Source organism: Molossus molossus, unplaced genomic scaffold, assembly GCF_014108415.1.
Source record: "Molossus molossus isolate mMolMol1 unplaced genomic scaffold, mMolMol1.p scaffold_m16_p_21, whole genome shotgun sequence".
NCBI lineage: Eukaryota > Metazoa > Chordata > Mammalia > Chiroptera > Molossidae > Molossus > Molossus molossus.
Window position 1 is genome coordinate 17016055 of NW_023425357.1, and position 121896 is coordinate 17137950.

At 49.6% G+C, this 121896-nt stretch overlaps 4 protein-coding genes, 1 non-coding gene and 1 pseudogene across 8 annotated transcripts; 2 read left to right on the plus strand and 4 right to left on the minus strand.

Annotated features, from left to right (window-relative positions):
• Positions 1-12602: 12602 nt before the first annotated feature.
• On the plus strand, positions 12603-27980 carry SLC7A10 (solute carrier family 7 member 10). Its single transcript, XM_036275314.1, has 11 exons — positions 12603-12899; positions 21432-21636; positions 24155-24306; positions 24508-24633; positions 24703-24856; positions 25594-25717; positions 25800-25903; positions 26241-26337; positions 26525-26674; positions 27229-27406; positions 27647-27980. The coding sequence occupies exons 1-11, from the start codon at positions 12617-12619 to the stop codon at positions 27775-27777; spliced, it is 1704 nt and encodes a 567-aa protein (XP_036131207.1). The 5' UTR covers positions 12603-12616; the 3' UTR covers positions 27778-27980.
• A 1042-nt stretch (positions 27981-29022) lies between these two features.
• LRP3 (LDL receptor related protein 3) lies at positions 29023-40926 on the minus strand. 3 transcript variants are annotated; one of them, XM_036274813.1, is made up of 7 exons: positions 40854-40926; positions 38981-39028; positions 33590-33761; positions 31905-32119; positions 30328-31444; positions 29893-30025; positions 29023-29672 (listed from the first exon to the last, which is right to left on the minus strand). In XM_036274813.1, exons 1-7 carry the CDS (start codon positions 40924-40926, stop codon positions 29088-29090), a joined length of 2343 nt encoding a protein of 780 aa, XP_036130706.1. In that variant the 3' UTR covers positions 29023-29087. The 3 variants fall into 3 exon arrangements, with proteins under 3 accessions (XP_036130706.1, XP_036130707.1, XP_036130708.1); XM_036274814.1 differs by lacking the exon at positions 40854-40926 and adding an exon at positions 40634-40684; XM_036274815.1 differs by lacking the exons at positions 38981-39028; positions 40854-40926 and adding an exon at positions 36660-36734 and having other exon boundaries at positions 33590-33728.
• An 8200-nt stretch (positions 40927-49126) lies between these two features.
• TRNAT-AGU lies at positions 49127-49200 on the minus strand. Its single transcript has one exon. It is a non-coding gene; the product is annotated as a tRNA-Thr (tRNA).
• A 1984-nt stretch (positions 49201-51184) lies between these two features.
• On the minus strand, positions 51185-75618 carry WDR88 (WD repeat domain 88). The gene is made up of 11 exons (XM_036275111.1): positions 75307-75618; positions 70704-70814; positions 69078-69166; positions 68446-68509; positions 64387-64525; positions 62737-62866; positions 58329-58516; positions 56510-56592; positions 54975-55043; positions 53205-53297; positions 51185-51355 (listed from the first exon to the last, which is right to left on the minus strand). The coding sequence occupies exons 1-11, from the start codon at positions 75616-75618 to the stop codon at positions 51185-51187; spliced, it is 1449 nt and encodes a 482-aa protein (XP_036131004.1).
• Positions 65921-66552, plus strand: LOC118639169 (annotated as a pseudogene).
• Positions 75619-76928: 1310 nt separating the features above from the next.
• On the minus strand, positions 76929-121399 carry GPATCH1 (G-patch domain containing 1). 2 transcript variants are annotated; one of them, XM_036274606.1, is made up of 21 exons: positions 121326-121399; positions 113711-113845; positions 111442-111527; positions 108443-108603; positions 107781-107878; positions 107187-107245; positions 106441-106683; positions 104706-104853; positions 103203-103282; positions 99645-99849; positions 96631-96927; positions 95497-95675; positions 94428-94555; positions 93039-93175; positions 92524-92690; positions 86349-86565; positions 83775-83816; positions 83390-83497; positions 80172-80269; positions 78444-78589; positions 76929-77129 (listed from the first exon to the last, which is right to left on the minus strand). In XM_036274606.1, exons 1-21 carry the CDS (start codon positions 121396-121398, stop codon positions 77099-77101), a joined length of 2838 nt encoding a protein of 945 aa, XP_036130499.1. In that variant the 5' UTR covers position 121399; the 3' UTR covers positions 76929-77098. The 2 variants fall into 2 exon arrangements, with proteins under 2 accessions (XP_036130499.1, XP_036130500.1); XM_036274607.1 differs by lacking the exon at positions 83775-83816.
• Positions 121400-121896: the final 497 nt, after the last annotated feature.

Below are 121896 nucleotides of genomic sequence, written 5' to 3' on the forward strand. Positions count from 1 at the left end.
CACAGTTCAAAATTCTCACCTGGAGGAGCTGGCAGGAGGGATCCTGTACAGGTAACTGGTCCAGGGACAGACAGAGTGGCCGAGAGGGGATGTGCTCTCCACCACTCACTAGCTCTGTCCTCAGCCCAGTCTGTGTGGGTGAGGGTCGGGGCAGGGTGGCCTCCGTGGAGCATCTCCTGGACAGGGCAATGCCATCCCACGGGCTCGACACAGCTAGTGGACACTCAGACACGTTGACAGACCAGGGAGCACCCCCTGCCTAAGGGAATGAGCACACCTGGGGATACCAGGGGCACTGGCCCCTCACCTGGGCCCTTCTTCTGTCTTGTGGGTTCCTGGTGACACCTAGTGGCCAGCAGTCCTGATGCACGGTTTCCCCCCTTCCCCACACTGGGAGGGTGTTGGGGCAACAAGGGTGTCCCCCCTGAGGCTCTACCCACTCCCGAGCTCCCCATCTCCCACGAGGACCCTGGGGCACACACCCACATACTCTGTCTCTCATCCTTCTCACACACAGTGCCAGAGCCCACGCGACTGAGGAGATCCCTGGGCCCTCTAGGCCAAGGGTCTGCGGTGCCCCACGAGGGCCGCTCCTGCCCTCCAGCCACCCCCATCCCTCGGTGCACCCACCAGCAGGTGCCCTCTGGGGACGGAGGCCTGGAGGAGACTGAGTTGTGACACCTCCAGCTCTCCACTGCCGGCCTCGGGGATGCTGCTTCTATAAACAAACCCGGGCAGAGGCACGAGGCCAAAGTCGAGAAGCAGCAAGAACCCAGGAGGCTGCCATCTCGAACAGAAGCCTGCAAAGAACCAGCTCGTGGGCGAAGCCCACAACAGTGAGGGTGACGGCCCGTGAGGACACCAGGCAGGGGCGGGACCCGGGAGCCAGGCCAGCCAGGCCCAGGAGCAGGCGCATCCACATTGCCAAGAGCAACCTCAGCGGAGCCAGGGCCAGGCTGCTTGCCTCACTGAGAGGAGCCCGAGGAACTGGGGGAAAGGCCTGGTAGGCAGGATGCCCGGGCCCGACCAACTGAGTCATGGGGCATGTGTGCCCAGCAGTGCAGGCGGTGCCCAGGGCCTGGGACCCCAGACACAGTGGGCCTGAAGGGACCGATTTCAGGTGTACCCTGGCCTTCTCCTCCAGCACTCACCGGGAGAGGAGGGCCAAGGTCAGGCACTGAGGCCTGGCAGGAGCTGACAGAGTATCAGGGTCTTTACCCCCTATGTCCTCCCACGACCCTTACCACTGTGCACCCAGCTCTGCCAGCTGGGGATGCCCTCGTCCATTAGTGTGCCCTCTCTCAGACTCCCCTGCCCCAACCACCTGGCCTCCAGTCCCTGCACTGCACAAACGGGGTGTCTCAGAAACCAGGGCACCCACAGGACAGGAAGGGATCTCTGCCAAGGGCTGAGGAGTGGCCAGGCAGGGCAGCTGCAGCCCACAGCCCTTGCCTGCTTGCCTGGCATGAACCTTGGGCAGGGACAGGCAGGCTTCGGGGTAGATGGAGAGAGGCGAGGACCAGTCTCGGGGTGCTTTCAGCTGCTGCCGTACCCAGTGCCCCATGACTCAGGGACACCTTAGGAACTGGAAGTTCGGGCTCCACAGGGGTGCATGCCAGGGGCTAGGCTTGAGGCTGGGCCCTCTAAAGGGTCCCCCAGGTAGGAATTAAGGTGCCCCTCTGCCTCCCCAGGCTCTGCCTTTGCCCCAGCCCCACTTCGGATTGGCACAGATCTTCCTGGGTGGGCACTCTTGGATGGAGAAGTTCCAGTGTCACCCAAAGTCCCCGCCCTTCCCAAATTCCTTTAGGAGAAGGGGCAGAAGCTCTGGGCAGGGGGCCAAGAAGCTGGGTCCCTCCCGGCAGTGCCCTGCAGGGCTGTAGCCCACCGCTCTCCCACCCGTGCCCACCTGGGCACCCTCTCGCTGTGGGAGAGGCACCGGAGGCTTCGGCGGATGAAACGGAATTGAAAAGAGTCACGGTCTCAGCCAGTGGAGCAGACTCTGACGACACCAGGGATTGGTGGGAAGGCAGATGGGGAAAGTGGGGTGGGTGGATGCTGCCATAGGGGAGGGGAGTCCCAGAGGGGGAGGGGGCAGTCTGGAAGGCTCAGGGGCGCAGCAGACAAGACGGGAGCACAGGGGCCATGGGGCCATGGCAGGATCAGGCCAGATGTCCCTACAAGGACCAGGGAGTGGGCAGGGACCGGGCTCCAGGGAGAAACCAGGATGACAGTTTTTACAGTGTGTGGGGAAGGGAAGGGGCTCCTTGGCATGGCTGTCCCCACCCCCGGATTAGAGAGCCAGGCAGGTGAGAGGCCCTCAGCAATGGTTGTGCCTCCCCAAGTGGTATTTTAGGAATTAAAGGGAAACGTCAGGTGTTGTGGTAATGGGGGTGCTATGGGCATTGTCAGTAGGGGCCTGGGATGTGACAGGGGAGAGGGCGTCCTGCTTGGCAGCAACTTTCTTGTGTCCTACACAGTGTCTTAATCTTCCACCGGACACTTGGACAGGTTGGTGGTTCCCTGCTGGGGGCGGTGTTGCCCCTGGAGGGAACTTTGGCAACGTCTGCAGACGTTTCTGATCGTCACGACCGGAGGTGGGGGTGCTACTGGCACCCAGCGGGTAGAGGCCAGGGGCGCTGTCAGCATCCTACAGCGAGGACGCAGCAGCAGGCCAACTACGCTGGGGCCGACGTCCATTTCGCACGGTTTCCAAAGACTTATTTTCTTAGGAATATTAACAAGCGTGAACATCGAGGGCTGCGTGGAAGCTCGTTTCGTTGGGAAATTGACCAATGATCATTGGCCATTTGGGAAAGTCGTGTCCCTGAGATGGCACAGTGGCTCCCGCGGGCGTCTGGGCCCCGCCTCCACCTGCTGGCCGACCGGCCTCGGCTCTGAGGACGGACCGGCATCTGGGTGGTCCCCACTCATTGTTTACCCAATACACACTATGGGGTTCTAAATGACTCCTTTTATTTCTCTCCCTTTTTAAAGTTAGGACATTATATTCATTTTTTTAGACTATGATGGCAGATTAAATGATCTATGACTTTTATTTTGGAATAGCAAGAAGGCATTACAGTCGTCCCTCGCCACTTCATGCTTCGACTCTCGTGGCTTCACTCTATGGCGGTTTTTTCAAATATACTCATTAAAAAGTTGATCGAGACAGTGAAAGTGACACAGCGCACGCTCGGTTGTCTGAGTTAATTATACAGCCCTGCATTACAATTACAATTACAATTACAATTACAATTACAATTATTACAATTACAATTACAGTGCATATGGACCGTGGGCCTATGTATCCGAGCACCCCAGGAATCCTTCAACGCCAGGTGCAACCGCTAGCGTCTGGAACGGCTTAACCGCGATAAACGAAGGACGACTGTATTAGATTCTTTCTAGAAGGGGCAATGAGTCTGCTTGAATTGACCACATTCAGGTGCCATGGGAGGTGAGGGAGAGCAAGGAGACAAGGATGAACTCCCAGGGTTCTTGCCTGAGCGGCAGAGGGAGGGTATCCCCTGGATAAGGGGAGGAGGAGGTGCCTGGGCATGGTGTTCCCTATGGGACCCTTGGCTTGAAGGGAGCTGAGTGGGAGTGGACAGCAGAGTGGAGAGTACAGACCCACGGCACTAATTGCAGAAAGGAGGACCCTGGAGGACGTGCCAGGGGTGTTGGGGGGCAGGTGGAGGCAGGGCCATGGAAGGGCAGAGAGTGGACGGCAGTAGAGCCCAGGCAGCCTGGAGGGCAGGGGTCTGGGGCAGTTCCCTGAGGGAGGTCTGAGCAGCAGGGGCCAAACATCCTCTGTCCTACTTGGAGGCCTCCCTTCAAGACCACAGACAGTGTGGGGGGAAAAAAGCCACCTGGCCCCACCTGACCCCACGAGGTTGGCCACATAGGGGCATCAGCAGACCAGGGCCTCTTCCCATCAAACTGACAGGTCAGGCAAATGCCAGGAGGGACCCTGGGGCAGGATGCGGGTGAGAAGCCCCAGGACCAGGAGGCTCCTGCCCTCAGGGGTCACTGGGCCGGGATCTGGCCATCCCAGCTTCCCATCGCATCAGCTCTGTGACCTGAGTCATGGACTGAATATTTCCACCCTGTGCCTCGGCTCTTCCCTCTTTGAAATGGGGACATGACACAGTACCAGCCCTGCTCCCATCTCCCTCTGACAATGCCGCGGTCCCACCCCGGGTCTGGCCAGGCCAGCACCTCACCTCCTGGCAGGGACTAGTCTTGGCAGGCTGGATCTGCTGGAGGTGCCAAGAATCCTGACGCCACATGTCTCCCTTTAGTAAGATGGGCCCCAGAGGACGTATCATCTTCCTCTTGAGAAAGAGTCCCAGCAGATGGTGTCCTGAAGGCCCTTGGCAATGGTGCTGGGTGGGCCCAAGGCTCCCAGAACCACTGCTGACTTGTATCAGGACGGAGGTGGCAGAGCCAGATTCAAACCCTCCTTCAGTGGAGATTTCAGCCCGGAGAGGTGGCCAGGGGCTGCGAGTGGGGACACCCTCTAACACTGGGACCATGCCCCTCAGACCCTGCTGAGGGCCTCCAGGCCTCTGCAGGCCCCCTCTGGACAGGGTCCGCGGACAAGTGGGCTCCATTTCTCCAGGGTGGCTCACCCCCACAACCCAGGAACTCAGATCCCATTTTCCTGGCTGGCTCTGTCATCAGTCCTCACAGGGGTGCCCCCACCGGAGGGAGCTCTAGCTGTAGATGGGGAGGGGACACCCAGAGGACAGTCCACATCCGTGGAATAACTGTCTGCGGTGACCTGGTGTGCTAGGAGCCTGTGTGTTCTCAGATCCAAACAGTATCTGGTGGTGTGCAGTCTTGTTTTCACATGGAGAGCATTCGTTTGTTAGAAACACAGACTCAGATTGCCCCAGTTCTTTGTCACTGGTTGGGCTGTTGTTGGGGTTTGGCACCTCGGAGGGGCCTGCCTCAGTGCCCAGCACACTCAGCCGCCCGCGTCTTTCCCAGGTGCTTTGCCTCCCTGCCTGGTAGGCAGGTGGAGAAGCTGGGCCCTGGGGCCTGCAGAGCCCCTGCCCACCAGGTCATGGTTGACCTGCCAGTGCAGCTCCACTCAGCTGTGAGAAAGGCCGGGTCCCATCAGATAAAGCTCTGGGCCCTCCCCACACCACCGCCACCGCAGGAGGCTCGGCGCCTCCCCACCCCTCCCTGGCTGTGCACTGAGGCAGGTGTGCTGCTCGGAATGAATTTCACTACGAGACCTCTCTGGTTTCACTATGAGTTTCCTGACCCAGGCCCGCCCCCATGGCTCCTGGGGCCTCCCCTGCACCTCTCGGGTCAGGACTCAAGCCTCCCCTTCAGGCAGCAGCCGGAGGATGCCTGGGCAGCCCTTAGGAAGGACTTCTCTGGCTTTCAACCAATCCCAGAACAGGCTGAGTCCTGGTCCCAGGAAGCCTGTCCTGCCCTCCCCAACCCTTAGGACAGGGTCCAGCAGAGGCCTGGATTCCTTGCCCTCTCAGAGGTAGGCTTCCAGCGTCCATCCCAGGGACCAGGAGGCTGCCCTCTGGTGGTGTCTTACAGAATGACACCACCAGAGGTGTCCTTGAGTGAAGCCAGGGCTCAAGGGTGTCCTGGTCTACCAGGCTGGCCAGGCAGAATTTGGGGCTCAGACAACCAAGAAAGAGAAAAGAGCCCATTTTCAGAGCAGAGGTCCACACCCCAGTCTCTCATGTCCCCTAGTGGTTCCTGCTACCCACAGCCCCCACCATCACCAACAAGGGGCTACACAGGGCTGTGCCTATGGGGTGGACATAGTGTAACACAGGAAGACGTGAGATTCCTAGACTCCCCAACAGGTCACTCCCCCCCATTTTTCTCTTTTGACCAGTCGGCCTAAAACCCTACAGTCTGGGCAAGCTACCCCCACAATAGCTGTTGGCACTTTGGGATCATGTACCCACCCCGCACCCTCCACCTCATAAGGGTGAAGTGACTCATCCAGTTTACAAGTCAGCCACAGAGCTGGGACGAGAACCTGCACTTCTTGATTCCCAGGTCAGACACCTGGGAATCTTCACTGAGGACCTACTATGTGCTGGGAGGAAGGCCACGTCTCTGCCTTCGAGGAGCACTGGCCCAGTGGGAAGAGAAGCAGCAAGGACAGGTGGCAACATGGGCCCAGAACAGGCACATCCAGCAAGGCTTCCTGGCGAAGGTGCCAACCAGGCTTATTCACGGGAACAGTGAGCACGAAGTGTGAGGGGAGTCGGGCCCGGGAGGCAGCACAGTCAAGGCAAGGTGGGGTTGACCTGAGCGTGCAGAGCTGGGCCATGGCTCCAAGGAGAGCGATCACACACCCCAGTTTGCTCCAACATCCTGCTTCGTATCTGTTATCCTAGTGTAATTACCAATAGCACCTCCTTTCATTTTCAAAAGCATCCCAGTTCGGATCCTAAGTTTAAATGATGTCCCGACTGTGGGGGGATGATCCTCCTGTCCAAGGCTGTATGACCAAGGATTTGCACTTTGGAGCAATCCTGGGGAGGCAAAGAAGCCGTTGTCAGCCTGGAGGAGAAGGAGGGCAGTGGAGACTACTGGGCGAAGTGTGCGGTATGAAGTGGTGAAGGGCAAGGGTGGGAGCAGCTGAAGCTCTGGGAGGGGAGCCCGGGATAGGGGACCCAGTCACGCAGGGAGTGGGTGAGGGCTCTGTGTGGCAACATCATCTGATCATTCTAGAATCGCTGAATGTGCAGACTGGGCCCTTACGACTGGGCAAGGTGGTCCCTTGGAGAGCCAGAATGTCACCAGCACCAACTACAAAGGGTTGTTTTTGTGTGTTTTCTAATTTAGTCTCAGAACATTTTGAAGCTTGATAACTAGTTGAACACAGGTGAAATGTGGGAGAGAAACAAGTGTAATACACGGGACCCCCAGGCTGGAAGAGCAATGAGTATGTGTGTGGGGGGGAAACCAAGGGGGAAAAAAGATGCTTTTGTTTACAGCTGGTGACCCCAGATCATCAAGAGGGTGTTCAGGCAGCTCGGTTTCTCCATAAATGTGCTTCCTCCACCCTCTCTTCCATATGACATTTCAAGAGCACATTAGAATGGCCTGGAAATCCCAGGTTGGAAAAGTGAGGTACGGGGAAAGGGCTACCAGGCCAACCCCCATCCCAAGTGTGTGCTCAGGCCCAGGAGTCTTTGACACTGTCCCAGCTTTCACCAGACACTGTGAAGAAAAGAGCGAAGAAATAAAATGGAGTCACTGTAGTCAAGTTGCTAAATCACTAAAATCAAGTAGGCTGAGGCAGAGGAAATGATTCTACTCTTGGTCCCACTAGCTGCGGAACTTAAACTTTTGAACTTTCCAATTATGCCCAGAGATAAACCATATCTTTATATCTATACCTATATACATAGATAGATAGATAGATAGATAGATAGATAGATAGATAGATAGATAGATAGATAGATAGAAATCTCCTATAGGTGATGCTCTGATTACCTCTTAAAGAATTTGTTTCCAGCCAAAGCCTTCTGATTCTCTTGGTCAACACCTGCCTCGGTTGATAGTGACCATCAGGACTGGCCTGGGGAGAGCATGCTCCAGGGAGTATGGTACAAGGCCAAGATATGAATGAGGACTGGGCCATGGCAGAGTTTCATTTGTAATCTCTAAATATTTAGGCATATGGTGTGTGGAGCCGAGGCTTGTACTCTTGCCCAGGGAGCGTTAGGACTGGACTGTAGGGCTGTCCAGCCAGGGTCCAGGAGGAGGAGAGAGAAGAAGACAAGAGAGGGCAGCGATACTGTCCAGAGCCAAGAACCCCATAATACAGAAGCAGAGAGGGGTCCCCAAGAGCCATCGATAACGAGATGCTTGAGACTTTGACAGGGAGTGGTTTGGGACCAGGATGGTGGAAATCAAGGAGACACTGAGGCTGCCTGAGTGGAGACCTGGGCTGGAACTGCGGGTAAGGAGAAGAGAGACTGAGACCCGAACCGGTGTGGGAGCGCCGAGTGGGTTCAACGCCATGAGGAGCTGGTGGGGAGAGCAGGCCCAGAGACACCCCCCCACCCCCAGCGCAGATCCCGTCCCACCCAGGGACCATGTCCAGGACATGTTTAACTTTCTATTCTTGTTCAAGTGAACGTAACCTACATATAAAAAATTGCACAAATTACTGGTGTTTAATTTTGAGTGTCCCAGTGGCTGTGCAGTGGTACCTCTTTCTGGTTTTCATTTGCATTTCCCTGCTGACTAATGAGGTTGAACACCTGTTCAGGAGTTTACCAGTCTCTTGGACATTCTCTTTTTCGAAGCACCTATCTAAACTCTTTTTCCTACCGATTTGTAGTAGGTTTTCATATGTTTTAGATACAAGTCCTTTATCATATATATGTATTGATATCGCTTTCCTCGCATGTGGCTTACTTTTTTCCTCTCTTAATCATGGCATTTGATTAACAGAAGTTTCTAATTTTAGGAAGTCCAATTTATCGCTTTTTTACTGATAGTGCTTTTTGTGTCCTGTTTAAGAAAATAAATCCAGCCCTAGCCGGTTTGGCTCAGCGGTAGCACATTAGCCCATGGACCAATGAGTCATGGGTTCAATTCCGGCCAAGGGTACACATCTTGGTTGTGGTTCGTCCCCGGCCCTGATTGGGGTCGTGTGGGAAGCAACCAGTCGATGTGTCTCTCTCACGTCGATGTTTCTCTCTCTCTCCTTCTCTCTCCCTTCCACTCTATCTGAAGATAAATAGAAAAATATCCTCAGGTGAGGATTGAAAAATAATAATAATAAAATAAGTAAGTCCATTCTCTCCCCTAACTCTTCTTCTAGTAACTTTGTGGTTTTACCTTTCCATGTACATTTCCCTTCCCCATTCATGCCCATGGAATTGGTGTAGGGTATGGTGGAAGGTACAGATGAAGAGTCTTCTTGTTGTTGTTTTTTTAGTATGGATACTCGATTGATCTAGTACCATTTATTGAAAAGTCTGTCCTTTCTCCACTGCCCTGCGATGTTAACTTTGTGATGATAAATCAGGAGTCCATAGATGGATGGGTCTCTCTGCATTTTTTTGTTTTGTTCTGCTAGTTGCTTTATTTATCTTTGCATTGATACCAAACTGTCTCTCTAACTGGTATAAGACCTCCAACTTTGTTCTTCATCTATATTTTAGACTCAGTTTGTCAAGTTTCATGTTTTAAAAAAATCCGAGCAAATGGCAACAAAACCCTTTGGGTCTATGACTGTGAGTGCGATGGATCTATAGATCAATTCTATGGTTCAACTTAGAGAAAACCAACATCTTAAATTCCAATTCATGAATAAAGATGATCCCTCAATTAATTTACATCTTCTACAATTTCTCTGTAATGGTTTGTGGTTTTCTGTGTAGAAATTGTACACATAATTCACTAGATTTATTTTTAGGTATTGACTTTTTCTTGCTATTATAAATTTTATTTCCTAATAGTTGCTGGTATATAGAAATATAACTAGCTTTTATATATATATGTATATATATATACACACACACACACATATATTTATACATATATACATATATATACAGTATATACATATATACTATATATATATAGTATATATATTAAACTTGTATCCAGTGCTAAATTAACCAATTAACCTGGTTTACTTATAAATTTTTTTGGATTTTCTACTCAGTCATGCCATATGATAACAACAGTTATATGTCTTCCTTTCCTATCATTATTTCTTTTTACTGCTTTTCAGACTGGCTTTTTTCACTTAGTAACATGCATTAGGCTTTTCTCCATTTCATTTCATGGTTTGATAGCTCATTTCTTTCTAGCACTAATTTTCCATTGAGTGGATGTACCACAGTTTATTTATCCATTCGCCTACTGAAGAACATCTTGGTTATTTCCAAGTTTTGACAATTATGAATGAAGCTGCTATAAACATCCATGTGCAGGTTTTTGGGTGGTTATAAGTTTTCAGCTCCTTTGGATAAATGCCAAGTAGCATGGTTGCTGGATTGTATGGTAAGAGTTATTTTAGTTTTGTAAGAATTGTCTTCTGCCCTGGCTGGTTTTGGCTCAGCAGTAGGAGCATCGGCCCGAGGACCAATGAGTTGCAGGCACGTACCTCAGTTGTGGTTCATCTCTGGCCCTGGTTGGGGTCCTGCGGGAGGCAACCAGTCGATGTGTCCCTCTCACTTCGATGTTTCTCTCTCTCCCTCCCACTCTATCTGAAGATAAATTTAAAAATATCCTCAGGTGAGAATTAAAAAAAAAAAAAGAATTGTCTTCCAAGGTAACTGTACCATTTAGCATTCCCACCAGCCATGAGTGAGTTCCTATTGTTATACATCCTTGTCAGCATTTGGCATTGTCAGTGTTCTGGATTGTGGTCACTAAAAAGTGTGCCTTTACTTCCTTTTCTTGCCTTATTGCACCCACTAGGACTTCCAGCACTGTGGTGTATATAATTGAAGAATGCTAACACTGCCCTGGCTGGTTTGGCTCAGTGGTTGGAGTGTCAGCCTGCGGACCAGAGAGTCCTGGGTTTGGTTCCCGCTAGGGGCACATTTTTTTCTTATTTCCAGTCTCAGTGGAAAAGCATCTAACATTTCACCATTAAGCATGATTTTAGCTGCAGGGTTTTGTGTCTTGGTGGGGTCTGAGTTTGGGTAGATACCTTTATCAGACTAAGAAAGTTCTCTTCTGTTCCTAATGTGTTAATAGTTTCTGTTTATTTAAATCATGGGTGACTGTTTTCTGAATCTATTGAGAAAATCCAATGATTTTCCTTGTTGTTCTCTGTTAATGTGGACAAATGACTTCAGGATGGTAAAGCAATTTTACCAACATTTTCTTCCCATTGGGGTTTGCAAGTTCTAGTTCAGTTCCACTAAAATGACCTTCTGAGCTGTGGACCTGGATAACAACATGCAAATCCATCCTGTGCAGTGCGCTAAAGTCAGCCCCTCTCAAACACATACTCCACATTTCAGGTGCCCTGAGAGGCTCACCCTCGAAAACCACACTGGCCAGTGAGACTCAGCCAACCCCAGGGTGCACTCGCCCTGGCTGGGCTCTAGCGTTGAGAGGGTAACTGGACGTGGAGAGTCCAACCAGCAGGTGTAGATTACCCTGGATGATCAAGGGTCTCCAGAACTCTGCTGCCTCCCCCCACCCCACCCCTGTGCCAGGCTCCTTTAAGTGAGCCAACCATTGAATGCGGTTCAGCGGGCTGAGGCGGAGGGCGCCAAGAATACCCACTCCGACGGGACCGGGAAGGCTGAAGCTTCTCCGGGTGGCCTCCCTTCCCTGTCCCCCCAGCACGTCCACCCAAGGTGATCCCGCTTCCTACCCCCAGATCCCAGCCCCCAACTTCGAAAGTCCCTTCTCATCGGATTAACTCCGTGAGCACCACCCTTGCACTTCATGCTCGGAGCACAGCCAGGACCGGACTTCAGTCCCCGCCCCTCCCCGGGTCCGCCCTCTGGCCCTCGGACCCCAGACAGGGCCCCCTCCAGCCGCGGGGCCGTGGGCGGGGGAAGGACAGGGCGCCTGGAGCGGCCTCATCCACATGCAGGGGACAGCGCGTCGCGGTGGCCGCCAGGAACAGACAAAAGCTGTTCCGTCGCTGGCCGCACAGTGCCAGGCTCGCCCCGCCCGCAGCCCCGGTGGCCCCCGACGCGCCCCCCTTGTGTCTGCTTCGCGGGCGGACAGTCCGGACGGCTTCCGGGAGGAGGCAACCTCCCTTAGATCCCGCAAGCCGACCTTCTCCTGCGACCTCAAGGGCCACCGCCCCTTCCTCTGTGTCTCCTGGCAGTTGAGGTGGCCTCGTCTCCTTGAGCCAGGCTGGACTGCGGGGTCCGCCGCCAAAGACCAGAGTCCTAGCCCACTGATCCCCGACTCTAGCCTGTGGCTAGGCGCAGCCCAGAGCCCAGCCGGGGGTGGGGCGGGGAGGGAGGGTGGCGGAGCAAACCTCTTCCACGCTGTGGAAGGGTCTCCAGAACTCAGCTGCCCCCCACAAGGCAATGATGATTGGGGGCTCCAGGATCTTCACCCGACCCTGTCTCTCCTGATCCCTCGGAGGGATTCCTGGACGCGCCTCCAACCCTCCTGAGGGCGGGCCCACACCCCTCCATCACCGTCTGGAAGACAAGGCGCATCAGACAGGGCTGGCAGCTCCGTGAGCCACCTGCTCCTGAGAATCTCTGGGCCTCGGCTTCCACCCAACCCCCACTCCCTCCCCCACACTCTCGCGGGTCGTGCCAGAATTTAAGGAGTATGGAAGCGCTGGCACACAGTGGGTCCCAATACATAGGCAGTCGTTGGTTTGCCAGCTTCCAGTCTCCCTGAGGGCAGGGACGGTCTTGCCTTTAAGTTCTGCTCCCCCACCCCACCCCTCGAGTGGATGTAGCTCGAGCAGCAGAAGGGCCCTTCCTTCTCTCAACTAGGAAGTTCTCAGATCTGCCCCAAGTCCTCTCCTTCCCTCCCAGGCCGGGACTGAGGAGGGGGACCGCGGGGGCAGTTTCCTTTAAGGAAGGTGGGGGAGGGGGCTGCCCGCGGCCCTCCTTCCGCCCCTCCCTGGCCCCAGCCACGGGGGCCCACGGCCCGGGCCCCGCGCCAGCGCATGCGCCCGCCTGTGAGCGCTGTCCGGGCTGTGAGGGTGGTGCGCTCACCGACAGACGGACTGACCGACGGACTGGCTGCCGGTCGGATAGACGGGACAGCGCAGGGAGTCTGGAAGTGGCTGGACAGCGAAATGGCCGGCCACGCACAGCAGCCAAGCGGGCGCAGGAACCCCAGCCCTGCGCCCTCGCCTTCCCCCGGCCCAGGCCCAGGCCCAGGCGCCTCGGAGCCGGTGACGCTCAAGAAGGAGATCGGGCTGGTGAGCGCCTGCACCATCATCATCGGTGAGCCGGGTCCCTGGCGGGTGGGTGCCTGGGGCGGAAGGCTTGAGGCGCACAGCCGCTTGGAACAGGGAGCCCCCCTCTCCTTGAGACGGGTGGGACCATAGGCGAGAGGATGGCCAGAGCACCTGCAGTGTCGCCGCTCACACAGCGGCCGAGCGACCTCCCCCAGCGCCTCGAATTTCTGTGCCTGAGGGAGGTGTGGTGGAATCCGCATCCTGCCTTTACTGCTGTGGGGCTTTGGCAAGGCGATCGCCCGAGGTTTCTCATTTATGGAGAGAAGATTATGGTCCTGCCTGAAGTTCAGGAGCCTCGCAAGGGTGGGGGCTGGGCAGGCTAGTCTGGATAAGGCCTCAAGTTCTGGGCTGTGGCTCAAGCTAAGTCCCTACTATGTTCAGGGTCCAAGTGCCATGCTGTGTGAGTGATTTAGTCTTCAAAAGCAGGAGGGACTCTGGGTAGACTGGACAGACAGAAGGAGCCAGCCCAGTGGGGAAATAGGTTCAGAGTATATTTATTGCAGTTTGATGACAGGGCCCTGGGGGAGGGGGCAGAGCAGCCAGTGACTGGAGGAAGCTCCGTTGGGGTGGGGCAGACCAAGCCTGCAGAAAAGCCAGCTTTGCCCTGCGCTGGGATCCCAGCAGGCACTCCCAACCTCTGGCTCTCTGGCCCCAGCTTCCTCACCTGAGAATGGGTCCATGTCTCCTGCCCCCATGTGGGGACTTCTAGGTAGACAGAGGGCTCAGGGGACAGTGAGAACAGTGGTAGGATTTTCCTCTTTCTGTCCCAGCTCACGAACACTGACTTCTCAGGAACTGGCTAACCCAGACCTGTGCCTGTGTCCACACCAGGTACCTCAGAGACCCTCCTGTGTCCCAGGAGTCATGGCTGGAGGAATGAATGACAGGGGTGGTGGCTGCTCTCACTCTATCACCTGTCCAACCAGTGAGAGCTGCTGGCACATCCACTGCCCACCAGTCCCCAGACGCCTGGGTATGGAGAAAGTTGGCGGCTCAGGAGGGCAGACCAGGATCTTCGCCTCTTCCTCTGCCCCCACGTTGGGGGCTCCTGGACCTGGCTGGGGCTTGGCTCTTGGCTAGCCCCTGCACGCACACTGAGGGTTGCCCCAGAACACAGCTCCTGTGTGTGCTTCCCCATGGCCCCTGGAATGGCATCTTCGAGGAGCAGGCCGTGACCTGGCCCTGAGACCTTCTTGGCCTAGGGTGCCCCTACTTGACTGTCTGCTGGTAGGAAGGACTGGTTCCAGGGACTTGGCCAGGATCCTGGTTGTAGCTTTGTCCCAGTCCACACTCTCCCCGGGAGCTTTGCCCCAGGAAGGGGAAGCTCACACATCATGGATGGGCCAAGAGGCCTGTCTGGAGCCCACTACTTCCTGGGCCACCTCAGCAAATCCATATCCTTGTGCTGTAATTCTACCCTGCCTCTTCAGGGATGACTTTCCCAAGGGTGGCAGACTCAGAAACAGAACAGATGACCTGACCCCAGCCCAGGACACTCAATGGTGGTCCAGCAACCCTGCTTGGGAAGCTTTGAGAGGTAACAGCAAACAAGAGGCTGGAGTGGGCAGGAGTCAGAACAGTGGAGCATCAACTTGAACCAGAAGGTGACAGGAGATGAGGGAGGAGGCAGGCATGGACTGAGTCGGGGTCTGCACTCTCCACCTGATGCCCTGGAGAACCTGGTCAAAATTTAAAATGTCTGTAAAGTATCATATTTTACAGACCTTATATCATACTCCAGAATCTGTCTTGTTTGTTACCAGCTACTGAACCTATCTCCAAAACTTCCAGCTAGACTTCCCAGAAGATCCTATTATCCTCTTCCCTTGTACCTCCTGCCCCGACCCAGGCCGAGGAGTGGGGTTTTCAGGAATGGAATGAAATGAAAGGGCTTTGGGCTGGAATAAGACCCTACCCAGCATGTTTTGGACAGCACCTGCTGGCCTCTGAGAACACAGCTGGATGGGAACAGGCCAGCCTGGAGGGAAAAGAGCCAGCTGGGGCGGGGCTGTGCGAGCCAACAGGGCATCCCATATCTATTTAGAACACCACCACCTCTTATTACATTATGAAAACGTGTTCTCCTCTCATCTCATTTGATTCTCATGCCTGCCTTGCAAGATGGGAATTTGTATACCCATTTTACAGATGTGGAAACAGGCTGGAAGTTGCATGACTGCTGCTGGTGGTAGACTCGGGATTTGGGAGCAGATTTGGGTTCATTTTCCAATCTACTGCACGTCTTCATACTGCCCTGGTTCTGAGTAAAATTGGAGCCAGATTCATAGTCTTTAATGGGGAAAGGTTAGGACTGAGCTGAGATCTCATCCAACCGGGATTTTTGAGCTCTCCACTCCACTGTGAATGAGTAGACAAACAGATGGACAGAAATCTCCCCAAACTCCTGCACTCCCACCCAGGGCTATATTCTCAGGGCATCTTGTCCTGCCTCAGGGACTTCAACCAGCTCCCTCTCAATCCACACCCAAGGAAGGGATGTGCCCAGGTCCAGCAGAGTGGGAGTCACCCCTGGGTCTGCTGACCAGCTGACTCAAATACCCAGCCCATGTAGGTCTTTGTGGATCAGGTTCAAGTATGTTCATGGACTTGGGATCTGCTTCATGAATCTCATCTCCTTAGGAGCTAATCCCTGCCCATCTGGCCGTGCCCAGGCCCCTCTTTCTGGGTCTTTGGGACTGGAGGTGGTTGGGCTGTTCAGAGGATGGCTCCCTCCAGAGCCCCGGCCCCTCCTCACCAAGACCCCGAGGGGGCATAAAGCACACAGGAGCTGGTCTGTGCCTCACCACAGCCCCCATTTATAGAAGAGGAAACTGAGGGCCTGAGGCTGCAATCAGTTAGATGCCCTGTGTGCTCCGGGAGGCTGTTGGGGGCCAAGGCAGCCCTGCCAGCCCTGGACACACTCATTCATCTGTTTAACAATTAGGTGCTGAGCAGGGTTGGGCACTGTTCTAGGTGCTGGAGACACAATGGGAGCAACACGGACAATAACCTTGTCCTGCTGGAGCTGACATTCCAGCATGGAATCAAAGGGCAAAGATAAACGAGCTGACTGTTCAGCCCACAGGGTAATAAGTGCGCTAAGGTGAGAAAATTAAGGCAGGAGGGGGCGTGATAGATAGCAGACAAGTCAGGAGTGAGTTGGGGTCCTTTTTTTTTTTTTTTTTGCCTTCTTCTCTTCTTCTCTTGGTGAGATGGGAGTCCCAGGAGGGCTTTGGGTAGAAAAGGGATGGTGTGAGATGGGAGGGGTGGGGAGGAGCAGGGCGGGAGGGTAGGTTTGGGTGGGAGGGGAAGGGAGGTGATGCAAGGGATGGGACGGGATGGGGTGGGATGGGATGGGATGGGGTGGGGTGGGATGGGATGGGATGGGGCTCACTATGGCTGTGGGCAGCTGGGGCAGCAGCAGAAAGCCTGCTCAGGAGGGCACTTGAGTCACGTGAGTAAGAGATGACAGTGGTCATGGTCAGAGCAGGGGCAGCCATGGGAGTGCTAGGAGCAGATTCGGTGCCGGGAGGGCTCGGGAGCTGGAGCCAAAGGGTTTGTGCGATGAAGGATGTGTGAGGACGCGGGATGTGGGGAAGGAGAGGAGGCAGGTGTGGCACCAGGGGTGGGTCGGAGCAGGCGGGAGCGCGGTTGCCGGTTACTGACCCAGGAAGACTGCGAGAGGAGCAGGTTCGGGACAGAGGGCTGACGCAGGAATCCGTTCTGAACGTGTGAAATGAGAGATGCCTATTTGTTGAGCAATCAATTGGATATACTGTTTAGTTCAGCAGGGAGGTCCGTGCTAGGGATACAAATTTGGGAGTTGCCAGCAAAAGCTGGGGTACTGGCTGAGGTCTCCAAGGGAGTGAGTGTTGAAAGAAAAGGGAAGAGGCCCTGAGACTAGGCCTGGGTACCTGCTGTCTAGGGTTTGGGAGAAATGAGAAGGGGCCAGAGGAGTTCAAGAAGGATGTGGGAAGAGGGCCAGGAGGTGCCCTGTGGGAGGAAAGGGGCAGCCTGCAGCCGCTGACCACGAGACAAGTGCAGCGAAGCCTGGGGCTGGGCTGCTGGTGCAGCCTGGAGCTCGTCGGGGACCTGGCGAGGCTCAGTCTAGATCAGGGCACAGGAAGGCTCTCTGGACGAGGCCAGGCTGAGCTGAGCAAGCCAGGCGGAGGGAAATCCACACTCCTGCTCATCCTGCTCTCAAAAGGAAAGTGGGTTAGACCGGACATGCATGCTGGCCAATTGGCATTCCAGGCGTGTCCTGGTAACGTCCCCACTCACCTCCCTAGAGTTCTGCCAAGACCTCAGCAGGAGCTTTTGTCCCCCTAGAGGGGTGCCTGACACATGCTCACTGTAAGGACGTTCATGTGCTTAGAGACACAGGATGATGGCAGGGCCCCCAAATCAAGGCCCTGGCTTCTGACCCCAGGATGTTGAGCTGTCATGGGGGTCAGGTCTTCAAAGGCCAGATAGGGTGGCCTGAGGCATCTTTGAGGTGGATGGCACCTCCTGGAGCCTCCGATGCACCAGGCCAGGTGGGCGCCTGCCTGCCTCACAGCCTCATCCCCCCATCTGATGGATGAGAAGGCTCAGAGAGATGAAGTATCTTGTCCACAGTCCCCATCATGAGAGGTCTGGGATTTGAACCCAGATCTGGGAGTTCTCAACTAGTTAAGTGCCATTGCCTATGGCCCAGGGGCCTTAGGACCTACCAATGGGAATTTGGAGCTCCTTGGAGCTTTTGTATCTTCCAGAGAATTTGGAGGCCAGAGGCCTCATAGGTCATGCCCTGAAGGGAGGTGCTGGGACTCACTGCCCAGAGCAAAAGAAGGCCCAGCCATGGCCAGCCCCTGCTCAGGCCCAGCGGGGCAATGCGACCTTGCTCGCAGAAAGTGTCAGGGACAGGTAAGGTGGTATAAGGTGGGACAAGTAAAGAAACCACTCCTGGATGTCCTCTAGACACTATGGCCACGGAGCAGGGTCCTGGTTATAGAGGCCAAGGTGGGGAGTCAGGGAGGGCTTCCTGGGGGTGGTGTTGCCTCTGGGAGGCCACTGAGCTGGGGAGAGACCTGCAGTGGGGGGAGAGGGCCCTGAACAGACTGTTTCCTTGAGCCCCATGCAGAGGTACAAGACGCATGCACCCTGCCCAGCAGTGCCTCCGCCAACGTCAGGGTTGGCCCAGACCTCTGCCCGCTAGCCCAGTAGCCCTACCTGGCAGAAGGGGAAACTGAGACCCAGAAAGGCAGCACTGGCCTGAGGCCACAGAGCCAGCTCCTGAAAGTGTTTCTAGGGCGGAAGGGTGGCGCTGGCAGCCTGACAGGACCTCCCTGCCCCCTCCCCAGGTCAGACTGTGCCTTCCTCACACACACACCGAGGGCAGCTGGCTCTCTCCACCGCCACCGTTCACCCCCGTGACCTTCATGGTCGGCTGCTGCCTCCCAGAAATAGGTCAGTGTGCGCCGCAGCCGGCAGGGGAACAACGGCCCTTTCTTCATCCCTCCTAGGAGCCGGGTGAGCCCATCAGGCCGAACATCTTAATGTGATAAAAACCACCCAGCACGGGCTGAGGGAAGAAGGGCGGGAGGAGAGTGGAGGGGCCTCCTCGCATCCTTGCCCACCTGCGCAGGCACTGCAGCCCCACTGAGCACCTGCACGGACCACAGCAGCTGTGCCATTGGGTGGATGGGAACGTGGAGGCCTTGGAACCACATTTCTCCAGCCCAGCATCAGTCAGACTCCTGAGCAGACACTCGGCAGTGTGTCCCGGCCCATCCCTCGTTCCCTGGTTCCTGTCCCTCCTCCTCTTCCCCAGAGCAGCATCCCTCAATGGCTGCGCTTGCCCACTGCTCTTCCCTGAACCAGGCAGAGCTGATTCTGCTGGGCCTGCGCCCCCCACCACCAGAGGGCTGGGCAGCACCCCTCACAGCTCCATGGCCCCTTCCCCACACCTCCTGTAACCATGCAAGCCCTGGAGGCCCACCCCATCCCCATCGCCCTCCCTCCCTCTGCTTGCTCTCTGCCGCTCACCCCAGCCCACAACCCCTGATGCTTCGTGCAGAGCCCTTCCCAGCCCTTGTGGTGCAGCGTCCAGAGCAGCCCTCCACAGGGCTTTCTGCCACCTGCCAGCACACACCTGCGGCTGTCCAGGCCCAGAAAGATAGGCCCCCAAGGGCCTGAGATGTTAGCTGGCACACGTGTTCCTTTGAGGCACATGGAGAGGAGTCCTTCACTGTAGCCTGAGGCCATGTGTCCGGAACAGTAGTGACCCCTCACCCCCAGCCCAGCTACTGGGCACAGGCCAGCAATAGGTCCCTTTCAGACCCCAGCCTCGAGGACAAGGTACCAGGTGTGGCTTCCTGGAGGGCTATGCCCATAAGGCCCTGCCAGGCTGAGTTGTGTAGAGTGGCGGGGTCCCCACCGGGCAGGTGGCTCGGGGCTCTGCATTCCCCAGCCCACATGCACCTAGCTCTTTCCGAGGCCACCCAGCCCCCGCTGGCTTCCAACCTCATTGGCTTTTGGCAAATCCCACTCCACCAGGTCCTGAGAACAGAGACTCTGCTGCCGGGCAGAGCGAACTCAAAGGCCCTTTAGAAACCCCCCAGCCCACCCAGGACCTGGGCGCCCGTGGGAGGTGGGGGAGGTGGCTCCTCTCCCCCTGGAAGCAGGCCAGGGGCGCAGCTCACCTCTGGGGGCCGGAGAATAGGAAATCTTCCGTCCTTATCTGGATGTATTTAGGGCTCCTGGGATGTGACTAGAAAACCAAGTGGGGTGTCGTGGCCGTCCAGACTGGAAATCTGTGTCGGCCGGGGGTGGGGTGGACGGTAGCACCGTGGACAAGGAATGCATGCAGATTGGCAGCCACAGCTGTGTCCTCTTCCAGACCCGCCTGTGGGCCTGGCAGGTGGAGCGGGCAGGCTCTGCCCCGAGGGATGTGCACTCCCCCGCGGGGCCCTGGCAGGTGGGGGTGATCTTGTTGAGAAGCTGAGCCCCAGATCCCAGCAAGGTTGCTCTTTTATTCATATGGCCCCTGGATTCGGGATTATGTCCTCTGGGGCGGGCCCTAGCGCAAATCGCCGGTGACGTGACCTGATTCATTAGCACAGACGGTGAGACCCACTGCCCCCTCTGTGCCCTAACTGGCAAGGGGCTCAGGGCTAAGTTGGCTCCGGAGTCTTGCTTATGCTGGGAACCTGCCCCGCAGTGATGGACGCAGCTTGCATGCACACCGGAAGCTTGGAAGCCAGCCACCCTCTCTGCCCACCTCTCAGTGCCCCTGCCGGAGGGCCGAGTGGACAGTGCTGCCCCCACTTCACAGATGGGGATAGCAGTCCTTTGCAGCAGGGCACGGGTGCCATTTGGGGCATCAAGCCATTCATTCACCCGTTAGTTTACCAGCAGACGTGCCGAGGAGGGAGGTGAGTGAAAGCCGGTGAGGCTGCAGCCAGTACACACAGTTTGCAAACGAAGACGCAGTGCACCTGGGTACAGCTGAAGGCGTCCCTCTGGTGTCTCGCTGGGTCCTCACAATCACCCCGTTGTACAGACAGGACTCCAGGTGACCTGAGCTGGGAGAGGTCCCCAGGTGTCCGGAGCCTCAGCCAGGGTTTCCCATTAGGGTCCTAGGATGAGAGCAGTGACCTGTGTCCAACCAGTGGGCTGTCCCAAGGCGAGAGGCAGTCCGTGTCCAGACCCCAGGCCGGGCCGGGAGTCCCGCTTCATCGCCCTGTCCATTCCTTGCATGATGGCTGCTGGCCAACCCCCAAGCCCTGAAAACGGACCCCACCGGCCCTTGCCCAAGACCTGAACCATTTCAATGCCAGGAAATAAGGTCTCTTCAGGGCCTGTGTCTGCAGCCAGGGTCCTGGGTCAGGGAAGAGCCCAGAAAGCAGGCAGAGGAAAAGGGGAGAGGGAAGATAAAGAAATCTGGGGAACCAGGGGGCTTTGAAGTGGGAGGAGGAGCCCAAACCAGCATAGTCAGGAGGGCTTCATAGAGGAAGTGCCGCTTCCTGAGTCACTCCATGATTTTGGACTTCAACCAATAGGAAAATGGCAGGAAAGCATCGTGGTCAAGGTCTTGCTTTAGGAGGCCAGCTTGGGCCAGCAGGTTGGAAGTGGAACAGGTACCTGGAGGCTCAAAGACCTGGAGGCCTCAGCCGGCGACAAGGGGCTGACCCAGGCCCTGCAGGAGTGCACAGGAGTGGCCGCCACTCTGCCACCACTCACGTGGCTGAGCCTTCTTGCTTGTGCTCACCCCATCTCGTGGGAGTAAGGGGAGGGGCAGGACCCATCTGTGGTAGGGGAGCCTGGCTGAATGGACAAGGTGCCTCTCCCATGCCAGGGACTCGGAAGGGGAGATGATGAGCCCAGAGTGGGGTTGCAGGGTTTGAGGGGCCCAGTGACATCCACATGCCTCCAGGTCCGCCCCCCTCCTCCTCCAAGGAGCAGCCCGGGTTCTCTTCCTCACTGCAGCATCCAGAGCCCCACAGAGAAGGCTGATGCCCCTCCATCTCCCCTACAGGGAACATCATAGGCTCCGGCATCTTCATCTCCCCCAAGGGGGTCCTGGAGCACTCTGGCTCTGTGGGTCTGGCCCTCTTCGTCTGGGTCCTGGGCGGGGGCGTCACGGCCCTGGGCTCCCTCTGCTATGCGGAGCTGGGAGTCGCCATCCCTAAGTCTGGCGGGGACTATGCCTATGTCACGGAGATCTTCGGGGGCCTGGCTGGGTAAGTGTGGGGCCCCAGCGGCTTGGTAGTGGGTGGGGAGCCTCTCCAGAATGAATGGCAAGTCGGGCCTGGACCTGGGTCTCCTGCTCTGTTTCTCACATCACAGGAAGGTCACGGGGGTGGATGGAGGGAAGGGGTTTGGGCTGTTGGGCCACCTTCCAGGGCCAGGGTGGGCGAGACCAATTCCCACCCAGTTCCCACCCCACTCAAGCTATCCAGCTGGCCCCTTATTTTTCTTTTTTAAAGAGAGAGAGGAAGGGTGAGAGAGAGAGAAACATGGACGTGAGAGAGAAACATCGATTGGCTGCCCCCTGCACACCCCCTACTGGGGATCAAGCCTGCAACCCCGGGCATGTGCCCTGACCAGGCATTGAACCCGGACCTCTCAGTCCATGGGACACCACTCAGTACACTGAGCCACACTGGCTGGGCCTTGTTTCCTTGTAAATAAAGCTGTCTCTGAGCCTTACTCCCCACCCAATGCTTCTGGATGGGAGGCCCTTACTATCTGAAACTAGCATCAGGCAAGGATGGCCTTGAGTTTAGCAAGCCCACAGGAAGGCATGATACTCCAGTCAGTACCCTGCAAGGGCTCCGCTTTAAATAGCTCCCAATGTTCCTTTATTTACCAGCGAACATTAGCTGAACACCTGCTGTGGGCTGTGGCCTGGGGATGCTGTGATAAAAAGATGTGTCCCTGCCCTCACATTGTTGTGCAGAAGGAAAACCACCCCTCAAACGTGCTTACAGCCTATAGGGTCCCAGCTTTGAGGGTGTGTGCAAGAGGCAGTGGCCCAGCAGCCAAGAGAACAGGGTGCCAACCACCTAGGGAAGGCTCCCAGGGAAAACCACATTTGCACCAAAGCTTGGGAGAAGAGTGGCATTTTCTCAGCCTAACAATTGGAATATGTACAGAGGGTGGTGACCTGGGCCACCTTGTCAGTTCCACAGTAGGCAGTAGGGCTTGGAGGGGAGGGGCTGGGGCAGCTCAGGGGTGGAGGGGGCTCACAGCTATTGCAGTTGTCCAGCTGAGCCATGCTGAGGGCCTCAGTAAAGGCACAAGGAGATTCCAGAATAGTTTAGGAGCCTGGTTCGGGAGGACGTGGTAGCCAGCGTGGCCTGAGGGGGAGGTGGGTGCAGCCAGGGTGACACTTGCTTTCCCACTGGAGAGGCTCCATAGGTGGCCATTCCTGGGACCGGGAGGGGGGGTGGGTGGGGCTTGTTACCTTGGTGAGGTCTGTGGCACATCTGGAGAAATGCTCAGTCAGGTCTTGGTGGGGGTGGGGTCTGGAACTCAGAGGAGAAGTCTAGGCTGAAGTACACAAAGTTTGGATCAGAGGACGTTAATGGGGCAGCTGCTGATGTGGCCCTGGCAGGGCATGCACACCCCTGGGTGTCCTCCTCTGGGGATAGGGTCCTCAAAGCGGCCTGGGACCTGAGAAAGCAGAATTGTGCTGTGCAGCTGGAAAGAATAGTAGAGAAGGGAGGAGGGAGGAGGGGGCCCAACACCCTACCTCCTGACTGGACACCCAGCATCGAGGGTTTGCAGAGGGGAGCACCCAGCATGGGGGAGGGTCAAGGAGTCGGGCTGCCCCAGAAGCCAAGCGTTTGGGGAAGGGTGCAAAGCAAGGGGTAGGAAGCAGGGCTAAGAACAAGGGTGAGGACCAAAAGGAAGCCACCAAACTTGGTGCCCCAGAGGTCGATGATGCCTCCGATGAGGCAGTCCTCACCCTGAGAGCTGGTCTAGGGGCTAGGACCACCCACAAGCAGGCCCCCCCCCGGGTGCAGGCAGAGCGCCCAGGAACAGGTAGGGCCTCACAGTTGGAGCAGAGCCCTCACTCCCAAACACTGTATCCTGCAGAGGCAAAATTGGGGAAGAAGGGACATAAATGACTCCCCATCCCGCCAGGGCTCTGCAAGGGCTGGTCCTTCCGGGCATCAGAGCTGAGTCAGCCATGCGCAGCCACAGGACTCTGCTGAGAGCTGCAGCTGGAGCCTGAGACTGCTGATCCCAGGACAGCCCCCTCCCCCACCCCACCTGAGCGGGAAACAGCATGTGGCCAGGGGCTGTGTGGCCATCAGAAAGATGGTTGGCTCCCCAGTCGGTTCTTGACACCTGCCCAAGGGCAGCCAGTAGCTTTTTATTTTATTTTTATTTGTATCCTCACCCAACAACATTTTTGCATTCATCTTCAGATAGAGTGGGAGGGAGAGAGGGTTGCCACAAACACACAACCCCAACTGGGCCCGGGGACAAACTGCAACTGAGGTACGTGCCCTTAGCGGGAATTGAACCCGGGACTCTCTGGTCCACGGGCCGACGCTCTAACCGCTGAGCCAAACCGGCCAGGAACCAGCTGCTTGTTAATTGTGCTGAATGCATCTCTATTGAAAGCTGCCTCCCCGGACGAAGCCAGCCTGGAGTGCTTCCACCGATCCTGGGGTTCCGGGACCCAGAATGCAGCCCCGCGGGAAGGCAATGGGGTGACTGTGCCACTTGGGCCCTCACTCATTTCAGCTTCCTGCTGCTCTGGAGCGCAGTCCTCATCATGTACCCCACCAGCCTGGCCGTCATCTCCATGACCTTCTCCAACTACGTGCTGCAGCCCGTGTTCCCCAACTGCATCCCCCCTGCTGCGGCCTCCCGTGTGCTCTCCATGGCCTGCCTGAGTGAGTGCCCACCAGGGGCCAGGCTGGGCCTCTGCTGCCTGCCCTGTGTGGGAGGACAGGGGTCCCCTCCAGCGGCCAGCCCGGAGAGGTGGGGCTCAGGGCGCAGCTTGCACTGTGGCTGCTGCAGGGTATGCCATCCTCCTGCGGGCAGCTTGGGCTGCATGCGGCTGTGCCCACCCACCCTCTCCACTTTCTCCCCAGTGCTTCTGACCTGGGTGAACAGCTCCAGTGTGCGCTGGGCCACCCGCATCCAGGACGTCTTCACCGGCGGGAAGCTGCTGGCCCTGTCGCTCATCATTGGCATGGGCTTTGTCCAGATCTTCCGAGGTAGGGCCAGGGTGGGGCTGTGCCCAAGGCTGGGGAGATGACACTGACCCTTGACCTCTGGATCCCCAGGACACTTCGAAGAGCTGAGGCCCAGCAATGCCTTTGACTTCTGGATGACGCCCTCCGTGGGTCACCTGGCCCTGGCCTTCCTGCAGGGCTCCTTTGCCTTCAGCGGCTGGAACTTCCTCAACTATGTCACCGAGGAGCTAGTTGACCCTCGAAAGTGAGTGGTACACCCCGCTGAGCCCTGGGAAGGGGTGGGGCCGGGAGAGGGGAGAAGCAGCCTCCCTGCACAGATCAGCTGTCACCTGTGACTCGGTCTGGTCATCTGCCTGACCACGCCACTGCCCCAGGAACGGCTCTGGAAAGATAGCCAGGAAGCTTGTGTTCCAGCCTGGTCCTGCATGGCTATGGGCAAGTCCCAAGCCCTTGCTGGGCCTCAGGAACACTGAATAGCATTGTTCCGCTGTAAATGGATCCAGCTATTTGCATTTGGCAAAAATGATACATGTGTGCACAACACGGTCCCTGCAGATGAAGCCAGTGGCTCCATCTGATGCTCAGCCAGGGACCCCATAGTGAGCAGCTCCAGCTGGGCTGGCAGGGAATCCAGGGGCACCCTGGCCTATGGACTGAGCTCTCAGGGCACATCTGGGATTGCAAGGCTGATTTGGGCTGTGTGTACGCTGTTTTCTCTTTATGTGCGGACATTAGACCCACCCCTTAGGGTATGATGCAGCCCCTCCCTCGTCTGCCCTTTCTCCCACTGGCCTGTGCCCAGGCTGGGGTCAGGGAGTTGGGGGGGCGTGTGAGACAGACAGTAGTGTGGTCCCCTGCCCTGCCCTCAAGGCCCCCAGGGAGACAAGGCTGCTCCTGTTGCGGGGTCCCCACCTCCTCCCCATGCCCAGGCCACCCCCAGCACCCAGAGGGCCAACACTGATGCCCCTCACCACTGCCCAGGAACCTACCTCGAGCCATCTTCATCTCCATCCCACTGGTCACCTTCGTGTACACCTTCACCAACATCGCCTACTTCACCGCCATGTCCCCCCAGGAGCTGCTGGCCTCGAACGCAGTGGCCGTGGTGAGTGGGGCCCCGCTCGGTCCCCAGCCCTGCCTGGCCCCCACCCAGCCTCACGCGCTGCCTCTCTCCTGTGCTCACCCAGACCTTCGGGGAGAAGCTGCTGGGCTATTTTTCTTGGGTCATGCCCGTCTCCGTGGCACTTTCCACTTTCGGAGGGATCAATGGCTACCTGTTCACCTCCTCCAGGTGACTGGACTGGGGAGAGGGTGGCCCAGGTGAGGCAAGGTAGGTGCCCTGCAAGCAGTGCTGGGGGCCAAAGGAAGAGAATCCTGCTGGTGGGGGCGGGCCTTGAAGCTGGGACAATGAACACCCCAGGACCAGATATCTGATCCCAACTCGGAGGAACAAAAAGCAAGAGGGAAGCAGGCTAGAGGGAAGAAAGAACTGCCCAGCGGGGCTGTTGGGACCTGGAGCAGGGATCAGAGGTGACAGCTCAAGAGAGACATCAGGGCTAGAGCTGAGGTCCAGGATCTAGTCAGTGGCCCAAGGCCAGGCTCACAGTCCCCCCATCTCTGTTCCCCAGGCTCTGTTTCTCTGGAGCCCGAGAAGGGCACCTGCCCCGCCTGCTGGCCATGATCCACGTCAGACGCTGTACCCCTATCCCTGCCCTTCTCGTCTGCGTAAGTTGGGGGGCCCAGGCTGGTAGGGCAGGGAGCCCAAGCCACCAGCAACGTGGGTAACGGCAGGAATGAGCCCTGACCCCCGGGGGCAGCCCACGGAGGGAGGGGGGAGGGCCAGGGCTCACCGACCTCCCAGGGCTGACGAGAGGCAGGTGGGAGGCCAGCCCTCAGCTCAGTCCTCTCCCAGTACGGGGCCACGGCGGTTATCATGCTTGTGGGAGACACGTACACGCTCATCAACTATGTGTCCTTCATCAACTACCTCTGCTATGGCGTCACCATCCTGGGCCTGCTCGTGCTGCGCTGGAGGCGGCCGGCGCTCCACAGGCCCATCAAGGTGAGAGCTTCACCCACGGGCATCCGTGGCCGGTGATGACCGCAAGGGGATTCCAGCTTCTACCACATGCTAGGCCCTGCTCGGTCCTCGTAACAACCCCACGAGGTGGGCGCTTTGAACACTCCCAGACTGCAGGCAGGAAACTAAGGCTAAGACACTCCCTCGTGGTTGCGCAAGGTGCCACGAGCCCACACCAAAACAGAAGACCCAGACTGAGCTAAAAGAAAAGTCCTGTTTGCACATAAACGCTTGAGCTGGAGAATTGTTCAGTGCCCGAAATGGGACCAAAAGAGGACTGACCTTCGGCCAGCGCAAGCCGCAAGCTCACATACAGTCGCTGTGTGGAGCTCAGACCTGCTGACCGTCTGACAGATCCGCAACCATCTGGCCACGGGCCACCCAGGGTGGGCTTCCAGCACGCCCAGCTGCTGCCAGAAGGGGGCCGGGCCCTTGGGCGGCAGCTCCCAGGAAAGGGTGGAAAGCGAGGGGCCCCCAGGGTGGTGAGGCGGGAGAGGGGGTTCCTGCACCATCGGTGCGTGGCTCACTCTCCGCAGGTGAACCTCCTTGTCCCCGCCGCATACTTGGTCTTCTGGGCATTCCTGCTGGTCTTCAGCTTCATCTCAGAGCCCATGGTGTGTGGGGTCGGCGTCATCATCATCCTCACCGGAGTGCCCATCTTCTTCCTGGGAGTGTTCTGGAGAAGCAAACCAAAGTGTGTGCACAGACTCACAGGTGAGCGGGGCAGCCTCCCCCAGGTGCTGGGGCTGGAGATGGGACCCTCTTGGGGGCTTGCTTTGAGCAGGGTCTCACAGCAGCTGCGCCACAACGCGAGGCCTCACCACCACCAAGTGTCTCCCCACGACGTGGCTCAAGTGTCCAGGACCCACCACAGAGGGAGCAGCTCCCCGAGGACCCCTGTCCCACGGGGTCAGACCCCAAGGTCCACCTGTCTGTCTGTCTGTCTGTCCTCAGAGTCAATGACACGCTGGGGGCAGGAGCTGTGCTTCGTGGTCTACCCGCAGGGCACTCCCGAGGAGGAGGAAAACGGCCCCTGCCAGCCCTCCCCACTGCCCTCCTCGGACAAGCCCTTGAAGACACAATGAGACGCTTGTGGAGCCTGAAGCAGCTATTTCTGTTTACATGTTGTTGATTGAGGAGGTGTTTTGCAAAAATAAGTTGTTTTTCTGGGAAAAGAAAAAGAGATCCCACTCTTAGAGGCCTGTGAGATCAGGAAGCCCTAAGAGGTGGACTGGGTTCCCTGCCAACACTGCCCAGCAGGCTTTTCCTGAAAAGAACTATGAATAAAACAGGCTGTGGTGCACCGGTCTCAGGTGAGTCCCCGGTGGGCACAACTGGGGCACGTGTGGAGCTGGTGGGGAAGGTGCGGCAGGCTCCGGGGGAGGCCCGAGGCTCCGGGGGAGGCCCTTGGCCCTGGGGGCTCTGCCACTTGAGCCAGGCACTCCCTTTTCAGGACTGGCAGTCGGGTCCAGAGCCACCCCTGCCCCAAAGGGACATTGAGAATTGGGAAGTGGCTGGTGGGGCCCTCCCCAGGCTCAGCAAGGCCAGGCCGAGGTTCAGCCCCGCCGGGAGAGTCCAGGGAACGGATTTCCTTCCCATACATGCCCCAGGAGTGAGAGTCAGGACTCCAGAGCGTGCCCTAGTTTACAGGTAAGGAAACTGAGGCCCTGAGACAGGATGGGATGGATTCGGCCACGGTCAGTTTATGCCTCGGCCTCTGTCCTCCAAAAAAGCATCAAGCAGCGTCTCCCAGGGCCTCAGTACCTGCAAGAGACCCACGGCCTTCTTCGACTCCTTGCCCACATTTTTAGTGCCCAAGTGCCCAGGAGATTGACCCGCTCAGCTAGAGGGCAAAGGGTAGAGGTCATCAGTCTGGCCAGGCTCATGCTTTCACCACAGGCATGAGGATGGGGGCAGAAGCCTCCTAGCCCAGTTCCTCCAGGGCCTGCTGGGAGGATGGAGAGGAGCTCAGTGCCCACAGAGCACCCACCATGGACTGGGTCCCACCGGCACAGCCATGTTCAGTCCAGGCACAGCTCTGGCGCCCCCTAGTGCGAACGAAGTGAGAAGCCACAGACAACATCCCGGAGAGCTCTGCCCTAACCCTCCTGCTTCTCTGGAAATGGGCTCCCAGAATGGAGAAGGGGAGGTAGAAGTGAGACTCCAGGTGCCTGTGTGGACAGAGGGGCTCACTGTCCCACTGTCCTCCCTGCTGAAGCGCCCACAGCCCCACCCGCCTTGCCCACCAGGAATGGGGGATGCTGATACGGCAAAATGAATGGGATTCTGGGTGGGCCACACCGCAAGAAAGAAAGACTCGGAGGCAGGGTAGAAACAACTGTATATTCCCTGGTTACAAAGCGGGGCTGTGGCAGTCACCAGCGCGTCTGGTGGGTCAGCAGACCAACAGGGCCTCGTCATCACTGGCGTCCAACGTTGGGGAGCAGGAGAGTGGGGGGCTCCTGCACACACCCAGTGGCTCTGGTGGGTGCGAGCTTAGGGTGCTGCTGGCAGTGGGGGCTGGGGGGTGAGAGTCCTGGGTGGAGCAGGGCTCCCGAGGCATGTCCACAGGAGCTGGGCCGTCCATCAGAGGGTCCCTGTAGGCCTTTCTGTCCTTGTCCACTGGCCTGTATTCTGGGTCCTGCAGGCCCGAGGGGGGCAGCACTGAAGGTCCAACCTCTGGTACGTGGCTGGGGGCACTGGGGGGCCCGTCTCCAGCGGCCCCAGGGCTGCCTGTGTCCATAAGGGGTGCTGGGGGGTCCAGGGCGGCCCCTGGTGCAGGCTGGAGGAGCCCATCACCCAACACTGTCTGTGAGGCGCGTGCAGCAGTCAGCAGCGGGATCTGTCCGCGTGGTGCCCGAGGCCGGTGAAAGAGCCGGTTCCACAGGCGGCCGAGCCTGCGGCGGGAGGGTCCTCTGCGGGAGGCGTGCCGGCGCATCTGCCGCCGCATGGCCGTGCGGAGGTTCTGTAGCACGGAGGCCTGGAGGGTGGGGCGGCGGCTGAGGGGGCAGAGGTCAGCACGACCCCCAAGGGACCTGAGACCCCAAGAGACCAACTTGTCCCCCCATCTGGCCCTGGCCCCCATGTCACCCTCCCCAGGCCTCACGTCGCGCCTCCCTCTACCCCACCTTGACTCAGCATTCTCAAAGGTCCAGTTGGGATCTGGGGACCTGTAGGGTCTCATGCCCTCTGGAGCTCACCTGGGATGCACTGTAGACAGGAAAGTCCTCCACAGGCGGAATGAGGCCCTGTGCAATGAGCTGCCCATAGGACGGGGGCGCCTCCCGCCGCACAAACTCGGCCTCTAGGCGTGTCATCTGGGTCTCGAAGGCCCTGAAAGCAATGGGCAGAAGGGCAGCATAGCAGGGCCGGCCAGGACCCCACACTTCCCACCGCCCCCGGGTCCCTGCGCAAGGGCTCACAGCAGGGTGTGGGGCCCTGCCACTCCCTCTGGACATCCTGAGACGCCTGGACCTTGGATGCATAAGAGAAGTCCCTCGTGGATGGCCCGAGCCCCGATTTACGAACCCACAGCTGTAGGAACCGGGAGCCCAGAGCCCGTCTCCAGAGAAATGAAGGCACCGAGGCGCGTGGCCTGCAACCCCAGGCAGGGCAGCGGCGAGGCACCCGCCCACCTGTACTCCTGCGTGCGCAGCGAGTAGAGCTTGAAGGCGCAGCCCAGGGCAATGACGAGCAGCAGGCCACAGACCAGGCTGCCGATGAGGGCGGCGGTGATGACCTTTCTGGGCACGGCCGCCAGGCAGCCGTGCTCATCGCTGCCGTCCTGGCAGTCCTCCTGGCCGTCACAGCGCCACGTCTCAAAGATGCACAGGTTGGTGCCACAGTGGAAGGTGCCAGGCTGGCAGGAGAAGCAGTTCTTCTCGTCGGCGCCATCAGGGCAGCTTTTCTGGTTGTTGCAGCGGTCGGCAGGCGTGTAGCACAGGCCACTGCCACCCTCACAGGGGTACTGGTCGGGCGGGCAGGTGGGGCAGCCCTGCTCATCTCGGCCGCTAGCACAGTGCCACCAGCCGTCGCAGCGCTGCGGCTCCGAGAAGCAGCCCTGCTCACCCGTGTCCCCCACGTCGCCCTCAGCGCTGCTCCCACAGGGCTGCTCCCACGGGAGGCAGTAGCCCTTCACCTGGTAGGTGGCGTTGAAGCCGTGGCCGGCGCTGCGGGCACGGGCATGGTAGGCCACAGTGAGGCGGCCCTGAGCAGCCTCGAGGCTCACGGGCCGGTGGTTGCTGCGGTAGGACAGCGTCTGCAGCAGGCGGTCCCCACGCTCACCCAGGCCCTCGTACACCTGCACGTAGTCGTCATAGCCCAGCCGCAGCTCCAGCTGCAGCAGCACACGTCGCGGGTCTTGTGTGTCCACCAGCCACGTGCAGTGAAGGTCCGAGGGCCCTCGGGCTGCACCAAACAGGTCTGGGGAAGCAAAGGAGCCGTAGAAGCTGCCCAGCCGCCGGCCACAGGCTAGGTCAGGGCAGCCAGCCTCATCGGAGCCATCACCGCAGTCCTGCGTCCCGTCGCAGCGCCGCTCGGCAGGCAGGCAGCGCGTGGAGCGTGCCCCGCTGCAGGGGAAGGTGCCGCCGGGGCACAGGCTGCCCGGTGGCTCGGAGGCAGGTGCTGAGCAGTTGCCCTCATCGGAGCCATCACCACACTCATCCACGGTGTTGCACTGCCACGGGCCCGGCAGGCACTTGCCGTTGTCACAGCGAAACTCGTCTGCCTGGCAGGACGCCTGGCCCAGCTTCCCTGTGGGGTGAAGAGCGCAGGGGAAGACCGTCAGGGGAGAGCAGAGCCCCCTCCAGCATGGGCCTGAGGCCAGGAGCGGGCAGGGTGGTTCCGTCGTTCCAGCAGGGCCTCTGCAGGGCCCAGGAAGAGGCAGGAGACACAGAGAAGAGCCCCTGGCCTCTGCATGGCCACCTGAGCGACAAAGAGCCCTGGAATGTCAGCGTAAGCTAAGTCCCTGACCTGAGGGTAAAGGGTGAACTGAGGTGAAGGGGTGAGCCCCTGGGGTCAGTGACCTTGGACTCCAAGGCACCCTGAAGCAGCATCATGGCCAGTCCTGGTCCCACCCTGTGCTCAGACTGATGGGGCTCCTGGAGGAGACCCTGCAGGGAGCGGGCGGGTGGAGGGTGCTGCTCTGGCCCCGGCGCCCACATGGTGCACTGAGGCTCTGTGATGCCCTGCGATGCCCTGTTGCTGGTGTCACCTCGGATGTAGGAGAGACGGAAGCCCTGGGCCTGGCCGGAGCTGGAGGCATCAGAGTGGAAGAAGATCCAGACGTGGTCCCGGGCGGAGATGAAGGCAGGCGGGATGGCGGAGCCGCAGAGCCGGAAGGCCTCCTGGCGGGGCGGGGCCGCTGGGCCCAGCATGAGCCAGTCCAGAGAGCACTGGTGGGACTCCTCCACGTCAAAGTTGCGGAAGCTGCAAAGGGTGGAGGACGGAGACGTGGGGAGGCAGGCAGGGCCCACGTGGCCTAGGACCAGCAGAGGACCATCAGGCCTGAGCGTGGAACAAGGACAGCCAGCGCCCCCCCCCCCCCGCCGCCCCTGCTCCACCCCCAGGCACCCAGGTGTCCGAGGGGAGCTCCAAGAAGGATCGGAACAACTCTGAATAGCATCCTTCACATCGGACCCCTGCAGCTCTGGGAGGCTTTGTCAGCACACACACAGCACCCCTACCCCAAAGCCAAAGGGGAGGCCCAGTCAGGAGCCCCATTATGGGCAGTTCCCTCCCCTGACACTCTCCCGAGTGGGGAGACCCAAGGGCCCAGATCCCTCCCACACTAGGTCTGCTGGCACAGACCCAGCACAAACTCACAGACCTGTGCACTGTGCGGGAGGGGGGTGCCCACTGACCTAGCCTAGGCTGGGACTGGGTAAACAGCTTGTCACTTGGGGAGAAATGTGCTAGCCCTGGACCACCGGCCCAGGCTGTGGGATGAGCAGGTCACAGGGCCTGGAGTCTTTGACGAGCGTGTGCCTGACAGCCACGGCCCTGTGACCACGGGAAAGCAGGCACAGACACTAGGACAGACCCCGGTCATGCCAATCACATCCCGAGCTTTGGAGCTCTGGGCATTGACACTTAGGGGCGTGACTCCCCAGCCCAATATTTCCATGGCCACCCGGGCCAGGGCTTCCAGCCTCAGCTCCCCCATCTGGTCGCCTCACCCCATTTCCCTCTGCACGTCCCTGCAGCTGGAGCACCTGGGCTCCTGCCTGGCTCCCTCTCCTGCCGAGACTTCCCTGAGGACTCTGGAGAGAACTGCTCTGGGATCCATGCCAGCCTAGCCTCAAGCCACCCCTGCAGGACAGAGAAGACACCTCTGCCACCTCAGAGAGAGCTAGGCCATGCCCACCAGCCCCCAGGACTCCCCTTCTGGCAGGCCTGAGGTGACAGACAGCCCCAATGGCCCCTGAGAGAGAGGCTCAGGACAAGAGGCGGCCCAGCTCCATGTAGCCAGCCACAGAGGCCCCCAGAGACCTGGGCGCACACACATGCTCACAGGCACTCATATGCTTACAGCTCACATATGTTCACACCTGGACTCTCATACATGCACTTGCACACACATACCTGCTCACACGTGTCCTCCGAACTTGCTCAGACATGTGCTCATGTACATATGCATGGGCTCACACACACTCACACATCCTTTATACTTGCTCAGATTGGGCTTATACACAAACACACGTGTGCTCACACATGTATAATTGTACATCTGCTCGCGTATGTTCTGTCCATATATGCTCACACGTGCTCACACACACACTCACACGTGCCCTCCATGCCTGCCCACATGTGCACTCATGCACATACATCATCACTCACACACACACAGCACTTGCAGGCCATAGAGATTCCCTCGGACACCCCCTGGGACTCCCATACCTGATGGTGATCATATCCTCGCGGTCGCCCTGGATGTACCAGCTGCAGTTGGTGCCGGGCGGGTAGTTGAGGGGCCAGGCCGGGCTGTAGATGACGCCACGCCGTTCCGTGTGCTGCTCCAGTTTCCCGCTACAGGCGGCTGTCAGGGGAGGATGCGGAGTACTGGCCTCCCCTTCGGGTAGGAAGTAGGAGGGGTGGGAGGGGGGCACTTAAGCCCCATAGCTCGAGTCCAGGCCTTTCCAAGGTGGGATGAAGGCCAGCCAAGGGTGGGCATGGCCAAGGGCAAGGCCACTACTCAACACTTCATGGAAGCAGTGTGTATGGCAGGCAAAGAGCCCCCCCATGGACTCAGGGCAGCCATAGCCCGCAGTGCACCCTATGAGCCTCTTATCTCCCACCCCTGGCCGGGCTGAACGCGTGCTCACCAACCCGGGTGCAGCCTCTTAGCCTTGGAGCCTCCGTTCAGTTACGAATTCTGTGTCCCTAGGCCTGCCTGCCCTCCCCGCTGCTTGACAGATACAGGCCTGCCGGAGCGGGGAGGAGCTTTGCTCAGCCGGCACAGGTGTGAGCACCTACTACGCGCCGAACAGCGCCAGCATGCTGAGTGAGACAGGCAACACCCTGCTCTGTGGAACTCCCGGCTGCGGGCGGAGGGAACCAGGCCGGCTTTACATAGATCCCGAGTGCAGCGAAAATAATAAACAGGCCTGAAGGGAGGGGCCCGTGTCCAGATGGGGCTGGAAACACGGGCTGGGCCTGATTACACCTTGTACAGAATTTGGGTGTTACCCCGAGCATACGTGGGAAGCCACTGGAGGTAGATCGTGTAACCAGATGAGGAAACGGAGGGAGGGTAAGGGACCAGCCCATGGCCACACAGCCAGCAAGTGGCAGTCAGAGTCCACCCTGTTCCTCTGGTGGGCTCAGCGCTCACTGCTGTGCCTGTGCCAACGCATTTATGAAGTGTCGACAGTACACTGTCAGGGACCGGCGCACAGCGTCACACCTGCCAATCTGAGGGGCCACCAGGCCCAGCCCACGGGCTCACTGTACCCACTTCATTACACATGCCCTCTGCTTCCCAGCTGAAGATGCAAAGGCCGCCCTGGCGTGCTCTGGCCTTCCCAGGACCAGGCAAGGGCCCTGCACTTGGCTACCCGCCCCTCACTGCCCCCTCAACCCTTCACCGCACTGCTTCATGGCATCCTCCCAACAGCCTGTGGCGAAGGCAGGGCCCATTACACAGACAGGAACTGGGAGACTCAGAAAGACAAAGGATGACCTGCGTCTAGTGCCATCCCCTCCTCTCTCCCACTGCCTGGCACCCTCCACTGCTGCCCTGCTGGCTCTCAACGTGGCTGCACAAAGGCGAGGCGGAGCCCTCTGACCACCTCCCAGGCCCTTAGGGCAAGAACAAAATTCCTCACGGTGGCACCAGCCCCTCACCTCTTCTGCCTCACCTCCCCCTACACCCCTCTTTCCACTCACACCTTCTGTGGTACCTCCCATGGGAGGGAGACTTTGCCCTGCGGCTTCTGGCAGGATGTTCTCCCAACCCGTTCCTACGGGCTTCGGCCCAGAGGCCCCTTCCCAGGGACCCTCCCCACGCTGCACCCCCTGGGGCTCCGGTGCCCCTCTCCTCCCTCCACAGCACCTGCCGTAGCAGCGATTTCGCTTCCAGCTGTGCTGGCTCAGGCTCCACACTGTGTCCCCAGGACCCCACGCAGGGCCTGACACACGGTAGGTGCTCAGTAAATATGGACCGACGAGTGAACCGGTGATTCCAAGTTCCTGCTTAGCATTTAGAGGTATGAAACCCTTTCCGTAGAGGTCCAGCGACCCAATCCTGTGACTGCCAGAGAGTCAAAACCCCTCTTCGACAGCTCACAAGAAATTCAAAGAACTAGAAGCGAAACACCACCCCCGACCCTAAAGCAAGGCTGCCCACGCTCGGCTCACCATCAGAGCCTCAGCGGGGCCAGGTCAGAGAGGCACCAGCCGGGCCTCTCCCCCTGGCACTCACCCGTGGCCTGGGAGGCCAGCCCCGCGGACTTCCGATTTCTGGCCCAAAAGCGGGAGCGGTGGCTCTGGCCGCAGGCCGGGAGGGGAAGGGCTGAACAAATGGAATGGCCTGGCCGTGCCTCTCACAGGTGAGGCCACCAGCTCTGTGGACCTCACAGGGACCCTGGCTGCTGGCCTGGGGGCACCCTGGGAGGGGAGGGGCTGTGCAAACCAGAAGAGAACTTCTCTGGAAGGTGCCAGGTGGGGGGGTCACAGGCAGGGAGGGCCCAGGCTGAGAGGCATCTTCCCCCCTCGTGGAGTCTCTGAAGCATAGACTGAAGCCCTGGCCCCTGGGGCAGGCAGCTCTGGTCAGTCAGGCTGGGAACCCCTGTGTCCTCAGCCCCCTGGACAGGATACGGGGCTGAGTAGGGCCCAGCCGAAACCTGTTGTGGCCTGGAAGCCTTCCCTAGAGACAAAACACTCAGAGGCCAGGTTTCTCGCCCACACAGGCTGGGGAAAGCCAGGCCCACACACAGGGCCTCTTAGCTGGACGCCTCCTGGTGGTGGGCTTGGAGGGTGCCACCAGCTGCGACAACCAGCCCCAGGCTCTCCGTGTAGCAGGCCTCCCCCACCCAGCACACCATCCCAGGACCCAGGCACAGGTGGGAGAAGGGGGCTTGTAAGCCCAGTCCCAGGGCCTCTGCTTGTCCATCAGCAAAATGTGGTCAGTGGGTGTACTTCTCTGAGGGTGGCTGGGAAACTGGAAGAAAATGGTAGACTCTAGGCAGACATTCATGTGATGGGGTGAATGGGGGTCTAGGCCCCATAGGAGGTGAGGGTCGTGACACGGTATGTGATGGTGGGCCAGCAGTGAGGGGAGCTGGGAGGACTGTGTTTGGGGAAATACTAAGGCAAAATAGAAGGTCTTGGGGGTGTTTGGGAGGCACCCAGAGAGGTTTGTCTGAGCTTGCACTTGGTGAGCTCTGTTCACTTGGGCAGAAAATTCCCTCAGCCCTCGTGGCCAAGCAGCCGGCTCAAGTGGGCAAGGGATGACTGAGCATTTTTAGACCAGCGAGCGTCTTTCTTTCCCGGTCCAAAGACTCATCAGATACTCTTGAGAGGGCCTGAGCGTGATGAAGAGCACTGGCAGATCCGGTTCCTGGAGGCAATCAATACTCCAGACAACCTGCCTGCTGTCACCGGACGACAGGAAGTGGGGACCCCCCCCCCCAGGAACTCAGGGAAACTGCCAGGTGAGTGGAGAACAGCCTGAAGGCTCCACCCAAGCCACCCCCAGGTCACAGTGGCTGCATGGCAGAGCCCAGAGTCCAAGGTGCAGAAGGCATCAGTCAGGGCCTGGGGCCCCACGGGGGCTGAGATCCCAGAGCAGCTCGGCCAGGCCCTCCGGAGTGTCTGAGCCCAGTGAGAGCTGGGAAGGGGCAGGGGAACAGGAGTGATCCAGGATCTTCACAGTGGGAGTCAAAGAGAAAATCCTGAAAATGCAGTCATGGAGCCTTGGGTCGGGGGGGGGGGGGGGGCTCAGGCAGCCAGCAGCTGTCTCTTAGCAGTGCCAGAGACGTCAGGGCTGGACTCCAGAAGAGCGAGGGCCCAGACCACCCTGTGACCACATGGACTGCATGCAGCTCAGGAGACTGGGGACACCGAGCACGGGCACCATGATGTGAACAGTGGCCCCTGGCGTTGGGCAGTGTGCACCCTGCTGGGGCCTGAAGTCTTGATAGCTAAGAACAACCAAATGTGTGGCCCTGGGTGGCTGTCCTTCTCTCCCTGGCTCTGTGGGTGAACCTCGTCCCTGGAGCATCACTCTTCCAAACCCAGGGCACAGGCATGTGGCAGACATATCAACCCGCCACACCAGCAGGAGGACTGGCCTGGGGCTCACTTCTGTAAGACCTGCCACCCCTGTCCCGCTCCCTCACAGCCGGTCAGTCTTCTCCGGGAAGCCAGGACTGAAGCCGGCTCCATGCTGAGCAAGGCAGGCCCTAGGCCAGCAGAGTCAGCAGCAGAGGCCAGGCTGCAGGGAGCCAGAGCTAGTGTGCAAGGAGAATCGGGAGGGAGACTGAGAGGCAGGCCCGTGAGAGCAGCTTCTGTGAACCCTGGGCCTCCCATCCCAGCGACCCTGGCTAGCAGAGACTCCTGTCTCTGAGCCAGCCTCAGTGAGTTTCTGCTATAAGCTGAGCCCTAAGCAGCACTAGAAGTCCCATACCTCCTGTCCCTCCGTGCGGCACAGCAGACAGCAAGCAAATCAGCAGGCACTCAGACTGGGGACCGCACATTCTCCCAGCTTCCTGAGGCCCTTCTTAGATGTCTTCTGGTGGCACAGAGGGCCATGAGGGCCGAGACTTATGCATTTGCCAACACCTGGCAACCCCCTCAGCAAAGAGCAAATGTTCCAATGGCCTGGGCCACCTTTCCCGCTCCTGACAATTTTTGCTGAACATGGCACTGGGCACAAGCACAAAGATGGCCAGTGGATAGACAGACCCGGTCTGACCGGCTAAAGGCAGAGGCAGAACTTCAACCGTGTCTTCTCAGATTCTATATGTCTACTGGGCATCCACTAATCACAGAGCCAAACTATCCGTCGAAGTGTTTATCTGTCTCCTGCATGCCAGTGTGTCTAGAACCTGACTTTTCCCAGGCCGGCAGATCCAAAGCTGAGCCCCTACCCACCTTCTTCTCTAACTCATACACCAAACCAATATTCCCCTGCCTGAGACTGTCCTAGGGCCAGAATTATTCAACCTAGCCAATCCTAAACTGTTTCCCTTGCCCTGCCTCGACTTTCCCACAGAAACTCTGATTGATGCTCTGGCCCAGGCCTTCCCTGCATCAAACCTGATCAAACCCGAGGCCCTGCATGGTGTAGCCAGTGTCTCTTCATCTCAAGACACATATGTAACAACTTCTGCCTTCCGGTTTAGGGACCTTTCCATGTCATCACTCTGTCACACCTTTAGAAATTAAATCACAGGTATAATTTAAAAACAGGCAGTAGCTCATGGGCCTGGGGGAACCCCACAGCCTACAGGAAGTACAATCTGTCAGATATACCAGGAGTATGACAGTTTGCTAGTGGTATTAGGCCACCATGCGTCAACAGCATGCTGAGTACCTTGCCTCACTTGCTCATTCAACCCTAATAACAGGCTCTGAAGTAGGTCCTATCATAACACTCATTTTATAGAAGAGGAAACAGATTCAGAGAAGTTTACGCTTGCCCAAGGCCAAACAGCTCCTTTGGGATGCAGGAAAGATGTACAAGCACTGATTTCAGGGGTAGAACCGGGACCCTGAAGGCCTGTCCTCAGAGGTCACTAAACCGGAAGGCGGAGAACAAGGAAGGAAGGAGGGAAGCATCTTACTCACCTAAAGCAGGAACTGCGCTGCTGAGCCGGCCCGTGAGAACGATGTTCACTGTGGAGAACACAAAGAAGGTCCAGTGGAAGGGGGAGGGGCATCCCAGGACCCAAGCACCTGCTGTGGGCCAGCAGCAGCCCTTTCAGAGGCACAGGACAACATAACCCAAACTTCAGGCTGGTTCTATTCCTCTCACAGGGCAAAGCCCAGAGCACTGCCATAGACTCCTGCTCCCAACCTGGGCCTGCCAGGACCCCAGGGGGTCTCAGAACCCACCTGCACACCTACAGCAGAAGACAGCAGTGTGCAAGCCTGGCCGCACCAGACCACTCCTGCCACCTGGAGGGAGTATGTTCTGTCTCCTGTCAGGCTTGAGAAGCTCAGGCCTGGACCACCCATCAGAGAGAGGCCCTGCCTGTCAAGGGGGGTTCCTGCCTTCTTGAAGGGCTGCCTCCCTCTGGGGGGCCTTGCCAGCCACCTCATCCACTGGCAGCCAGGGAGGTAGGGATGCCGTTTTGATTATCCCATTGTACAGGGGTGCACGGCTAGCAGAGTTCAGGGGCGTCCTCACTGTGCCATACTAACCTTAAGAAGGGAGGCAAAGAACTCTCCTACCACCCACCCCCTCAAGTACCCACCGCCTGGGGTTTGCTCTTTGCCTTCATTTACTCCTTTCCCGCAGGGGAACCAGGAGAAAGATATGGGAAAACCTAACTTCACAGTGGTTCAGGTTGTCCCCTCCACCCAAAGCCAAGTGAGCCAAGGAAGGTAGAGGGCATCACTGGAGGGGTTAGCCCCACCTGGTGAGGAAACAGGGGCAACTGTCCCCTCTCACGACACCCAGGCTCTGGGTCACATCTGGGCAGGGAGGGCCTTGGAAAGACAAAGGTCCTGACCCCCTGCCCTGCTCACCAGGGAAGCCCACCCAGCAGCTTACAGTCCAGAGCACAGGACCACCAAGAGATTGGGGAGGGAGCACTCTGAGGGCCACGGCCCTTACTGAGACCAGCTCACACAACAGAGGCAGGTGCCTTCCTCCCATACGCAAGCACCCCGAAAGAATCGGGGGTAAAGGATCATGTAGCTTAAAACCTCAGGTTTCTTTTTCACTGTCATTTCAATGGCTTCAGCAAACCTATGTAGTTTCAGTGCCTTCTCAGTGACACCACAGGGTGTTCAGTAATGACCCCAGGCTCAGATAATGGCCTCCCTCCTTTATCATGGTAAATAAGGAGCCATGTGCATTGAGGATTTAACTCTTTCCTTCATTCCCCCACACAGGGCCCGGAAAGGTGAGCAGAAAAACTCCGGGATAGGGTAGGAGCCCTCCTGCCCAGGTGCCTGGCCTAGACAGACCCCCCCGCAGACACACCGCTCCCAACCGAACCGGCCAGCCCCTGGGTCCGAGAAGATACAAAAGGGAGACAGGAGCCTTCTCGAAGCTGCCTCCTGCCTGGCATCCTGAGTCCAGGCTCCAGCCAGCACCCGCCCCCACCCTGACTCTGAGCAGAAAACAGAGACTTCCCCCGGCCTCGCCTTTGTCCGCTGCTCCGGAGGCCCCGATCGCCCAGCGCCTCCAGGCTCAGCGCGGCGGGGCGGGAGGAAAGCCGCTGCCTGCCCAGCCGGCCGCCTGCGCACCCGGGCCGCCCAGCGCACGTTCACCTGCGCTCGGCTCCGCTATTCCGCGCCCGGCGGCAGCCCGGGCTCCGCGGCCGGAGTCGCCCTCCCAGGCCTACGACCCCAGCAGGCCCGGGGCTCTCCCAGTGCCGGCTCCGGAAGCCCCGCCGCAGACCAGAGGGCGGGGCGGGTGGGTCCGGCGAGGGCGCGGCGCGGGTGTGCGAGGCGGGGGCCCGGACCCCGCGGGCCTGCGCGGCCCACTCACCCAAGCAGACGACGGCCAGCTGCGCGCGGGCGCCCGGCGCCCCCTCCGGCCCCGCGACCGCCCGCTGCTCCATGCCGGGGCCGGCCGCCCGCGGGCGCCGCCTCCTGCCCCCAGGTCCCGCTACGGCTCCGGCTCGGGCTCGGGCTCCCGCGACAGCTGCGGGCCGGGTGCGGGTGGCGGCTCCGGCGGCGTCTTTGTGAGGCGGCGGTGCAGGCCGGCAGCGCGCGGGGCCACATCGGCCACGGCGTCACGGGCCCCGCGGGGGCTCAGCGGCGGCCGCCAGGGAGGACCCCCGCCCGCCGCTGCCCCCGCGCCCCGGGCGCCCAGCCACGGCCGGCCTGTGCCCGGGGGCCCCCGGCGCGCCCATGCCCCGCGCCGTGCGCGCAGCCCGCCCGGCCGGTGCCGTCGGTGGTGGGTCCGTGGGTCTGTGGGTCCTCCCACCAGCCCCTCGCCCGCCCGGAGCTTGGAGGCCGCGCCGCGCCAGCCACGTGACGCGCCCGCGGAGCCGCAGTGGCGCTGGCAGGGCGGGAGGAGGCGGCCGGGGCGGGCCGGGGGCGCGCGCCCCGCCTCGAGTGCTGGACAGCTCCGCGCCTGCGGCTCGGCCCGGTCCGCGCCCTCGGCCCCGACCCTGGCGCTCAAGGTGGGCCTTTGCCCGGGGCCGGGTCAGCGCTCGCTGGACTCCTGCTGGCGAAGGAAGCCAGGTGCCTCCCGGAGCCCGGCAGTGCTGGGCAGCGCAGGGGAGGGAGCGTTGCTAGAAGGTGGCAGCTAGAGAGAAGGGGCTACCCGGGGCTGCTTGGAGGACCTGAGGGCAGGACAGCATGTGGTGACGCAGGTTCCTGCCCCTCCGAGCTGACACAAGGAACCATGTCACATCCCTGAGATGAATCCCTCTGTGCACAGCAAGGCCTGCGATGGGATATTTGGTGCCCACTCTAAGAAGCTTCTGGAAACACACCCCTCCCAGGGCTAAGCCCACCCAGTCATCCCGACTGGCACTGGGAAATGGAGACTAGGCCTACTTTTCAGGATTAGGGCCACCATCTAAGAAAGCAGTCAACAGAGGGGGCTGGGCTCAGAAGAAGCAGAAACCTGGAGAGACATAAAGAAGGATTGAGGAAGCCATTTCAGGTGAAGCAGGTCAGCCCTCCTTCCTCCAGACGTCCCCAAAGTTTCCCTAATATGGAGACTTGGTACGGCCTGCCCGCCGACCACTGAGGTCAGGACCCTCTATGCCCCCCCCACACCTTTGATCATGGCGTGTTAAGAGAGAAGGTAGAGGGGAACTGGTGTTATGTTAGTAAAAGTTGTAGACAGAGTAACTTTCACTGTGCAGGCCATCTGGATTTTAATTTAAAAACGGGGGGGGGGGCACCTTTTAGTTTTTCTGGTTTTTCTTGTTCACTCCCTTGTAATTTCTTTAGTGATTTTTCCAAAGCAGACTTCTTCTTGGGAGATGCATTAAAGGATTTAAGAATCAAATAACAAGATAAACAATTCATTTATGGTAAAGAGCACTAACCTGCTGCAATTTGGTTTCAGAATTTCCTCAGACAGCTTACTGCCCGTGTGATGGGCATTTACGCATGGCCAAATGTTTGACTGGGGTAGGGGCACTGGCAGGGACGGTCTGCAGCGTTGCTTTCACTTCACTGTACATAATGCTTATATAACAGGAATCCGGGTTTGAGACTAATACCATGGGGAGTCCTACTAAGAGCCGGAGGTGAAAGGAAAAATGTGAATCCCAATATACACTCATCAAAATATCCTCCCATCTTTTGAACCAAATAGAAAAGGTTAATTAAAGCTTTATAATCATGGGGGGGGGGGGGGAGACGGACATCTGTAACAAAAATAAATGAATTAAATAATTTTTTAAAACTCCCATTCCCAAATGCAAAAAAAAGCTCTATAATCATAAAACATGACTATATTAAAGCTCTAAGTTGCCCAATGTGTTCACACCTCATTGTCAACCCTCATAAAGCCACAAGGCAGGGGACTGCCAAGCTACCTGAGAACCACAGGCTCATTGAAACAACTGTTCCCATTGCACAGCAATGTAGGGTCATAAAACAAACAACAACAATGTATCTTTATTTAAATGTTTGATCATTTGTTCATCGTGGATTTTTTGCATGCATTTATTTATTTTTAAACATAATTCATTTTGCCACTGATAGTGCTTCCATGGATCTGTTGGTCCTCCTTCCTGGAAGGGTTTTTTTTTTTTTTTTATCCTCACCCGAGGATATTTTTCCATTTTTTGTACAGATAGAGTGGGAGGGAGAGAGAGGAAGGGAGAGAGAGAGAGAAACATCGACGTGAAGGGACACATCGAGTGGCTGCCACCCTCACGACCAACCAGGGCCGGGGACAAACTGCAACCGAAGTACGTGCCCTTAGCGGGAACCGAACCCAGGTCTCTCCGGACCGCAGGCCGATGCTCTAACCGCTGAGCCAAACTGGCCAGGGCCCTGGAAGGTTTTTTGACACTAATTTAAACCCTGCCCATATTTAGACTTTTGACTGTCTGACACCCCATTTCTGGTTTAGTCCCATTTCTGGTCTAGTGGCCTCTAGAGGCTGCCACTGCAGGCAGAGGTCTTGCTGGGAGTCCCCAGTGGAGCCCTGACCCAGCCCTCTCCCCCAACCCATCTCACCTCTTCTGAAACAGTTTCCAGCAGCCCAGTCTCTGCTGCAGGACTCCACAGCCTGGCTCCCCTCCGCCTCTGCAGCCTTTTAACAAACATCCTGTATCCGCATGAGCTATATTCAAGAGGTTTCCATCCCACACAACCCATAATCTTCCAACTTGTGGAGAACTCAGTCCTGAAAGAAGGTGATACAAGTAATAGACCATGAGAGCGTGTGGACTGGTTAGGACAGATGAGGGAGAGGCAGGGCAGAAGGGCCCAGGCAGGGACCAGGGTCCTCCTGGTGGGAAGTTGGCCTTCCTAGTTAGGAAGAAGCAAAGATGCTGTCACTCGTGTGTGTCCCATGAGATGTGGACCGTGGGCCATTGAGTAAGCCACTGCCACTGGAGTTCCCCCCACCCCACCCGCCTCTGTCATTCACCTGCATGCAGATGCAAACTTAAGCCCTCTCTTATCCAACTGGTTGCTGGACACTACATAGAGGATGCTGAGTTGGATGGTAATCTTTCTTAATTTCAAATAGTTAGAATGTATTTGATGGTCAAAGGCCAAAAGTGGCTTTGGCAAGTAAAAGTGAAATAAGGTCCTACAACCACCTGGTCCAGGTTTAGTGCACGTGCCTCCCAGGAAGGCAACCCCTTCATTGTCCCACCTGAACTCCAGGCCAGACACTTCCCACAGTCTGCACCTTCCCTGTTGTACCCAGCTCAGTTCGTGGCTATATCACTTACTGAGTCAATAACCTCTATTCCAATCCCCCCACACGTCCATCACTAAGTCCTAAAAGTCAGTCCCCACATGTATCTCAAATCTGCCCACTTCTCTCCATTACCACGGCCACCTCCCTGGTCCCAGCCACCATCTCCTCTCTCTCGGACCTCGGCAGAAGCCTCCTATGTGATCACCTGCCTTCCAGTCAACGGCTCATATTTTTAACATGCAAAATCAACCATGCCCCCTGCAGAAAATGCTCCAGAACAGATTTCAAAGTTTGTAACTTGAGCTTCATGATTCTATGGGACTAGCCCTGCTTGCCAAGCACCCCTCTCCACCTAACTCCTTCTGTCCTCAGATCATTTCCACTCTTCCCAGGGCTAATTTCTACTCTTCCTCTCTTCTGCCAGGACAACGGTCAAGAAGCAGAGCCAGGTGCATTTGGAGAGCTGTGAGTAGCTGTATGAGCAGCCTCCCCCCACCCCACCCCCACCCCCCTGGGCCCAGGGCCCTCTGGAGAGGAATAGTCCAGGTGCCCAAGGCCAGCCAATGGTGAGAGGACAGCTCTGTCTGCATCTGTGAGCCAGTTTCTGCCTGGGCAGGACCCATCCTTGGATGCTTTATAAAATTTCTTTTGGGCCCCAGCAGATGAGATTCACAAGACAGTGTCTTCTAAAAGTCTATTTTTCTCTCATATGCATTAAAATTCATGTTTTTCAAATAATGTTTTTTTGTTTGTTTCTTTGTTGTATTACTATTGAATTTTTTTTTTTTTAAATCTTCACCCGAGGACCTTCCTCCATTCTTTATTCAGACAGAGCAGGAGGGAGAGAGAGGAAGAGGGAGAGAGAGAAACATCGACATGAAAGGGACACATCGAGTGGCTGCCACCTGCACGACCCAACCAGGGCCGGGGACAAATTGCAACCGAGGTACGCGCCCTTAGTGGGAACCAAACCTGGGTCTCTCTCAGCCACAGGTCAATGCTTCAACCTGAGCCAAACCAGCCAGAGTATATTACTATTGATTTTTTAGAGAGAGACAGAAACATAAATATGAGAGAAAAATATTGATGTGAGAGAAATACATCAATTGGCTGCCTCCTGCACACACACCTCCCCCCTGCCCCCCAACCAGGGATCCAGCCCACAACCCAGGCATGTACCCTGACCAGGAATTGAACCGGGACCTTTCAGCACATGGACCAACATTCAGTCCACCGAGCCACACCAGCCGAGGTCAACTGATGTTTTAAAATCTCAGCCATTTATTAGGTAGAAACAAACATGAAAACCTGTGACTATGGGATTTCTGAATGGCAGCTAATATGGTACAATTCTGAAATAAGATGGTGGAAGGACAGGAAAAGAAGAGAAAAATAGCTTTAGGGAAAGGAAATTAAGGTTTATTTGAATTAAAAATACTAAAAATATCAAAACCACAATGAGATATCACTTTACAGCCATTAAGATGGCTATTAGAAAGAAAGAGAGAGAAGAAGAATAACAAGCGTTAGCGAGAATGTGGAAAAGTTAAAACCCGTGCACATTGCTGACGGGTGTGTAAAATGGTGCAGCTGCTATGGAAAATAGTTTGGCAGTTTCTCAAAAGGTTAAACATAGAACTACCATATGACTCAACAATTCCACTTTTGGGCAGAGAACCAAAAGAATTGAAAGCAGGAACTTCAGGAAACACTTGCACACTCATTCATAGCAGCATTATTCACAATAACCAAAAATTGGAAGAAGCCCACATACATTGACAGACAAATGGATACAAAATGTGGTATATCCATCCCATGGAATATTATTCAGCTTTAAAAAGGAAGGGCATTCTGACACAGGCTATAACATGGATGAACTTTGAGGACATTATGCTAACTAAGTGAAATAAGCCAGTCACAAAATGACAAATACTGTATGACTCCCCTTACATGTGGTAGCTAAAGTATTAAATTCATAGACAGAACTTAAAAGGGTAGCACCAGGGGCTGGAGGGAAGGGTGATTAGGGAGTTCATGTTTAATGGGTACAGTTTCATTTTGGGGGGAAAAAAGAGTTCTGGAGACAGATGGTGGTGATGGTTGCATAACAATGTGAATGTACCTAGTGTGGTGGAACCACACACTTAAAAATGGTTAAAATGGTAATTTTTATGTTATATATATTTTACCACAATAAAAATACAGTAAAAATAAACTGGTAAAATTCAGGGTTGTCTCAACATTTCTACCTGAGCTCTGAGGGAGGAAGCAGCCAGTCTGGGTTGCTGCTTTGGGTTTAGGGTGGCTTCGTAGGGTCCCTGCCTTCCTAGAGCCCTGTTCTTTGGGGGAAGCGGGACAAGGCTTGATGCTCAGCGCTTGCTCCACCTTGTGAGAGGCCCAGGCACCACCACCTCCACCCTCCACCCCTCTCCCACCACCACCCACGGATCCAGCCATGCCTCATCTGCAGATATATCCATGGTGATGGGCCCCGTGTGGCCACGCACATCCAGCCATAGACACGCTCCAAGCCATTGCTGGTTCTCACAATTTTAATAGACCAGCGGCAGTAAAATCATTTCACCTTCAGTATTAAGTAGTAATTTAAAAATTATAAGCCTGGAACAGTGATAGTATATGTGTCGTAAAAGCACCATTCAAAACAAGAAAAAGGCTTTCATTGCAATAAAAATGTTAGCACCAGGTCACCCCCTTGGTTTACAGAACGCTCTCCACAGTAATTTTGGATGATGAGTGCAGTTCCAATCAAAAGCTCCCCTCAGCCTTGCTGAAGCACTCAGAAGTACCCTGTAACAATAATCATTTGTGTATTGATTCGGGAGAAAAATCAATCCGATTCAGTCCACCTCACTAAATTATTAATGGAGCAAAGCACGTCAGAAGCCCGAGGTAGATTAACAGATACGGTTTGTTTCTTAACCCTGTTGCTGCCACAGGAATAAAAATGATAGGTTGAGATTAGCCTGAGTCCAGAGACACACATGCAGGTCTGGGACACCCAAGGCTGGAGGGATGGTTAGGAAAGCCACTGGGACGAGCCTTCACATTTCAAGGACCACGGGTGGCAGATGAAAGCAGCCTGCTAAGGTGGATCCTAGTGAGGCTGCCTGTCCCTGTTAGAGCTCCTAGGACTCCATGGGGGACATGTGGTCCCAGCCCAGGAGTAGTGCACCACTACCCACCCACCACATCACCCTCCTCCACCATGGTGGGCAGCGAACCTTTATATTATAGAGTTAGTGATTGTATTAAAATCAACTCATTTTTATTTTATTTAAGTAGTCCTACTTCAAAAGGAAAGTTTGTATCATTACCTTGAATGTATATCCAGATCTCTAGCCATCCATAGGTAATCATAAATATGTAAATAAAACATTGCATTCTGTTGCCTGCATCCTTTTTTCCATTTCTCTCTCTCTCTCTCTCTCTCTCTCTCTCTCTCGCTCACTTGCTTGCTTGCTTTCTCTCCCTCTCAATTATTCTCCACCAGGGAGACTTAAGAAGTGGTCTTAGAGCCTGGTTGGTGTGGCTCAAAGTCAATAAAAACATATTTTTTAAAGTCACAATTTAAAAAATAATAACCTATTAGAACTAATAAACAAGTTCAGCAAGGTTGCAGGATATAAGATTAAAACACAAAATCAATTGTATTTCTATGCATTTGCAATGAACAATCCAAAAATTTCATTAAGAAAGCAATTCCATTTACAGTACCATCAAACAGAAGAAAATAGTGATAATATTTTTTAAATTTTGAACGAAATTAAACACCTTCCCTTGGCCACCAAATAGGCAAATGCTCAAAACTGACCTGCTATACCTCAGGCTAGCAGTAAAGATGTGTCAGAAAAATACCTGCCCCACAATGACTCAAGCCCTGTTACCAATAAACTCATCTCTGATGTTCCTATCAGAACTGCAAAACCTCCGAGTTTTTCTTTGCAATGTCAATCAAAAACAACCAAGCTGCAAAGGGCAAGAAATTGACCCCAAAACAAAATTTAAAAGACAGATAATAAACCCAGCCCCACGGGAGCAACATAAAGAAGAGCTGCCTCTGGGGCAGGTGAACTTGACTATTGGGGACTCACACTGATGTCATAACTGCAATTTCTGCAGCTTGTTGAAAGAGGCCTGTTGGGACTGACATGCATTTTGTTGCGTCGGACATGGGCATTCCTGGGTCCCTATTTTTGTTGTTCCAATGCCTCACCGCGCCATCACAGAGACTTCCACGCAACTGCTCTGGGTCAGGCCCCCCGACCGTGTGCTTCCACGCAGCCCGGGCCTCGGGAGAAGCTGGCTGCAAACCCGGACTGCTGCGTGATCCGTTCCCTCCCTGGAGTGTGCAACACTTGGATTAGCCTGGGGGGCCCGCTGGCGGGCTCCATCCCCCGCTCTCCCCGGCGCCCCTGATTTAGGGTCTCACTTGACCTCGCCAAGCCCCAGTCTTCGATCTGTGAAGTAGTGACAGCGACCGCAGGGCTGAGACAGGAGAAAGTCAGCAGCCTGAGAGGCTCAAGGCACAGTCCCGTCGGCCGCTGCCCGGAGGAACCGGCGGAGGGGACCAGGGCTCGACCTCCCCTGAGCAGGCCGCGGGGAATATCCGCCCTCGCCCCCACGGCCACTCGCGCACCGCCACAACCCGGGAGCCCCGCGCGGCCTCGGGGGGTGTCGGCTCAGCTCAGTTGCCGGAGTCTAGGACGCGCCGCAGATCTGAGACCAGAGGGGGTGGACTCTACTAAGCAGGGCTATGGCCCCACCCCGCTGCAGGCAGGGGGGCCCGCCAAAATGACTTCTCAGAATCACCCTCACACCCCCGAAATGGGGGAGAGAAGGGTAGAGGCGCGAAGCAAAATCGAAAATGGGCAAAAGGTAAGCGAGATGCTCGGTTAAGGCACCGCTGGGATTCGAACCCAGGATCTCCTGTTTACTAGACAGGCGCTTTAACCAACTAAGCCACGGCGCCGCCCGCACGGGTACCGCGAGAATCTCTTTCCCATTACTATTTGTTCCAGCACTCTCACGCATGCGCACAAATTTTAACGGTGCCTAGCGCATGCGTGGTGTAGGTTCTTATTCACACAGGTGGCTGTGGTGAAGTAGTGGGACCGGAGCTCCGGCGAAGCGCAGTGGATGGGACCTGAGCCGTATTCTCTTCCCGGTGTCTGTAGTGTCCGCGTCTGGGCTTGGAGCCATGGGGACTTCCTAATTTGGGGGATGCTAGCGCACGGTCCCGGCCTTCTGCGCTCCAGAGTGGGCGCCAGGAACTCCACCAGGAGTCGGGCGAGGCCGAGTCCCTTCTCGCTCCGGAGATCCTCGCCCCGCCAGCGCGGCGGGCTGCCGGCCACCCCGGCTGTGGGTCAGGGCGCACACCCCGAGGTGGTCCCGCGGTGACCGTGTGGCGCCCTCCTCGGCGGCCCACCTCGGCCGCACTCTGGCCATTGGTATCGCCGGCCCTGTCATCCTGGAGGCTCATCTGCCCGCCTGTGGAGGCCAAACCCATTGCTTCAGTTGGGCCGCTCCTCCGGCGGATCCTGAGAGGGGAAGAGTGCGGAACACGGGTTGAGAGCTTCAAAGGACCCAGGCTGCTGGCCTTGGAGCAACAGCACCATTCATGGGAAGGGTTCTGCTGCAAGGCAAGGCCCTGCCCACCCAGGCTTCTCACTGCCCAGTCGGGGACTCCTCACTCAGCACATCAAACACTTTGTCCCAACACATTAGAGGGCCTTTTTGCAACAACAGAACTATACACAGCTAATCCATTCATCCAGCAAGTCCTCTGGTGGCCGAGTCTCATTCACAGGAATGTACGCTTCTGCAAAAATATATGCACAAGAAGATTCATTCCAGTATTATTAGTAATAGCAAACGAACGAGAAACAATCTGAGTGCTCATCAATGAGGATGATGTTGGTGTATGGAGTCCACTCATCCTCCACAGCAGAGGGAAGAAAACATTTATGCATATATTCTTGTGTCTGAAAATGTAAACCAGTAGCAAAAGGCTTTCTCTTTCAAGGAGAGATGAATTACTGAGAGAGCCTGTTACAGTTTTGACATGTGTAAATAAATGGATGACTACTGACCAGCCAGCTCGAATCTGAGCAGTCACCAGGGTTGTGGCTGAGGAGGGCATCATTAAATGCAGGACTTGCCCAAAGAATGGCTATCAGGCTATGGTGCTCCTGAGCAGAATTATTGAATGCCAGTCAATGGACACTAAATAAATCGGCCCTGTAATTATGTTTTTAAAATGGACCAAGGGGTATACTAATGATATTTGACATGTGAGCAATATCAATGTCAACTGAAACCTTCACTTCTGACGTAATTATGCTGTAGAAGCAGGAAGTCACAGCAGTCCATGTAAACAGGCATTCTGGAAATTGAAAAGCCTGTGGTGGAAAGCATGAAATATTCTGTGATGGAAATGCTCACCACTTGCCTGTCTAACTAGACCTTCCTCTGCTCGGGGCAGGTGGCCACCTGGGAGCATTAGACAGGGAGGCACCCACAGTCTCCTCCGCAGAGGAGGCCCCACACATCTTCATTTCACAAGCCCTTCCTCTGGAGCTGCTAGTGCCAGCCCCCAAGGTCTGCCTTTCAGGGCAACTCCAGAAACCAGAATGGGAATCCAGATGTGTCTGGATGAACACCAGGATGTAGAGCTTACAAATAGCAAGAATGCTTCTGGAATTCACATACACACTCGTTTTCCAAAAGGATCTAGGTTTATTCTACCTGAAAACTAAAAACAAAGTATCTAATCCCATTCAATAGGGTGCTGAGAAGATGGCACGGTGGTGGGAGCCCAGCAAGGGCATTGCTTCTGTCCCAATCTGACAGGCCCAGCCAGCCAGGGAAGGGCCCCAGAGAAAGGTCCCTGCAGAGCCCTGAAACCTACATGACAGCTGGCCTGTGCTCAGGTCACTCAAAGGGCCCAGTGGCCATCAGTGATCCTTGTCCAGGCTGCACTCCATTGCTGGTGAGTCCTTTTCTGGTGCTGATAAGTTCTCTGTTGAGAAATCTTTTTCCTGTGTTCGGCAGAACATACATCTGTTGACCATTTCAGAAAAGCAGTCACTTTCATAGGTGGAAAAAGGCCTCTCACATTCTTCGCACTGACATGAAATATGTGAAAAGAGCAGAAAAGAGCTGCTAGTCAGAGGGGATCAAAGCACGCAGTTAGAATTCTCCCACCCAATCCAACCACCTTGGGTTATGTCAGGCGAGAGCTGCCTCTCCTCTCTGGAGTCTCTACCTATATAAGGGTGGAAATTGCAGGCCACTAAGAGAGAATGAACACAGATTTCTCTCTCTCTTCCCCCAAAAAAGCTATGCAAGGACTTCCAGCTCATGTCCCCTGCCAGGGGTTCCTGGGGACAGGAGTGACAAGCCATTTGACAGTGGGGAGGACAGGGTGGAGGGATCTAACCCCATCCTCTGCTCTGTGCAAAGCAGAACTATGGGGCTAAGGGGATATCCTAACTCCTTGACATCCTGGGCACACCTCATTTTTACAGAACGATGAGAAGTAAATAAGCACAATTTCTGAACAAAGCAGGAATATTTACTAGATATGAAGGTGCTGAACATCCTCCTCTATCTCAGAGCTTGTTTCTGGCCAAAGCACACAGAGAACGGTGGATACGGCAACACAGCTCACTCACTACATCTGCTTCCCGCAGGAAAAGTGAGCAACACCACATGGGGCCGGGAGGCTCTCAGGCAGAGGTCTCTCAGGAGTTCCCACCACCCAACACAACACAGTCCCCTGAGACAAGCCTGTGAGGTGTCATGCCCCTGCCCTGGCACCCCAAACCTCTGTGCTTTGCCACCCTTGCCTATTTCAGGACACTAAGGCCTGCGGGAGAGATGAGGCAAACCCTGTATCGGGTGCCCTCTGGGAAATCTGGCCTCTGAGAAAATCCAGCCTTTTTTGTTTTTGTAATTAAACCTTCTTTATTCTACGGTATAATTTCTCACACCAAACCCAGAATGACAGGGCTCTGAAGAGGCAGCTCCTGCTGGCAAGTGGAGGATATGGGCAAGCACTGCTCTGTAGCTAGTCATCTCCCAGGGCCTGAGGGCCAACATGGCCACAGTGGCTATGAGAACCAGCTGGCCACAAAGACAAGGTCTATGTGGATCCCACCCTTTACTTCCCTACCCTGCAGTGCTGTTCCCAAATTAGTCATTCCCAGAAGTAGTGGCTCCCAGCCAGAACTTCTGAGAGGAGACAAGCCTAGGTGACTGTGGGATTCCAAGGGGAGACTCAGGAGGGCCCAGCGCAGACTCCTTGGGTGTCTGCTCCATGGTCCTAGCAGACACAAGTCTCCACTGCCCAAGGAGAACCTCTGTGGCCAGCCCTGGCTGCACCTGGTGAAGCAGAAGATGTGCCCACTCTACCACCAAGATCTTTCACTAGAGAAACACAGAAAGGGTCTGCTGCCAGAGTATAGGAGACTAAGGCAGTATCCAGCTCTGTGCCCAGTGTTCCCTTAGGCCTCATTTCCCAGTCCCCCTAACTCACTCCACTACTCAAATACATACCAGGCTCACTCCTGCCTCAGGGTCTCCACACTGGCTGTTCCCTCTGCAGGGAAGTTCTTCCCGTAAACATCTGCACATTTCACGCTCTCGCCAACTTCAAGTCTTTGAACAAGTGTCACCTTCTTAGTGAGACTTATCCTGTCTCCCCTTTGAACAGAGCAACCTCCAGGATGCTCATTCTCTTCCCTATGTTATTTTTCTCTAAATTACTTATCACCCTGTGACTCACTAAATATTTTTTGCATTTCTTTGTTTTTCTCCCCTTTTACAATTTAAGCTCCCTCAGGGCAAGGATTTCAGCTTGTTTGTTTATGTTACTAAATCAGTTGCTAAATCAATGTTTGTTCAAAGAATAAATTAATTAATAGTGGTAACTAATGAAAGCCTTTATTGGGCTTAATTTTACCCAATACCAACCTGTTTCACCTTTAAGCCCAGGGCATTTTTGTTCTTGATTACCAAAGGAATTTGGTCAATTTCTTCAATGTTCCATAGTCTCATGGTCTTATCCTTAAAAAAACAAAAACAAAAAAAACGTGAAACAGCAAACCAGCAGTCACAAAGTGGGTTCCTTAGGCTGGGTGGACCCAGGGAGGCGTCACATCAGGTTACCTGTGGAGAACCTTGACCTGCAGAGGAGCAGAGTTAGGGTGACCAACTGTCTCAGTTTCTCCAGTACCTTTCTAGCTTTGTCCCAGAAAACTGCTTTCAGAGTGCAAAAAATCCCATTTTTCCATAATCCCATTATGGAAGTTCATAATAGGAGCTGAAAGCAGACATTTTTTTATGCCAAATGGATATGCATAGATGATAAACCTTCCAGCAGTCAATCACTGTTTTTCACAGTTTGCAGTTCACAATAATAGATTATCCATTATTATAATTCAATCCCAACTTAACTGCATTGTAATTCTGAGTTTTAATTGTTTGCCTTTGATTCGACCTATGGATTAACTGTTGAGTTTAGGGAGAGGGGAAAGAGATAGAACATAAACGTGATTGCTGCCTCCTGCACACCCCACACCCCCTACTGGGCATTGAGCCTGCAACCTGGGCAAGTGATCTGATCAGGAATTGAACCAGTGACCTCTTGGTGCCTGGAACGACACTCAATCCACTAAACCACACTGTCCAGGCATGCTGGTAGAATTTTTTAACATTGTGAATATGGTGATCTGTTTTGTAAAAGTTAGGATCATTACAAGACCAATGCCAGTATGACCCAGACGTCACCTGAAAAGGACGCTATACAACTGTGTTTAATGACAGAGAAACAGATTCGCAAAACTAGGTTGGGGGCCCTGGCTGGGTGGCTCAGTTGGTTGGAGCATTGTCCAAAACACCAAAAGGTTGCAGGTTTGATTCCTGATCAGGGCACATACCTAGGTTGCAGTTTCAGTCCCTGGTCAGGGCACATACAGGAGGCAACTGATCAATGTTTCTCTCTCACATAGATGTTTTTTCTCTCTTTCTCTCTCCCTCTCCCTTCCTCTCTCTGTAAAAATCAATTTTTAAAATCTTAAATAAATAAGATAATAACACAGTCATTGAATGTTTATTATGTGTTATTTACTATAGTTTTTCTGTCAGGTATAGGAGTAGCCTGGATTGACTCCCAAATAAGTTGGTCATGGTAGGAAGAGTCTTATCCACAGTCTCATAGATCTAGAAACTCTCAGCCTAGAGAATGACATGTCTCTAATAAAGGTAGGGGGCAAGGTGATTCCCCACTTCTCTGATCCTCACACCTGGAGGGAAGCCCTCAGATATCTGGGCTAGCCTTTATGTGCCACTGAAATGGGAATCCCAGGATGTAGTGAGGTACAGAGGGAATACCCCGGGACCCTCAGGATGGTCTCTGCTGCTTGTCTAAAAGTTGATTGATGCCTTCCCCTCCAAGGCCCCTTGTTGGCTTTAATTACTCTCCAATCTGGCCAGGCCCTTACTCCGATAAAACTCAAATGTCAGTGGTGTAGACACAGAAATGCCTGGCAACTCCTCACATGAGCAGACAGAGGGACCTGCTTTCCACTTACAGGCAACTTTCTGGATAGGGATGGCCTGGCCAGGAGTGGCCCTCAGACTGAGCCTGTGCAAGATGTTCACTTGATAATAGCACTTCTGTTATCACCAATTCTCACAAATGCAATAGGGATTTTAAGTCACTCAAAGGTTGGCCACTTTTACCTTTGAAGCAGACAGTATCCATTTCTTGTTGTTGCTCATGGCAACATCCATCACCCAGTCATCATGGCCCTGAAGAAAAATAGAATTTCAACAAGGACTTAAAGGAAAAGCTTTTGTAAAAACAACAAAAACAAAGAAAACGGAAGAGCCCAGTGTTGCTCGCATTTAAGAGTAACTAATTGTGCTTCCCTGGCTGCACCAACAACATTTACGGTGGAAAACGGCATGTAAAGGTTTGTGATACACGTGGATGTCATGGTATATCGTGTGTGTTTTTAAAAACAGCAGGATGAGGGGGAAATTATTATATTCCCAGCTGGTACCAGAGCACCTCTTACAGGTTTTTGCTTGCTTGCTTTGTTCTAGGAAATACTACTCAGAGGTTCGACTGGTGAGAGGACTTTTGGCTTCAAGCGACAGCAAATTTAAGCAAATGGGGTATTGTTTTCCTCAGATACAATGCAGCTCAGAGATAGATACCATTGCTGTGTCAGACATTTGATGACATAAGGGCTCTGTGTCAGCATCCTTATCTTTCTTTGACCTTTCCCTTATGGAAAGAGGTGGACAGTGAGGCAACATGGTTTGGTAGGAGGACAGGGAACCAGAGAGAAGGTTAAACTACTATGCATAACAAAAGGACAAGAATTTGAAGGGGGAAGAATAGAGAGGAGAGAGGGGGAGAAAAGTGAGTAGAACAAACTAACAAGAGGACAAAGGAACTAAATTTTAAGCACAGGGCATTTGCACATTCAATTTTAAGCCATTTATTTGCTATGATGTAAACTCCCTTGGCCCCTCCAAACCCTCGGAGAAGAGAGCCCAGACAGACCAGCCCATGGGGGGCTGAATGTTGTAGTGATCAAGGAGACCTCATCTACATTTGATGACAGGGAACAGAGAGACCAAGACTCATGGATACAAGCATTCCCAGCCAAAGGTGGCCATGCAGCCATAGGATTGGAGAGCATGTAGAAATGTTAGAGTGGAACAGAGACACCGAGGAGCCAGTCCTGGGACGGCCTGCCCTCTGGATTCTGGCTGTTGGATAATCCATTCCCTTATTGTAGAGCTACTTTGGGTGGAGTCATCTCTAACTTACAGCCAAAAGCATTCAATTGACACCTTCCATTTCGGAGCTCCACAGCTTTCTGTGCATGCCTCATTGTGGCATTCAGCCCTCTGCACAGTGATTTCTGTTGTTCTTAAACACTTTCCCGCTTCTGAGTTTCTGCACTCGCTGTTCGATCGGCCCGGAATGCCCGCCCCCGAGGCCCTCACTCATCCAGTCCTTCCTTGCCATCTGCTTCTCAACTCGAAGGCCACCTTCTCCATGAGGCCACACACTGAGGATTAGTCCCTGCAGTCTGTTTCTATCACATCACCCGTTGTGGTTTCTCCATTTCACTCATCACTGTTGATGATTTGTTTGGCTTCCCCACAAAGGACATCTAGGTCTGCTGTCTCCCCAGCACCCAGCATGGAATGACTAAGGAACGAGGCTCAGATGCTCTATCAGGTGCTGGCATTGATACCTTCAAGGAGATCTTCCGGTAGCCTTCTCCTACATCCCAGATAGACACGGACTTGTCGAACCCTCCAGATACGAGAAAAGATGCTGCAACACAAAATGAAAGAGTCTGGAGGGGACATCTTCCCCAGCCAGCTGCTTCCTCCTGTGGTGAGGTCAAAGCAGGCTGGGGCTGTCCTAGTGAGCTGCCCCATGGCTCACTCTGAGGACACTCTAACCCCTTCCTTGTGGCTCAACCACCCTCAAGTACAGTTGATCCTCATTATTAATGGTAGGTAAGTTCTGTCAAGTCATGGCAAACACTGAATGAGCAAATACTGAACCATCGCTCCTAAGGAAAATGCAGGGTTAGTTTCCTGTGAGCCTCTGGTCACAACTTTTCCTTAACTGATTGATACATAACCTTGTTTTACGTCTTTTCTGTTTAAAGACGCTGTATTTGAAATATATATTGTTTATTCATTAACATTGAATTCATGGCCATCAGTTCTGTAACTCAACTTCTCTCACGTGTGTGTTTTCCCCATAAAGCACCTCGCAGCCTTCTTGCATTTAGGAACGCTGGTAGCCCTCCAACACTATGCCAGGGGGCCGGTCCACACAGCAAACTCACCAACTAAGAGCTCAGATTGCGAAACGTGGCCCTAAATAGACCACAGGAAATGCACGTTATGGTAAGAGAGGTGAAACAAGAAGTCACCTTGTTCCACTCCAGCTTGGAATGTGTGCATAGTGTAACTCCAATTTTTCCACGAGTGACCACTGAAGTGCCATGGGTATTGACTTTAGGGTTACAGATAAATTTTATCCTGTAGGCGAATTAACAAATACGGACTCTGCAGGTAGCGGTGACTGACCGTGTGCAACTCTGAACCCAGCAAAGCCAAGGACAGAAACTGACAGGGTGCCTCGTAGCGGGATCTGACTTTCGCAGAGGCTGCTTCTAAAGAGAAAATGTAATTCACAAAAACCCTTGCATTTCTCAAGTCAGACCCTGATTGTGTTGGGTACTGGCTGGGTGCTCACCATACACACTCCATGAGGATAGATGAGTGTAACCTTTGGCTCCTGGGTATCAGGAGCAGTCACTTCCCTCACTGGGGTTAGCTGCCATGGCAGCTTCCTGTCATTGCCTTTGCTCACAGCCATGCCCCTTCATCTGGAAAGCGCTCCCTAGTTTCCCTCACTTATTATCAATCCCTTTAGTTCAGAGGTACTGATCTTAACTTCTAACTGGGGGTGAATAAGTCACTCAGACCTGGCCAATCAGTACCTTGCATCCCCTGCTAAAGTGATTGGTTCAGAGATGGGCATGTGACCCAAGCTGAGCCAATGGGAGTCTTCTATGGGACTTGTGCTGGCACCATCAGAGGAAGCTTCTTTCTCCAGGAATTGCCAGCAGCCAGAACGGCTGTTGACCTGAACCAACAGAGGCCACTTTGCCTACTTGGGGAGATAGACCAACAGCAAAGAAGCTGATCTGAGGGGCAGAGTAGAAGAATTGGCTCCCCTGACATCACTCCCTGAGCGTCTGGACCCATCCACACCTGAAGTGAGACCTGCTCCTGGACTTTCCCATTATAGGAGTTAATGAATTTATTTTATTACTTAAACCTCATTGAGGTGAGTTCCCGTCACTTGCAAACTTGTACCTGTGACTCTCCCTCTTGGCTTTTTTGTTCTTGTGGAAAATAAATCCACCCTCACTGCCAGCAGCATTGAAAATCATCTCTCTGTGCTAAGGCAAGTCCAGGTGAATGCAACATGAGGAACTCTGCCCCAGCACTCCCACGGGTGCCGAGTCCTGTGTGTTTATTACTCACTGTCTCTGGCAAAGTGGCAGGAACTCACAGAACCTTCGTGGCCCTGCATCAGAGTTACACAGGCTCCACGGTTTCGAAACTCCCCTGAATGGATGTTCCATATTTTTAAAGTTTTATCCCAAGAGCTTGTACAGAGGAAATGGCCGCTGAAGGTAAAACAGCAATTTGAAATTGCATTGGTATGTGCCCTGAAACAGAGGTGGGAAGGTGCACACGTTAGCACTTGGCTCCTGGAAAAGGGGGAGAGTGTGAAGGGGGAGGCATTGGAGCTGCTGCCCTGTGACCTAACGGACATCGTTCCTTCCATCACTGCCTACCATGGTCCAGAGAGTAATTGCTCCAACTATGTCACACTATTCCAGGATCTCTCCATCATGGCAAGGCTGACATTTTGTGCTGAATAACTCATTGTGATAGGGAGCTGTTTTGTACCTTGTAATGTTTGGCGGCATCTCTGGGCTCCACCTGCTAGATGGTGGTGGTCCTCAGGCCTAGTTGTGACAACCAAAAATGTCTGCAGACATTGCCAAATGTCCACTGAGGTACAAAACGATCCTTGGTTGACAACCACTGCACTATTCAGAGCTGCTGGAGGCTTGAGGGAAAAGAGCAGCTAGAAAAGCTGTCAGTAGTGATTAATGGAGTAACAGCCCTTCAGGTCTGGTGCTGCATCACCCAAAGGGGGCCACCCCCGTTCGCTCTCCACCTCCCTTCTCTCCACGACATGGAGGCCTGGCTGCTTCGCCCCTGCCCTCCTCCCCCACGCCTCTCTCACTGACTCCTCACCCCAACTGCTCTCTCTCTCTGTCTCCCCCTCTCTTCATCTGTCGTCAGTGTCATTAAGGCATATTTTAACAGCGTGCATTTAATTAAGATAGTTTTAGGTTATCTATTCTCAATTTTTAAATGTCTTCTAGTTTTGGAAGACAAAGACATCTGTCAGCATTTTGCTTCTTCTTGTTTGTTTGTTTGTTTGTTTATGATCCTCAAAGTATGTTTTCCCATGATTCTCATCTCCTGTTATAAATAGAGTTTTCAAGCAAACCTACAAACATCAGTGAGCATCTCTGAGTAGCCTGAATCATAAAATCAATCATTTTACCCGAGGAAAAGTTTGGACAAAACTTTTTTCCAGAGCTCAGGTCAGAGTTTTGGACTCTGTTCCAGTTCTGTGAAATGCACAGACTGAGCAAGATGAAAGCGGGGTTGGGGGGGGTGGAGTCCACCTCCCAGGGGTGTCCAGGTTAAAACATTCCAAATTCCTATGCCTACTGGGCTGAGAACCATCTCTGCACCCACACACTGACAATGGGGTTTAAACTTGGAGATAGAAAAGAAAAAAAGCCCTCCCTAGAATCTAGTCACTGTCACTAGGGTTCAAACCAGGGCCATCTCTATTTTCCAAGATGAGTTCTCATTTCAAATTCATTCCACTTCTCATAAAGGACCATTGTTCTTAGTACCAATGTTTGAGGAAAGTGCTTGTGTTGCACGTGCATGACAAGAGGGAGTCAATGCACTTTCCTCTATTCCTCCTAAGTACAGCTAATAACCCTGGGCATTTATAGAGCAAACAGACTATGAAAGGTGGAGAAAAGAAGTCAGACCAGCCAGGGCTCTTGGGCCCCACCGAGGGCATGCTGTGAGTCCGTAGGCTTTTCTTTTTGCTTCATGTATCCTGGACTGTGTACTGAAAAAGCTTGTAACAACAACAAAAAAATGGGGAACAGAAAAGAAAAGGTCTCCAAGTCTCCAAGTAAAATCGTTCTCCCTAGCCAAAGGAAGAGCCTAACAAAACAGAACACCTCTATGTATATTTTTTCCTTCATTGATTTTAGAGAGAGAGGAGGGAGAAGGAGAGAGAGATAGAAACATCAATGAGAGAGAACATCGATTAGTTGCCTCCTGCATGCCCCCCACTGGGTATCGGGCCCACAACCTGGGCATGTGCCCTGACCAGGAATCGAACTGGTCACCTCTTGGTACATGGGTCGACGCACAACCACTGAGCCACACCAGCTGGGCAAAACAAAACACCTTTAGACAATACCAATCTTACTCCAGTGAATATCTTGGGGAAAACTTCAGTCCCATTTCCGCCAAAAGCCAAGAGGGGAACCTAGACTGCCACCCTTGCCAGGCTGTAATGAGGTGGCCTGCTAAAACACTAGATTTAAGTAGGACGGAGTCTCATAATGTAGTATCCCAAATGTCGAGGATACAACTAAAAAGCACTCATCATTCTAAGAACCAGAAAAATGTCAACATAAATGAGAAAGATAACCAACAGATGCCAACACTGAGATGACACAGATATTAAAATGATCAGACAAGGATTTTTAAGTAGCCATCATAAAGATGATTTGATGAGCCCGGCTGGTTTGGCTCAGCGGTTAGAGCATCAGCCTGCAGTCCAGAGAGATCTAGGTTTGGCTCCCACTAAGAGCACATACCTCGGTTGCAGTTTGTCCCTGGCCCTAGTTGGGGTCGTGTGGGTGGCAACCACTCAATGTGTCTCTCTCACATTGATGTTTCTCTCTCTCTCCCTCCCTCCCTCTCTCCCTCCTGATCTATCTGAAGATGAATGCAAAAGTGTCCTCGGGTGAGGACATTAAAAAAAAAAAAAGGATTTAATGGGCCCTGGCCAGGTGGCTCAGTTGTTTGGAGCATTGTCCTGTGCACCAAAAGGTTGTGGGTTTGATTCCCAGTCAGGGCACATACTTAGGTTGCATGTTCAATCCCCAGTCAGGGTGTGTATGAGAGGCAATCAATCGATGTTTCTGTCTCACAATCTCTCTTCCATATAGTGGGATCCCATTTCATCTGTTTAGAAGATTTTTATTTTGATGCGGTCCCATTTGTTTACTTTGTTTGTTTTTCTTGCCCTAGGCTTGGCGATGCACCAGTGAAAATTCCACTCTGTGTAATATCTGAGATTTTGCTGCCTACGTATTCTTCAAGGATTTTTATGCTTTTACAACTTACATTTAAGTCTTTTATCCATTTTGAATTTATTCTTGTGTATGGTGTAAGTTGTTGGTCTAGTTAAATTTTATTTATTTATTTTTGCATGTACCTGTCCAATTTTCCCAAGACCATTTATTGAAGAGACTATCTTTACTCCATTGTATGCTCTTGCCTCCTTTGTCAAATATTAATTGAGCATAATGGCTTGGGTCAATTTCTGGGTTCTCTGTTCTGTTCCATTGATCTATATGCCTGCTTTTGTGCCAGTACCAGGCTGTTTTTATTTCAATGGCTTTGTATTATAGTTTGACGTCCAGTATTGTGATCCCTCCTACTTTGTTCTTCTTTCTTAAGATTGCTGCAGCTGCCCTAGCCGGTTTGGCTCAGCGGTTGGAGCACTGGCCTGCGGACCAGAGTCCCGGGTTTGGTTCCTGCTAGGGGCATGTACCAAAAAAAAAAAAAGATTGCTGCAGCTATTCAGGGTCTTTTTTGGTTCCATATAAGTTTTGGGGGTATTTGTTCTATTTTAATTTTTTATCCTCACCCGAGGACATTTTTTCATCTTTTGTTCAGACAGAGGGAGAGGGAGAGAGAGACAGAGAAACATCGGCGTGAAAGGGACACATCAAGTGGTTGCCACCCGCATGACCCAACCAGGGCCGGCGGGGGGGGGGGGGACAAACTGCAACTGAGGTACATGCCCTTAGCGGGAACTGAACCCAGTCTCTGTGGACCGCAGGCCAATGCTCTAACCGTTGAGCCAAACCAGCCAGGGCTGGAGTATTTGTTCTAGATATGTGAAATATGTGACATGACAGTTTTTAAATGCTGGAAGAAAAAAAACAAAACCCTGTCAACCCAGATTTCTATACCCAGCAAAAATATCCTTCAAGAATTAAAAGGAAATCAAGACATTTTCATATGAAAGAATACTAAGAGAATTTGAGGCCCTCAGACCTACCCTAAGAGTGACTAAAAGAAGTTTTTCTAAATAGAAAGTAGAAGAACCTTGGAACATCAGAAAGGACGACAGAACACAGTAAGCAAAAATATGAGTAAATACACTAGACTTTCCTTCTCTTGAGTTTCCTAAATTATGCTTGATAGTTGAAGCGCATATATATATATCACAAAACATTTATGTTTACTCCTTGCATGCTTCAAAATCAGTTGAGATTATGTTGGCTTACATTGAAACAAATGCACCTGATGCCTATCCCAGCCCAGAGACCACAGTTGGTGGTTTCCCCAGCCTACCCTCTTCCTTCCCCTTCTCCCTCTCCAGCCTCCTCATAGCACCCACAACCCAGTTGGAAATGCCCAACATGGATGCTGGCTCACAAGCTGAAGGTGTACAGCCCAAATCCAGAAGAGCATGGATGGGGACCCTGCCCACCTCCCTGCTGCAGGATGCTGCCTGCTTCCTGGGGCCCCTCCTCACTTGGTGATGGTGAGTAGAGTGGCCTGAGATGTAACATCCCAGATCTTGATGCTCTTATCCAACGAGACGGAAGCCACCTTCTGGCTATCAGGGTCAAAGCAGCAACGTGTGACTGATTTTTTGTGATGATCTAGGCACAGGGAACGGGTCTCATTATGCATAGTCCACATTACAAGCCACATGCTTCATGCCACCCAGAGACTCATACTTACTCCCCCAGACAGTGACAATATTCCAGAAACACAACTCTGGTTTTGTTCACTACTAGGGACTGTTCACCCACACATTGCTGAGTGCCCACCACATGTGCCAGGCTTTGAACAAGGAGTAAGGCCGATCTGCTCCCTGTCCAGCAGAGCTTCCAGTCTGATGGGGATTCACCCTTGGGTGGGCAATGCCCCACAGCATGCCAGGGGCCATGAGAGGAGAGCAAGGTACCCCCCAGCCACTGGCCAGCAGAAGCCCTGAGAGGTCAAGGAAGGACCCAGAAGTTATCAAGGGAAGCAGGCCGGGAAGAGTGCTCTGGGGAGAAGGAACAGCATGAGCAAAGGTTTGGAGGTGGGACAGGGCATGGAGCAGCACGGTGGGCAGCTAGATAGAACCTGAAGAGTGAGGAGAGCTCGAGTAGGGTGTGATACCTTAAGGGAAACATACAAGCTTTAGGACACTGCACGTATCATGGTTCCATGTTGATAAACATGGGCATAAAGTACATATGGGAAGTAGTATTGTGTGTGCAAACACACACACACACACACGTACACACACACACACACATTTCAGGAAAGCCACCCAGCAACATATTGTTTATAATAGGCATCTCTGGGGAGGAGGCATGACAGGTATAGCAGCCTTTAACTTTTGACTTTACCCAGTTACCAAATATTTTTACAAAGATTATGTATTTTTTATTACTAATTAATTTTGCCATAACTGTCAGCTGACATGCAGTTACAAGGATAATACAAAGAGATCCTGAATGCCCAGTTTCCCCCAATGGTAGCCTCACAACCAGGAAACTGACATGCAATGATTATTATTTTAATATTTAGAAAATACAGATAAAAACATTACGAGGGCTGAGCCTCCACTCGACAGAAGATTGGGCTTTAAATATCCACATGGCTCTGGCTGGTTTGGCTTATGGTTAGAGCGTCAGCCTGCACTCCAGAGAGACCCGGGTTTGATTCCCGCCAAGGGCACGTAACTCAGTTGCAGTTTGTCCCCGGCCCTGGTTGGGTCGTGCGGGTGGCAACCACACGTCGATGTTTCTCTCTCTCTCTCTCTCTCTCTCTCTCTCTCTCTCTCTCTCTCTCTGTCTCCCTCCCACTCTATCTGAACAAAATATGGAAAAAATGTCCTCGGGTGAGGATAAAAAAAAAGAAGAAGAACATATAAATGTCCACATGAGTTAGAGCAGAACATTGTTTCATTCATTACAAGCACAAGACTGAAAGAAAAAGTTTAACTGATGAGGACCAATCTTGGTATTCACAGTAGGTGTTTTTATCAATCAGTGTCCCATCTTTAATTATGTGGCTCATATCAAGACAGTTTCACCAAATAAAGCAATCGAACGCCAGTCGGTCAAGTAGCAAGCAGCTGTTACCGTGACCGACAGAACAGAGCAGGGAGCCCATGCCAACTCACCTTTGAGGTGTGAGACAGTCTTGGCATTTCTTGCATCTGTTATGCAGATTCCGTGATCCACATCCAAGCCTGAGACCACATATTTACCATCAGGAGAAAAGTTACAGGAGGATATGAAGCTTTCATGACTGATCTTCCACTGAAATAGGGCAACGATCAAAAGGTGGTTTTCTCTTTAGCCCAGCTGCTCAGTAGAGCTTTCTGTGATGGTGAAAATGTTCCATCTATGTGCTGTCCAATGTCCTAGCCACTGGCCACAGGTGGCCAGTGAGCACTCGTAGTGAGCTAGTGCAAATAAGAAACTGAATTTTTAAGTTCGTTTGGTTTTGATGAACTTATTCAATTAATAAATGTAATTGATTCATCTGAGTCCAGGATAGATGGACAAGGATAGGGAGGGCACCCAGCAGCACCGGCAGCAAGGTTCTGGTAATGACCAACTTGATCCCTGTTCACTGTGGTAAGCAAGTGGGATTGCCTGGCCCCATAGATGAGATGCTACAGCCCCAGTCCCCCAAGCAACTCTCAGTCCTCTGGAGAAGGCTGGCACCAAACCACAATAAGGCGACAATGAGCTGCTCAGCATTCTGGGAAGGGGTGATCGGCCTGTCTTTAACAACTGTGGTACTGCCATTGTGACAGTGTTAACAATGCCCACCAGCTCTTGGACAGCCCTCCCTCTAAAAGGCGGAACCGAATTCCCTGCTTCTTGAGTGTGGGCTGGATGGACTTAGTGACTCGCCTCGAATAAACAGAATATGGCAGAAGTGACCGTGTGTGACTAGGTCATAAAAGAAACCACGGGTTCCTCTCCTGGCTCTCGGATCACTTGCTCTGGGGGAGTCAACTGCCGTGTCCTGAGGACACTCAAGCCCCCTATGGAGAAACCCACGTGGAGAGGAGCTGGCCCCCTGCCCATAGCCAGGTGAGGACACCATCTTGGAAGGGGATCCTTCAGCCCCAGGTGAGCCTTCAGATGACTGTAGCCCCACGTGGTATCTTCACTGTGACCTCACAGGGGACCTGAGCCAGACCCACCCAGCTAACCTGCTCCTAGATTTCTGTCAGAAACCGTGTGAGATAATAAATGTGTGTTGTTTGAAGCTGCTAAGTTTTGAAGTAACGTATCAAGCAGCAGTGGAATATTAATTCAGCCCTATAGTGGGCAAGTGGCACGGATGGTGTGTACAACAAAAATACATTAATGCACTGAAAAAGGTTAAAAGAAAGAAAGCATCCAACAGAGAGAAACTGGCAGGAGACAAGAATAGGCCATTTACGAGAGAAGAAACAAACATTTGGGAAAATGCTTCAAGATCAATGCTAGTCTCGTTGTTCACATACAAAATTGACCACATTTTTTTAAATGATGACATCTGGCATGTGCTAGTGGGCTCTCCTCCGTGTCTGAGCTATGTCTTGCCACAGATCTCTGGAGGGCAGTTTAAAAATCACCATGTTTCGAGAGACAGCGCCAGGGCCAGTGCGAGCCGGACGGGCACTGGGTGACTGTGCTCGCTGAGGAAAAGTAAACATGGGCAAAGGAGATCCTAAGAGGCCGAGAGGCAAAATGTCAGCATATGCTTTCTTGGTGCAAACTTGCCGGGAGAAGCACAAGAAGCAGCACCCAGATGCTTCAGTCATCTTCTCAGAGTTTCTAAGAAGTGCTCAGAGAGGTGGAAGACCATGTCTGCTAAAGAGAAAGGAAAATCGGAAGACAGAGCAAAGGCGGACAAGGCCTGTTATGAAAGAGAAATGAAAACTTCTATCCCCCCTAAAGGGGAAGCAAAAAATAAATTCAAGGATCCCAGTGCACCCAAGAGGCCTCCTTCGGCGTTTTTCTTGTTTTGCTCTGAGTATCGCCCAAAAATCAAAGGAGAGCACCCCGGCCTATCCATCTGTGATGTTGCGAAGAAGCTGGGAGAGATGTTGGAATAACACTGCTGCAGATGACAAACAGCTTTATGAGAAGAAGGCTGCTGAGCTGAAGGAGAAATACAAAAAGGATATTGCTGCACGCCGAGCTTCAGGAAAGTTCGATGTGGCCAAAAAGGGAGTTGTCAAGGCTGAAAAAAGCAAGAAAAAGAAGGAAGAGGAGGATGATAAGAAGATGAAGAGGATGAAGAGGAGGAGGAGGATGAAGAAGATGATGATGATGATGAATAAGTTGGTTCTAGCGCAGTTTTTGTCCTTGTCTATAAAGCATTTCACCCCCTTGTACACAACTCACTCCTTTTAAAGAAAAAAAATTAAAATATAAAGCTGTGTAAGATTTGTTTTTAAACTGTACAGTGTCTTTTTTTGTATAGTTAACACACTATCGAATGTGTCTTTAGATAGCCCTGTCCTGGTGGTATTTTCAGTAGCCACTAACCTTGCCTGGTACAGTACGGGGGTTGTGAATTGGCACGGAAATTTAAAGCAGGTTCTTGTTGGTGCACAGCACCTATTAGTTATATATGGGGATGGTAGTTTTTTCATCTTAAATTGTCTCTGATGCAGCTTATATGAAATAATTGTTGTTCTGTTAACTGAATACCACTCTGTAATTGCAAAAAAAAAGTTGCAGCTGTTTGTTGACATTCTGACTGCTTCTAAGTAAATACAATTTTTTTTTTTTTTTTAATCACCATGTTTCACCCAGCTGGTGTAGCTCAGTGGATTGAGCGTCGTCCCATGGACTGAGAGGTCCCAGTTCTATTCCCAGTCAGGGTACATGCCTGGGTTTGGGGCTCGATCCCCAGTAGGGGGCGTGCAGGAGGCAGCCAATCAATGTTTCTCTCTCATCAGTGTTTCTCTCTCTCCCTTCCTCTCTCTCTAAAAAATCAATAAAAACATACTTTCAAAAATAGCACTATGTTTCTATACCAAATTAGCAATAAAATCCAGCTATCTATGCAAAAACAATATTGGTACATATGTATAAAAATTTATGCAGCCTGGCCGGTGTGGCTCAGGGGTTGAGCATTGACCCATGTACCAAGAGGTCACTGGTTCAATTCTCGGTCAGGGCACATGCCCAGGTTGTGGGCCTGATCCCTAGTGGGGAGCATGCAGGAGGTGACCAATCAATGTTCTCTCTCATTGATGTTTCTATCTCTCTCTCCCTCTCCCTTCCACTCTCTCTGAAATCAACAAAAATTTAAAAAACAAAATTTATGCAAACTTCCCTCATTGTATCACTGTTTGTGATAAAGTGAAAACAGCTTTAATGCCTGTAACAGAGAATGTTACAGCATGACCTATTTGCCCCATGGAACCCACACATCCATTAAAAAACATGATGTTGATGTGTACTTAAATGATATGATGTTCTTAACAGAACATACTTGTCTGTGTACATGTGTAAACAGGAAAAGAGACAGTAAGATGTTAAGTATAATCTTTGCAGTTTTTTATTTTGTTTTTTAAATCTTGGCTTATCTTGTCTTTCTAAAATATTTTTACGCTGAATATAAATTGATCTTTGCACTAAGAGAAAGATTGGTTTTTTTAAGGAGAGAAAAGAGGAGGAAGGGAGAGGAGAGGCAATGGGGAGCTTCTGGGGAAAGGGCATCGGGGATGGGACAGGAGACCCTGAAGAGATGCCTGAGCAGGGCGGGGCTGCCTGGGCACTGGGCAGGAGAGAGAGGGGATCTCGGAGTGGTTTGGATGGATGGGTGGTGGCCCTTCCAAGATGGAGAATAGATTGGGGAGGAACCAGAATCCTCATGCTTTGGCCTGGGGGCCTTTTCCTATGGCCTCAGCACTACTTCCTGCCTCATCAAATCCAGACACCTCACAGGGGAGGATCCCTTTCCCTCAGCCCGAAATGCCATGACCCTTTACCCCCACCCCACCTCCATCCCACTTCTTCCTGAGTATCCATCCTTCAAGCAGAAGCCCTCCTTCTGCCTGCTTTCCTTCCCCAGTGCCCACCCTCCATCATCTTGGGTCCCCAAGAAAATTCTCTTTTCCTGGAAGACTGGCTTCTCGTCCCACCCCATGCCCAGCCCAAGACCCCTAAGGCCCAGTCAAGACCCTGTGCTGCGACATCTCCACGGGGCGGGGCATGCTTACCAGCAGCTTGCCTGTTTCAAGGTCCCAAGTCCTCAGGGATTTATCATAGGCTGCTGCCGCAACTCTGGAAACAACATGGCAGGATTGGGTCTTTACAACAGAGACAAGGATGCATTTGGTTTCCTCATGGAACATTTTGATAATTTAGGACCGAGATTGCAAATACTGCTGAACTCTCTCTAAAGATGCTCCATGACGCCCCTGGAGAGCAGTGGTTCTCCATGAACACAGCGGGAACCTGACTCAGAAGCACTCCAGCACCCCTCTCTTCCCTGCTGCCCCCCGCCGGCCAGATCTGCCCTTTCATCTCTTCTGATCTCCCACTGACCTCCTCCTTCTTCTAAGGTGATATCTACGAGGATCAACCACTTCTGCTCACATGTCTAATTTTTAACAGAAAAAAATACTTTAATAGACAGCTCATGTTATTCCGAAATGTTTTACCGTACACATCGTAAGATAACAAAAATGTACATTTATTGTGTTAGGCTGCATGTTTCCATGGCAACCTTTGTCCGCTACCTAAGATAGATTCCCATGTTGCTTTTACTCGGCTGTCCCTGGTGTGCTGCACCCTGGCCTGCCTCTTCACTCTCACCATCCCTGCCCAGGGTGAAGGAAGGGAAGGTCACCTTCTGCTGTCTGCCGTGACACTGCACTCTAAAACAGGAGCTTGGGGCCCGTGCTCAAAGTTCCGAACAACAGATCCATCCTCAGCATCCTCGAATCAACAGGAGAAAGGGATAAAGAGCGAGAGGTCACTGAGACATTGACTGAAGTTGTGGACTGAGCTCCACCTCAGCCCTGAGCTTGTTGTAACAGCCGAGGATGAGACCCACAGGGTCCCATGACTCTTGTCCAGGTCGAAAGGGTGAAAAAACATCACCCAGGGTGGCACAGCTAGTGGGTCCCAAATATGGGGCCTGAAGCACTTGGACAGTTCCCAAATCCTCCTGCCTTGTCTGCCTGGCCTTGGTACCCACAATGACACAGAAGATGCTCCTCTATGCTATCCTCCACCCGGTTACCTGAACCGGGACCCAGGCACCAGCCCTGACTCATTCCACCCTGACCCTCTCCTGTCCCTGAAGCCAGAGGAGATGACAAGACTCAGAACTGACTGTCCTTCCCCATGAGCCCAGCTCCAGCCACATGGTCATCTGTGGCCATCCATCCCCCAGCCCTGCTCCTGACTGACCAGCAATGGCCCTAAACAGGCCTGCCAGGGTCTGCTGGCTATGCCCAGAAGGCTTCGGAAGAGCCCTGGTGAGCCCCTCTCTGCAACCTTGTCCCGTTCCTGGCTTCCTGCACCTCGGGACACTGATCTGCCTCTCCAAACCCCCTCACAAACAGGTCCCACTTTTCTGTCCTCTGTGGCCAACAAGGCCTGACCATACCGTCGCTGTGGACAGAACTCAGTTTTCCAAATAAGAAGGAGACTCAAAGAGATGACAGAGCTGAGACACCCCAGGTAGACCCTCCAACAAAAAGTGAGGAGTTTGTCCTGGCCGGTGTGGCTCAGTGGTTAAAGTGTCAGCCCTTGCATGAAGGGTCACAGGTTTGATTCCCGGTCAAGGGTGCGTACCTGGGTTGCAGGTTCAATCCCTGGCCCCAGTTAAGGCCATGGCAACCAATCGATGTGTCTCTTTCCCATCGATGTCTCTCTCTCTCTCTTTCTCTGTCCCCCACACCTCCTTCCCTTCCACTCTCTCTAAAAAATAAATCAATGAAAAAAATATTCTCAGGTGAGGGCTAATTAAAAAAAAAAAAAAAGGTGAGCAGCTCCCAGTCCAGTGGTCTCTATCCCCTGCCCCCACTGCTTCCAAACCAACAGTCTAACAGCAGCTACACTAACCTCCTCTCTCTCCAGTGACTCGACACTAGTGTGAGCCCTCACTTGGCTTAAAAAGGCCTCTCTAGCCTGGTCGGTGTGGCTCAGTGGTTGAGTGTCAACCCATGCACCAAGAGGTCGCCAGTTCAATCCCCGGTCGGGACACATGCCCAGGTGTGGACCCGATCCCCAGTAGGAGGCATGCAGGAGGCGGCCAATCGATGTTCTCTCTCATTGATGTTTCTCTGTCTCTCTCTTTCTCTTCCTCTCTCTCTAAAATCAATAAAGGACAAATAATTTTTTTTTAAAAAAAAGGCCTCTCTAAGACCCGTGATCCTTGAGAGCCTGGACTCAGTCTGGGGAAGTCTCCACAAGAGGTGACGAGCTTACAGGATGTGTTGGTTCCTCCCAACACGGGGCCACCTACCCACAGCTTCACGGTGTAGTCAAAGGAGCTGCTGAGGAGCTTTGTGTCATCCACACAGAAGTGACAAGAACTCACAGTTTGCTGGTGTCCGGTCAGAATTTGAAAGGGAATCTGAGAAAAAGATAGACTGAACAAGTTCAGCAGGGTGCAGAATACCAGATCAATATTTTAATAATCAATTGTATTTCTATACATTAGCAATGAATGATCTAAAAAAAAAATCCATATGTAAAAACATCAGAATAGGAATAAATTTAACAAAAAGTGTAAAACATACTCTGAAAATTGTTGAGAAAAAATTTAAAAGACCTAAATAAATGGGAAAACATTCTATGTTCATGGATTAGCAGACCTGCTCTTGTTAAGATAAAAATACCCTTAAAAATTATCTACACATTTAACACTATCCCATCAAAAAAATCCTAGCTGAAATTGACAAGCTGATCCTAAAATTTATATGGAAATGCAAAAGAAGCAAAATAGCCCTGGCTGGTGTGGTTCAATTGGTTGAGCGTTGTCTCATGCACCAAAAAGGTTGCTGGTTCAATTCCCAGTCAGGGCACATACCCAGGTTGTGGGTTCAATCCCTGGTCCAGGTGCATGAGGCAGGCAATTGATCAATGTTTCTCTCTCTCCTTCCCCCTTCCTCTCTCTGAAATAAATAAATAAATAAAAACATATTTTTAAAAAATAAAAAAAGTAGAATAGCCAAAACAATCTTTTTGTTGTTGTTGTTACTCCTCACCCGAGGATATTTTTACCATTTTTTTTTATTTATTTATTTATTTATTTATTTATTTATTTATTTATTTATTTATTTTAGAGTGTGTGGAAGGGAGGGAGAGAAGGGGAGAAAGAGCGAGAGAAACATCTATGGGAGAGAAGCACATCTATTGGTTGCCTCCTACATATGCCCCAACTGGGACTAGGGAGCCAATCTGTAACGCAGGTACGTGCACTTGACCAAGAATCGAACCTTTGACCCTTTGGTGCATGGGCTGATGCTCTCACTACTGAAGCCACACCAGCCAGGGCCAAAACAATCTTGAAAAAAAAGGGTGGCCCTGACTGGGTAGCTCAGTTAGTTGGAGCATCGTCCTGATATGTCAAGGTTACGGTTTTGATCCCCGGTCAAGGCACATACAAGAGCCAACCAGTGAGTGCATGAACAACTGGAATAACAAATCAGTGGGGTTTTTTTCCTCTCTGTCTCCCTTCCTCTCTCTTTAGAATCAATGAATGGAAGACATTTTTTTTTAAAAAAAGAAAGAAAAAAAAGGTGAAGATCTCACAATTCCCAATTTCAAAACTTATTAATCAGGATAGTATAGCACCGGCATAAGATAGACATATAGATAAAATACAACTGAGGGTCCAAAATAAACTCTCATATTTTTTTTTGTCAATTGATTTTGGCAAGGGTGCCAAGATAATTAATGATGGAGAGAGAATAGTCTTTCCAACAAATGGTGCTGGGACAAGTAAATATCCACATGACAAAGAATGAAGTTGGATAACTTACCTCACACCATATACAAAACTAACTCAGATGGATCAAAAACCTAAATATGAGAGCTAAATTACAAAATTCTTAGAAGAAAATATAGGCGTAAATCTTTCTAAACTTGGATTAGGCAGTAGTTTCTTTATTTATTTTTTTTAATATGTTTTTATTGATTTTTTAGAGAGAGAGAGAGAAACGTTGATCAGCTGCCCCTTCTAAGCATGTCCTCAGGTGAAAATTTAAAAAAAATTTTTAAGTGCAAAAGGCGTCTATAAGGTATGCCTCAATTTATGCAAAAATGAGGACCCCTGGCTGGTTTGGCTCAGCGTTTAGAGCATCAGCCCAAGGACCAGAGAGACCCGGGTTCAGTTCCCGCTAAGGGCACCTACCTCAGTTGCAGTTTGTCCCTTGCTCCATTTGGGGTTTTGTGGGTGGCAGCCAATGTGTCTCTCTCATGTTGATGTTTCTCTCTCTCTCCTCCTCCCTTTCTCCCTCCCCCTCTATCTGAAAACAACAGCAACAACAACAAAATGAGGAGATATATATGTACGTGCTGGTAAATGCATAAAACATCTCTGTAAGGATACAGAAGAAACTGGAAACATTTGTTGCCTCTCTAGAGAGAAACGAGGTAGTTGAAGGGCAAGGGTGCCAAAGGAGACTTTTAATTGTTTTTTAAAAAAACGTTTATATCTATTGAATTTGAATCTTGGGGATGTTCTGTTGAGAATATTAATTTTAAAGCAATACAATCTGTGCTCACCTTTAACTTTACTTTTAAAAAATCAGAATAAATAGTAAAACTCAAAGCACAGAAAAGTGCTGGTACACTCTTTGCTTTCTCTTCAGACTTCCCCATGGAGACGCCAGTGCAGGGCGGTGGGGACAGCCAGCCAGTGGATAATCCCAGTTGTGGACTCTGCTCTGAGGACAGCGGGAGAAGCCTAGATCTTAATCTGATTCCAGGTTTTTCCATCTGTGTGTAGGACAGCCTTGCTCCTATCCTTGCAACAAATGTAGTTATTCACCAGGTGATGGCTATATTTCTTTCCGATCTTTCGTTGAACTTGACCATCTCTTTCCATGAGAGCACTTCAGTCTTTCTTCAGCCTGGGAAGATTGTCTTCATTCCTTCCCTCCTCTCTCTCCCTCGCCCTCGCCTCCACCTCTCATATGTACATTGGTTCTTCTGGATTTCTCCTGTGAGCCCCTTATCTTTTCCCTCATGATTATTATTCCTCTCTCTCTCTCTCTTTTTCTTTTCTCTGAGCTCTCAGAGAATCCCATGAGCTTGTTTCTCTCTTCTTCTGTTTCAGGTCTCCTCTCCGATGTTAAAGCCTTGATGGAGAATTTTGGTTTGGAAATCCTCTTTATCATCCCCGAGAATTTTCTCTGTTTACAGATTATTTCCTCTTTCCAGCTGACAATACTTGTTTTATTTTATTTTTTTCAATCTTTATTAATTTACTTTTTTACAGATGTTTCTCCTTTTCCCCCCTAGATACCCTCCTCCGGATCCTGCCTACCCACCCCCCAAGCATTGTTGTCTGTCCTTTGGTTACGTATACGTGCATATAAGTTCTGTGGTTTATCTCTTCCCTCCCCCCTGTCTCCCTCTTCTGAGGTTCGTCAGTCTGTACCCTACTTCTATGTCTCTGGGTCTGTTTTTTTTTTTTTTAATCCTCACCCGAGGACATTTTTTTCTTAAACTTTTTTTTTTTTTTTTTTTTTTTATCCTCACCCGAGGATATTTTTCCATTTTTTGTACAGATAGAGTGGGAGGGAGAGAGAGAGAGAGAAACATCGATGTGAAGGGACACATCGAGTGGCTGCCACCCGCATGACCAACCAGGGCCGGGGACGAACTGCAACCGAAGTACGCGCCCTTAGCGGGAACCGAACCCGGGTCTCTCCGGACCACAGGCCGACGCTCTAACCGCTGAGCCAAACTGGCCAGGGCAGGACATTTTTTTCTATTTTTGTTCAGCTGGAGTGGGAGGGAGGGAGAAGAAGAGAGAGAGAAACAGTGATGTGAAAGGGACACATCGAGTGGCTGTCACCCGCACGACCAACCAGGGGCGGGGACAAACTGCTACCGAGGTACACGCGGGTACACGCCCTTAGCGGGAACCGAACCCAGGTCTCTCTGGACCGCAGGCCGACGCTCTAACTACTGAGCCAAACCGGCCAGGGCTGGGTCTGTTTTGTTCATCAGCTTGTATTGTTCATTATATTCCACAAATGAGTGGGATCATATGATATTTGTCTTTCTCTGATTGGCTTATTTCGCTTAGCACAATATTCTCCAGGTCCCTCCATGTAGTCTCAAAGGATAAGAGATCTTTCTTTCTTACAGCTGCATAGTACTCCATTGTGTAAATGTACCACATCTTTTTTATCCACTCATCTACTGATGGACACTTGGGCTGTTTCCAGATCTTAGCGATTGCACAGAGTGCTGCTATGAACATAGGGGTACATATATTCTTTCTGATTGGTGTTTCAGGCTTCTTAGGATACATGTATTCCTAAAAGTGGGATCACTGAGTCAAATGGCAGTTCAATTTTTAATTTTTTTGAGGAAACATCTCAATAATTAATAAACACATTTATCAATGCAATGTCTCTCAGATATCACTGAGAATACAAAGTAGTGTTGTTAGGTTTTTATGTTTTTACTTTATTATTGCTATTCTGTGTTTTCTGTTGCTGCTGGTGCTGTTTAATGGGTAGGGAGAGCTCCTTCCTTGACCCTCGGATATGCACTTGGGAACGGCACCGTGGAAATATTTCCAGGCTCAGCTGGAGACCGCAGCGTCTAGGTGGGTCAGGGTAATTGCTTTGAAACACTGTCCTCCTGGCCCACTCCCTTCCCAGGACAGTCCTGTTTCCCCAGAGGCTGCAGCGGAAGCCCTGGGGGCCACCCTGGCCACTTCTGAGCCTTTACCCACTAGGTGTGCCTCAGGCAGAGGGCTGGGCCCAGGGCTTCACTAGGGGCCCTGGGGAAGCCAAGTGTGTCTGTCACCGTGCCCAGGCAGGCTCTTGCCTTCCCCATGTGTGAGGAACAAGCTGCCCCCTCCCAACCAGGGCAGTTCTAACCTTGGAGAGGGGCTCGTGGTTACCCCAGAACTTCTTTTCAGGCATCGGGTACTTGTGCTTCTCGGACAGTTTCTGGTCTATGGCCAGAGGGTTGAAGCGGGACAGCATGTGACTTTGACGTATGTCCATGATCGACTGCTTGAAGTGGCTGATGACCTTGACCAGGGTCGCCCAAGGTAGTTTTCTGGGCCCAAGTGCGCCATCGGCTACTGGGACCAAGATTGGCTCCATGCTCTTTTCTTGGGGAGCTGTCTTCCCACCCTTGTCTGAGTATTTTGGGGAGCTACAGGTATGCGGTGGCGGGGAGGCCATCTTAGAGCCTTGCCTGCCAGTAGCCAGCACCAGGGCCTGGCTGCAAACGGTGGCACCGCGCGCCCACGCCCCCCCTTCCCCGCAGCGCGCGCAGCCCTGGGGTCTGACACGCCCCCACGCTGGGCCGCAATCTCGCAATCTCGCTGCCTCCTCTCATCGCAGAAACGCGCTGAAAGCGGCGGCCCCATCCTGCAGACTTTGCTTTCCGTCTTCCTGGCTCCCTCTCCCAGGAGAGTCTCCCTGCGCCCTCCGCCTCTGTAGGATTCTCCGCCAACCCACTTTATTTCAACAACAGAGAAGTGGTCAGTAAGCCGGGGAATAGGCTCTGGATGAAGACGTAATTATTAGGGGCGGGTACACACAGTATGTAAGAGCATGAGGGAATTAGCTGTCACAACGCCAATGAAAATAACAGAACAAAATGTCAGGGCTCCTCGGGTAGCAGTCCCACGGCTAGAAAAAGACTGGAGCCCTGGCTCGCTCGGTTCAGCGGTTAGAGCATCGCCCTGGGGCCAAAGAGTCCCGGGTTCGATTCCGGCCAAGGGCAGGTACCTCCGTTGCAGTTTGTCCTTGGCCGGGTTGGGGTCGAGCGGGTGGCAGCCAATCCATGTCTCTCTCTCACGTGGATGTTTCTCTAGTCCTTCCTCTCTCCCTCCAGCTCTGTTTGGAGATAAATGTAAACATAACCTGGGGTGAGGATAAAAAAAAGAAGAAAAAGACTGGCTAGATATTACAAAATATCAAGGGTTGTCATCTCCGGGTGGGTAGAAGTGCTTTCCTTTCTTCTTTCTCCTTTTAAAATTGTTCTGAGCTTTCTATGCTGTTATTTTCATAATGTAATAACCTCTATAATTTACTTTTGTCAAAAGTCCCATCAGTGCAGATAAGGCAGCCTCAGAGCAGGGAGCAGGGTGGGCGCCTACTCTCCGGCTCTTGGTGCCTGGGGTACGTTGGTGACATCCACCCTGACAGGCAGAGGCCACCAGCCAGGATCCTGGCACTATTCGGCCCACTGGACTGGCTGCCACCATCAACCACCAGAGGGAGGAGCCAGACCCTGGAGGGAAAAACTGCAGGAGCGGAGAGGAAATGACCATGCCCCTCTTGTACAAGTTCTTAGGGAAGTCTAACTGCCCTGATGTGGACTTGGCCTTTTTCATAACAAAACCAGAGAAAATCGTCACTTTTCATTTCTTTTTCAGGAAATAAAAAAAAAAAAAATCAAGAAGGAAATAGAAAAATTCCATTTTAATTAAACTGTACAGTCGGAATTTTTTTTCCTTGACATTAACTGAAGTTAAAAATAGAAACCAATTTCTGCAACCTTCCAAGGCAGCCTTTGAAATGTCAAGGCTTTAAAAATTATTTTACAGCACGAATTTACATATAAACACAATCTGTACAATGTATTGACTGAGCAATCAATGGGCTTCCATCACGGAGGAGATCGGGTTTTGGAACAGGCCAGGGCAGAGTTTGGTCACTGCCTCCTTAGGGGGAGATGTTTTAGCCTGGAAGAGGAAGTAAAAGAGACAGAGAAGAAAAGTTAGACATGAACTAAATGACCAAACAGCTCAGTTTTACTAGTGCTTCACTGTGCCGCGACACTGGGATGCAGGGGTTCTGTTCATCGCTGCTGGCTAACTCACCCTGACCAATATGACCGGCTATTCATTTGGAGAAAGATAAGTTAGATACCTACCCCACTCTCTTTGGAAAAAAAAAATTACAAAAGCATGAAAATAGTGTGTGTGGGTGTGTAAAATCTTGGGTGAAGGAAGGCCTTTAAAAGACAAAAAGGTAAAACATACTAACCAAGAAAATTGGTAAAATTGAATGCACCAAAGATGAAAGCTTCTGTACAACAAAGGCAGTTAAAATTACATGACAGGCAATACACTGAAACACAAAGGATTACTATCCACAATTATTTTTTAATTACTAAAACCAGTAAAACAATCGAACAGAAAACAGAACACTGTGCGGGGGACATGAGCAGCTATTCACAAAAGGGCACATGGCAAAGGCTGAGACACATAGGAGAGGACGCTCAGCCTCACGAATAATCCAGGAAATGCAAGCTAAAATGAAATGCCATAGCCCGGCCGGTATGGCTCAGTGGTTGAGCGTCAACCCATACACCAAGAGGTCATCGGTTCAATTCCCGGTCAGGGCACATGCCCAGGTTGTGGGTTAAATCCCCAGTGGGAGGCATGCAGGAGGCAGCCAGTTGATGTTCTCTCTCATCGATGTTCTCTCTCATTGATGTTTCTATCTCTCTCCTCCCTTCCTCGCTAAAATCAATAAAAATAAAAATAAAAAAACTTTTTAAATGAGATGCCATTCTTTACCCATCATACTAGCAAACATTTTTGTACCATTTATATTTGATGTAAAATGCTTTTATACTTTGAACTGATACAACAACTGTTGGAAACAACTGGGCAGTATTCATTCATTCTAAATGTTCATACCCTATTAATGCTACATAAAATTTTGTTATTTATAACAAAAGCTTGTAACAAAATGTGTGTGTATGTATGTTACAGGTGTATAGTTGTGCAAAAAATTTTTGTAAGTTACATATGAAACTGACAGCAGATTTTACTGTGGAAAGAGGAGAAGTTTGGGGAATTGGTCAAGGGCCACTTTAAGTTTTTTCTCTAAGGCATAAATTTTCACAATGATAATATATTCACATATTACTTCTGTAATTAAAAATTAACATTTTTATATGCAAGTTTATCATTTCTGACATTTTCCTCTAAGCAAATACATTAAGATTTTAACGAGTCTTTGAAAGGTTTCTGCAAACCACTGCCTACCGTCTCAGCAGTTCCTGGGGTGACATGTCTGCAGGACCTTCTTCACTCTGGCTGTCACTGCTGTCGGAACTCTCAGAACTACTACTTTTCTCTGACTTTTTATTCTTTTGCTTGCCTTTGTGTTTGTGCTTCCGGTGTTTCTTTTTCTTAAAAAAAAAAAAGAAGAAGAGTTGCTGGCACACACACTCACACAGGTGTTTCCCTCCCTAATGCAGTGCAATGGCAGGCTAATGGGCATTTGATTGCTGGAATCCTTCAGAAACAAAAGCAACACCTCATTTGGGGTGAGCTTTACCTAGTGCGGGACAGACGAGGCACACACAGCCGTGCGCTCTCCCTGGTGCCCCCACTCATACAGCTGTTCTCTGGGAACAGGCACAGCAGAGCCAAGCTGATGTAGCAAGATACTGTCTTGACACTTAGCCCCCATCTTATCCAAGGTGACCCCTGCCACTTCCGTGAACCTGACTGGTCCATCTTGTTAGGCATATGTGATAAACTGTACATCAGGATGGCAAACACCCTGAACATGCACAAAGAAGAAACTGGCTGAAAATCAGAGAACAGCAGATACACTGGTAAGAAACAAATGAATTTGGTTTCTGAACCTGTCAGCACCAATTTTTTCCTTTCACTACAAGTGAACTTTCCTCATCTCCTATGCTCAGGAATCCTTTTTTCTGATGGTCAATAAGGGATCGGTTGCTAATCAATTCTACTACTTTGGATACCCAACACTGACATTAGCTGAATGAAAAGCCTGTGCCTAAATGAAAAGAAGACGTGGACAATGAGATGACAGATGTCAACAGTAAGCACACTCCTCATCCAGGTTTTCTTTACTTCAAATGCCAAGCTATGGACCAACATCTCTATGTAATGATGACAAAGTATTTGAGAGATTTTCAAAAGAATACCTTCATTTAATATTGAATGAATAATCAAATAAAACTTTTATTATTTAATAATCAACCATTGCCCTGGCCGGTTTGTCTCAGCAGTTAGAGCATCGGCCCATGGACCAAAGAGTCATGGGTTTGATTCCAGTCAAGGGCACGTACCTCAGTTGTGGTTAGTCTCCGGTCCTGGTCAGGGTCATGCAGGAGGCAACTGGTCAACGTGTCCCTCGCTCATCGATCTTTCTCTCTCTCTCCCTCCCACTCTATCTGAAGATAAATAAAAAATATCCTTGGGTGAGGATTAAAATAATAATAATAAACAATTACTCAAAGATACTTAAATGTCCTTTTCCCTAATTTTTTTTTTTTTATCCTCACCCAAGGACATTTTTCCATTCTTTTGTTCAGATAGACTGGGAGGGAGAGAGAGGAAGAGAGAGAGAGAGAAACATCGATGTGAAAGGGACACATCGAGCGGCTGCCACCTGCACGACCAACCAGGGCCAGGGACAAACTGCAACCAAGGTATATGCTCTTAGCGGGAACCGAACCCAGGTCTCTCTGGACCGCAGGCCGACTCTCTAACCGCTGAGCCAAACCGGCCAGGGCTCCCTACTTTTTAATGCTCACAAATTAAACACTTTTTAAAGTACAACTGAACAAATGAAAATATTCCATCTGAAAGATAGATGTCGAAAAACCCATGTGCCTCCATTTTAGCCACGAGATACTCTCTTCAATGTGTGACACCTGGGGGCTTGTCTAGACAACAGACGCAGGAGCCACAGACCCCCACACACTGACCCCGGGATGCCCAGAAGTTACTCACCTTCTCTTTCTTCCGTCTGTGCTCTTTCTTGGTCTTATGTTTTTCTTTGTTCTTTTTATGTTTCTCTTTTGGAGGAGACTCAAGTTTCTGACGAGCATCTAAAACACAAATGCAATAAACACACGAACTATAGGGGGAAATAAAGGCTAAATTCTTGAATTAGGAGCCTGCCTTAGATGGAATGTTTAACATTAAGGCAGAACTCCTGCCCTGCCTCACTGACATACAAATGGATTAGCACATCATATTTAAACACCGCCAGAAACATAAGACCTGTGTGATCCAACCAGTGTCCTGCCAGATGAAGAAAGAATCAGATGAGAATGCCCACAAGCCTTTGCAATTTAAAATCCCAGAGCAGCCCAGCCAGTGTGGCTCAGTGGTTGAGCATTGACCCATGCATCAAAAGGTTGCTGGTTCAATTCCTGGTCAGGGCAGATGCCCAGGTTGTGGGCCTGATCCCCAGTGGGGGGTATGCAGGAGGCAGCCAATTGATGTTCTCGCTCATCAATATTTCTATTTCTCTCTCCCGCTCCCTACCTCTCTAAAAAAAAATTTTTTTAAATCAATAAAGAAAAAATTTTTTTTAATCCCAGAGTAAGCTCAGGGTCTGAACCCCAGCCTGCACTCCAACCACTGAGCCACATGGGCCAGGGCAATAATCTCATTTTTTAAAAAGATATGACTGTGTTTAAGACAGATAAAAGTAGAAAAAGTCTGGCACCTTGCTTAACCTCTTTAAGTCTCAGTTTCCACTCCATAAAACTGATATAAGAATCCCTATCTTCTTAGGGACACAGAGAGGATTAGATGGGACCACACACACAAATCCCGTGGCCTGGAATCTGGCCTATAAATGTCAGCTCCTCTCACATCTTTCCCCCTTTGCAAAAGCACATTAAATATGAATTTGTCATATAGGTGGAAACACTAAAAACTAGCATCAGAGCAACGTAATATATGTAATCATTAAAATAATAAGTTGCAGGCACCTAAATTCTCCATCTCCAAATTCTGACTGAAATGTTTTCATAGGTCATTCATTTCCTGGTACCCATACCAGTAAATATTCACAATAGTAGAAGCAGTGTAAATTATTAAATCATCTTTTTCCACTTAAATAAAAGTTCCAAGGTATTTCAGAAGTGTGGATAGTTCCCAAACCCAGTTAACAGGTGTCTGCAATTTTCTAGTCCTATAGTTTGGTCAGATATTTCAAAAACAGACCTTCCCAAACCTTTTTTTTTTTTTAATATTAATTTTTGGAAAACCATTTTCCCTCAATAACCCATAGGCCAAATTAAGTTATTAACTATTCCCAGGCTTCAAAGGACAATCTGGGAAATGGGCATACATAACTTAGCTTTTAAGAGCTAACACACTTTTTCCCTGGCTGGTTTGGCTCAGCGGTTAGAGCATGGGCCGGTGGACCACAGAGTCCTGGGTTTGGTTCCGCTAAGGGCACATACTTCGGTTGCAGGGGCGTGTGGATGGCAACCAGTCGATGTGTCTCTCTCACGTCAATGTTTCTCTCTCTGTCCTCCTCCCTCTCTCCTTCCTGCTTCATCTGAAGATAAATGCAAAAATGTTCTCAGTGAGAATTAAAAAATTAAAAAAAAGATCTAACACACTTTTAAGCTCAAGATCTGAACTAAAGAAAATAAATACATTCACGGAGGGGCGGGGGGGGGAGAAACATCGATGCAAGGGAGACACATCGAGTGGTTGCCACCAACACAATTCCAACTGGGGCTGGGGACAAACTGCAACCAAGATGGAGTCCAGGGGGGAGAGAGAGAGAGAGAAACATTGACATGAGAGAGACACGTCCAGTGGCTGCCACCCACACAGCCCCAACCAGGGCCGGGGACAAACCGCAACCGAGTGGATCTAAGTACAGGCACCATTTAAAGAAACTGAAGAGCCAATTATCCAAAGTTGAGAATCATCAAAGATACAATGCCATTGGAAGAGCAGATGGATAATTTTCAGAAGAAAGACCTTGTTTAGAGGTTCCATCTCTCCATTTCATTCCATTAGAAGGAGATAGCATTTAAGTGATTACAATGTACTTCAGCAATTTTCAACTGGTGGGCGGCAGGAAATTTTAAAACATGCAACACTTAACTATTTAGTCAGGGGCACTGACCTCTTTTCCCTTAGATTGTCAAATTTAAAAAATGACAACCGCTAATATAACAATAGCTGTCTGGTGTGAATAAATAAAAAATATAACTTTTGTTGTCAAAAAAAAAAGAAAGAAAAGAAATACATTCACTACAACTTTCCAAAACTTCACACTTTTTTTTTTTAATCCTCACCCTAGGACGTTTTTGCATTTACCTTCATTCAAATAGAGCGGGAGGGGGGAAGAGAGAGAGAAACACCACTATGAGAGAGACACATTGAGTGGCTGCCACCCACACGACCCCAACCGAGGTATGTGCCTTAGTGGGAACCCAACCGGGTCTCTCTAGTCCACAGGCTGACGCTCTAACTGCTGAACCAAACCAGTCAGGGCAAACTTCACACTTTTTACTCCTATCTGCTTATCATCTCTTTAAAGGCTGGGTTAATTGACTAAAACAGTATTTATGCGTGAGCACTATAGGAAACTATAAAGTAGATAACAATTATTTATTATTCATAAACCTGGATCATGTTATCAGAAGTCTGTTAACCAAGTCTTCAAAGAGATGATTAACCAGTCTAAACATTTTACGTGAGGGTCCATTTCGGATGGCACTGAACAGGAGTTGTGAACAGCCCCGGGTGGAGGAAGATGGCTGTATGTACTTCGACCAGAATTCACTCTATTTTATCTGCTACATTGGCCAAAGTATAAAAAAGTCTCAGATTACCCTACTCCATGCAACTCCCCTCCCATCTCAGTGTCCTAGATTTTTACTTTTTTATTTCTATTAAGTGACAACATTTGAGATACATTACTTAGGACCCCACTGCAAATATCCGAACGTTAAAAAGAAAAGAAAAAAGATCGAAGGTCTCTGAGGCTGTAGAGCAACAACTATCATTGAGGCACTAGGTGGAGCAATGGGTTTCAGAATGTGGCTGCGAACAGCTGAACCAGAAACAAAGGTATGTATTTGGATGGCCTCATGCTGGATTGGCTGGATGGAAATAACTCAGAGTTGTCATATTTCAGGCGACACGTGGGTGCCACGACACACAGGTGGACTAAGGAGCTCTCGACTCACTGGGGCAGAAGACAGGAGGCAGCCGCGGACCGAACTCTTCTCTTTCATCTATCTGCATCTTCTGTATCACGAAGGAAGGGGCGGGCTCCTGCCGGGCCGGCTCACTCGCTGAAAAACACCAGGGCATTCATTTCATATATCTGCAAATAGGAATGGGTTTGAGTCTTTAACTAATGTCTGTTGCCACCAGATAACATGTGCCTTCCTTCACCACTCTGCTTAACTAGCTCACACCAGATGCTGAGGACACAGGTGCTGTGAACACATGGACCTGACCTCCCACCTCATGGGCATTCGAGCTGGGAAGTCAGTTACACAGGGCACCCGCAACCAAGTGTGCCAGTGGCTGTAACACAGGAGTGTGTGTAGCATCCCGATCACCTACTGCAACCTGAAGGGTTGAATGGTGTCTTCGAAGAAGGGCCATCTGAGAAAAAAAAAGTTTACAAACAGGGATGTAAGACTACATTCCAGCTCAGAAAGCTTAATTTCATTCAAAATGAGTCACTAAAGAGAAAAACTGAATATAAACAAATGATCACGTTCACATTAATAATCTCTTCTTATGCCCAGCTGGTGTGGCTCAGTGGTTGAGCATCCTCCCATGCACCAGGAGGGCGCTAGTTTGATTCTCAGTCAGGGCACATGCCCAAGTTGTGGGCTCGATCCCCAGTAGAAGGCGTGCAGGAGGCAGCTGATTGATGCTTCCCTCCCATATCGATGTTTCTCTCTCTCCCTTCCTCTCTCTAAAAAAAAAAATCAATAAAAACATATTAAATAATAATAATAAAAATTCAAGTATACATAACTTTGTAATAAAAGTTGGGTTTCCCCCCCCCACAGAAATAAAAAAGAAGGTGACATTTGCAATCACCTAAGAACAAACAGTATTTTTATACCACTATGTAACTTTTTGGTTAAAGGCCCTCAAAAATTATACCCACGTCCATCACAGACCGATAGGGCAGGCAGAGCACTATGAGACCGAGATGAGAAATTTTGTCCACACCCAGCCCAAGCATCTGAAAAGTCTTCCACCCCCGCAAAGGCAAGATGGACTCCTTTTCCTGCGCCACGACTCCTCGCTGGGGTCAACAGAACACGCAGGGCAAGCTGCAAACCAAGTGTTAGACTCATGGTAATGAGGACAGACCCCATCCACCAAATGATGGTTGATCCAGAGCATTCAGGGTGCCCTGCAGAGAGGAAAACTGGAAGAGCCCCTGTATACTTACTTCACAACTAAATGTTATCCAGTAATTCTAGCACCTCCTTATCAATTAGGTTAAAAAAACACCACCACCTCAGTTGGTTAGAGCATCGTCTGATACACCACAGGTGTATCCCCGGTCAGGGCACATACAAGAATCAACCAATGAATGCACAAATATGTGGAACAACAAATCGATGTTTCTCCCCCACCTCCCCATGCTTCCTCTCTCTCTAAAACAAATAAATAAAGCTATTTTTTTTTTATCCTCACCCGAGGACATTTTTTCCATTTTTTTGTTCAGATAGAGTGGGAGGGAGAGAGAGGAAGAGAGAGAGGGAAACATCGACGTGAAAGGGACACATTGAGTGGCTGCCACTCACACGACCAACCAGGGCCGGGGACAAACTGCAACCGAGGTACGTGCCCTTAGCAGGAACCGAACCCGGGTCTCTCTGGACCGCAGGCCAATGCTCTAACCACTGAGCCAAATTGGCCAGGGCATAAAGCTATTTTTAAACAAAATTTTTACTATTCTTAAATTCTTCTCAACTAGGATAATTAGGAAAGTCAACCTTACCAACACAGCTATCCTAAAAATACAGAGATTTAGCCCGCTGGAGCCGCCACTGCCAGCGACATGTTCATGGTAATTCAGAGATCCGTGGGGCCGGCCAGTCTGAGTCTTCTCACCTTCAAAGTCTATGCATCACAGAAAAAGGACTCACCTCACAAAACTTGCGTGAGGGTTAATGAGCTTTCACTCTACTCCGTTCCCGAGGGTCAATCTAAATACGTGGAGGAGCCAAGGACTCGACTTGAAGAAAGCATCTCACATCTCCGAGAGTATTGCAAGCCATATACAAGAAATTGCAAGCCATATACTCCCAAACTGAGCCCAAGATGCAAAGTTTGGTTCAGTGGGGGTTAGACAGCTATGAATATCTACAAAATGCACCTCCTGGATTTTTTCCAAGACTTGGTGTTATTGGTTTTGCTGGCATTGTTGGACCCCTTTTGGCTAGAGTTATAGGTAAACATTGGAAACTCCATACAATAAACCAGTATTTCTACAGAAAAATGGAAGAGGAGTCAGTATTGAATATAGTAAACTGTCTTTCTTCTTCAGGAAAAACTAGTCTAGGCCTCTTTGTTACCTTGGGTGATGCCATACTATAAAGGGACTAATCTGAAATCTTTTCACCTAAGGATGATGTACAAGCCTTAGAACTTCTCGTTCTCATGTTGCTATTTATGTACATAATTAAAATTCCAAGTTAAAAGAATAAAAAATATTTTTAAAAAAATACAGAGATTTAGCCCTGGCCGGTTTGGCTCAGTGGTTACAGCGCCTGCCTGCGGTCCGGAGAGACCCGGGTTCGGTTCCCGCTAAGGGCATGTACCTCGGTTGCAGTTTGTCCCCGGCCCTGGTTGGTCGTGCAGGTGGCAGCCACTCGATGTGTCCCTTTCACATCGATGTTTCCCTCTCTCTCTTCCTCTCTCTCCCTCCCACTCTGTCTGTACAAAAAATGGAAAAATGTCCTCGGGTGAGGAAAAAAAAAAATACAGAGATTTATACCAGCCAGATAAAATAGAACTCTGGTCTACCCCAGTTAAAAATGTGAAACATTAAAACACCATTGATTGCTGATTATCCTGGTTTAAAATTATACACTAAACAAAACAGCAGCTTCTCCAGAGACATTGTCGTTTCTTCTTTAGATCCCAAAGTCTGAGATACTGACGTACTCTGTGCCACGGATGATGTTTCCACCAAGCCAGCCTCCTGGGAACTTTTGAAACCAGCCTCCCCAATATCCTCCTGATCATCCTCGCTGTCGCCCTGCTCATCCTCAGAGGATGAGGACTTTTCTTCCGAGGAGCTGGCAAAGATGGCCTTGAATAAGTCCATGGATGGGCGGCTCTCTTCTCCTTCAGTCTGTGAATCCACACCTTTGTTTACCAGCTGTATTAACAGTGAAGCAAGAGTCAGGAATGAAGAAGCAACAGTGAAAGGAGCCAAGCATTCTAGAACACACACACACACACACACACACACACACACACACACGCTGTTTGTGTTCATTACGTGGGTCTCCCACATCCTGCATAACTAAACAGTTCTCACACATGGCATTTATTTTTGTGGTGTTTCTGATTCAACAACTGCAGGATGTGTTGAATGGGAGAAGCAGCTGAAATCTCTCATGGAGACAGGTCATTAATCAGAATTGCAGAGAAAAATGCAGTAGGAAATAGCACAGTGCCTCTGTCCTATTTCCAAGAGTCTCTCTGAGCCTTCGGAGGCCCAGTATTGAAGGGGTTGAAGACAGCCTACTCACATGAAAACGCTGGAGAGAAAACTGGGCCCTCCACACCATGGGGAGGGAGCCAGGAACACACTGATAAAATGGCCACAGAACTTCTCTTTGCAACTAACTACACATCGCCCTTCCTAAAGGAAGCCCAGATATGGACATTCATGTTAACCAAACAGAGCCAGTAACTTTGTACACACTCAGTTCAATAAGCAAAAAGCAAAGGTATGAAGAAGACACAGTTCCCTCTCTCCAACAGCTTATCACCAGCCTGACACTGGGTCAACTAATGTGTTAAGCAATATAAGAAACCCAGAACTGGCCTAGGTCACAATCCACTTTGTCCTCCCAATATGCCACTGGAGAGCCTGGGTCAGAGATGAGAGGCCCAAGGAGCGGACCTGGACTCTGTAACCCAGCCCTCCTCACTCTCATCCAGGGGCCACTCTGCCATGCCTCACCACCTTCATTTTCTGGAGCAAAGTTACAAATACCCACATGAGGAAAACTGGTACAAGACAGTGGCATTTGTGGTTTTAAAGTAAACTCTTTGCCCTGGCCAGTTTGGCTCAGCGGTTGAGCATTGGCCTACAGACCAGAGAGTCCTGTTTTGGTTCCCACTAGGGACAGGAACCACAAAGGAAGGAGGGAGGGAGGGAAGGAGGGAGGGAGGGAGGGAGGGAGGAAGGAAGGAAGGAAGGAAGGAGGGAGGGAGGGAGGAAGGAAGGAAGGAAGGAAGGAAGGAAGGAAGGAAGGAAAAATCAATAGCCCTGGCTGGTCTGGCTCAGCGGTTAGAGCATCAGCCTGCAGTCCAGAGACCCGGGTTCGGTTCCCACTAAGGGCATGTACCTCGGTTGCAGTTTGTCCCCAGCCCTGGTTGGTTGTGCAGGTGGCAGCCATTCGATGTGTCCCTTTCACGTCAATGTTTCTCTCTCTCTCTCTCTCCCCCCCTCCCACCCTATCTGAACAAAATATGGAAAAATGTCCTTAAGTGAGTATAAAAAAAAAGAAAGAAAAATCAATAAAGAGGAAAAGTATACCATTCCTCACTAAAAATAACCAGGGCACCTTGAAGAAAGAACTGATTCTAGAGCTGGAACTGAGACAAAAAAGGAGTCCAGAAAATCCTTCTGCGTGAAAAAGCAAGGCCATGCTCAGGGAGTAAGAGGGTTTGATATTAAAAGAACACAAAAGCCAACTTGAAGGGGCCCCAACTAGCCAAACTATACAATCTGAGTATTAAAATAAATATTGATAGTACCGCCCTGGCCGGTTTGGCTCAGCAGTTAGAGCATCCGCCTGTGGTCCGGAGAGACCCGGGTTCGGTTCCCGCTAAGGGCATGTACCTCGGTTGCAGTTTGTCCCTGGCCCTGGTTGGTCGTGCAGGTGGCAGCCACTCGATGTGTCCCTTTCACATCGATGTTTCCCTCTCTCTCTCTTCCTCTCTCTCCCTCCCACTCTGTCTGTACAAAAAATGGAAAAATGTCCTCGGATGAGGACTAAAAAAAAAAAAAAAAAATATTGATAGTACCAAAGTATCCTTTTGCATACAATAGAAAACAAAGATAAACTTTGACAAGAAACTATTTCAAAGCTCCTAAATACTTAATAAAAAATAAGTACAAATTAATAAAAATGAATACATAAAGGTATTTATTCATTAGAAAGAGGAAAAGACTAACTTTATAGTGAAAAACCTTGGCAGGCACCACATTACCCAAATGATCAAAGTGAACATCACCAGTAATGGGACAAACCGCCATCCTGCACCCCTGACAGGGTCAATAAGAGCACACCAGCATCCCTGCTGAGGAATTCCTATCAAAGATGCAGACCCTCAGGTAACATCAGATTAGCCCAAATTGAGGAACATTCTTCAAAATTCTGGCCTGTGATCTTCAAAAGTATCAAGATCATAGAAGTCAAGGAGAAACTGAGGAACTGCTCCAGACTGAAGAAGACTAAGGAGACCTAACACTGAATCCTTTTTGCTGCACTGAAATCTTTTTTGCTATAAAGGATTTTATCAGGACAACTGGTAGACCATGAATGGCTGAGAATTAGATAGCAGTTATGTATCGTTGTTAATTTCCTGATTTTGATGGATGTATTCTGGTCATACAGGAGAATGTCCTTTGAAAGAAACATAGGGGTGATGGGGCATCTTATGCTTAAGCATTTCAAGAAAAAAATTTATCTGTACTGTATTTAAGGTTTTGAGATTGTTTCAGAAATTTTTCTAAATCATACAAAAAGTCAGGAGAGAAAGCCTAACAGTGAGACACAGGAAATCATGGTAGAAATTCCCTAGAAAAGTCATGAATCTGATATATTTAGGGCAAACCACATCCATGGACATAAACCAAATGACAGCTGGCTGATATCTGTGTTAATAGACATTTCTGACCTTTAATGGTGTCAGTATTATTACATTTACAGGCAGAATACATGAGACATTCTACTCTTAGTTATACAAGCTGATCTTTTTGGTTTTTATTTTTTCTGGGATATAATAGGAGCTGTACTGGAATTAATAACAACCACAACACACACCAAGTACCCGGCATATACGTTTGCACACCTTCTTCACCACACCCCCCACTCACATACACCCTCCACCGAATGGTATGAACATACACCTCTGTGCTGACTCAGAAGTTTCAAGTAAAAATTATTACCCATCCAAATTGGCTTCCTTGGCCCTGGGCTGAGTGCTCAGGCCACCGTGACCCAGCCGTGAGACATGAGAGGGTTGGGGATGAAGCCCCCAAAAAGGATTCCTTAACATCTTTATTTCAGATGAAATCCATGATGGTATGAATGCTGCTTTCTTATCAGTAGAACAGAATTCCTTCCCTCTGCCCTGCCCGCCCCTCCTCCCTTCTCCCACTCTCACCTCCCCCCACACACTGGTATAGATATGCTTGTTTTTAAAAAGTCATGTTGATAAAAACTTAGAAGCAGAAAATATATATTAAATAATGCAGATGAAGAAAGAGCCTTTTAAGGCCTCAAGGCTAACAAGTGAAAAAGCAAGAAACAAAACTTTCCAGGAAAAATTACCCAATATTGCATCAATGTTATTTTTGAGAAAATCTAGAAGGCTTTCTAATCTAATGACCATATCACAGAGCCAGGATCCCTGAATAGGGTTTTATGCCATTAAGAAAAGTAATGGTAAAAGGGAGACCCAAGATGGTGGCAGATCAGGTGGAAACTACACTCTCCTCCTCCAGGACCAAACTGGAATTACAACTATAGCACAGAAAAATTATCCAGAATAACCAACTGAAGACTAACTGGAGATAAGCCTTATAACCCAGGACTTACAGAAGAGGCCACATCAAGACTGGTAGGTGCAGAGGAATGCGAGGGCTGGCCAGATGAGTTCCAAAGGGATATATATGCTGCAGGAGGTTCCCCCTGAGAAGTGTGGGATCTGAACCCCAAGCTGAACTCTCCAGCCCAGAGTACCAGAACCAGGATAGGCACCCACATCTGACTGTGAAAAAGAATGGGGTCTCTGTCCACCAGGGAGAGAGAGCTAGAAACGCAGGCACCCTCTTAAAGGGCCAACGTACAAAATTTCATTCACAGCCACTCACCCTAGACTCCAGCAGAGGGAGGGCAGAGCAGATTAGAGCTGCATGAGCAGAGTTTGGGGTTGGTGACTCTGGGGAGAGAGCTGAGAGGTCAGCCACCAGGACCCCTGTGCTGAGTCAATCCCCCATACTGCAGAAATCATCTTTCACAGGCAGAGCATTCCCCTCCATGCAGAATCAGCCTGGGGGAATCCTCCTCAATCCCCAGTAGGGGGTGTGCAGAAGGCAGCTGATTAATGTTTCTCTCTCATCAGTGTTTCTATCTCTCTCCCCCTTCCTCTCTCTGAAAAATCAATAAAAACATATTAAAAATAATGACTGAAAACTTCCCTAACCTAGTGAAGGAAAAAGGCAAGTCCAGAAAGCACAAAGAGTCTTAACAACAGGGACCCAAAGAGGTCCACACCAAGACACATCATAATTAAAATGGCAAAAGTTAGAGACAGAAAAAGAATCTTAAAAGTTGCAAGAGAAAGGTAGTCAGTTAGCTACAAGGGAGCTCTCATAAGACTGTCAGCTGATTTCTCAACAGAAACATTTTAGGCCAAAAGGGATTGGGATGAAATATTCAAAGTGATGAAAAACACAGACCTCCAACCAAGGCTACTTTACTCAGCAATGCTATCATTTAAAATGGAGGGAGAAATAAAGAGCTTCCCAGACAAGAAAAAGCTAAAGTGGTTTGTTACCACCAAGCCAGTATTACAAGAAATGTTAAAGGGTTTGGAAGAATGAGAATGAGAATGAGGAGAAGAAGGAGAATGAGAAGAACGAGGAGGAGGAGGAGGAGGAGGAGGAGGAGGAGGAGGAGGGGGAGAGGAGGAGGGGGAGGGAGGAGGAGGGGAAGGGGAGGGAAAGAAATAAGAGGGGGAGGGAAAGGGGAGAAAGAAGAGGAGAAGGTGGAGGAGGAGAAGACAAAAAGACAGAGGAACATAGTTAAAAAAATAAGACAGCAATAAATATGTACCTAAGAATAATCACTTTAAATGTAAATGGCTAAATGCTCCAATCAAAAGATATAAGGTAGCTGAATAGATAAGAAAACAAGACCCTTGTATATGCTGTCTTCAAGAGACCCACCTCAGAATGAATAAAACACACAGACTAGAAGTAAAGGGATGGGAAAAGATATCTCATGCAAATGGAAAGGAAAAAAAAGCTGGGGTAGCAATACTTACATCTGACAAAACGGACTTGAAAACCAAGGCTATATGTAGTAAGAGACAAAGAAGGATACTACATAATAATGAAGGGGGCAATCCAACAAGAGGATACATTCTTGTAAACATTTATGCACCCAACATAGGAGCACCTAAATATGTAAAGCAAATCTTGATAGACATAAATGGAGAGACTGACAGTAATATAGTCATAGTAGGGGATTTTAACACCCCATTGACATCAATGGATAGATCTTCCAGACAGAAAATCTATAAGGAGACAACAGCCTTAAATGACACACTAGATGAAATGGATTTAATTTTACTGACATTATTGGAAATAAAACCAACTTTTTTTTATTAAGTTCAATTTTTAACTATTAAATCAGTGATTTTTAAAAAAAAACTTGGTGGTGTCTCTAACAAAAGAAAATATTTGTTACGTAGAAAGTTCTATTTTCCAATAGAAGTACATTGAATGTTGTTTCAATGGTTAATGCTAAGTGAAAGCCATTCTAGGCAGAGTTTATAACCTCTCCTCAAATGATTTAAGCTATGATTCAAATTGTTGGACTGTAGAGCAGGTATTAGCAGACTAGTCCAGGGGCCAAATCCAACCGCTGCCTGTTTTTGTAAATAAGTTTTATTGGAACATAGATGCACCCAATTGTTTTCACATTGCCTGTGGTTCCTTTCACACTCAACAACAGGGCTGAATAGTTACAAGAGACAATGGCCCACTGAGCCTTTAATAATCTGGCCTTTCACAGAAAAAGTGTGCTGAACCCTGCTCACTATAAAGACAAAGGCTAGCCTGGCAAAGAGAACTGGGAAGCTCAAATACCTTATTTGAGAGTGATTCCTTCACAGGCTCTTCCTCTTTGTTTCCTAATGGACTAGACTCTTGTTTAAGTGGACCAACTTTTGATCTAGCCAAACTTAAGAATTCACTAATGGAATCTTCTTTCTTTTCTTGTTTAGATGTATCCCATCTGGATGGTTTTCTTGATTCTGAAAATTAGGATATAGACACAACAGAATTAACAAGCAGAAAACAAGTTCTTCATTACAGCTCTTTAATTCATTCAAGAACATCTGTGAATCTACTACAGCCCAGGCTCTGTGCAAAGTGCTGGGCATGTCCCAGATGCTGAGGCAGACTACCAGCCCCAAATAGGATACATGTGGACCATTACAACATGAGCTAAGGTATCCTTATAAGCAATTCTGTTAATGGAGGGAGAGTTTACATTATGTGTATCCTTTTGATTAGATTAGATTACCCTTTATTTCTGTCTTCCCAACAGACTAGGGATTGAGATCATGGTCAGCACATGGACCCGAGGAAGCCCTACTCACTGTCAGGACCTCGGTGCTGCAGTACTTTTTCACTTGACGCTTGAGTTGTAGGCAAGGAAGCTGTCTCTGGGAGTGTCAGAAAGTTGAAGACTGAGTATTTGTCACGTTTCACTCTTGGTAAGCCAACTAAAGTTGAACTGGGGGGTTGAAAAATATATATATAATTTTAATAACAACCGTGAGAATAAAATCTAATTCCTATAAAGCGTTGCTTCTTATGTTTTTCACCAGTAGCTCTTCTACTTGGCTAAAAAGATCACCTAGCGCTGGCCGGTTTGGCTCAGTGGTTAGAGCATAGGCCTGCAGTCCAGAGAGTCCCGGGTTCGGTTCCCGCTAAGGGCACATACCTTGGTTGCAGTTTGTCCCCGGCCCCAGTTGGGGTCGTGTGGGTGACGACCATTCCATGTGTCTCTCACACATCGATGTTTCTCTCTCTCTCTTCCTCCCTCTCTCCCTCCCGCTCTATCTGAAGATAAATGCAAAAATGTCCTCGGGTGAGGATAAAAAAAAAATCACCTAAGATGTTTTCACTTGTTAAAGCAATTAAGAATTTATAAAGGGTAACTTTAGACCCATTAGTTTTTTCCTGATTATACTAAGAGCTAGAATTTAACTTTGAAGATGAATTTCCATTAAGGAAAAGTTCCACTGCTAAAAATACAGTAGACCCTAAACAGCATGGGTTTGAACTGTGCAGGTCCACTTATACACAGATTTTTGTCAATAAATACCATAAATGTATTTTCTTTACGATTTCTGTAACATTTTATTTTCTCTAGCTTACTTTATTGTAAGAATACAGTATGCAATACATATACCATACAAAATAATGTGTTGACTGTCTATGTTATCTATAAGACTTCTGGTCAAAAGTACTATTAGTAAAGTTTTGGGGGAGTCAGAAGTTATATGTGGACTTTTAATTGCATGGCAGTAGGTTGGGGGTCAGAGCCCTTAACTGTTGCATTGTTCAAGGGTCAACTGCATATCTAAATTTTCAGACCAAGTCTCGGATTCAGCTGTATATGCTTTCTTGTGGTGTTTTTAATCAAATAAGAAGTAGTAAACTTTTATAAGAAAATATAAGTAACTTTTTAAATGTAAATTGTATATGCATCATTGAACATGTGGCAAATTAAACAAGCATCAAGTTTTTATAACTTGACATATCTGAGGTTTATGTCTTCAATATGGAGTAAGTTTGCCATCTGGATGGTTGTTTATGTTTTTACTAACAAATTCAAAGAAGTTAAACCTGCAAAATTTGCAACTCAAATATGTACAAGTAAGTTCATCTAGAAAAAGGGAATTTATGTGAGTATGTAAGAAGAACATTAACTTTAATATAGAGAATAAGTACTAATGGAAGGTCAGGTTTATCCAACTTACTCTGGATAAGGGTCAGGGACATTAAACCTCTTACATAGAAGCTTGTCAGGGTGCCATTCAAACGTGTCTCGGGTGAGCTTCCCAAACATCTTCATTTTCACAGCTGACTGCTTGTCATTGACATCATTCTGGAAAAGACATTCATTCTGTTTCATCAAGTGGTCACATATTGACCTGACTGCTCTTCCATTCAGAAGTTTTCAAGCAATCTTTCAAAATTATAAAACTGCTTATGCTACACTTTTGCTAAAGTACATTGGAAGCTAAAAGCATAAACATAACTTCTAATTCTTCAATGCCATGTATATTTTTATCTTTCACTGAGGGATTTAAAATATTTGGCTATGTAGTGTTTTAATTTTGAAATGCACCAGGTAGGCCCAGGCTGGGTAGCTCAGTTGGTTAGGACATTGTCCCAATATGCCAAGGTTTTGGTTCAATGGCCGGTCAGGGCACATACAAGAATCAACCAATGAATGCATAAATAAGTGGAACCTCAAATCAATGTTTCTCTGTCCCCCATCTCTCTCTGAAATCAATACATTTTAAAAATTGTTTAAAATGCACCAGGTAGAGCCCGGCTGGAGTGGCTCAGTGGATTAAGCGTCATCCCATAGACTAAGAGGTCCTGGTTCTGCCCTGGTCGGTTTGGCTCAGCGGTTAGAGCGTCGGCCTGCGGTCCAGAGAGACCTGGGTTCGGTTCCCACTAAGGGCATATACCTCGGTTGTAGTTTGTCCCTGGCCCTGGTTGGGTCATGCGAGTGGCAATCACTTGATGTGTCCCTTTCACATCGATGTTTCTCTCTCTCCCTCCCTCGCACCCTATCTGAACAAAAAATGGAAAAATGTCCTCGAATGAGGATAAAAAAATAATAATAATAATAAAAGAGGTCCTGGTTCAATCCCAGGTCAGGGCACATACCCAGGTTGTGGGCTCAATCCCCAGTAGGGGGCGTGCAAGAGGCAGCTGATTGATGTCTCTCTCTCACATTGATGTTTTTATCTCTCTCTAAAATAAATAAATAAAATAAAATAAAATGCACCAGGTAGGGACAGGATGGTGACAGACCTCTTGGTCTCGAGGAACTTCCACTTGATCTGAATCGTCTTCCTCTTTGGCATGAGTGAACCTGGAGGACAAGGTCGAATGGGAAGATGCATACAGCAGGGCTGCCCGAGAAAACTCCTCCCGTTCTCGGCCTCGCTCCCACTCTGTCATACTGGGATCCAGACAGTGCTCCAGAGCATCTACAGTACAGAGAACAAGAAACTGCTTCACTCTTAGGAGAAACATGAGCTTAACGGAGAACATCTGGTGACACCATTGGGTCCCCATAGATTTCATCGGAGACAAATCCTCATCCTGGTTTTTAAGAGCATAGTGGGGAGGTACTTGGCAGATAATATTGCTTACTCCCTCAAAATGATGCTTCTTTCGAATTCCACCCCATATATCAGAGGAAAACATTTGGGAACCAATGCTCGATTAAGTCTTCGAAGCATAGAACCTGTTACTGCTCAACAGTAAGTTCATCCCAATTCGATTCCTAAATGTTGGCAGAAAAACACTCCTTTCTTTAACTTTATTTTTTTATAACTTTTTTTAAATTTAACAAATAAATGTTAGGGGTATGGATTCTTAGTGGAGAGCTCAAGCACAGTACACAAAATCTGCTTTGAAAAATGAACCCCTCTAATTGCTACCTCTCACAGCGACTACTGCAGATGACAGCCAGCCCTCTCCCCAGTCTTGCCATATTTACTTCATAGATCACAGAATGATTTTTTTCTCTCTGTGTAATGAATAATTCAACAGCCAACTCTCTCTATAAGTCAAATTGTAAACTATGATTTAGAGCTGGACAGTTAGGACCTTAAGATAAAGTAGGAGATGACCTCGTTTTCTCGGTATGAAATGCAGCACTCTCAGAAGCCGAGCATTTGCGAACAGTAAATGGTCTGTAACTTAGCATTAGCCACCACCCGGCATGTACTCTAATTAAACCACTAGCTTTGGGACCTGAGATATACAGAAACACGAGCTACATGCACTCGCTTTCTAAGGTTAAAAGCCGGGGCCTGAAATCTTCGCGCTGTTTGCAGCAGAACGAAGGGTGCTCCAACTTTAAATTGGGGACAGGGGTCAGGATACCAGGAACAATGGCCCTGGCTGAGACGTGGGAGACATAGGCCTCGCACCCACCTTTCTGTCCCTGTTTCATCTTTACTAAAAACGTCTCGTATCGTTTTTGCTTCTCTGGATCTTTGGCGAAAGGTTTGAAGTTGCTGGCTTTTGTGGTGGCTGTCCCGCCACTCAGTGCCGTGTGCCAAGAGTGGTGCCCGACGTCTGCAGAGGAGGGCTGGGTTCTGCTGCTTGAGGCGTTCTGGGCCAGGCTCCTGGCCTTGAGTTGAGCTGCTTTAAGGTCAGTGGCTTGCTTCATTTCTTTGAATCTCTCTTTATCTTTTTGGGATAGAAATTCTAACACGGACGTAGCTGAACCTAAATAAAAACAATAAAAGAGAGGGAAAGTATCATAAGACAAATACAATAACACTTTTCTGTACTTTCAATACCACAAAGTGTTATTGTATTTCAATACCACAAGTTTATGTAATTGGAGTATTTTACATTTAGTGGTTCATCTGTATTCATACTACCCCTGGAAACTAAACAGTAATAACATAATGAGACTCCTATTTTACAGCTGGTAAGAATAGACGTTCATCAGGCCAGCAAGTGGTCCCAGAATAAGGAAGCTGACATCTGGAACTCTGGACCACCAGTCCGTGGTGGCCACCATTTTCCACTGTCCTGCCCGGCATGAGCCTGGCTCAGAGCACAGCTACCCATCACACACTCACTGAGCACACTCCATGCCAGACCCTGGCTGGGGCCGGGGGGGACAATGAAGACAAGATTCTGCTCTCGATAATGAGAGAGAAGGACATTAAAGAAGCCAAAAATTGCCCTGGCTGGTTTGGCTCAGCGGTTAGAGCATCGGCCTGCGGTCCAGAGAGACCAGGGTTCGGTTCCCGCTAAGGGCATGTATCACGGTTGAAGTATGTCCCCTGCCCTGGTTGGGTCGTGCAGGTGGCAGCCACTTGATGTGTCCCTTTCACGTCGATGTTTCTCTCTTCCCCTCTCCCCCTCCCACTCTATCCGAACAAAGAATGGGAAAATGTCCTCGGGTGAGGATAAAAAAAAAAAAGAAACCCAAAATGAATGCCAGAGGATTGCTGTGAGAGGAGGACTGTGGGAAAAGAGGGTCATGTGACTGAGGGTGACTCAGGTGGGAAGGCTGGCTGTGGGGATGGAGGGAGAGATAACCAGCTTATGTGGTGGGCAGGGAAGGCCCAGAAGGTCCCTCTAGAGAGGTAATATTTGAGGTAACTTCAAAGTAAAAAGAAGGAGCCAACCTACAAGGGAAGAACAGAGGTAGAGAAAACAGCAAACATAAAGGCCCTGGGGTGGAATCTTGGTTGCCTGGTTCACGGGGCAAAAGGAGATCGTGAGGTTAGACCACAGTGGGCTAAGGGAAAGTAGTATAAGACGTGGCTTGAAAGGTATACAGGTCTGGATCCATAGAGTCTTGTGGAGAGTCCAGATTTCTCTTTAGTTAAGAAGTACTGGTGGCCCTGGCCGGGTAGCTCAGCTGGTTAGAGTGTCGTTCCAATAAGCCAAGGTTGTGTGTTCAATCTCTAGTCAGGGCACATACAAGAAGCAACCAAAGAATGTATAAATAAGTGAAACAACAAATCTATGTTTCTCTCTCTCTGTCTCTCAAGTCAATTAAGAAAAAAAAAAAAAAAATCAGCCCAGGCTGGTTTGGCTCAGTGGTTAGAGTTCGGCCTGTAAACAAAAGAATCTTAGGTTCGGTTCCGGTCAAGGGCACACACCTGGGTTGCAGTTTTGATCCCTGGCCCCAGTCGGGGTTGTGCAGGAAGCAACCAGTCGATGTGTCTCTCACTCACATCCATGTTTCTGTGTCTTTCTCTCCTTCCTTTCTACTGTATTGAAAAATATCCTCAAGTGAGGATTAACAACAACAAAAAAAAGAATCAAGCAATGAATGCATAAATAAGTGAAACAAATCTAATGTTTCTCTCTCTCTCTCAAATCAATAAATAAAAATAAGCCAAAAAAAAGTAATGGAGCATTTTAAGGGGGATAGTGATATATTTGGTTCATCTAGCTACTGTTGAGGGGAATGGACTGCAGCGGGCTAATAAGGAGACCAATCAGGAGGCTACTGCAATAGTCCAGGTGAGAGTAGATGGGTATTCAGACCTTGGGGGAAGCAGAGGAAATGCAGACCCCGTGCCTATCAGGGGTAGAAATGAGAGGACTTGCTGATAACTGGGTAGGGTCAGGGGACGAAGAGAAAGAGAACAGCTAAGAATTAGAATTCCTACATTCTGATCTGAGCAGTGGGTCACTGGTGGTACCGTTTACTGAGAAAGGGAAGGCTGGAGGAAAAGCCAGTTTGGGGAAAGAAAAGGGAACCAAGAGTTCTGCTTGGGTCTATCATCTGAGATACCTGTTGGCCCCTCGAAGAGCAAGCACAAGTTCCTCTCTCTCAGTGGGTCTTTCTGCTCCAACGTGGAGGACTCCCCACTCCTGCCGCACTTTCACAGGCACTCATTCCTTTCAGGCTTTCAGGGAAAGCGCTACAGTACCCTTTCCGCCTGAGGGAAAAGTCCTGTGTTCTGAGGCTATACTGCTTTAGAAAGTGAAGGTGCACATCTTCCTGGCCCTTGCCACAGTCCTGAACAATGAGTAAAATCTAAGAGCTGCTCAGCTTAAGACAAGGGTTGTCATTTCAGTGACACAATTCACACTGATGGTGGGAAACAAGTGTTAGGAACTAAAGGATGTACACTTATGTGCGTCATTCCCAATAAATAATGTTATTCATACAAAATCATGGGGAATTTCTCAGTAGGAAAACATCTTTCCATTTTCTTTTTTAAAATATTTTTTATTGATTATTTTGGGGAGAGAGAGAGAGAAAAGTCGATTGGCTGCCTCCTGCATGCCCCCTACTGGGGATTGAGCCCAAAACCCAGGCACGTGCCCAGACCAGGAATTGAACCGGGACCTCTCAGTCCATGGGATGAGACTCAATCCACTGAGCCACACCAGCCAGGCTCCATTTTTATTTTGATCCCTCAGATTATTATAAATTTAATGATTTCAATCCTCTCCATGACACATACCTTGAATAGGTGTTTCTCCTAGCAACTCTCCCCGCTTGGAGGCATTCAGTTGGTGCCTACTATGTGTCCCTGGGTCATGTATTTGCTTTCCAGATGATTCTGATAACACCTGAAGTAAATGGGAGTTTTCTGAGGTTGCAGCCACGACAGGTCTGAAATAATGCACTGGTCGATAGCCTCTTGGCAATTCAGGTGGTGGATAAATCTTAAAAAAGAAATAAAAACAGAACAAAACTCTGAAAATACAGGCTGCAAGATGATCATGTTTGATTTAACTGAGAAAACCCATTACTTCTGAGCATTGAGCATTATTGACCTCAGCCTATCCCAGGCTAACATGCAGCAGGTAAGTAGGCAGCACTGGGAATAGACTGTCCAAGTGCCCAGGCAACACGTATTCGGTATCTGGAGGGTCACTAGAACCACACTGTTCTAACAACCAGACATTTTTAATAACACCCCTGACCACTTCTACACGGAGATGCTAATATGCATGTTTCATATGATGAGAACAAGAATGATGACAACCATTGACATGACGTACAGGCCCACATGCAGAACTGGCTCACTGTAAATCAGAACTTTTAGAAAAGTATGATTCAAGGTATAGAAAAAATAACTTTAAATAAGTTTTTTTAAAAATATGATTTTAATTATTTCAGAGAGAGGAAGGGAGAGGGAGAGAAAGAGAGAAACATCAATCAACTGCCTCCTGCAAGCCCCCTACTGAGCTTCAAACCTGCAACTCAGGCATGTGCCCTGATCGGGAATCGAACAGGTGACCTCCTGGTGCATGAGATGATGCCCAACCGAGTCACACCAACCAGGCAAAATAAGTTACTTTTAAATTCAGAAATGTTTTGCCCTGGCCGGTTTGGCTCAGCGGTTAGAGCATCGGCCTGCAGTCCGGAAAGACCAGGGTTTGGTTACCGCTAAGGGCACGTACCTCGTTTGCGGTTTGTCCCCGGCCCTGGTTGGGTCGTGTGGGTGGCAACCACTCGATGTGTCCCTTTCACGTCGATGTTTCTCTCTCTCTCTCCCCCTCCCACTCTATCTGAACAAAATATCAAAAAAGAAAAAAAATGTCCTCGGGTGAGGATAAATTCAGAGATGTTTTTCTGGTTATGTTTCAGTTCCTAATTGGAACTTCGGCCTTATTTTTTGATCTGAGGTATTTTTAATTAAAAAACTGATTGATCCTTGGCCAGTGTGGATCAGTTGGTTGGGCGTTACCCGGTGCACAGAAAGGATGCTGGTTCAACTCCTGGTCAAGGCACATGCCTAGGTTATGAACTTGATCCCTGATAGGGGGCATGTAGGAGGCAGCCCATTGATGTTTCACTCTCACAACGATGTTCTCCCTCTCCCTTCCTCTCTCTCAAAAAAAAAAAAAAAAAAAATGTGGCATCTAGCCCTGGCCAGTTTGGCTTAGCAGTCAGAGCGTTGGCCCTCACACCAAAGAGTCATGGGGTTTGATTCCGGTCAAGGGCACATACCTGGGTTGCAGTTCAGTACCCGGCCCTGGTCAGGGTTGTGCAGAAGGCAACCAATTGATGTGTCTTTCTCACATCGATGTTTCTTTCTCTCTCTCTGTCTCTGCCCCCCACAACTCCCGCCTACTTGAAGGTAAATGGAAAAATATCCTCAGGTGAGGATGAACAAAAAAAAGAATCTGACTGAACTGAAATTAAAATATAGTATTTGGGAAACTCAGGTATTAATGATGGCAGAATAGATAAGTTAAAAGGAAGTGTTAGAGAAGCATTTGAGATCTTGTTTCCTGGCATATGTCATTAGTTTGGGCTCAAATAAATTCTTTATAAAATTTTTTTTAAGTATTAGATAAATTTTAATTACTGCACTAAATGGTCTCTCTTGCACTTGGTCCAACAAACATATTTATGGACAGTCCTATGTGAGCTATTTTCTAGATTTTCCTGCCCCGAAGCCCTGAGCTCGGTAGCCCGTGAGGCTGAATGCTCTCTGGCAGTTCGCAGCCCTAGCTGCTCACCTGAGGCTTTTAAGGGTAATGAGGCCTGTGTCCCACCCCACAAAGTCGGCAAAAATCGGAGTTTCCCAAGCTTCCCAGGTGGTTGTAAGGTTCCCAGGTGGTTCCCTCGGGGGGAGCACCTGGCACGAGGAAAATCCATAAAAGAGTGGTATTATCACTGTTAGCAAATCACATTTTTCATCTTAGCCTGACACCTTCTTTGAAAAACAGACTCCCCCAGCAGCCAGCAAATATTCTCATGTTACCAAGACACAAAAATCCGGCGGAGCGTGGCAGAAGAGGGGTGCGCACGCACACGTCTTCTTCAAATCCTCTATCAGATTCAAAGCATTTTAGAGGTGGATTTTTTAGCCACATATTTAGAAAACTTGCCTGTCTGAAAAACCAGGTGAACACAGCCCTTTTCTGAATCACTCACGCTCAAAGCCCTACTCCAGCGAGGAGCACCTCGGGACCCCGCTGCCTATCTGTCCACTATGGCACTCTGCCTGCCAGTGAATTTGTCTGTCTGGCACCCTCACTGAATAGGAGCTACTTGGGGGTCAGGACTTTGTCCTATTTATTCTTGACCCCTGAGTCAAATGAGTGCTTTTCAACCATCTTTATGCTCCCCTTTCATAAATGTAAAAAACTTGAATTCTCCTTTGACATATTTCACATTTCTGTTCATAATAGTGGCTGAGTACCCACACTGTTTTAAATATATTCTGCTCACTATTACAACACATTAACTATTACCACTAAACCAATCACAGCCACTGTGATTCTGAATCTAGTTTCTCAGGCTGTACTGCTCCTGGCCCCCCATGTTCTGCGTGACCACAGGCCAAGCCACAGAGGTACTCAACAAATGTGTGCTGAATGAAAAACGAAAAGCTCATTACACAGTGGGGGACAACCTAAAAAAAGGATGCCATCAAGACAAATGGCCAGGCACCCCTCCTGAGTTATCAGCACCCACAACTAACTTGCGATGTCCAGCTAGGAACAGGTGACTCTGAGGGGTGTTAAAGAGCCATCTGGCCTAACCTGCAATAAAGTCTCATAAAAACAGCACTATCTGGAAGAGCACATGGACTTCTCTCCAAGACTTGACCTGCATGTGCCTGGCTTCCCTCCCTTCTGCTTGCCCAGGCAAGGAGCCCAGGGAACCACGCCCACGTGCTTATATGCCTCACCGCTGGAGAACTCTGGGCTGTGGGTCATTACAGCTTTTTTACAGTTTTCTACTTTCCCTTAAGTTACATTGTCCCTAGAATGTTAGCAATTCCATTCTCCCACCTGTTTCTAATAAAATTCTTTTTTAATGGAAATAACCACTCACTTGAAGTTTGACTTTAAAAGATCAACAATCAGCTGTTTTGAATACAATGTGGCTAACCACTTCTAATACAGAATACCTTTGCCTCCACAATCACTAGTAAGTAGGCAGGTGCTTTTGAAAACAGAATTTACTTATCATTCCAGTTGTTGGTATAATAACTCGGATTACAGATTACATAGCAAATATTTTAAGCATTAAACCAGTGAAAAATTTTTTTTCTTACTTTCTTAGAAGACAAAGGTTTAGAAGCCAAGGAAAATCCATCCAATATTTTGCCAATGTATCGAAGATCTTTCTCTGATTCTATAAAATGATGTCATTGATTAATTTCAGAAGGACAGATAAGAATAAGACAAAAGACGTCAGTTTTTTATCTCTAAGAACACAAACACTACATGTCACATGTGATGTCACAGAGATAGCAGTAAAGGAGGAAATACCTCTATTGACTCAGGCAGTCCAGCCCACACCACCCACAGCTGATTAGGCTGCCCAGGACCCAAGGCTATGGCCCTCCAAGACAGAAAAAGAGCTTGAGGTCCTAAGATAAGGGGCACCAAAAAATATACTCTGTGGAGTAAAATATCTCAAGTAAAAGCATCAAGAGAACAAATATGGATAAAAGCAAAAATCATAATTGTGAGAGGGTCATTTCTAAAACTAGGTGAAGAACCATAAGGAGACTACCTCCCAATTTCCTTAGCAACCATCCAAATGAGATACAAAAGGCAACATACAACCAGGTCAGCCGGTAATCTAATCTTAGTACAAATTAAAAGGTAGTTTTGTCTTTTTTTCAAATAAAATTCTAACAAGAGATAAAGGTCACTGCTTCAGGAAACAAAAGGACCAACGCCCTCTGACTAGAAGCCAGGGACCATGCACTGGTGGCAGAGACAGCCCCATTGACAAAGGCTCTTTTATTATCAAGGATTTCTTGCGAATAGTGGTTCTGTCAAGACTCCATATGCAGCCCTGACCCTGAGTGGCTCAGTTGAGTATCATCCCATGCATCAAGAGGTCACTGGTTCAATTCCCAGTCAGGGCACATGCCCCGGTTTCGGGCTCGATCCCCAGTAGTACAGTGTACAGGAGGCAGGATGTTTCTCTCTCTCCTTCCCTCTCCCTTCCACTCTCTCTCTCTCAAAATCAACCTATAAATTAAAAATTGAAATATTACCTAGGGTCTGAATCACTATAGACTCTGACTTGAAATTCTAGTTGTGTTGACAGATGTCCACCTGTCTGCCCAATAAGAGCCAGAGACACAAGTAGAAGACAGGCTGCCAAGGTCCATCTTGCTACACAGTACTCCTTCCACTGAGTCACTACACTTGACCTTCAGACCTGCTGCTTGAGTTGGCCTACTCTGACCACCTGCCTACCTCCTTGAGCTGGAAGTGCTTCCCTCTGACCCAGTGCCAGCTCTTACCTGCCCACACACGCTCCTTCCCTGATTCCAGACCTCCTCTTCCTGCCCTCCTTGACCTTGTCTTGATAACTGGCTTTGGTTTTGACCCTTTCTAAATCCTTCTTCTATCTTATTTCCCGCATTGGGCCTCTCTTCTTCCCACTTTGTTTCTCACTCTGCATCTTTGACCAACACCTCCCTACTCCTTGAGGTTGTCAGAAGGGATTGCAAGGTTGACACAGTATCAACCTTGCAATCCCTTCTCCTGATAACCTAATGTTGGTCCAACTATGAGTTGCAGGTCTATGGAATCACCTTTCTGACTTTGATATTGCTTGGGCGCTGTCCAGCCGTAGAGTCCATCTCCAGGCTCCTCATCCTTCAAAATGGTGTCATACTTGGACAGAGTTTCTGTGGCATAGATATCATCATCTTCATCTTCCAGGGCACCGACACCAAAAGCCTTCAAAAACAAAGTTTCGAATAGCAATCACAGATTCTAGGGCATGTCTGCACTGCAGGAGAAAGCTGCTTTAAGGATGTAATTGAACAGACCACATTCGCAATGGAAGATCACCAAGACAGAAGCAAATGGGAGACCCAGACTAATACACAGACTCAAGTCCTTTGGATTACAGTGACCAGAAGAGAATGCCATGCCCAGCAGCAGCTATGGGTCTGGGTCCTAGCATGGGCAGAGGAACGAAGACCTCACACAAGCAACAGTGCAGGAGAAATGGGGCCTCCAAAAGGAGAAAGGAAGGATGCTCATCTACTGTTCAATATGGCCTGAGGACAGAGCTGGTGACCAGGGTCTGAAGACCACCCTACTCTAATAGCTACTATAAGAATTCCTAATCTTTGTGGGAAATGATCTCTAATAAGTATCTCTTTTATTTGTTTTTAATATTTTTTCTTTATTGATTTGAGGGAGAGAGAGAGAGATAGAAATATCGATGAGAGAGGACATTGACTGACTGTCTCCTATATGTCCCCCATTGAGGATCGGGCCCACAGCCTGGGCGTGACTTGACTGGGAATCAAACTGGCGACCTCTTGGTGCATGGGTCAATACTCAACCACTAAGCCACACTGGCTAGACAGTATCCCTTTTTTGTTAAAAGAACTGGAAAAACCCTAGCCAGTTTGGCTCAGCAGTTAGAGCATCAGCCTGTGCACCAAAAAGGCCCGGGTTCGATTCCAGCTAAGGGCATGTACCTTGCCCCAGTTGGGGTCATGCAGGTGGCAATCAATCAATGTGGCTCTCTCACATCAGTGTTTCTCTCTCTCTCTCTCTCCCTCCCACTCTGTCTGAAGACAAATGTAAAAATATCCTTGGGTGAGGATTGAAAAAAAAAGAATTGAAAAAAACCAAAAAACAATAATGGCCCTGGTTGGTTTGGCTCAGTGGTTGGAGCGTTGGCCTGTAGACCAGAGAGTCCTGGGTTTGGTTCCTGCTAGGGGCATGTACCAAAAAAAAACCCAAAAATCAATAATGACATTTTTCTAAAAGTAACTTGGAAAGAAAAGGTAATAATGATGTTTTCTAAACATTATTTAGGAAAAAACCTCTGAATCAACTGGAAAGAATAGGCAATCAGGAAAAGTTCTCCATATCCTCAGAGGTACAAAGCAAGTCACCCAAGTGAAACTCATACCGAAACGCCCAACTTAGGGCTGGCAGCTCCAGGAAATAGTCCAAGAGGTAGTCAGACTTGGATCTGAACTCAGAGAGGCAAACTGAAATTCAACTATTAACTAAGCCAAGGGGGTAAGTGTGGTTTTCTGCTCGGTGCCACAAGGTGTGAGAAAGCAGTCCTCACTCCTGGGAACACACAAACTCCACCAACAACGTAGGTCACAGGATCTCAGGAGTAAATACTAAAATCACATAGGTATACTTCACATGTCTTCAGAAAAGGAAAATATAACTACTTCAAAATCTTCCTATTGTCAATCAATAATAAGTGCCTACTATGGGGCAAATATAATAAGGAAAGTACTCTCATTTGTCAATGGTTCCATGTTTATAAAACTGAAACACTTGTACCTGGCCTGAAATTCCCAGTTTTCTTCCTTTATTCATTCCAATATCTCCAATAAGATTGCTGGTCCCCTCAGGTCTCCCACTGAAAAGATTAAGATGTTCTCTCGAAGTTCCAAACAACGCTTGGTGGGGATCCAGGCCCTTGTAAGCCAGTCCATGTACATTATCTTTAGGTGTGAAATCCACAGGCATGACATCTTTGGGTGCAAAGGTCACATTTTCTGGCAGGTAGTCATCATCTTCGTCCTATTTAAAAAATGAAATGAAAGTGAGTCACTGCCTTGCAAAACGGAAGCCTATAAAATACTATTTTCAAATGCAGTGATTAATTCCAAACAGAACAATGACCAAACTATCATTGCCACTATTACAAATCACTAAATCAAGTCCCTGAACAAATGAAACCAACACAAACAACTCCATTTTAAGAATCTAAACAGACCTGAAATATCTATGGTGCTGAATACAGCATTTGCCATTATGAGAATAGTTTTAGGGTACGGGTATTTCACTATAATGGGATGTGATTGATTTAAAAAATTGTTTCGATTGTTTACAAATGATGTATTGTAGAACTGTACACCTGAGAGCTGTATAATTTTATTAACCATGTCATTTTAATAAATTCACTTAAATAAAGACAGACAAGTTAAATAGTAAAAAAAATTGTTTCCGATCAGAAAATTTTACATCTATAAAGTAACAAATGCTACTGTACCACACTGAAGGTCAACCATCCCATACAATACCTCAGATCCTTCAGAGCCTCCAGGAGGTAATGCACAGCCATAGATTTTTACTCCAGGATCTAGAAAAGAGATTTCAAATGCATCAGTCATGAGCAACTGAAAATACAGAAACTGAGCAACTGAAAATACAGAAACCCGAGTTGCTGACACTCTTCAGAGGTACATGGCCGCACTTGTAAAAGGTGCTAGCTTTAGGGTCCAAGACTGATCTCTCAGGAATGTTTTCCGCCAGCCCCTGCCAAACCCACACTCTGGCAACACTGTGCTAAACGAGTAACCACTACTGCTCCAGCACCAGGGAGAACCAAAAATAATTATTGCTGCTTCCAAGAGTTCACAGACTAGGTGGGGGAGACCCCAGGCAAGAAAGAGAAAATAATCATGTTAAATTGTAACATACTTCTGGCAGAACTAGAAACAGTTTCATATGCCCCTAATGGGAATATTAACTAATACAATTCTTCCCAAAAGCGATTTCACGTTACACACAAGACACCTTAAAATACGTGCATACCACTCAGCAATGTTACTGCTAGAAACAGGTAGCCATAAAAAAGTATTAGGATTAGGGCTGATGACAATCAATATACATACCAGGTTTTTGTCGGCGCGGTCTTCTCTTTACTCGAGGACCAATTCCTTGTCCTTCCTTCCAACCCATTTTTCTTAGCAATTCAAAACCAACAGATAATCTAGGATAGCAAGGCATTGAAAATGAACTTCTTTTTACAACACCAGAGAACAGTAGGAAGTAAGCAGCCTTTGAGTTCCTGTCCAGCTCATATACGGGTTGTACCTGAGCCCCCTGCCCCCCATTCATGTTAGAACTGCATGGCTCTGCCATTCTGGACATGTACTTGATGACTCAACTTGGGGTGCATGTCTTGCCTGGGGAAGTCAATCAGATGTCTTTTCTCCTGGGCCCGGAATGGGCACATAGGGACTCTCGATGGTCCTTGTCAAGCACGCAGCCCGGGAAACCCTGAAGGGCTGAGGCTGCCACATGGGGCCACAAGCTCAGGAGAGAACAAGGAGGTATGCAGAACGAGAGAGCAGAATGAGGCTGGAGCTCTAGAGCACTCCATGTAATACCAGTTTTTTGGGAAAAACCCCTTTGCACTCAAGTTAGGCTAAGAAAGCTTGTCCTACTTGCAACCAAGTAAGTACTTGGTTAGTTACTTCCCTAAGTAAGATCGTCACACATGTGCAAAGCAGTGATTTCAAGATCAGAAAAGTCAAAATTAGAGTCTTCTCACGTGGCTGATGTTATGAGGTCATCAAGCAGAGTGGCTCCAGGAATAGGGGCAGTAGCAGCTGCCAACTGCCTGGCCTTTTCTCGTATTCTATCTTTGGTTTTGGAAGCAAAATCATCTGTGGTAACAATCGCTTTAGGTGCTATCCCAAATTCACTAAGATCCTTAAAAAAAAAAATTTAAACAAAGTTATTTAGATGATTTGAAAAGTGATTAAACATGATACATCACATAGCTTTAGTTCTTTAAAAAAAAAAAAGCAAAAAAAAAAAAACTCCACAAAACTGAGTTTGGGATCAGAGGATCGGCTGACTTTACACAATGACTTTGGAACCCTCACATAAATTAAGGCCAGTGACCAAGAGCAAAGACATTATAGTGGCTACTCAGTAAGGTCACAAGGGGCACTGCCAAGCTAGGAAAACAGGAAGGGCCTCATTCTTCTCAGGCAATATTTCAAAGGTCAGTGCGAAGGGTGCACATCTGAGTCACAGCCAACAAACATTCGTGGGCACCTATGTGCCAGGCCCTGAGTTAAGCGCTTTTGTACTTACTGTTGGCTGCCTGTCCAACAGCCACTGCCCCTTCCCCTTGCCTCAGAGTCCTGAGATTATACAGGTGCCTGCCTTCCTCAGTGCCACCATACACCTCTGGAGTGGTGTCCCCTGTGTGGGGGCTGTGGTGGGGGAAGGTTAGGGAATGGGGGTTCATGTCTTATCTAAGCCAGTCATTTTGACCCCAGTTCCCTTGTTTTAGAAATGAGCATGTAGCCCTGGCTGGGTAGCTCAGATGGTTAGAGCATAGTCCCCAAACACCAAGGTTGCAGGTTTAATGGTCAGGGCACATACAAGAATCAACCACTGAATGCATAAATAAGTGGAACAACAAATCGATGTTTCCCTTTCTCTTTCTCTCTCTCCCTCCCTATCTCTCTCAAAAATCAATCAATAAATTTTTTTTTTAAAGGCATGTAAAACAATTTGTCCAAGCAAATGGGAGGAAAATATCACTGGAAGATTTATGTAAATAGTTTCTTTGACCTAAAGAAAAGATACCACCCTAGCCCTTTGGCTCAGCAATTAGAGCGGTGGCCCTAGGACTAAAGGGTCTCAGGTTGATTCTGATCAGGACACATACCTGAGTTGCAGGTTCTATCCCCAGCCCAGGTAGGGCTTGTGCAGGAGGCAACCAATCAATGCATCTCTCTCACATAGATGTTTCCCCTCTCTCTCTCTCCCCCACCCCTTCCTCCCACCCTATCTAAAAATCAATAGAAAAATATCCTCGGGTGAGGATTAAAAAAGAAAGAAAAGATATCAAGAAGAAAGTCTCTTCCACTGAATAATATCATCCTGGGTGTGCCCCTGGAAACTATGAGGGGATCTAGTGCAGGGACAGGCCGACATGCAGAAAATGACTGAGAAGAGAATCTGGGGCCTTGCTGGCATTTAGACTTCTTGTTACATGAGATATGTTTCCTTATGGATTATGCCACTCAGATAGGAAGGGGACCTCCCCTTGCCTCTTACCTGAAGCCTAAAGCACGCTGATGTAAGTATTTTACTTAATCTGTATCAACAATGAATCCATGATTAGGTTTTAAGAGGAGTTTACTTTTAAAACAAAATGCAGCACACCCAGTTTAGAACCACCCCCACCAGCCTCCATTTACCCCTGAGAAGTTTACAGTCATTGTTGCTTTAACAATGTGCCCAGATGCCTGCACATGGCTTCCTCACTCCTTTCTCCAGTCACCCGCTGTTCTTTATATATATTCATTGACTTTTTAGAGAGAGAGGAAGAGAGAGATAGAAACGTTGATGAGAGAGAGAAACATGAACTAGTTGCCTCCTGCACGCCCCCACACTGGGGATCAAGCCCGCAACCTGGGCATGTGCCCTGACCAGGAATTGAACCGGGACCTCCCACTAAGCCACACCAGCTGGGCGCAACTGAGGCTTTTTCAAGTAAAATTTCCTGTACAGGTGTTCCTTGTTTTATTGCACTTCGTTTTGCTATCCTTTGCATACAATTCACTTTTTACAAACTGAAGGTTTGTGGCAACCCTACACTGAACAAATCTATCAGTGCCATTTTTCCAATAGCCTCAGATGATGGTTAACATTTTTGAGCAGTAAAGTTTTTCTCTTTTTAATCCTCACCTGAGGATATTTTTTCCTTTTTGTTCAGTTAGAGTGGGAGGGAGAGAGAGAGAAATATCGAGGTGAGAGAGACACATCGAGTAGCTGCCTCCCGCACAACCCCAAGTGGGGCCGGGAACAAACTGCAACCAAGGTACGTGTCCTTAGTGGGAACCGAACCCAGGTCTCTCTGGTTCGCTGGCCAACATTCTAACCATTGAGCTAAACTGACCAGGGCAGTAAAGTATTTTTAAATTACGGTATGTACTTATTTTTAAAGAAATAATGCTATTGACCCTTAGACTATAGTAGAATATAAACATAACTTTTATATGTACTGGAAAACCATAAAACTCACATGACTTGCTTTATCCCAATATTTATTTCATTGCAGTGGGTCTGGAACCAAACCCACAGGTAACAGCTCCAAGGCATGGCTGTATATGACTTTCCTCTACAATATTTTTTTAAAAATTTATTGATTTAAGAGAGGAAGGGAGAGAGGGAGAGAGAGAAACAGTGACTTGCCACTCCACCCATCCAAGAACTGTAATGGTCAACTCTGGTATGTATCCCAACCGGAATGGAACCTGAAACCTTGGTGAATCGGGACGATGCTCAACCAATTGAGCTATCTGGACAGGGCTCCCCTATACTCTCGACTTTAGAAACTACCTCCAGCATAAGACATTACTCTGATGAACACGAATCCATTGATGTACAGGGCAATATAATCTAAATACTTAAAAGATAAAGTCTTAAATACAATGAGCAAATCAGACATTGAACTTTCTGAGGAAGGACAAGGCTCTACAACAACCAACTACTAACTAACTGGCAATTAAAGTTCTACACACCCACCTCTTCATCCATAAAATCTTCAGGACCAAGAACAGATTTGTCTGCTCTGTTCTGTCGTGAAGACACAAAGGAAGAAGGTGTCCATCCTTGAAAGAAAAGAGTTTAGAACATTACAATCATAGGTGGCATTTTGGTTTATAACTAAATAACTAAACAGCATGTATGGACTTGAAAGCCCCAATAACTACAAACTTCTGACTACTTCCCATCTCACTGTTCATATAGACAAAATTATTCCACATAAACTTATTAATTCCCATATTCCATTGTTAAAATGTAGTGGATACAATGAGACTTCCCCATAAAAATTTGAAACCCAGTGAAATCAAATTATACGTCGAAAGTTAAACTGTGAAAGGAACACAAGTAGATCTCAGCAGAAAGATGCAAGGTCACCTTAAAAGGCAGGACCACTCTGCCCTGGCCAGTGTGGCTCAGTTGGTTGAGCATCATCCCGTGAACTGAAAGGTTCAATTCCGGGTCAGGGCACACACCCAGGTTTTGGGTTTATCCTCAGCAGGAGGTGTGCAGAAGGCAGCCAATAGACATTATGCTCTCATATTGATGTTTCTCTCTCTCTCTCCCCCTCCCTCCCTTCCACTCTATCTAAAAATTAATGGAAAAATATCCTCGGGTGAGGATTAACAAAAGAAAATAACAATAATAATAAATTTATTTTCCAATTATAGTTGACATACAATATCATATTAAGTTTCAGGTGTACAGCATAGTGGTTAGACATTTATATAATTTATGAAGTGATCCCCCAATAAGTCTGGTATCCATATGACACCATACATAGTTATTACAGTATTATTGACTATATTATATTATTTTCTTAAATATATATAAAAGATCTGCCCTATTTTGTTCTTAATAATTCCTACATGAGTTAATCAGTTCATCTTCCATTCATATCTGTGATATATAAGTCATTTTTCTCCCAGTTTCTATGTTGAAACATTAAACAACACGCATTGCTTTAATCAATGCAGATATATTGTGTTGCACCATGTGAAAAAAGTTAATAGATTTTCCTCCAGGTCAAGAGCATATACTGACAAGTGGAGGCTTGGTCCCAGGTCAGGAGAGAGCAGCTCTAATCCTCCAAGGCTTCATCTACAAAATATGACACCTGCCCTCCTTAGACACTGAGTCGTATGACACAATTATTACCTGAGTAAATATGTGTGAAAGTACTTTGTGTGTGGCAAAATGCAATATAAAATGGAAGTCGTTATCATTTAATCATCCGGTTAGAAGTTTGTTTGTTTTTTCTTTCTTTCCTTTGTTAATCCTCACACAAAATATTTTTCCATTGACTTTTAGACAAAGTGGGAGGGAGGGAGGGAGGGAGAGAGAGAGAGAAACATCGATGTGAGAGAGACATATCAATTGGTTGCCTCCCGCACAACTCCAACCAGAGCAGGGGATCCAACCTGCAACCGAGGTATGTGTCCTTGACCAGGAATTAATCCTGCAACCCTTTGGTCTGAGACTGATGCTCCTAACTGCTAAGCCAAATCAGCCAGGGCTAGAGTTTTTTTTAAGTGAAAAAAACTCTTTCATCTTCAGGTAAACACACACACACACACACACACACACACACACACGTTGACTCCAGAAACATTCCTAATATTCAGAGATGACAAAAGTGTACAATGTATGTACTAAGACATTATAAAAAGTTTTTTAAAAAGGGAGAGGTGGGGCCCTGGCTGGTTTGGCTCAGCAGTCCAGAGAAACCCAGGTTCGGTGTCCGCTAAGGGCACATACCTCGGTTGCAGTTTGTCCCTGGCTCTGATTGGGTCGTGCTGGAGGCAGCCACTTAATGTGTCCCTTTCATGTCGATGGGTCTCTCTCTCTCTCTCTCTCTCTCTCTTGCTCTCTCTTCCTCCCACTCTCTCTGAACAAAAAAATGGAAAATGTCCTCGGGTGAGGATAAAAAAAGGGAGAGGTGGGGCCCTGGATGGTGTGGCTCAGTTGAGCATCATGTCATGCACCATGAGGTTGCTGGTTCAATGGTTCAATTCCGGTCAGGGCACATGCCCTGGTTGCGAGCTGGATCCCCAGTGTGGGGCATGCAGGAGGCAGCCAATAGATGTTTCTCTGTCATCAATGCTTCCTCTCTCGCGCGCACGCTAAAAAATAAAAACATATTTAAAAAAAAAAAAACAAAATAAAAAGGGAGAGGTGGGGAGGCAAGAATCTTGTGATATTTCAATCACTTGCTTTAGCAATATTACAGCTACAAGTAGGAAAATCATACCTTCTTTTGAGCCAACAGTGTTGAAGTACCCAGCAGAGAACCCTCCACTAAAGGCTCCATGAAACCGTTTATACCTTCCTTTTTCATCTCTGACAGTCTGATCCTGAAGAGGAATTGGTTTCTTTGGTCTTTCACCTAAAAAAAAATATTTTGAACGAGAAAGAGAAAAGGGGATGGTGGATTAGGAAAAAAATTAAGGAAAATGTCATTTCTTAAATATGACGAATTATTCACTTCCTCTAACTTCAAATGTAATAATTTTAATTAAGATCCTATTCCTAGGCTTCACTAGCTTATGTAGCTTAGGAAGCAATCAATTTTACCAAGCTTCCTTATAGGTCTAAAACAATTATAGATATTTCTTATTTATATTAGAGACATGTTTTAACAAAAAATGGCCTGCTTTTCCCACTAAATCCCATTATGAAAACTGAATTACACTGGTCAGGAGGAGAGTTCAAATAGATGGAAGTGAAATGTGCGGGCAGTGAAGGAGACAAATTGCTGGGGTGGCACATGGCATGCAGAGGTTTGCAATAAAAGAAACACTTCTTTATCTCTCTAGAACTTCATAGCATCCCCGACTCCAGAATTTTTCCCTTTGGTATTGCCTATTTCTCTAAATCTTACGAGTTTCCTTATTTCTGGGAATCTTCTGATTCTTTAGTTACTATTACTTCAACGTATTCCATTTCCTATTTTGCTGAAAGGGGCTGGGTTGCTACATCACACAAGCAGAAAGGAACTCAATACATTTTAGCCTAGTCTAAAAGTTCTATCAACTCCAATTCAAAATTATGAATCTATTTAAAATAAAAAGAAGCATCTTCAAACATTCAATACAGAAAGCAAGTTATACAATAGTTTAGGGCAAAGGGTTGAGTCACAACACTCTGGATTTTAAAACGAACTCCATCTTTACTAGCACTGGACTTTAGTTATCTTAACCTCTCTGTGCCTCAATTTCCTCATCTGTGAAATGGGGATGACACTAATAGAAATAACTATTTCATAGACTTATTACGCAAATGAAATAATGCCTGTGAAATGCTTAGCAAGAAGAGGGATGCACACCAAATATTTTTAAAGTACTAGCAATTATTATTAGTATATACAATAGGTAAGATGTGTCCTAAGGTCCATGTGTACCTATTACTTCAATAATTAAGCCAGTTACTACTTCTGGAAGATGGAACAAAAAGTAAAGGAACTTCCAGTCTCATTGTCTCAAATTCTTACTTGTAGCTTACAAGGTCTCTAGGTCGTTTCTGGAGTAGAATCCACAGCAGGGTAGTCAAGAGCTCAGGTTCTGAAAACCAGGAGATCCGGGCTCAAATCCCCAAACTCTAATACTTGCTAGCTCTGTAAACTTGAGCAAGTAACTTGATCTCCATAAGCCTTAGCCTCCAAAAACTACAAAATTAGGGTGACAACAGAGCCTGCCTTGTGGAGAGGTACTGAGGATTAAATACTACATTCAGAGATCTATGCACAGTGCCTGATCTTAGCGAAGCTCAGTTAAATCAGCTATAATTTCATTTCACTCTAAAGAACTGAATTACAATGTAGAACCCATAATCCAAGAAGTTCACCATTTCTTAAAAAGGCAGTACACACTCCATTAGGGTACGTGCACCTGGCACGAGTCTTGGCTAAGGTCAGAGTTCCTCAGCCTTAGCACCTACAGCCAATTTGTGCTGGATATTTCTTTGCTGTGGGGAACAGTCATCAGGTTAAAGAGAGAGAGGGTAGTCCTGCCAATGCTAGGTGCTGTTCTTGCTCCGTTCTCCAGGTGCATCCGATCTGAAAGGGAAGGTAAGATCTGCGGACAACCACTCAGAACCCGCAGCAGACGACGGGCCACCCACGGGGCTCCTGAGGAGGTGCCACCTCTAACCACAGCATGGGAAATTCCAGGGAGAAGGTGACATTTTAGCCAGGCCCTGCTATAATTATTGCTACTAATAACAACTAATCCCTTTTTGTCACACATAGTATCTCACTTATCATACCCTGATAAGGATGCTTTCATTAACTGCCCTGAGGTCCACAGCTAATAAGCACAAAGCTGAAATCAGATCTCAACTCTACCTCCAAGCCAGGGATGCCACCCAAACTGTCCTTAACTCATTCCTGACCAAAAGTTTACTGAGGGTCTTACATGGAAGCAGCCCTGTTCTATATCCTGCATATGGAAAATGAAACACAACTCTATCCCTGCTCCCAGGGTGCCCGGAGCCCAGCAGAGGAGACCTGCATGTATAGGAACTCTTCTGACAATGTGTAAGACCACAGCATCACAGTCACTCTAGGCAGGAGCAGAATTTGAAAGCTGCAGGTAGGGACACAATCCCATCAGTAAACAGGAGGCCTAAAAGGGTAATGTCAGATGTTTTGAGAAAGTAGTCTAGTTTGACTAGATGGCAGAGAAGAAATGGAAGATGCAACCAGAAGGGAAGCCCAGCCAGTGTGGCTCACTGGTTGAGCATCGACCCATGCACCAACAGGTCACCAGTTTAATTCCAGGTCAGGGCACATGCCCAGGTTGTGGGCCCGATCCCCAGTGGGGGGCACGCAGGAGGCGGCCAGTCGATGTTCTCTCTCATCGATGTTTCTACCTCTCTCTCCCTCTCCCTTCCTCTCTCTCTAAAATCAATAAAGAAATAAAATTTTTTTTAAATTTTCACTTAAAAAAAAGAAACCAGAAGGGACGATCATGTAGAAGGCTTTGAACATGGTACTGCAGGGTCTGGGGTATGTCTTGTGGGTGATGGAAGCCACAGATAGCTTTAAGTGGGAGAGTCACAGCATCAAGGAGGAAGAAACTGGTCCTAAAATTAATCCTTGTACAGGACTGAGGCAGGAGTCAACTAGGAAAATTCCTTGACAAGTGAAATAGGGGACTCTAAGACAAATAATTAGACAAGGCCATATCATTTGAACAATGTACAGCCAGCTAATAAATGACAGTTTTATCTTCCCTAACCAAGGACACTTAGGAGCAAATGGTTTACACATTCCAGACCATCCTGGGGCAGACCAGCCTCAGTCCCACTCCCTTTCCAATAATGTTCCTTAAAAATAAAACTAACCAGAAAATAACCCACTCTTCGCACATTTTGATGAATCAACATATTGAAGGACACACCTGAAAAGCTCATGAATATTCTGTGAAGACCCTCTCCTTAGACCTCCCCTAGGATTCCAGTCAGCCAAGGAAAGATAAAAAAAGCCTCAAGGCAAACGATCCACAATGTGCTAGCCAGAGCACACCCACACCTTGTATCTTTGCTATTTTTCTCTTAAACTTGAAGGAACCTCACAAGACTTGCAACCGGGGAAGCAGTGGGTAGCAGCAGCTTGATCTGGGCTTACCCCCTGAACCTGTCTCCAAGGCCCTCCCTTTTCGCACTTTCTCCTGTCACTTCTACCTTAAGCCCTTCCTTTCTTTCACTGTCCCCAGCTTTAATGAACATACTCTCATAAGCCACCTGGACTCCTGTTGTGAAATCTTTCCTACAGGAAGTCAAGAACATACCCACTACCAGCAGGCCCTAGGCAGACCCACTGTAACAGGATGAGATGGAGGTGAGAATTCTAGAGTCAAGTGAAAGTGTCTAAGGAGCCCTGGCTGGTTTGGCTCAGTGGTTAGAGCATTGGCCTGCGGTCCCAAGAGACCCACATTTGGTTCCTGCTAAGGGCGAATACCTTGGTTGCAGTTTGTCCCTGGCCCTGGTTGGTCGTGCGGGTGGCAGCCACTCAATGTGTCCCTTTCACGTTGATATTTCTCTCTTTCTCTCTGTTCCTCTCTCTCCCTCCCATTCTACCTGAACAAAAAATGAAAAAATGTCCTCGGGTGAGGATTAAAAAAAAAAAAAAAAAGCGTCTAAGGAAAGGGTAGATAAATAAGCGCGGGCGCCCACTTCCTTCCAGGCCAGAGGGCCTATGATGTCTATGGGTCTATGTGTAACATTGCAGTCAATAACTCTTTCTATCAGGGCCAGCCACTTTAATTAAGTAGTGAAGTCCTTCCTCTGACAATGTTGTTCTAACCTGTCACTAAAACTTCAAAGCAGGAAGCAAAAGTGATTACTGGTCTAGTATGCTATAATGTAAAATCTACTTGGAGTGCATTTAAACTTCAAAGTGCTTAGGAAAAAATGAACCAATACTCAAAACTTCTAGCCCTGGCCAGTAGTTCAGTTAGTCAGAGCACTGTCCGTATATGCCAAGGTTGTGGGTTCGATCCTCGGTCAGAGCACATACAAGAATCAACCAGTGAATGCACAGCTAAGTGGAAGAACAAACTGATGTTTCTCTCTCTTTCTCTCTTTCTTTTTTCCTCTCTCTCTAAAATCAATAAGATAAAATTTTATATATATATATATATATATATATATTTCTTTTTTCTTTTTTAAACTTCTTATAATGAGAAGTTAAAGTCCAGGGGAAACAAAATCTACAAATCAAATGTCCCTTCCTTCCACTTTGAAAGCAAGGTTAGACCACTAGGCTTCATTTCAGATTTTGTGAAACATCAAAACAGGAAGATATAGTCCTGGCCGGTTTGCTCAGTGGTTAGAGTGTCAGCCCACGGACCAATGGGTTGCATGTTCGATTCCGGTCAAGGGCACGTACCCCGGTTTCCGTTCGGCCCGGCCCTGGTCGGGGTCCTGTGGGAGGCAACCAGTCAATGTGTCTCTCTCACATCGATGTTTCTCTCTCTCTCTCCCTCCCACTCTATCCGAACAAAAAGAAAAATATCTTCGGGTGAGGATTTAAAAAATAATAAATAAATAAATACATACATACATACATACAGGAAGATTTAGAAAAATATAGGTTCAAGCAGTTGATAACTTACATACAATACGTCACCTCACAAGGAAATAACTGTGAGGCCAGAACTATAGAACATATACAAACAGCTGCCTATTGTGGTTATAATGAGTACCACCCATGCATGTTTAACCCTTGCCCTCTTCCTGTGTAGCTATATTCTAACCAGTTTCCAAAAGATCCCGTGCTACCTTCTCGAGGTTCCTGTTAGCGTGCATAGGTTATTTCCTGTCTACCATCACATACTTTCGCACTTGTGAACCTTGTACCTTTGATCTGTGGATAAAAAGGGGGTTCTGCAATAAATCTGACAAGTCCAGTGACATCACAGGGCGATGTAAACATAAATTCCTAACAGGTAGGTAGGTCATGGTGGGTAGTCACACCCAAGGCATATAACTTTTCTAGAAAAAGATTTATCTTTGCCTTAAGCAAGCCCTACCCATTGTTTTTGTGCATCTAGTTTAACACATTTTTGAAATGCCAGTCTTTTTCAGACCCCTCAGAGGTAAAACCACCCTCAAGGGAGCACTTAATCTTACTACCCTGTAATCTAATCTCCACCTTGCTCTCTCTTACTTTCATTTAATCTTCCTTAGGTCCCCTCTTTAATTCCAAATTCATTTTTACTTTTTTTTAAAATATATTTTTATTGATTGTAGAGAGAGAGGTAGGGAGAGGAAGAGAAAAAGAGAAACATCAGTGTGAGGGAGACTACATGTTGCCTCCCATACCCACCCTGCCCAGTCGAACTGGCAACCTTTTGGTTGTACATGGGATTTGCTCAATCATCTGAGCTGCATCGGCCAGGGCCAAATGCATTTAAAAAAAAAAACTTGTAAACTGTTAATTTTGGGAGGCATTTTTCTTAGTCTGTTGTGATCTTACTTCCAGGAGTATCACCTGTTTGACTCAAAATAACAAACTCTTAAAAAACTCTCTACAAGTCGACAGCTCTCAACTAAATTTGAAACTCCTCAAACAGAAGATCTTTGCCAACAAACTCTTTGAGATCATGGGGTGATGTATTTGTCAGTGAAGCTAATGTAATCTTAGACTGGCCGGGCAGTGTGGCTCAGTGGATTGAGCATCATCCCATGGGCTGAAAGGTCCCGATTCGATTCCCAGTCAGGGCACATGCCTGGGTTGCGGGCTCGCTCCCCAGTGGTAGACATGCAAAAGGCAGCTGATGGATGTTTCTCTCTCACATGATGTTTCTATCTCTCTCTCCCTTTCCCTTCTTCTCTCTCTAAAAAAAAAATCAATTAAACTGGCCCTAGCCAGTTTTTCTCAGTGGTTAGAGCATCTGCTCATGGACCAAAGAGTCATGGGTTCGATTCTGGTCAAGGGCACACAACTCTGTTTCAGTTTGATCCCTGGCCCTGGTTGGGGTTGTGTGGGAGGCAACTAATTGGAGTGTCTCTCTCACATCAATGTTTCTCTCTCTCTCTCTCCCTCTGTCTCTCCCTCCTTCCCACTCTATCTGAAAATCAGTGAAAAAATATTCTCGGCCCTGGCCGGTTGCTCAGTGGTTAGAGCATCACTCAAGGACCAAAGAGTCCCAGTTCGATTCAGGTCAAGGGCACGTTTATCCCCAGCCTGGTTGAGGTTGTGCAGGTGGCAACCAATTCACGTGAGCAATGTTTCTCTCTCTCTCTCTCTTTTCCTCCCTCTCTCCTTCCAGCTTTATCTGAAGATCAATGTAAAAAATATCCTCAGGTGAGGATTTAAAAAAAAAAAGCTTTCAGGAGACTAGCCTTTCTCTTTTGTAAGCAGAGAATGGAAGCAGGACCAGTATATGGCAGAAGTTTCTAGTGATTAGAACTGTTCATAGGAAATAAAAGGGTCATCAGTGGAATTGTCCCAGAAGTACAACCAGCCTGTTAGGATGTGGTCAGTGTAGGAAAAAGATCTCACCAACAGGAGGTCTGCAAGTAACTCCTAGCCTACCATGCTTCCTTTGTGTTTCCCACAGGGAGGACTGCCATCAGTCCTTACTGGGCATGCAATACATTCTTTGCTGAACATATCAAGTCATTAAGGGGATCAGACCAAAACATGGGAGAGAACCTTCTTCATTTTGCCCTCCTCTACATTCCACCAGCAAGTCTGGTCAGCTCTGCTTTCAGCGTCTATCTCCACCCAGAACAGTACTTCCCACCGCCACTGCTAACACTCCAGTCCCAGCCATCACCATCTCCCGCCCTCTTTTTGCTGGTCTCCCTGCTTCCCTCCTGCGCACCCCCAACCCGACCCCTGTTCTAAATCGACAGAACAATCTTTAAAATAGGCATCTCTCACTTGTGTAAACTCCCCAAGGACTCGCCTACACTTCGTATACAAACCCAAACTCTCTGCTCCACCGACGCCAGTCCTGCCTGTCCCTCAATCTGCCAAACTGGCTCCGACTTCAGACCCTCTGCACTCGCTGTCCGCTCTGACACGCTCTTCCCCCCAGATCTTCGTAGGGTTGGTTCCTTCCTCTGAAGTCTGAGCTCGAACGTGCTCTCCTAGTAAAGACATTGCCTGACACCCCCCACAAGCCCCGCTCTCACACAAGCTTGTTTCGTCAGCTTTCTATTCCCCATCCCTCTGAGACTCTCCTCCGTCCCTCCAGACGTGAGCACCCCGAAAGCGGCGCACACGCCTCTCTCTCATCGCTGTCCCCAGCGCCCCTAGTGAGGCGTCTAGGCCCTGGGCCAGCCACGGCCCGGCACAGCGTTATGCGTGTCGCCTCGAATCCTGAGCCCCCGGCCTGTTTTCCACAGGCTCGCACCTTCTTCCAGGGGCTCCAAGCCTGTCCCATAGCTGACCAAGTCCTCGTCGCTGTCACTATCCAGTGCCGCCATCCTGCTGCCTTCCGGGCCCCGCCCCCTAGCTACGGAGGCCTAGACAGGCCAAAAGCCTTCCGCTTTGCCCGCTCTTCTGCAGCTAGGGTTTCCCATACTCGTCCGCGGGAGGCGGACTCCAGCAGGCGTTGCCTGGGAGACTTCGGAAGACACAACAGCCCACCCTGGAAGCCGACTGAGAGAAGCTGGAAACCACCCGGTTGTGGGCCTCAGGGCGGGGTCCCCTTCTTCTCCTGCCAGCAGACACTGCTCCCCTCAGTGCCACCCCAGCACCTGCGGGGAAAGTCCCTGTGATTCCAGATGCACGCACACGGTGTAGTGCAGTCTTAGGTTTGCATAGGTGGAGTCCCCTTCCAGATCTCTGGAGGGGTGCACAGACGCGGAAACCCCGATGATGCTCGTGGCGAAGGCAGCTCCGGACCACACTTGAGCAAAGAGAAAAATAAACAAGAGAATAAAAGAAAAAGAGGCAAAGAAAGGGTAAGGGAGGGGGGATAG

Excerpts from the sequence above, each read along its gene's own strand:
- SLC7A10 (XM_036275314.1), top strand. The coding sequence starts at position 12,617 with ATGCGCCCGCCTGTGAGCGCTGTCCGGGCTGTGAGGGTGGTGCGCTCA. Across the intron at positions 24,307-24,507 it reads GCTCTCCATGGCCTGCCTGA|TGCTTCTGACCTGGGTGAAC; the intron begins GTGAGTGCCCAC and ends CTTTCTCCCCAG. Across the intron at positions 26,338-26,524 it reads TCCCTGCCCTTCTCGTCTGC|TACGGGGCCACGGCGGTTAT; the intron begins GTAAGTTGGGGG and ends GTCCTCTCCCAG.
- LRP3 (XM_036274813.1), bottom strand. The coding sequence starts at position 40,926 with ATGGAGCAGCGGGCGGTCGCGGGGCCGGAGGGGGCGCCGGGCGCCCGC. Across the intron at positions 33,762-38,980 it reads CAGCGCAGTTCCTGCTTTAG|GGGAGGCCAGTACTCCGCAT; the intron begins GTGAGTAAGATG and ends TCCTACCCGAAG. Across the intron at positions 30,026-30,327 it reads CTGCGCACGCAGGAGTACAG|GGCCTTCGAGACCCAGATGA; the intron begins GTGGGCGGGTGC and ends CATTGCTTTCAG.
- WDR88 (XM_036275111.1), bottom strand. The coding sequence starts at position 75,618 with ATGGCCTCCCCGCCACCGCATACCTGTAGCTCCCCAAAATACTCAGAC. Across the intron at positions 69,167-70,703 it reads ACTACACCGTGAAGCTGTGG|GATGCTGAGGATGGATCTGT; the intron begins GTAGGTGGCCCC and ends TGTTGATTCGAG. Across the intron at positions 68,510-69,077 it reads GTCACGGCAGACAGCAGAAG|AGTTGCGGCAGCAGCCTATG; the intron begins GTGACCTTCCCT and ends TGTTGTTTCCAG.
- GPATCH1 (XM_036274606.1), bottom strand. The coding sequence starts at position 121,398 with ATGGCGGCACTGGATAGTGACAGCGACGAGGACTTGGTCAGCTATGGG. Across the intron at positions 94,556-95,496 it reads AAGTTCCTCGAGACCAAGAG|AATGATGTCAATGACAAGCA; the intron begins GTCTGTCACCAT and ends TGTCTTTTCCAG. Across the intron at positions 93,176-94,427 it reads GTCCCTGACCCTTATCCAGA|TTCAACTTTAGTTGGCTTAC; the intron begins GTAAGTTGGATA and ends TCAACCCCCCAG.